General features: G+C 43.6%; 7 protein-coding genes and 1 long non-coding RNA gene across 12 annotated transcripts in view; 2 read left to right on the top strand and 6 right to left on the bottom strand.

The window, feature by feature from the left end:
• Positions 1-1625: 1625 nt before the first annotated feature.
• LOC112235839 (small integral membrane protein 13) lies at positions 1626-5310 on the bottom strand. The gene is made up of 2 exons (XM_024404373.2): positions 4781-5310; positions 1626-3032 (listed from the first exon to the last, which is right to left on the bottom strand). The coding sequence occupies exons 1-2, from the start codon at positions 4854-4856 to the stop codon at positions 2842-2844; spliced, it is 267 nt and encodes an 88-aa protein (XP_024260141.1). The 5' UTR covers positions 4857-5310; the 3' UTR covers positions 1626-2841.
• Positions 5311-5398: 88 nt separating this feature from the next.
• On the bottom strand, positions 5399-9370 carry LOC112235838 (amine sulfotransferase). 2 transcript variants are annotated; one of them, XM_024404370.2, is made up of 7 exons: positions 9239-9370; positions 7684-7904; positions 7309-7514; positions 6884-7010; positions 6703-6797; positions 5969-6146; positions 5399-5828 (listed from the first exon to the last, which is right to left on the bottom strand). In XM_024404370.2, the coding sequence occupies exons 2-7, from the start codon at positions 7841-7843 to the stop codon at positions 5716-5718; spliced, it is 879 nt and encodes a 292-aa protein (XP_024260138.1). In that variant the 5' UTR covers positions 7844-7904; positions 9239-9370; the 3' UTR covers positions 5399-5715. The 2 variants fall into 2 exon arrangements, with proteins under 2 accessions (XP_024260138.1, XP_024260139.1); XM_024404371.2 differs by having other exon boundaries at positions 7684-7879; positions 9239-9257.
• Positions 9371-25840: 16470 nt separating this feature from the next.
• On the bottom strand, positions 25841-40144 carry LOC112235837 (ribonuclease ZC3H12A). Its single transcript, XM_024404369.2, has 6 exons — positions 40019-40144; positions 34551-35131; positions 32145-32284; positions 28910-29144; positions 28315-28415; positions 25841-28132 (listed from the first exon to the last, which is right to left on the bottom strand). The coding sequence occupies exons 2-6, from the start codon at positions 35084-35086 to the stop codon at positions 27105-27107; spliced, it is 2040 nt and encodes a 679-aa protein (XP_024260137.1). The 5' UTR covers positions 35087-35131; positions 40019-40144; the 3' UTR covers positions 25841-27104.
• An 8-nt stretch (positions 40145-40152) lies between these two features.
• On the top strand, positions 40153-41577 carry LOC121839036. Of its 2 annotated transcripts, none has more exons than XR_006078555.1 (2): positions 40153-40363; positions 40980-41577. It is a non-coding gene; the product is annotated as an uncharacterized LOC121839036 (long non-coding RNA). The 2 variants fall into 2 exon arrangements; XR_006078556.1 differs by having other exon boundaries at positions 40218-40731.
• Positions 41578-44669: 3092 nt separating this feature from the next.
• LOC121839019 (protein TsetseEP-like) lies at positions 44670-46194 on the bottom strand. The gene is made up of 3 exons (XM_042295026.1): positions 46182-46194; positions 45685-46119; positions 44670-45597 (listed from the first exon to the last, which is right to left on the bottom strand). Exons 1-3 carry the CDS (start codon positions 46192-46194, stop codon positions 44981-44983), a joined length of 1065 nt encoding a protein of 354 aa, XP_042150960.1. The 3' UTR covers positions 44670-44980.
• Positions 46195-69177: 22983 nt separating this feature from the next.
• On the top strand, positions 69178-81251 carry LOC112235836 (protein eva-1 homolog B). 2 transcript variants are annotated; one of them, XM_024404368.2, is made up of 4 exons: positions 69178-69315; positions 69787-70076; positions 79400-79525; positions 80086-81251. In XM_024404368.2, exons 3-4 carry the CDS (start codon positions 79459-79461, stop codon positions 80505-80507), a joined length of 489 nt encoding a protein of 162 aa, XP_024260136.1. In that variant the 5' UTR covers positions 69178-69315; positions 69787-70076; positions 79400-79458; the 3' UTR covers positions 80508-81251. The 2 variants fall into 2 exon arrangements, with proteins under 2 accessions (XP_024260136.1, XP_042151091.1); XM_042295157.1 differs by lacking the exon at positions 69178-69315 and having other exon boundaries at positions 69731-70076.
• Positions 81252-83006: 1755 nt separating this feature from the next.
• Positions 83007-107486, bottom strand: LOC112235835 (thyroid hormone receptor-associated protein 3). 2 transcript variants are annotated; one of them, XM_024404366.2, is made up of 11 exons: positions 107335-107486; positions 100799-100944; positions 95603-96439; positions 94048-94677; positions 92696-92871; positions 89948-90059; positions 87835-87910; positions 86874-87037; positions 86315-86594; positions 85792-85959; positions 83007-85517 (listed from the first exon to the last, which is right to left on the bottom strand). In XM_024404366.2, the coding sequence occupies exons 2-11, from the start codon at positions 100912-100914 to the stop codon at positions 85278-85280; spliced, it is 2799 nt and encodes a 932-aa protein (XP_024260134.1). In that variant the 5' UTR covers positions 100915-100944; positions 107335-107486; the 3' UTR covers positions 83007-85277. The 2 variants fall into 2 exon arrangements, with proteins under 2 accessions (XP_024260134.1, XP_024260135.1); XM_024404367.2 differs by lacking the exon at positions 83007-85517 and having other exon boundaries at positions 85846-86162.
• Positions 107487-118487: 11001 nt separating this feature from the next.
• Positions 118488-144179, bottom strand: part of LOC112235831 (MAP7 domain-containing protein 1) — a gene marked incomplete at its 5' end in the record, with an annotated part of 38211 nt that continues 12519 nt past the window's right edge. The window contains 13 exons of the mRNA XM_042295027.1: positions 118488-119232; positions 122140-122400; positions 123883-123952; positions 125850-125912; positions 126625-126729; positions 127740-127920; positions 128369-128693; positions 128906-129138; positions 131091-131194; positions 131333-131487; positions 132848-132976; positions 139165-139269; positions 140921-141029. Coding sequence (XP_042150961.1) covers positions 119222-119232; positions 122140-122400; positions 123883-123952; positions 125850-125912; positions 126625-126729; positions 127740-127920; positions 128369-128693; positions 128906-129138; positions 131091-131194; positions 131333-131487; positions 132848-132976; positions 139165-139269; positions 140921-141029 — 1851 coding nt within the window. The remainder of the gene's footprint in view (positions 119233-122139; positions 122401-123882; positions 123953-125849; positions 125913-126624; positions 126730-127739; positions 127921-128368; positions 128694-128905; positions 129139-131090; positions 131195-131332; positions 131488-132847; positions 132977-139164; positions 139270-140920; positions 141030-144179) is intronic.

Here is a 144179-nt window from a genome sequence, read left to right on the forward strand (position 1 = left end):
TACGGTTGTGGGCGGAGCAGTTGCCGTACCAGGCGGTGATACAGCCCGCCAGGATGCTCTCGATTGTGCATCTGTAGAAGTTTGTGAGTGCTTTTGGTGACAAGCCGAATTTCTTCAGCCTCCTGAGGTTGAAGAGGCGCTGCTGCGCCTTCTTCACGATGCTGTCTGTGTGAGTGGACCAATTCAGTTTGTCTGTGATGTGTATGCCGAGGAACTTAAAACTTGCTACCCTCTCCACTACTGTTCCATCGATGTGGATCGGGGGGTGTTCCCTCTGCTGTTTCCTGAAGTCCACAATCATCTCCTTAGTTTTGTTGACGTTGAGTGTGAGGTTATTTTCCTGACACCACACTCCGAGGGCCTTCACCTCCTCCCTGTAGGCCGTCTCGTCGTTGTTGGTAATCAAGTAGATGTAGTTTGGTCCTCTACAGCCTGAATGGAATAAAGGCGATTTCACGTTGTAACTTGTTTATGTTGCAGTGTTTTTGTACATGAGTTGTTGTATTTTGGTACGGTCAACACTGAAAGCACCTAGCAATGAATTGAGGATGTGAGACAGGATATGTGTTTTACCTTTCTTCATGCTCCTGTGTAGAACAACTGGTCAGATGGTGCATTGGAGACTGATGTGTTCCTGTCCTGTCTTTTCACAATACTATTGCAGGTATGGTTCTATGGTCTAAGAATTAAGATTATACATTCTTTGTATAAAGGACTGGTTATTTTATAGTATACATTATGGCTTTATGTATGAGTGTGATTGTGTGAGTCTGAGAAAACACTGAGAGAGAAAGAACAACTTGTCAGATGGTGCCTTGGAGACTGATGTGTTCCTGTCCTGTCTTTTCACAATACTATTGCAGATCAACATAAAAGCCCAAAAGACAGCCGTGGTGTCGCTCTTCATTTCTTGGTTCTCCTGTGGTACATAAGAGACCCGCTACATATAGCTAGCTATAGCTTGGTGCCCAGGCTACACTTCTACTGGGAACCAGCTAGCCAGAGCTACAGTTAGCCTATTCTATTGCCTTCCTGGGGAGCTCTGGGGCCATGTGTGTCAAGCATATCAGAGTAGGAGTGCTGACGTTTTAGGATCACACATCACTGGGCATTATGCTAGCTGTAGCTTGGAGCCCTGGGGTGTATTCATTAGTGCACACCATAGCATAATGTTTTGCAACGAAAAACAAGTTTCTTATCGGACAAGTTCTGGTTAGGTCCCCCCCGTTTCAGCTGTCCTCTTCCGTTTGGTTCCTATTGAATACACCCCAGTTAACACCTCGGGGAGGCTAGCTGGCCAGAGCAATGAGCTATAGCCTATTTGTTGCCTAGGGAGCTCTGTGTATAAAGCGGATCACAGTAGTGGTGCTGATCTAGGATCAGGTCCCCCCTGTCCATGTACTTGTATTCAATGTGATTTAAAGGGCAAAACTGATCCTAAATCAGCAGTCCTACTCTGAGACAGCTACAGCCCCTGGACATTGTGTTTATTACAACCCTCTCGGTCTTAAGGGTAGTTAACCGTTCCATTACATATGTAGTCTGAATAACAAAACAAAAACATTCCTTTCATTGCACTTTTGTTAAAAAATAAAGTGAAATTTACTGGCATGGAAGAACTTCGGTTGTCAGTTATGCAAATAGTTTTATTCAGTTTCTCTTCTACAAGTTGTTTTGCCTCTGAATGTAAATGATAAATGAGCCTGTTTATACAACGCTTTGTCTGTGTCTGAATATAGGCTTTACTACAAACACACGTCTGTTCAAATAAACACACTCTCATAAAACGTGCGCACACACACACACACACACGACAGAGAACTCACACTCAGCTGTCTGCTGTTGGAGGAACAGATTCCCCATGTAGGTGTCAGCAGCATGACAGTCAGTCAGAGCTGACCATGTTCCAGTGTCAGCCAATCAGAGCTGACCATGTTCCAATGTCAGCCAATCAGAGCTGACCATGTTCCAGTGTCAGCCAATCAGAGCTGACCATGTTCCAGTGTCAGCCAATCAGAGCTGACCATGTTCCAGTGTCAGCCAATATTTTATTTAACCTTTATTTACTTGGAAAGTCAGTTAAGAACAAATTCTTATTTACAATGACGGCCTACCCCGGCCAAACTCTAACCCGGATGACGCTGGGCCAATTGTGCGCCGCCCTATGGGACTCTCAATCACGGCCGGTTGTGATACAGCCCAGAATCGAACCAGGGTCTGTAGTGACGCCTCTAACAATGAGATGCAGCGCCTTAGACCGCTGGGCCACTCAGGAGTCCACAGAGCTGACCATGTTCCAGTGTCAGCCAATCAGAGCTGAGCATGTTACAGCGTCAGCCAGTCAGAGCTGACCATGTTACAGCATCAGCCAGTCAGAGCTGACCGTGTTACAGCGTCAGACAATCAGAGCAGACCATGTTACAGCGTCAGCCAATTAGTGGTGACCATGTTGCAGTGTCAGTGAAGGCCAGGTGAAGAGACCAAACATGCTGCTCAGTACATACACTGTGAACAGCTAAAATACATATTTGAAACATGAACAAGTGGCATACAGAATGTTCCATGATTTGACGGCTTGTCCCTTTATAATATCAGCAGCTGTGCCTAGTCTAGTAAGAAGAACGTGTCAAGTGTCATCAACGAGGATGTCTTTAGTAGTGCAGAGTGGAGGGGTGGATTTCATCAGGAGAGGCAGCAGTATACACGGACATGGGGGTAGTATGCCATTCCAAATCATGCAATTTATTAAAGGGGTTTTTGTCCACCACTGTTTCCTAGTGGGACGGCTGGTTTGGTGAACAACAGGACAGGGTGTGGCCGACAGCGGACGGGTGAGGTAATCTATGTAGTACTATTAGGAGGAACAGCCCTCTGGCGGGCAGTCTTGGGCCTCTGGCGTGGGGGTGGAGGAGAGGTACGTTCGCTCCTGGATTCGGAAGGCTGGGTCTCGGCCTGTGGAGAGCCGGTGTCGCCCAACATCTCACGCAGGAACTTGAACTTGGACAGGAAGAGCTGCCAGACAACATACCAACCTGAGGGGCCAAACAGAGCATAAGTGCGTAAGAATCAAATAATGAACTTGTTGTATTTGAGTCAGTGACCGCGTTTACATGCACACAGTATTCCGGATAGTAGCTCCTATCCCGCTTAGGGTCTTATTCGGGATAAGCTGTTTACATGCACACAGTATTCCAGATAGTAGCTCATATCCCGCTTAGGGTCTTATTCGGGATAGGCTGTTTACATGCACCTTTGGTATCCCACTCACTAGTATCCATGAATAAACAGAATATTCCTCATTTAAGTTCATATGGGTTAGAAGTGTAATAATAATATTTACTCCTGCAGAATTATTCATTTCTTGCAGTAAAATGATACAATAAATGTTAATTTTGTCTTGGGAACAGGACTTGAGAAATATGATTTGTTTCTTTCAGCATCTCTTGAGAAAATGTGAATATGTGTGTAATGTGTTATCTTTGACACTGTTATGCAAGCAGACAGTATTTCAACCACATAAAATTTGCACTCAAGACAAACTGAAGTCAGCTTTTCATTTCCTTAAAACCGGTCAAACTGATGACATTTGGATATTTTGCACAGGACCAATCTTTCCACTGTTTTGGAGTTGTGTTTTCTCCACGGTCCCTAAATGAAACGGACAACTTTACCAGTGTTAACTAGATTACTAATGCGTTCATTCTATCGATGTATGACATTATTCTGATGATAACTACTTTATTTAGTCTTCTGGGGCAACAAGTTATGACAGAAGAGAAGCTAAATGTATCCAACTATAGTTGACAAACAAATGGCCTACCAAATGTCAGAAATGATGTCCTACCAAAAGTCAGAAATTATAAAAATGTCCTACCAAATGTCAGAAATTATAAGCAGAAACTTCTCTAAAATAGGAGTGAAAGTAGCCAGTAGGCTATACAGTCCAGTATGGAGTGTCAGCAAAACAAATAATACTGAACAAAAATAAACACACAACATGTAAAGTGTTGGTCCCATGTTTCATGAGCTTAAATAAATAATATTATACCTACAAAAAGCTTACTAATCTCAGATTTGTTTACATCCCTGATAGTGAGCCTTTCTCCTTTGCCAAGATAATCCATCCACCTGACAGGTGTGGCATATCAAGAAGCTGATTAAACAGCATGATCATTACACAGGTGCACCTTGTGCTGGGGACAATAAAAGGCCCCACTAAAATGTGTAGTTGTGTCACACAACGCCACAAACGTCTCAAGTTGAGGGAACGTGCAATTGGCATGATGACTGCAGGAATATCGACCAGAGCTGTTTAACTTTTTTTTTTTTTTTTTAACTAGGCAAGAGTTGTACACCAGAGCTGTTGCCGCCTCCAACATCATTTTAGAGAATTTGGCAGTATGTCCAACCAGCCTCACAACCTGACCATGTGTAACCACGCCAGCCCAGGACCTCCACCAATTCATAACAGCTATGAGGGGCTTAGCTACAAAACAGGTGCTAACTACGAACCTATAACATGGTGTGTATTGAGGTCTTGCACAGTCACTGCTCCTAAGTAAAGATAGCTAGCTGCTAACATGAGATCTTGATGATGTTATATACGGACAGTAGCTATCTATAATGGCATTGCTAGCTAGCTACTGTAGCTAACGGTTAGCTGATACATTTCGAAGCTGTGTCAGAGGTCCTCGTCAAATCTCAGTAACGTTAATCTCACAACATTCAAGAAAACTGGAGAGGAAAAAAAAATCACGAATCCAACACATTTGTTACTTACCAAAAACCATGAAGAGCAACGCGCACACAAGGGTGGCCACAATTACCAGCACAGTGAGACCAACGCTTTGCCACATCGTCGTCTTGTTGTCAGTGCTTGCTAGCTAGCTCTAGTTACCAAGTAAATAAACAGATGTTTACAGCTAGCTCGCTAAATCGCTGTAGTTTAGAGTTGAGTCCGTTAACTAATTCGACAGACTGACACTGACATACAGTTTACAGGTGTTATTTGCCACATCATAAACGTTATAACACAATTCCTCGCTTCAACACGGATGGAGGATAGCTGCTGTAGCTAACTAGTTGTTATTAAGGAAAACAAACCCCTCATTGCCGATACGTTTAGCTGGCCACACAGTCTGCCCCTCTGTAAAAATGTCAACGTCGCTTTGCCTAAATCATGGACGGATAGCTAGGTATCACAGGAGGATGCAGTATCGTTCACATCTACATTATTGCAACCTGAACGATTACATTTGCAAAATAAATACAATACAGACAAAGACCACATTGGTCTCGAAATGAGGCTTTGCGTTAGGCTGAAGACCAGCATTGCCTTTTGGGTACTGTAGTCCATATCCTCACTCTGTAGTTCCACAAAACATGGGGCGAATCATAATAAGAGACCAATTATTTTTTAGTAACAGTTTATACAAGATATGAATTATGTGCGCATCTTAATAATATTTTGTAATTATTGCATGTGTTTATTTTCACAAATCATTGCAGCAGGGCAGCTATTTCCGCCAATCTAGTCAGCCTAGATTCAAAACATGTTTTAGTGACATATTTGGATTGATTTGCACAACTGAAGCACAATTTGACAATTACAGATCAACAACACAAGTTTTTGTTGGTGTTGATCTGGATCAATTTGCTGACATCTTCAGCCAAGTTGATGAAGGTCTTCATCGTGTAACCAGGACATGTCTGTTTTCACAGCTTCCAGTCAAATTCAAGAGCCAAGTCTTTCATCTTCTCCATGTAGATCTGGTCAAATCCCTCACTCTGGGCCACAGTGAACATAGTCTTCCAGTCCCCAACCTTCCCTGGTCAGAGACAAAACAAACAGCATATTAAGGGCATTCTTTTTAGTGCTATTTTCCTTGATGAATTTTGTAAACAATAGTTGAAATTGACTTCATGACTAACCCAATCTTTATTCATGTGGATCACATAGATGCCATACCTTTTCTAATAAAGGATCCACTTTGTTCAAAAAATTCTGGATGCTGTTTATCACGTCTAGCCTGTGGGTCTTCCTTCATGTTCTTGAAGGAGGATTTGTCCACGATCATGTCAATGGTTTGGTCATCCAGCTTTTTGCCCAAGAAGTTTGATATCCTGACAATTGCACCTCGTGTGTCCTGAAAGCAATTGTTATAGTTTGATTACTAGTCTCAGCAATACACTGAGTGTACAAAATATTAGGAACACCTCCCTTTTCCCCTCAGAACAGACTCAATTCGTCGGGGCATGGACTACAAGGTGTCGAAAGCATTCTACCCTTGTGTCAAGTTGGCTGGATGTCCTTTGGGTGGTGGACCATTCTGTATACACACAGAAAACTGTTAAGCATTAAAAAAAACAGCAGCGTTACAGTTCTTGACACGTTCAAAGAGGTGTGCCTGCCATACCCTGTTCAAAGGCAATTCAATATTTTGTCTTTCCCATTCACTCTCTAAATTCCACACATACACAATACATCTCTCAGTTGTCTCAAGGCTAAAAATGATTATTTAACCTGTATCCTCCCCTTCATCTACACTGATTGAAGTAGATTTAACAAATGACATCAATAGGCGACCATAGCTTTCACCTGGTCAGTCTGTCATGGAAAGAGCATGTGTTCCTAATGTTTTCTCCGCTCAGTGTATATTATCCACTGTTATGTCATCTCATCTATTATGGAAATGAACTTACCTTGATCATATCTTCATATGTCATAGAAAGGATGTCAAATTCATCTTTGTGAGCATACCAATCATCAACATGATCAAACCAAGACCCCCCGAGAACTAGGAAAGAAACATTATTAGGGTATTTCACATTGACACTTTGGACATGTTTCGAACATGTGTTTAAACTTCTGAGATATACTTACCCTCCCCCTTGAGAAATTGAATCAGAAATGTATTGAAGTCAGGTTCGCTCTTAAGGACTTTCGTGAAATTTTGGAGATGAAATAAGGACACGGCAACATCCTTTGGGTTCCTGGCTATGTAGATCACCTTAATAAACAATTGACACAATTAGAATGCAGCCAATTCAATATAACTTGAACACCACAATTCAAAACTAATACAGTACATTGTAGATTCAATTGCTGTAAATTAAATAATCTGTCAAATCTCATGGTTGGCATCCAGGTTTTTTTTAAATGTAGTCAGTCTCTGAAGACTTTTTAAAAACATATTCATATATTCTGTCTGTGTACAGTTTTATTTAAACAATTATCAAAACATGGGTTTCACTGGCAGTTGTTGTTTTGCATTCATTGCATGTTATTTCTCTCTCTCTCTCTCTTACCTTTCCCTTCTCTCTCAGTCCTTGAGGGATTGAGGACAAATGTAAGTGAGACGTGAATGTTCTTGTTGATGGTTGGTTATTGTAGTCTATTTGTCTTGAGTTTTCCTCAAGGAAGGGCACTAGTTCCTGGATTGGTTTGTTACTTCCCTCTGTCATTTGATCTTCATGATACAATAGGGACAAAATATACTGTGTCCATGTAGTTCCTGTGGTTTTAAAGAAATACAATCACAGCATTTGTGAGATCATGTTGCACATTCACAATACAATACCTAAATTCATGCAGAATTCAATATATTGTGTAGTGTAGCCTATAAGTCACTCTACAGTAAGTACTGTACAGGCCTATAACCTATGTCAGATGCATGGTCTTACCTGACCGTGGGTAAGTAACAACAACGATGTCATCATCCCGTATTTCAAATGTCTCCAGAGAATCAAGGTGTTGGACTTGATGCACCCCTCTGACCAGGTTGACCCCCTTGTATGGGAAAAGCCCAAGGGCAGTAATCTGAATCTTCTGTTCCTCTCCCATTCTTCAGTTAAAACAGCTATTACAGCCGAGAACAGCCTTCAGATAAAACAGCTATTACAACCTACAGTTAAAACAGTTAGAACAGCCTTCAGTTAAAACACCTATTACAGCCTAGTACAACATGTGCCATGTGAAGTTGATACAAACAGAGACACAGAGACATGTCATTTTTTATTTTATTTTTTAACCCCTTTATCTCCTTATCATTCTGAGATATACTTACCGCTTCCCTCAAGAAATTGAATCATCAGTCATGTTTGATACATTTATGATTCATATGTATCAATCAATCAAATGTATTTATAAAGCCCTTTTTACATTAGCCGTAGTCACTAAGCACTATACAGAAACCCAGCCTAATACCCCAAACAACAAGCAATGCAGACGTAGAAGCACGGTGGCTTGGAAAAACTCCCTAGAAATGCAGGAACCTAGGAAGAAACCTAGAGCGGAACCAGGCTCTGAGGGGGTGGCCAGTCCTCTTCTGGCTGTGCTGGATGGAGATTATAACAGTACATGGCCAAGATGTTTAAACGTTCATAGATGACCAGTACGGTCAAATAATAATAATCACAGTGGTTGTAGAGGGTGCAACAGGTCAGCATCTCAGGAGTAAGTGTCGGTTGGCTTTTCATAGCCGATCATTCAGAAATAGAGACAGCAGGTGCGGTAGAAAGAGAGAGTCGAAAACAGCAGGTCCAGAACAAGTTAGCACGTCCGGTGAACAGGTACCATAGCCTCAGGCAGAACAGTTGAAACTGGAGCAGCAGCACAACCAGGTGGACTGGGGACAGCAAGGAGGGAGATGATTTGTGAAGACTCACACACCAAGATGGCGTACTGAACGAAGCTATGTAGAGCACCTCAAGATAAAAACCTAATATAAAAAAATCGGGAAGTTAGACTAAATATTAGCACTACACAATCTGGTGGATGATAACCTTCAATCTGGATAACAACATACAACAAATCAAAAAACTAGAGATACAGTATGTATCAACAAATAATACGAAAACAAGCAACACCCAAACACGATGGAGAGTAAGACAGGGGAACCTATTTCATAATGAAAACGTGACTCTTCTATAGACGCAGACGATTTAATATTTTCACCACCGGAAATGGTAAAGGTCGAAACCGATCTGTTAAAATCAATAAATGACAAAGTGGATATACTTGAACTAGTCAGTAAGGATACACGTAAAAGAGTTGAAAGCAAACCTCAAGATGAGTGATGAAAAATCTGCAACATTGGAGAAAGACACAAACAAGCTAGAAGGGACAGTCAATAAGATTGAAACCGAAGTTAATGAACTTAAAAAAGGAGAACACTGTTCTGAGAGAAGCCTTACTTGACATACAGACTAGATCCATGAGAGAGAATCTAGTACTTACAGTTATCCAAGAGAAAGAAGGAGATGTGCCTGAATCTGTAATTAGAGAGTTCCTCCTTACAGCGCTTCAGATTCCATGTGAAGCTATCGACAAAATCCAACTTGAATGTGTACACCACTTCAGACAGAGAGGCAGAGGTATGAATGCCCAATCATTGCCAAATCTGCTTTTGTTTTTTTTGTGAATTTGACCCCCTAGGACAAAGTGTTCTATGTGAAGATAAATCTGAACAAGGCAGTTAACACACTGTTCCTAGGCCGTCATTGTAAATAAGAATGTGTTCTTAACTGACTTGCCTAGTTAAATAAAGGTCAAATAAAAATACAAGCAGACATATTCTTTTTAAATTATTTTTTAAACCCCTTTATCTCCATATCGTTCTGAGATATACTTACCGCTTCCCTCAAGAAATTGAATCATCAGTCATGTTTGATACATTTCTGATTCATATGTATTGTTAGAGTTGCGTAAATTCGAATCTGGTATCAGGATAAATATAACAATGAGTCACCGATTGTATACTATGTATTTTTTATTAGCTAAGTAATAAATGGCAAATGCAACTTTCGTATATACGGGCTCACTGTAATACCACGCAGGGCAGAACAGAGAACTGACTGGGCTCACTGTAATACCACGCAGGGCAGAACAGAGAACTGAACTGGGCTCACTGTAATACAGAACACTGGGCTCACTGCGCAGGGCAGAACAGAGAACTGACTGGGCTCACAGAACAGAACAGAGAACTGACTGGGCTCACTGTAATACCACGCAGGGCAGAACAGAGAACTGACTGGGCTCACTGTAATACCACGCAGGGCAGAACAGAGAACTGACTGGGCTCACTGTAATACCACGCAGGGCAGAACAGAGAACTGACTGGGCTCACTGTAATACCACGCAGGGCAGAACAGAGAACTGACTGGGCTCACTGTAATACCACGCAGGGCAGAACAGAGAACTGACTGGGCTCACTGTAATACCACGCAGGGCAGAACAGAGAACTGACTGGGCTCACTGTAATACCACGCAGGGCAGAACAGAGAACTGACTGGGCTCACTGTAATACCACGCAGGGCAGAACAGAGAACTGACTGGGCTCACTGTAATACCACGCAGGGCAGAACAGAGAACTGACAGGATGTATGTAAACAGTGTTCTTATAGTGTGATAGACATTGTTCCAACCCGTCTGTTGGCCTATCACAGTAGAGGCTGGGCGTGGTTTAAACTTGCTCAGCCTATTGCAGGCGCTCAGGCGGGTCCCCGCCTCTTGGAGTCCTCCCTCCATCAATGTATCGATTCCTACTGTTCTGGTATCACCCCCTAGTTATAACAGTTGCTCAGTTCCTGCTATTGTGTTGTTCAGTATTTTTCCATCTCAGTTAAACCTCGTGATGACCACCCCTCCCTATCACAACTTTGTAAGATACAGCAAGTCACACCATGTGCTCAATATTGTTACATACAAACACAAGGACAAAGCGTCTGCTGGGCTGTAATTGTCACACACACACAAACAGGCAAGTAGATGTAGCAAGCAGTTGTTTACTCATGATTATGCTCAAGTGCACAAATGCAGATACTTCACACAGCCAACATCAGATAATATTTAATCATATATATATGGTAATGGCTATAATGTAAAATACAGGATCCCACAGTATCAATCAATGAAATGTATTTATAAGGCCTTTTTACATTAGTCGAAGTCACAAAGTGCTATACAGAAACCCAGCCTAAAACCCCAAACATCAAGCAATGTAGGTGTAGAAGCACGGTGGCTAGGAAAAACTCCCTAGAAAGGTAGGAACTTATGAAGACACCTAGAGAGGAACCAGGCTCTGAGGGGTGGCCAGTCCTCTTCTGACTGTGCTGGATGGAGATTATAACAGTACATGGCCAAGATGTTTAAACGTTCATAGATGACCAGTAGGGTCAAATAATAATAATCACAGTGGTTGTAGAGGGTGCAACAGATCAGCACCTCAGGAGTAAATGTCAGTTGGCTTTTCATAGCCGATCATTCAGAGTTAGAGACAGCAGAGGTGCGATAGAGAGAGAGAGTCGAAAACCGCAGGTGCAGGACAACATATTACCCACGGCACAAACCCGATGGGGGCGCCAACCCAGACAGGAAGATCAAATCAGTGACTCAACCCACTCAAGTGATGCACCCCTCCTAGGGACAAAATGGAAGTAAGCCAGTGACTCAGCCCCCGTAATAGGGTTAGAAGCAGAAAATCCCAATGGAGAGAGGGGACCTGGACAGGCAGAGACAGCAAGGGTGGTTGTTCACTACAGTGCCTTTCTGTTCACCTTCACACCTCTGGGCCAGACTACACTCTGTCATAGGGCCTACAGAATAGATAAGTCTTCAATAAAGACTTAAAGGTCGAGAAAGATCTACGTCTCTCACATGGATAGGCAGACCATTCCATAAAATTGGGCTTCAATAGGAGAAATCCCTTTCTCCAGCTGTTTGCTTAGAAATTCTAGGGACAATAAGGAGGCCTGCGTCTTGTGACCGTAGCGTACATGTAGGTATGTACAGCAGAACCAATTTGGAAAGATAGAAAGGAGCAGGCCCATGTAATGCTTTGAGGGTTAGCAGTAAAACCTTGAAATCAGCCCTTGCCTTAACAGGAAGCCAGTGTAGAGAGGCTAGCACTGGAGTAATATGATCTCATTTTTTGTTTCTTGTCAAAATTCTAGCAGCTGTGTTTAGCGCTAACTGAAGATGATTTTGTGCTTTATCCGGGTAGCCGGAAAGTAGAGCATTGCTGTAGTCTAGAAGTGACAAAAGCATGGATACATTTTCTGCATCATTTTTGGACAGAAAGTTTCTCATTTTTGCAATGTTACGTAGTTGGAAAAAAGCTGTCCTTGAAACAGTCTTGATATGTTCGTCAAAAAGGAGATCAGGGTCCAGAGTTACGCCGAGGTCCTTTAAAGTTTTATTTGAGACGACTGTATAACCATTAAGATTAATTGTCACATCCAACAGAAGATCTTTGTTTCTTGGGTCCTAGAACTAGCATCTCTGTTTTGTCCGAGTTTAAAAGTTTAAAAAATCCCGCAATCCAAATTAAATCAAATCAAATTTTATTGGTCACATACACATGGTTAGCAGATGTGCGAGTGTAGCGAAATGCTTGTTCTTCTAGTTCCAACAGTGCAGTAATATGTCACAAATAATCAAACAATTCCCAACAACTACCTAATACACAGATCTAAAGGGGTGAATGAGAATATGTACATATAACTATATGGATGTGCGATGGCCGAGCAGCATAGGCAAAGTGCGGTAGATGGTATAAAATACAGTATATACAGTGGGGCAAAAAAGTATTTAGTCAGCCACCAATTGTGCAAGTTCTCCCACTTAAAAATATGCCAACAAAGGCTATATAACAAAGTATTGAGATAAACTTTTGTTATTGACCAAATACTTATTTTCCACCATAATTTGCAAATAAATTCATTAAAAATCCTACAACGTGATTTTCTGGATTTTTTTTCTCATTTTGTCTGTCATAGTTGAAGTGTACCTATGATGAAAATTACAGGCCTCTCTCATATTTTTAAGTGGGAGAACTTGCACAATTGGTGGCTGACTAAATACTTTTTTTGCCCCACTGTACATGTGATAGGAGTAATGTAAGATATGTAAACATTATTAAAGTGGCATTATTTTAAGTGGCGTTGTTTAATTAAAGTGACTAGTGATCCATTTATTAAAGTGTCCAGTGATTGGGTCTCAATGTGGGCAGCAGCCTCTCTGACGTAATGATTGCTGTTTAGCAATCTGATGGCCTTGAGACAGAAGCTGTTTCTCAATCTCTCGGTCCCAGCTTTTGTCTTTGTTAGCGAGCCGCGACGGCGGCACTGTATTGTCCTCAAAGCTAGCAAAGAAGGTGTGTAGTTTGTCTGGAAGTGTGACATCTGTATCCATGACGTGGCTGTTTTTGTTTTTGTAGTCCGTGATTTCCTGTAGACCCTGCCACATACGTCTCGTGTCTGAGCCATTGAATTGTGACTCCACCTTGTCCCTGTGCTGACAATTCGCTTGTTTGATTGCATTGCGGAGGGAATAACTACACTGTTTATATTCAGCCATATCACCAGACCTCTTTCCATGGTTAAATGCGCTGGATTTTCGCGAATGCCGCCATCCATCCACTGTTTCTGGTTAGGGTAGGTTTTAACAGTAACAGTGGGTACGACATCTCCAATGCACGAATTTCTAAACACACTCACAGAGTCAGCGTACAGATCATTGTCATTCTCTGAGGCTGACTGGAACATCTTCCAGTCTGCGTGATCAAAACAATCTTGGAGCGTGGCTTCCGACTGGTCAGACCAGCATTGCATGGTTCTCGTCACTGGTACATCCTGGTTGAGTTTCTGCCTATAAGTCGGGACTAGCAAGATGGCGTCGTGGTCAGATTTGCCAAAGGGAGTGCGGGGGAGGGCATTGTATAAATCGCTTAAGTTAGAGTAGCAGTGGTTGAGAGTATTAGCCCTTCGTGTCGTGCAATCAATATGCTGATAAAATGTAGGTAACATTGATCTCAAATTTGCTTTGTTAAAATCCCCACCTACAATAAATGCAGCCTCCGGGTATATAGTTTCCAGTTTACGTAGAGTCAAGTGAAGTTCCTTGAGGGCCATCTAGATGTTCCCTTGAGGGGGGGATGTACACCGGTGTAACTATAACTGACGAGAATTCTCTTGGTAGGTAGAATGGCTGGCATTTACTTGTAAGGTATTCTAGGTCGGGTGAGCAGAAGGACTTGAGTTCCTGTGTGTTCTTATGATCACACCATGAGTTGTTAATCATAAGGCATAAACCCCCGCCCTTCCTCTTCCCAGAGAGGTGTTTATCTGTGTCGGCGCGATGCATGGAGAAGCTCGGTGGCTGGATCGATTCCGATAACATATCCCGAGAGAGCCATGTTTCTGTGAAACAGAGAACGTTATAATCTCTGATGTTTCTCTGGAAGGCAACCCTTGCTCGAGTTTCGTCTACCTTCTTGTCAAGAGATAGGACATTGGCGAGTAGTTGGCGAGATGAAAGAGTACAGCAACATGTTCCACACACACAGTCAGTCCCTCAGCCAGAGCAGAAGGCCAGCCAGTCTTTCTGTCCAACGAGATCTCACTGGAGGGCTTCTGTCAGTTCATCCCTCATCAGTCCAGCAGGGGGTGGTATATCCACATCTGAGATTGTTTGAGACCCTACACTTTTTCCAAGCTTTTATCCAGGCTACTACACTGTGCTTTGACCTCTTTGTTATTAATAATGGATACTTGCTTATGGCACCGCAATGCGTTGGATGATGGCATGTCACACCTCTCTGTGGTTCATTAAAGCTGGTAGCTTTGTTAAAATAAGACCTTAGATCAGCAGTCTTGAACAAGGTATCCCCATTTCCCTTTCCCTGTAACCCTAACCATAACATAACTGTCAATATGCAACAGTTGACATCAAATCAAATGTTATTGGTCACATACACATATTTAGCAGATGTTATTGCAGGCATCGTGAAATGCTTGTGTTCCTAGCTCCAACTGTGCAGTAGTATATAAAAACGATTCACAACAATACACACAAATCTAAGTATATTCAAATGAGATGAGAAAAACGGTATGGAAATATTATTTCAACATTATTAAAGTGGCCAGTGATTCCATATCTATGTACATAGGTCCTTCAGTCCATCTACAAACACGTTAACTATTAGCTATATAATATTAGCAGCTACAACTTAAATCAGCACCGGGTTTAAAAACAATAATTTAATATTGACACAGGGATCTGTTAGCAGAAAAAGTATTTTATTGAGAAATGGTAAACAAATACGTTTGTTTTATATAACTTTTCTGTTGTTGTTGCAGTTTTACAGCAAATTTTCTACAATTCTACAAATTTTGTCATGAGGTGGGGAGATTTTTTTTGCTGATTTAAAAACAAATTCCCTGGATTTCTAGACATTTTTTCCATGTCTTATGCCATGTTAATATGAAATATTTTGCTAATGTAATATGAATTGAATACAAACATAATATAATTAAATATGATATTTGTGTTGCTGTTCTTGTCCATTAGTGTTCCGTATTTTGTCATGTTCTATGTTTTGTGTGGACCCCAGGAAGAATAGCTGCTCCTTCTTCAACAGCTGATGGGGATCTGAATTAAAAGTGCCTAATAAAATCAATGTGGGCCCCATGGAGATCAGAGCCCCTGGGGACGTGCCCTTCGTCATTGAATTTTTCCTGACATGGGCTAATTGGGTGACTATCAGTGAGTGACATATGAAAAGGAAGACTGCTGATACACAACCGAGTTTCAAAATTACACCTTGGGTGTTCTACTATTCTAACTCTCAACAGTAAGTTGAGACCCCGACTGAGTTCCTAAATATACTGTATATACACAACATGACCAAAAGTATGTGGACACTTGCTCATCAAAACAGCTCATTCCAAAAACATGGACATTAAAACGAAGCTGGTCCCCCCTTTGCTGCTATAACAGCCACCACTCTTCTGGGAAGGCTTTCGACAAGATGTTGGAATATTGCTGCGGGGACTTGCTTCTAATCAGCCACAAGAGCATTAGTGAGATGGGACACTGATGTTGGCCGATTACGCCTTGCTCACAGTCGGCCTTCCAATTCATTCCAAGTGTGTTCGATGGGGTTGAGGTCAGGGCTCTGTGCAGGCCTGTTAAGTTCTTCCACACCGATCCCAACAAACTATTTCTGTATGGACCTCGCTTTGTACACGGGGGCATTGTCATGCTGAAACAGGAAAGGGCCTTCCCCAAACTGTTGCCACAAAGTTGGAAGCACAGAATCGTCTAGAATGTCATTATATGCTGTAGCATTAAGATTTCCCTCCTCTAGAACTAAGGGGCTTAGCCCGAACAATGAAAAACAGCCCCAGACCATTATTCCTCATCCACCAAACTTTACAGTTGGCACTATGCATTGGGGCAGGTAGCGTTGTCCTGGCGTCCGCCAAACCCAGATTAGTCCGTCAGATGAAGAGTGAAGAGTGATTCATCACTACAGAAAACGCATTTCCACTGCTGGCAAGCTTTACATCGCTCCTGCCAATGATCTTAGGCTTGTGTGCTTGTCTGCGGCAGCTCGGCCATGGAAACCCATTTCATGAAGCTCCCAACAAACAGTTCTTGTGCTGACGTTGTTTCCAGAGGCAGTTTGGAACTCGGTAGTGAGTTTTGCATCTGGGGACAGACAAATTTGACGAACTGACTTGTTGTAAAGGTGGCATCCTATGACGGTGCCACATTGAAAGTCACTGAGCTCTTAAGTAAGGCCATTCTACTGCCAATGTTTGTCTATGGAGATTGCATGGCTGTGCGCTCGATTTGATAAACCTATCAGCAATGGGTGTGGCTAAAATAGCCAAATCCACTCATTTGAAGGGGTGTCAGCATACGTTTTTTATATATGTCACTACCTACGCCCCTGGCTGGCACGAGTACATTTTGTCTGAATATTTGCATACAGTGTGTGAGATCGAGTCAGACACCTTGACAGTGATAAATGTGTCTGACTGAAGTTGAGCGGCATCTCATTTAGGGTGAGAACTCACGAGTTTACAGAGCTTGTGGTTGGTATGCCTTGACATGAAATGCTTCATGTTGGCATGATTCAAATCCTATCTTTCGTCAGAGTGATGCAGTCACATTGGACCTCTAAAGTTGCTGTATTGCAACTCTGCAGATCCATTTCCATTCGATGAACCTTTCTCCAGGTGCAAACACTTAAGGTAACACAGTAATCTCCACTATACATTTCCTTTTGGGATACTATAGGTTCTCACCAGGACACATCCGGCCGTGATAGGGAGTCCCATAGTGTGGCACACAATTGGCCCAGCGTCGCCTGGTTTTTGCCGGGGGTCGGCAGTCATTGTAAATAATAATTTACTTTTAACCGACTTGCCTAGTTAAATAAAGGTAACATTTCTACCAACAAAAAAAACACTGTATTACTGGCTCATTTCTGCTATGTAAGATAGGCCTACAGTATGTTTGATTGTGAGAAATAATACAAAAACGGGGCATTTTGCACGTCCGTTTCCAAGAAACAACGATAGAGATCTAGGACATTGGTGGTGGTTTGCAATGATTCATACTGGTTACATCTTATGCAGGAAGTTCTGCTGAAGATTGTAGAAGTTGAGCATTTCAGTGTCCGAATTGAATAACTTTATTTGAAAGCAAAGATTGTGTAACATCCAAGCATACGGAACGAAGCATTATTTATTAGTGTAGAACATACAGTAGATGTAACGCGAAAATAATCCTGTAATACAAAATGTTGGTTAATTAGCAGTAAAGTCATGCTGGTAATAATCAGACATGTGTTCCATGGGCCTGATATAACAGTTAGCATTCAGTCAGTCTGAGGGTAACCTATTTCCATGTGCTAATCACATTTTGTAGGGTCTAAATGGAAAGAAAGTATCCAGAAATGTGAACTGCTAATTAGTAATAACAATGTAAAAAGTCCATGTTAAATGTTTTCATTGACAGCCGTAGTTTTTGCCAAGACAGAAATACCACCAGAGAGAAATGTTTCTCAAGTCAGGATTGCAATTCGAACCATTGAACAGAAACAACATTTTGTGATTGAGCAATCACTCTACAGATTTCCAATCAATGTGCCAATCAACCCCTGAGGCGTGGATCTACCTATTTATCATAAGTAGAATGTGACAAATTGGCTATAATGTGTGCTCTAGCCATCTAAACCACTGCCTCAAGATAAAATGTACTGCTTGTACTGCTGCCAGCATGGATTAGAATCTGACCCACTGCTATAATACACTCTCACTACTTTTCGCATTCTATTTTCTGACCAATAAACTCAACAAATATGAAAGGATCTGGACTGCCCCACTCCTAAAGCAACCCACAGTAACTGACAGTCATTGAAGGTCAAGAGTCTAGGGTTCATTTGAATTGGCTAGAAGAAGAAGAAGAAGAAGAGACGTTTTTAAATGTGTTTCGCTAACCGCGTTGCCATCCGCAGTTTTTATGCTTGTGAAGTCATACTGTATAAAAAAAAAATCACGACAGCTGTGTTGAAACGGTCGTTTCAGAACAATCGTATAAATGGCGACCGATCATTTGCTCATTCGATTTGGTGCGATCTATTTGTTTCGGTAAAATGTATTATGCGAGAAATGGTGGTTGGAAACGCATTGATGCGCAAATACTGATGTCATAACCATCATATTGAAGTAAATTTGGGAGTTATGTGATGATGATGACACGTTGTGTGGTCCTCCCACTACTTTATTTTTTTATTTTTTTTTATTTCACCTTTATTTAACCAGGTAGGCCAGTTGAGAACAAGTTCTCATTTGCAACTGCGACCTGGCCAAGATAAAGCACTCTACGACTCGGGAAACCACACAGTTTATTAGGCTACAAATTAAATACATTTTGATGAAATCCACAGGGTGGAGAAAGTGTAAAATGACCTCGATGCTCCTTTCCAATAAATATCTGTCGATTATTCTGGTGACATGAGGATTGACTGCCGTTTGACAAATTAAAATATTCTCGCTCTTATCCATAATAATCTCATCATGTTGACAGTTTAACCGCACTGTATCTGCGAGCTGTTGTCTAAATCACACATGCCAAGACCAGATTCGGCAAATTTACTATTTAACTCAACAGTTTTTTGTGACAAAATAGTTAGAGTTGAAAATGCGATGGAAACATTGAATTGTAGATTTCTATTCGATACGTGAAAAAGTGCATTGTGTGTGCTCTACGTCATCACCCACAGACTTTTATCTGCAACAGGTCTGTTAGGAAAATTCGCATATTTTATTTATGAATATTTGCATGAAGATCTGTAGCCAATTGGGATGGAAGCCGAGCTACTGTCATGGATCGTGATGTCATAGATATAGCTATTTCTGGAAGATTACATTTGTGGTTCTTCCCCATTATCACGTAGAATACTGTGGATTTAGGGAGGGGAGTGGTTAGTTGGTTGATTTCAGAATTAATAAGCAAGAGAGAAGAGATTCTGACTGACAGTAGTGGTCATATTTGAAATTACATGATAGTTTTTCAGAAGATCAAAGGTAATCATGAACATTGATGCCTATACCTGTAATATATTGTCTCCGAGTGGGTCTAGAATCAGATCTAGGATCAGGTCCCCCCCCAGCCCATGTAATATTATTCATTATGATCTAAAAGGCTAAACAAATCCTAGATCAGCACTCCTACTCTGAGACGCTTGATACATATGACAGCAGATCACAGTGAATCAATGTTTATGGAGTCACATCTCAGATGTTTTTATATGTAATTACAGTATGGTTTATTGAAGTATTGGAGAGAACAGTGAAGCCACCTGTCAAACATCAGACACTAGATCGAGGGAATAGCCTGTGAGGTACTGTCTGCTTCCTTGTCATAAGAAACGGTGTGTGTGTTGACAAATGACCGGTCAATATATAAAACATGTTTTACTGTATTTAGTGGAAGGAAAAGTACAGATTCCTCCTGGAGGGACGAACTAGCGTTGTGTAGGAGGAATGTGGCCTGATATAAGACGATGCAATGAGGGAGAAAACTGTTTCCTCAAGTGAGTCACAGTTTATCTCATTTGGGTACATTTCCTCATTCCCACATCAGCCGTTATATTTTTCCATCAGTAACAACAGCAGTGAAACATCTAATGGAATAGCACATGTGAACAGCTCACAGCACAGTGAGTCACAACATATGTATCTCCAGTAGAAGGACTTGACAACTGCCCCTAAAGATGAAGGTTTATCGATACCACAACCAAAACTGTGACAAACAAAACAACTTTACAACCTATTATCCATCTTCAAATCACATTTTATCTGTAAAGGTTTGTCCAAAACATTTTAAACATTTGGGGAGATACACTATCACAGACTAATAAAAGTAGTGTAAAGTATTTAAGTAAACACTACAGTAGTTTTGGGGGTATTTCTACTTTACTTTGACTATTTACATTTTGGACAACTTTTATTATCACTCCACTGAATTCCTAAAGAAAATAATGTGCTTTTTACTCCATACATTTTCCCTGACACCCAAAAGTACTAGTTGCATGTTGAATGCTCGGGCAGGACAGCAATATGGTCCAATTCACTCACCTATCAATATCGTCCCCTCCTACTGCCTCTGATCTGGCGGTCTCACTAAACACATATACTGTGTTTGTAAATGATGTCTAATTGTTGGAGTGTGCCCCCTGGCTGAGTGTAAATGATGTCTAATTGTTGGAGTGTGCCCCCTGGCTGAGTGTAAATGATGTCTAATTGTTGGAGTGTGCCCCCTGGCTGAGTGTAAATGATGTCTAATTGTTGGAGTGTGCCCCCTGGCTGAGTGTAAATGATGTCTAATTGTTGGAGTGTGCCCCCTGGCTGAGTGTAAATGATGTCTAATTGTTGGAGTGTGCCCCCCTGAGTGTAAATGATGCTGAGTGCCCCCTGGTGTAAATGATGTCTAATTGTTGGAGTGCCCCCTGGCTGAGTGTAAATGATGTCTAATTGTTGGAGTGCCCCCCTGGCTGAGTGTAAATGATGTCTAATTGTTGGAGTGCGCCCCTGGCTGAGTGTAAATTATGTCTAATTGTTGGAGTGCGCCCCTGGCTGAGTGTAAATGATGTCTAATTGTTGGAGTGCGCCCCTGGCTGAGTATAAATAATGTCTAATTGTTGGAGTGCGCCCCTGGCTGAGTGTAAATGATGTCTAGTTGTTGGAGAGTGCCCCTGGCTGAGTGTAAACGTAAAAAACAAGAAAATTGTGTTGTCTGGTTTGCTTAATATCAGGAATATGATGTATAGTATTTCCTTTCACTCAAGTATGACAGTTGAGCACTATTTCCACCACTGACTAATCTACACTGAGTGTACAAAACATTAGGAACACATGCTCTTTCGATGATATATACTGACCAGGTGAATCCAGGTGAAAGCTATTGTAACCTATGTGAAATGGCTAGCTAGTTAGCGGTGGTACGAGCTAATAGCATTTCAATCGGTGACGTCACTCGCTCTGAGACCTTGAAGTAGTGGTTCCCCTTGCTCTGCAAGGGCCGTGGCTTTTGTGGAGCGATGGGTAACGATGCTTCATGGGTGTCAGTTGTCTATGTGTGCAGAGGGTTCCTGGTTAGAGCCCTTATAGGGGCGAGGGGACGGACGACAGTTAATACTGTTACACTATGATCCCTCATGGATGTCACCTGTTAAATCCACTTCAATTAGTGTAGATGAAGGAGAAGAGACAGGTTAAAGAAGGATTTTTAAGAGACATTGAGACATGGATTGTGTATGTGTGCCATTCAGAGGGTGAATGGGGAAGACAAAATATTGAAGTGCCTTTGAACGGGGTATGGCAGTAGGTGCCAGGTGCACTGGTTTGACTGTGTCAAGAACTGCACAGCTGCTGTCTTTTTCACGCTCAACAGTTTCCTGTGTGTATATTTAAATCCTGTTTCCATTGATGATCCTTGAGATGTTTCTACAACTTTATTGGAGTCCATCTGTGGTAAATTCAATTGATTGGACGTGATTTGGAAAGGCACACACCTGTCTATATAAGGTCCGACATTTGACAGTGCATGTCAGAGCAAAAACCAAGCCATGAGGTCAAAGGAATTGTCCGTAGAGCTCCCAGACAGGATTGTGTTGAGGCACAGATCTGGGGAAGGGTACCAAAACATGTATGCAGCATTGAAGGTCCCCAGGAACACAGTGGCCTCCATCATTCTTAAATGGAAGAAGTTTGGAACCACCAAGATTCTTCCTTGAGCTGGCCGCCCGGCCAAACTGAGCAATCAGGGGAGAAGGGGCTTGGTTAGGGAGGAGAACAAGAACCCAATGGTCACTCTGACAGAGCTCCAGAGTTCCTCTGTGGAGATGGGAGAACCTTCCAGAAGGATAACAATCTCTGCAGCAATCCACCAATCAGGTCTTTATGGTAGAGTGGCCAGACGGAAGCCACTCCTCAGTAAAAGGCGCATGACAGCCCACATGGAGATTGCCAAAAGGAACTTAAAGGACTTTCAGACCATGAGAAACAAGATTTTCAGTTCTGATGAAACCAAGATTGAACTTTTTGGCCTGAATGCCGAGCATCACATCTGGAGGAAACCTGGCACCATCCCTGTGGTGAAGCAAGGTGGTGGCAGCATCATACTGTGGGGATGATTTTCAGCGGCAGGGACTGGGAGACTAGTCAGGATCAAGGAAAAGATTAACTGAGATCCTTGATGAAAACCTGCTCCAGACCGCTCAGGACCTCAGACTGGGGCGAAGGTTCACCTTCCAACAGGACAACAACCCTAAGCACACAGCCAAGGCACCGCAGGAGTTGGTTCGGGACAAGTCTCTGAATGTCCTTGAGTGGCCCAGCCAGAGCCCGGACTTGAACGTGATCGAGCATCTCTGGAGAGACCTGAAAATAGCTCTGCAGCAAAGCTCCCCATCCAACCTGACAGAGCTTGAGGCTCCCCAAATACAGGAGTACCAAGCTTGTAGCGTCACACCCAAGAAGACTTGAGGCTATAATCCCTGCTAAAGTTGCTTCAACAAAGTACTGAGCAAAGGGTCTGAAAACTTACGTAAATGTGATTTCAGTTTTTTGTGGAATTTGTGTTTTTTGCTTTGTCATTATGGGGTATTGTGTGTAGGTTGATGAGGGAAAACAATATTTAATCAATTTTAGAATAAGGCTGTAACATAACAAAATGTCAAAAATTCCAAGGGTCTGAATACTTTCCGAATGCACTGTATATCTAACTGACGGCTGGGTGATTTATATGTTGACTGACATTTACAGAATGGGCAGCAGGTGTTGTTTTTAAGCGGAGAAACACAGGGGAACTCAAGAGCAGACTCAGATGAGGAAACAGGGATGAGTGAACCAAAATATGTATTGTTACACAGGGATATATGGAGTGCAGATCCAGGGAAGCTCGGATGAGTTACAGAAAAACCAGATGTGGAGACTGAGGTTGGAGTTGGCTGAGTAGAACAGGGTAAACAGGTCCTGAGGGGAATCCAAGGTAGTGGTGGTGAGGAAAATCAAGAGCAAGGTGGGCCTCAAGGGAGGGGCAGTGGTCTAGGACACTGCATCGCAGTGCTAGCTGTGCCACCAGAGACTCTGGGTTCGCGCCCCGGCTCTGTCGCAGCCGGCCGCGACCGGGAGGTCCGTGGGGCAACGTACAATTGGCCTAGCATCGTCCAGGTTAGGGAGGGTTTGGCCGGTAGGGATATCCTTGTCTCATCGCGTACTAGCGACTCCTGTGGCTGGCCGGGCGCAGTGCACGCTAACCAGGTCGCCAGGTGCACGGTGTTTCCTCCGACACAGTGGTGCGGCTGGCTTGGTTGGGTTGTGTTTCGGGAGAATGCATGGCTTTCGACCTTCGTCTCTCCCGAGCCCGTACGGGAGTTGTAGCGATGAGACAAGAGAGTAACTACTAACAATTTGATACCACGAAATTGGGGAGAAAAGGGGGTAAAATTCACACCAAAAAATTAAAAAAAAAAAAAAAAATCCAGAGCAAGGTAGTTGGGTGGTGAGATGTGGATCGGGAGACAGGAGCCAGAGAAAGAGCGGTAACTGCAATGAGAGGATAACCGGTGTCAGGCAGAGTAACAGGATCTTGAATAATCATAAATGGCTATAATCATGAACTGACTGAGCAGAGATTACGATCTGGCAGAGTGGAAGTGGCAGGACAGTGTATTTGTAGAGGTCTTGATTATGGAACGAGTTGCAGCTGGTAGGTATCTGCTCTGACTCCAGCACACCTGTCTCCAACCACACAATTGCACAGAGAGGGAGAGAGAGAGCATGTACTGGGGGAGTAACTGCAGGTCAAGAAGACACCGGAGCAGATGTGACAATTGTGGGTTCTGCTGCCATGTTTGTAATAATACGCATTTTATTTGAATTCACAGATGGTGCCTAGGAGAGGATGGCTAGGCTGACACACCCATCATCTCCTTCGGTGTTGATATACTCATGTGGGGTATCTATTTGTGCCATCATGCCACAACTTGGTAGCCTGGGTACCAGTCTGTTTATGACATCATGCCACAACTTGCAAAACATTAAAATATTGGTCACTATGAACTATTTCTGTATTCAAAAACCAGATGTCAATGAGTAATTCAGACCATGTTTTACAAATAAATCTGTGAATGCCATTCAAAGCAGGCGTTAAATTGTCTTGACAAAGAAGACATGCTTTCACCTTTCACTTTTCACTTTTCTGCTTCTCCAGAACAACCACTTTACTCTCACACAGACCTCTCTCTTTCTCTCTCTCTCTGTCTGTTTGTTTAGGCGAGTTCACAGGTCAGTGCTTTCAACTCCCTGCCCTGAAAGTTCACTGACATACAGTATACTCCGTCAGCTAAGGACAATCTTTACGGTGATGCTAACTGAAGGTTAAGTGATCCCCTATGACTCTAGTATGCCTTGTCATTTGTCAAAGGGAGAAACCTGTAAAGAGAACACAATGTAATGTACTCTGAGTACCACACCTAGTTTTACAATAGATACAGTACGTAATGTGCTTCCTCCAGTAGCCTAGAGCAAGTACACCACGTTTTACGATCCGTGCAAATAAAAACGTATTTCTCCACAATGGAATGTTTATGAGTATCGTGTCTGAGCTAGCTTCTTTCCGACATGTGATCGTGTTAAAATTGAGTGACAGAGGAATTCACTTGTGCAGACGAGACACAGGTTCAGCTTTTGTAACAGTACAATAACAACACTTTATATAACGACGAACTGTATGTGCGGATGCGGCATGTGCCTCTTAAAGGGGCAATCAGCAGGTGAAACACTTAACAAAGCGTTTCCCCGCCCCGGTTTTGGTAAACAGCTGAAGGATGGGGCTGGAGAAATGTAACCACTCTCAAATTCATAGACTGGGCTATGGATGTAAGACTGACCATCCATGATATACAAAGTATAGTTTTAACCATGTTTTGAGGCTATATAGTGTTTGTTTACGTTTACCTTGTTTCAAAGCATTAGAGTTAAACAAGCTTATATTTTGGGGGTTCTGATGTGGTACGACAGTTGAACTAAGCTCATGAAGCATTTCTGAGTTATATTCTTAAAGAATCAATGGGTGCATATGATAAATTTATCAAAAATACATGTAGAAATTGCAGATTGCCCCTTTTAAGGTTTTGTTCATACCTTTCCAAGTTGGGTTGTCTGTGGTTGGATAGGTGCATAGAAGCCTTTAAGCTATAAAAATCACAACATGTTGTGGTCCTATCAAAAAATAATTAGGCAGGATTCCATCCAAGTGGTGTTGTAGAGCGTTGTCAACAAGGCAGTATAAAGGAAATGTCCCAGTGTTTGTTGAGATCGCATTCAGAGTAAGCGCTGCAAAATACCTTAAAATGTCAATCGCTCTAGAACGCACCTCGGGTTGAATCCCGGCATTACTATAGTTATAAAAACAAGGCGATTTCCTATATTCTGTATATTGTGAGAATCCATATGTCAAAAACAGCAAGATTCACAAACCTTTAAATATATTTAGTTTTTTATTTAAAATGTTTGCATAAAACACTGAAATGATTAATTGACTGTATCCCATACCACAATTCCATGTACACTGAAGAAAAGAAGAAACAAAAGCTCACAGCAGGGAACTAAAACAGGGAACTAAAACCTGTCACAAATCAATGATCTGGAATTATACACTGTTCTCTCATTGCTGCACACAAGTAGATTTTTAAAATGTTTTATTATGGTTATTTATTAGATAGTGGCAAATCACAACCTCTTTCTACTCTTCTACTTCTGACTGTAAATATTTGTATTTTATTTTTAAACTTTAGATATAGTCGTGTGCTTTTTTTGTACTACTTAAAATGCATTTTTATCATTAAAAAGAAATGCATATGTTGTTCTGCTCAGAACATTACAACTGGAATCAGCATAAGGTGAAACAGCACCACTGTTATTGTTGTTGTTTTGTTGAAGAAAGGAGGAGAGGAACGTCTGGAAAACACAACTCATATTCTGCCGATTCTAAGTCTGAGGGGGGACTGTGTTGGTTGTTTGAAGTAAAATCTTTGTTTTTGTAAGGTTTCAAACGGACGTATGGATTCCAGCTTTAATGTTATTCAAAAAAACAAGACCCATAGGGCATCTACTTCACTAGCGTACTAGCTAGATAGTTAGCTGTGACCCACCATAATGGCACACAGTGCCAATAACACTCTTTATGCCATAACTCATCTTGATACATAGACCTCAGAACACATCATACATATGTAAGTGCACACATCGATTCTTTTTTCCTATTGTGTTATTTGACTGTTCGTTTGTTTATGTGTAACTCTGTGTTGTTGTTTTTGTCGAACTGCTTTGCTTTATCTTGGCCAGGTTGCAGTTGTAAATGAGAACTTGTTCTCAATTGGCCTACCTGGTGAAATAAAGGTGAAATAAAAATATAAAAATACTGTAAGAATATTTTCTCAAATACATTACATTTTCCCATCAAATACATTCAAGAGTCTAGAAAAAATATTTTTTTTCCCCCAAAAGATGCAATTTGCATCAACAATCCATTGCCTCAGGTTCCACGCTATCAGAAGCGCTATAAGCAACATAGTTCCTGAAACACGTGGCAAGAACACATTGAGCAGAGCACATACAGTAGGAAGATCAATGCACATGCAGTAGGAAGATCTTTACAGTAGCTTGCAGTTTTTTACAAGAGATTCTTTCAATTGAAAGAAACTAAAATTCCCAGTCCCCGCCATAGCAGAGCAACGAGCCAATCACAGGCCCGGAGACTGCAGGATGAGGATCTCAGCAGCCAATCTCTGTGGGTCCATGAGCTGGGGAAACATGTCCATGACCTTGTCCACCAGACGGCCATTAAAGATAGCCAGCAGCTTCTTCCTGACCTCCTCTCTCTCCCTGCTCTCCCCGTGGGGGTGGGGGTGTGTCCGAGGGAGGAGCCAGTGTCTCTGCTTCTCCATTTGATCAGTGCTATGGAGAGTCTGAGGATAAGTCCCGAACGGATCGGACCAGTAGGTCTGCTGTGGAGGGTGGGCCCTGTTCTCCTGTTGGAAGTCATTGGGATACCTGTACTGATGCTTCCCAACTGGATATATCGGTGCCCCATAGCTGAGGTAATAGGTGGGGCTGTAGGTTATCTTGCCTGGGTGGTAGGTGCTGGCTGGGCCCCTGCTGCGATGTTGTTGGTATCCTGTGCTGGGGCCCAGTAAAGGCTGAGGAGGATGAGAGCTGCAGCTAGAAGGCAGGTTGCTAGGCAGGGAATAGATTTGTTGTCTCATACTGGGGGGGGACAGGCAGTTCCTGAACCCAGCATTCCCATAACGGTCACAGTGGTCCCTGGAGGGGTCAGACACCTGGCTCTCGAAGGAGCCAAGACCAGAATCTAGTCGCTCCTGAGAGCCACTGGGCAGGGCCGTGTCCAGGTCTGTCGGGGATTGAGAGCCACTGAGCATGGCCGAGTCCAGATTGGTCAAGTGTCGGTTGGTCTTGTCCTTCTTAGTTGGGGACCTCTGGCTGGAACGATGGCTTCCCTTGATCAGAAGCACATTCTCACTGATGTGGCCTTTCTTCAGGGAGCCATTCCTCTGTTCTAGAGGCAGTTTCTGAGCCATCCCCTCCTCCAGAGAAAGGCCATAGGCAGGTCCAGCACCTGCAGTGGGGTGTTTTTGTTCTGATAAAGATAGCTTGGCCTTCTTCCGCAGCTCGTCAGCCAGAGAGCAACGGGATTGGTTGGCTCGTTCCGGGTGGTAGAATTTACACTTCATCCCATAAGTGCATTTCCTGCCTAGATTCATGAAATGTAAACAATAGTTCATTAGTACCGTTGAGTTTCAGCACATACAGTACAGTACATTTATTACATTCATTACAGTATTGGTGTCAGTTTGTCAATAATTATTTGACAAACCCCCCCCCCCCATATGTAAGGTCAACCACAGGATGACCCTAGTAGAGATATGACCTCACCATAAGGGCACGGCTGTTTCCGTGGCAAACGAGGAACCTTCCGTAGAAAGTTCTCCAGGGTGGGACCATGACGACCCAGAGGGTCATCAGGGGGCATGAACCTGAGATAAGGGGGGAGTAGAGTTTAGATTCCCACTACACTGTGGCTAATGTACACTGAACAACAATGCATAATTTGCATACCTCAATTGTGCAGTTATACAGATTTATAAGTATAAAATATTTACAAATTATATGACTAAGCAATGGGCGGCAGGGTAGCCTAGTGGTTAGAGCATTGGACTAGTAACTAGAAGGTTGCAAGTTCAAACCCCCGAGCTGACAAGGTACAAATCGGTCATTCTGCCCCTGAACAGACAGTTAACCCACTGTTCCTAGGCCGTCATTGTAAATAAGAATTTGTTCTTAACTGACTTGCCTTGTTAAATAAAAAAAAGGCTTATTCATGATATTTGTAGAACTATAACCATATACCTGTATTAGCTATTATTTAAAACATTAGTTATTTGTCCACTGTAACCACCTATTAGGTAAAACAATTTATTTGTCCACTGTGTGTATTTCAAGGTTAATAGTAAGCTACCACAAGACTTACTTGTCATTGACAAAGGAGTACATGAGTAGCCTCTCCTCAATGAAGCGCTTCCAGTCCTGTCTCTCGCCCTGAAGGTCACGGTAGGTGTCGTTGGACACGATGATGCCGGCGGTCTCATGCGCCAGCTTGACGATGAAGCGATCGTCATAGCAGACCACACGTTTGCCCGCTACACGCCGCGAAGGGGTGAACACCACGATCTTCTTCCTCTCCAGCTCACGCAAAATGTGTTGATCTTTAGAAACAGAGAAAAATACTTAAATGAGATAATTGATGATTAACTCATTGAATGGTTATGTATTATTTAAGAGATGAATCATGCATTAAACACCCCTAATCCTGGTCTGCATGTAAAAGTATCATTTGCAGGAAACAGATTTCACAACTTGTTTAGCACACTTTACTTTATCACTCACATTCTACCTCTCACATTTAAGATTTAAATTTCACCTTTATTTAACTAGACAAGTTAGTAAGAACAAATTCTTATTTTCAATGACGGCCTAGGAACAGTGGGTTAACTGCCTGTTCAGGGGCAGAACGACATATTTGTACCTTGTCAGCTCAGGGGATTTAAACTTGCAACCTTTCGGTTAGTAGTCAAACGCTCTAACCACTAGGCTACCCTGCCGTATTTGGGTACAGATGGATCCGTGAAGATCCTTGAAGTACCTTTTTGCTCTGACAGCGAGCCGGGTATAGCGTGTAGGCTCAAAGTTTATATGATATTTGGCACACATGAATAAAGTTGGATAAAGTTTAATTAAGGAGCTTCAGATAAGGAAAAATATTTTAAATATGAGGTTAACTCAATTAAACTCTATCCATCATATTAACGTTGAGCCTACAGGCTCTAACCAGCTCTTGGCAATGGATAAGGCATGAGCAAAATGTACTTCAAGGTCTTCACGGATCCACCTGTACCCAAATACGCAAGACCCGATCCGGGAAGCGAGTGAGTCCGGATCGATAATTCTAAATAATGTCAAGGGTCGTATCTGATATGATTTTCATGGGTCTCTGGTATGTGTAATTTTAACTGACTTATCCGGAAGGGTCCATACAGATCCGAAAGCGAGTGCTGCAATAGAGAGAGAAATTGTATAAATCATGCTGCTGCTCTTTGCTTTTCACAGGAGTGGCGCGTGTAGCTTGTTGTTGGCCAATCATAAGTCATCAAAGCGGCAATAAGCTACAGTCATTGAGCCTCCATGTGGGGCAAAAGTTAGGAGATATCTAATCAATGGAAGACGGAATTAAAATTACGGAATTAAAAGTTAAAGGAGGACAGGCTACAACGACAAAGAGCCAACAGGTAGGCTGTTACTTCATATCGAATGGAATGGAATAGAATGGAGTTTCAACTGTGTAGGATGAGAAAGCGAATGCTTCCTCAATTAGCCTTGCTAGCTAGCTCAACTAGCTTCTCCCAGTTTGATGCAGTCAAGACCGGTACTACGTAATCATATCGGATGATATAGAACCTAGCTATGGTAGATATTAGCCTACTATAACGCGAGTCGACTTGGTTGGTTGCTGCTTCTCGTCTCTCCCTCCCTCCTCCCTGTTCCCATGTCACTTGCTGACACTCACAGTAGCCCATACACACAGAGGGGCTCACTGCCAGGGGCTCTCTACCTCCTCTTACACTCACAGTAGCCCATACACACAGCACTGCCAGAGGCTCTCTACCTCCTCTTACACTCACAGTAGCCCATACACACAGCACTGCCAGGGGCTCTCTACCTCCTCCCTCGCACTTTTAGTAGCTTATAAAATGACTCGTCTGCTTCCCTCACTCTAATCGGGTCTGGATCCGATCAGGTCTATACAGAACGGGTGTAGTTATCATCGGGCCCGTTTGGAATTGGTCTCTATATTTACAAAAAAACATATTTATGCATATCAGGTCCAGATGGGGATGCCCCAGGCCCATTTAGGAATGGGTACAACTCTTTGGACCAGTGAAGGCCTCTAATTGACAGTAACTAGGTCAGCCATGCTCACCATGAGAAGACGGTTTTTAAATGCTACTGCAGGAAGTGATAAATGCGCTGATAAAAGTCCCTAGTTTAATCAGCTGAATGAGAGAGAGACGTAGTGAAACAGAAATATCAGTGTTGGGGTTTTCCCCTCCTGCTCTCCACTGCTGTCACTTCCCAGAGTTGTGGAGTTGCATCACTTTGATCACTGATCTGATCTAAAGTTCAGCAACTGGAAAAAGCCAAACAAGTCCATATGCCAAAGGTTTCCTGCTCACACATGTTCAAAGAGACACGCTCTCTACTCAAACATTGTGCTTGTATGCATATTTCCTGAAGTCAACATATCACATAGCGTATTATATATTAGAAACTAGGTGATTCGAGCCCTGAATGCTGATTGGCTGAAAGCCATGGTATATCAGACCGTATAGCACGGGTATGACAAAACATGTATTTTTACTCTTCTAATTACATTAACCAATTAACCAGTTTATAATAGGGGATTGTGGTATGTGGCCAATATAGAACTCCACGATGCGTTGTGCATAAGAAGAGCCCTAAGTGTGGTATATTGGCCATTTACCACACCCGTTCAGGTGTTATTGCCTAAATATACTCTATATTGGGGCGGCAGGATAGCCTAGTGGTTAGAGCGTTGGACTAGTAACCAAAAGGTTGCAAATTCAAATCCCCGAAATCCCCGAGCAAGGTACATATCTGTCAATCTGCCCCTGAACTGGCAGTTAACCCACTGTTCCTAGGCCGTCATTGAAAATAAGAATTTGTTCTTAACTGACTTGCCTAGTTAAATAAAAAAGAAAAATGCCATCTCTGATTAAAATAACATAGAAACTTGATGTTTCATTGTGTCTAAAACAAATGTCTGTCCCACTAGGCAAAAACAGGTTGAATCAACATTGTTTCCACATCAATTCAACAAAATCATTTATGTGAGGATGTTGAATCAACATGGAAAACTGATCAAATTTGCAAAAGAGTCATCTTTTTTTATTTTACCCAACTTTATACCCAAATCCATGGTGACATTTTTTTTGGTTGATTTCACGATAAATTCACGTTAGTTGACAACTCAACCAACTCAACCAAATCTAAACTAAAGGTTGAAATGATGTCTGTGCCCAGTGGGATGGCTTGAGGAGGAAACTGTATTCAATACAATGAGGGCTGAGATACAGACGAGGAAGTAGACATCGGGCCCCGTGCCTGGCAGTGTATTCCCGACATCTTACCTGTGATGAGGACATCTGGTCTAGGCTGCTCCTTCCTCCATGAGGGAACAAACACAGTGATGTCCGTATGACCTCTGTCCAGGAAGAAGTTTACCGCCAGCTGGATTCCCAGGCAGGAAAACATTTCCTTGTTCCCGTGGCTACAACAGAAGGGCAACAGAAATAAATATTGTTTAGCAAGCAAGCCACTCACTCCATTCCTTGCACACTTCCTTGATTCCGAGGCTACAACAGAAAGGCAATATAAATAAATATTGTTGAGCAAGCAAGCCAATCCCATTCATAATGACTTACCTGTGTGGTAAGGGTAAGGAAAAATAACCTCCTACGCTGACTCATTGGCTTGCGTCCCAATTGGCACCCTATGGGCCCTAGTCAAAAGAAGTGCACTTTATAGGGAGAGGGTGCCATTTGGAACGCAGACTGTACCTCAAGAGCTATATCAATAGACACATTTGGAGAGGGAGGGCCCGCGATTACTACAACAGTTATTTTTCATTTGAAAGCACTTAGCTACATGTACACACAATATCACAGGCATTTGCAATGCAAATATTTTAGCTGTGTATACACAACTCAAACGGTCCCTGTTCTCACAGTAGACCACCTACCAACTAGCTACAGTAGGACTATTACTAGAATCTAGACCAGCGATAATCAACTAGATTCAGCTGAGTGGATGGTCAAGGGGCTGGAACATAATTACAAATCATTTGTGGTCCGCGAATTGACTGCAAGAAGCCCAAACAGATATAATATATTTGACTAAAACATAAAAATTCAAACCTTGCTTACATTTGAATATGATCATATATCTCTCTATTATGTGTGGGAATACTTCGGGACACATTTCCAAAATTAAAATCACTTGGAGCTAATTAGCTGATGTATGTCCAGTAGGGCAGGCAGGGCATAAAATGCAGTCAGGTCTGTTCCTGTTGCACTGTGCACTGATTTGCATGCTCAAATTTGCATGTCAGAGCAATGAGGGAGAGACATGCCTGTACGAATGTTGTATCAAAGTGGGCAGAAGGCCAAAGGAGACAGAGGAGCAGCAGAAGGGAGAGTGATGGGGGTGTGAAAAGGTTAACTCTCCCCCAGGCTAACAGTGACACTGAGTGGCTGGTGGAGTGTTGAAACAATAGACATAAAAGCAGGGCTGAAACAGTGTTACCATTCTCGCTAGATCCTAATTATGAGGGGTAAGGGCTGGAATTTAGCTAGAGAAGTAATTATGAGGGGTAAGGGTAGGAGTAAATCTAGAGAAGTAATTATGAGGGGTAAGGGTAGGAGTAAATCTAGAGAAGTAATTATGAGGAGTAAGGGCTGGAGTTAATCTAGAGAAGTAATTATGAGGGGTAAGGGAAGGAGAAAATCTAGAGAAGTAATTATGAGGGGTAAGGGAAGGAGAAAATCTAGAGAAATAATTATGAGGGGTAAGGGTAGGAGTAAATCTAGAGAAGTCTTTATGAGGGGTAAGGGAAGGAGTAAATCTAGAGAAGTAATTATGAGGGGTAAGGGCTGGTTTATCTAGAGAAGTAATTATGAGGGGTAAGGGCTGGTTTATCTAGAGAAGTAATTATGAGGGGTGAGGGCTGGTTTATCTAGAGAAGTAATTATGAGGGGTAAGGGCTGGTTTATCTAGAGAAGTAATTATGAGGGGTAAGGGCTGGTTTATCTAGAGAAGTAATTTTGAGGGGTAAGGGCTGGTTTATCTAGAGAAGTAATTTTGAGGGGTAAGGGCTGGTTTATCTAGAGAAGTAATTTTGTGGGGTAAGGGCTGGTTTATCTAGAGAAGTATGGGTAGGAGTTTAACGCAATAAGGAAATGATCTGTTCTTGAAGACAGTGAATTCTTCTGGCACAGCACCTTCTTTACAGGCTTTCTGCCAAACCACAAGCTCCTAGAAATGCTTAACTACAACTACTGGAGAGAGATATGATGAAGGCTGGTCTAACCTGTATCTACCTTTTTCCCATGAACATAATCTGTTTTATTACATTTTTATTTAACTAGGCAAATCAATACAATCAATACAATGACGGGCAACCCCGGCCAAACCCAAACGACGCTGGGTCAATTGTGCGGCGCCACATGGGACTCCCAATCACGGGCGGTTGTGATAGAGCCATGGAATCGAACCAGGGTCTGTAGTGACACCTCTAGCACTGAGATACAGTACCGTAGACCACTGCGCCACTCTAGAGCCCGTTAAAGGCAGTATGCCTTTTATATCAATACTAAATCATTTCTGGGTAACAATTAAGTACCTTACTGTGATCGTTTTCCATTAAAATGGACACACATTTATTGATAACTATTTCTCAACCAAAAATGTTGCTAGCAATGTCTGGGAGTGGTGAGTGGGGAGGGGGAAACTTAAAACTAGTGAAACTCTGTGCTCACCTCATAGCCACGTTGCTTCCATCGATCACTATGGGTCTCAGGGCATCTCCCTCCTCACTGGGTACATCGCCCCAGCTGGGTGGAGGGGTGAGGGGCAGGTTATTGAGGGTCTCCCCTCGGGCCACCAGGATAGACGGGGCTCCCTCCTTCTCCTGCTCAATCCCTTCTAGACTGGCTCCCGTCCGCACCAGCTCTCCCAGAACCCTGTTCGTGTCTGTGTTCAGGCCAAACTTCTGCAACACGGTCCAGACCTGCGCTGGGGAGTAGCCCAGTTTAAGGTAGAAGTCCAGCTGAGCCTCTCCAGGTTCTGTGGAGGTCTTGCCGCTCTCCTCCGGGGCAGAGCAGTGGGTACCACTAGGGTGCATTCTCTCACAGATGGGACAGGGTGGATGATGACTGTGAAGGGCAGGCAGAGTGGACAGCCATCCGACTGTGTCGTTGCGCTCTGTGGGGCTCAGACGGGCTGTGTGGGAGAACTCTTTCCATGGTAAGACATCTTTGACCGGGCTCAGCATTGAGATAGCACCAATCTTCATCTCTCTCTCTCTCTCTCTCTTTCAGGCAGGTCTCATATATGACACCTGTTTAAAAAAAGATGTCATCATTATTGTGGGTGTGTGAAAAAGGGCTATTTAAAAGTTTGAGGTCATAATACAAACAAAAAAGGGTTGAAAATAAACACACATCAGCTCTACAGTACATACACCAGTAGACTACAATTCAGCTTGTCATTTAAGTTAACACATTTAAGTTATCAACACAATAATTTTCTTGCCGTCTGATAATGGATCACATCTTACTTTAGTAGAACAGAACTTTCTGATAACTACTTTATTGGAGGGAAAATGTATTTGTTATGACTGCGATATGTGGTCGTCTCACCCAACTGTAAGTAGCTCTAGATGAGAGCGTCTGCTAAATTACTCAAATGTAAATGGAATGTTAGTACTGACATTGAGTGTGGAAAGCTGTCATCAAGGCAAACGGTGGCTACTTTGAAGAATCTCAAATATAAAATATATTTTGATTTGTTTAACACTTATTTGGTTACTACATGATTCCATATGTGTTATTTCATAGTTTTGATGTCTTCACTATTATTCTACAATGTAGAAAATAGTAAAAAATAAAGAAAAACCCGTGAATGAGTAGGTTCTAAAACTTTTGACTCGTACTGTATATATATATTTAATGTTTTTGGAACTCAGTCGGGGTCCCAACTTACTATTGATATTAAGAATAGGGCAATTCCAAAATGGCTGCAGAGAGAATGGGGTATCAGCTATGACATGACACACAATCTATTTAGCTTATTCCACTAGAGCGAGGTGGATTTACACCCAGTAACAGAATTGCAGTAACGTAATTTCATCATTGGTCCCTGATCTGTACTACACAGAAATACATAACTATGGATATTAATGTCATTCTCTTCATGGTGATGTACATATTACACAAAGGTATAAATATGCATTATCCTCCTTTGCATATTTGGGTATTATTCTAGACACTGGCTTTAATTTTAATGAGCTCTGCCCTGAAAAAGACCAAATTTCCTTGGTCGGGACAGTACCAATCATATACATCTATGTTTCACAAGTTTAGACATCAAAGTACAGCACAGTAAAGCTCTGTAGAGTACAGAACAGAACAGTACAGTAGAGAACAGTACAGAACAGAACAGAACAGTACAGTAGAGAACAGAACAGAACAGTACAGAACAGTAGAGAACAGTACAGAACAGTAGAGTAGAGGAGTGCAGAACAGAACAGTAGAGAACAGTACAGTACAGAAGAGTATAGTACAGAAGAGTACAGTACAGTACAGAACAGTAGACAACAGTACAGAACAGAACAGTAGAGTACAGAACAGAACAGTAGAGTACAGAACAGTACAGTACAGTACAGTTCAGTACAGTACAGTAGAGTACAGTTCAGTAGAGAACAGTACAGTACAGAACAGTACAGTACAGAATAGTAGAGTACATAACAGTAGAGTACAGAACAGTAGAGTAGAGTACAGTTCAGTAGAGAACAGTACAGTACAGCACAGTAAAGCTCTGTAGAGTACAGAACAGTACAGTACAGCACAGTAAAGCTCTGTAGAGTACAGAACAGAACAGTACAGTATAGCACAGTAAAGCTCTGTAGAGTACAGCACAGAACAGTACAGTATAGCACAGTAAAGCTCTGTAGAGTACAGAACAGTACAGAACAGTACAGAACAGTAAAGCTCTGTAGAGTACAGTACAGTAGAGTACAAAACAGTACAGAACAGTACAGAACAGTAAAGCTCTGTAGAGTACAGTACAGTAGAGTACAAAACAGTAAAGCTCTAGAGTATAGTACAGTACAGTAGAGTACAGAACAGTAGAGTACAGTACAAAACAGTAAAGCTCTAGAGTATAGTACAGTACAGTAGAGTACAGAACAATACAGTACAGTAAAGCTCTGTAGAGTTCAGTGTAGTACAGTAGAGTTCAGTGTAGTACAGTAGAGTTCAGTGTAGTACAGTAGAGTTCAGTGTATAGTACAGTAGAGTACAGTAGAGTACAGTAGAGTACAGTCGAGTTCAGTGTAGAGTACAGCTGAGTACAGTCACGGAATTGCGTTTTAATCACTTAATTATTCATAAACAGAATGTAAATCAGTAAAAACACTAACAAAGAGGACCACTAGTTTAACAGCCCTTAGGCCGGGGGTCGCCAATTACATTCATATTTTTATTTATTTATTATTTCACCTTTATTTAACCAGGTAGGCCAGTTGAGAACAAGTTCTCATTTACAACTGCGACCTGGCCAAGATAAAGCAAAGCAGTGCGACAACAAACAACACAGAGTTACACATGGAGTAAACGTATACATATATATATTCAGCCGTGGGACGATTCTTTCTTAAGCAGATGGTCGGGGGCTGTGACATAGATATAATTATATTGTACACTGCAAAATGACCGCAAGAATCCCAAACAGATACAGTATTTGACAAAAACAAATCAATTTAAAACTTGATTATATTGGGATATGATCACATATGCCTTTCTATATATATATATATGTGTGTGGGATTTCCTCAATTAAAATCCCTTTGAGCTAATATCCTAGTGATTTTACAGTTGTTTATGTCCAACAACAAAACATAAAATCAGCCATGCGCCACCTATTGGGGAACCCTGCCCTAAATTACTCTACATGGGGGTGGCTGGTAGCCTAGTGGTTAGAGCGTTGGACTAGTAACCAGTAGGTAGCCTAGTGGTTCGAGTGTTGGGCCAGTAACCAGCAGGTAGCATAGTGGTTAGAGCGTTGGGCCAGTAACCAGCAGGTAGCATAGTGGTTAGAGCGTTGGACTAGTAACCAGTAGGTAGCCTAGTGGTTCGAGTGTTGGGCCAGTAACCAGCAGGTAGCATAGTGGTTAGAGCGTTGGGCCAGTAACCAGCAGGTAGCATAGTGGTTAGAGCGTTGGACTAGTAACCAGCAGGTAGCATAGTGGTTAGAGCGTTGGACTAGTAACCAGCAGGTAGCCTAGTGGTTAGAGCGTTGGACTAGTAACCAGCAGGTAGCCTAGTGGTTAGAGCATTGGACTAGTAACCAGCAGGTAGCATAGTGGTTAGAGCGTTGGACTAGTAACCAGCAGGTAGCCTAGTGGTTAGAGCGTTGGGCTGGTAACCAGCAGGTAGCCTAGTGGTTAGAGCGTTGGACTAGTAACCAGCAGGTTGGTTAGAGCGTTGGACTAGTAACCAGTAGGTAGTCTAGTGGTTAGAGCGTTGGACTAGTAACCAGTAGGTAGTCTAGTGGTTAGAGCGTTGGACTAGTAACCAAAAGTTTTTAAAATTTTGTTCTTAACTGACTTGCCATGTTAAATAAAAAAATGATCAGGATAAGTCAACTTATCCTAATTAAAGTTAGTCTTAATTTGATCACCCTGTTGCAGGAGAACTTTCCTGCAATGTAGGATTTTACACTTGTAGTGTATTTGAGATTTAAAAAGGTTTCTGAAGTTTGTAATTTCCACTTTGAAATTTCCGAATTGATTTGTCCTTACGAAAAGTGGATCAACCCCAACAAAAAATGCCCATTAATTTCAATCCACATAAAAATTAAAATGTACTGTTGCTGCAGGATTATTTTCCTGCTGTAGCATACTGGCTCAAATTAAGATTCTACATCTGTACCTTTTAACTCTTGATGACAAGTGCTCCTGTCTGTCGGTATCATCGGATGCGACCTAACAGCATGGTCTGATAGACTAGATGTAGAGTAGTAAATGTAAATCAGGGACACTCAAATATTATGATATTTTATGTTTGGTATGGTTACATACTGTAAAACAGATGGTTACTTCAGACAAAAGGGTTGGGGTGGATAAGCGGGCGTATAACGCAAACATTTAGCAACCCAAAGTTTGCGCGTTGGAATCTCATCACGGACGACTTTGATATTGTAGCTAAATAGCAACTCTTCAACTACCTGTTAGCTAACCCTACCCATGACCTTAAAGCATCTAACTCCTAAACTTAACCCTAACGTTAGCTAGTATTCGTAACATGTCATACGTTTTCAAAATTATAACGTTTTTCAAATTCGTAACATATTGTAAGTTTTTCAAATTCGTAACATATAATACGAATTGTAATTCGTAGCATATCATACAGAATGGGTGATGGACATCGACAAAATTAATACATACAGTACCATACGAAACCTATCGGTGTCTTGGATTTACATATAGAATAATACGAAAAACTGAGACAAAAATGTGTATATTGTGTATGGTCTATTATATTCCTTTACTGTGATTTTACAGCAGACCTACAGTGCAGAAAATAAAAGTTATATATGTTGTTCATCTTGTGCTATTTAACTAGGCAAGTCAATGACGGTCTAAGAACAGTGGGTTAACTGCCTTGTTCAGGGGCAGAACGACAGCTTGTCAGCTCGGGGATTTGAGCAACCAACCTTTCGGTTAGTGGCCCACCGCTCTAACCACTAGGCTACCTAATAGCGACTAATAGACTACACTCCTGTTCAATAGATAACATTATTTATTGAGAAGTCATGTGTTTTCCTAACAGGAGATTTAAATGCCTGAGCTTGACCAATATGTTTTGCTGAAAGTGAAACGTCATTTTTCCGCACCTAAAGTTTTGAGGTCCAAGTACAGTAGGCCTAGGAATGACCCGTTGGTTTACTGTATCAATAAGCCTAAATGTATATTGTCGACCACTCGAGAATTTAAAGGAAATTAATTAAAATTGCCGGTGTTCATTCCCAGAAATGTTGTAGGCGAGATGTTAAATGTAGCCTATGAGTATCAACCCGAGTTATCCTTCTTTGATTTGTTCCGCAATTTAGTCCGTTTCGGAAAACCTTTAACACATAGTCTAACTTCCTGAACTTTTGACACCGTAATCAGTCAACACGTTGACAAATCAGAAACAAAGTTAGCCCGTCAAATGTAGTTACTTACCAGTATTTCATAGCCCAACTGTTTCGCGATTGAATGTAATGTTCGTGCTGCTATCCATGTGAAATGTCTCTCTCTCTCTCTGTGAGCAGTGTCAGTACAGGCAGTCCGCCACCACGCAAATATTTCCCCCTATGACGTCACACGCTTCAACTCCACAGGAGGAAATAGAGGGGTTTTCCCGTCTTCCTTTCTCGAGGTAACGAAACAGGCCAACAGCAGTTGATCATAAAAAATTAACTAGGTAAAGTCAATTTATATATGACGCCCTAGTTCGGCCAAACCCGGGCCCCACTATATGGAACTTTAAATCACGGCCAGATGTCATACAGCCTGGATTCGAACCAGGTACGATAGTGACGCGGAGATGCAGTACCTTAGACCGCTGCGCCACTCGGTAAACCAATACAGTAATTGACCAGCTAACTAAACAGTTTTTTTTTTCAAAACCTTTTACAAACAAGTTTCAAGTGCAACTATATTATTATCAACTGATAGACCATGGTATGATAGTCTCTGGCTGAAATCATTGCTCCTATGAGCTATTATAGCTACTGCCTAGCCTACTGAATACAATATTTGTGTAGTCTCGATTCCAAATTGAGCAGCAGCTGCTGAAATAAATGAAGTACATTGGGGAAAAAAGCAAAAGAAAACTGCAAGACTGAATTGGAGACAAAACAAGCAATAAACTAAGAAGATAGGCTTTGGAAAAAGTAACTATTTTTCATAAAATTGTAGTTATCTTAGCTAGCTGAATTGCTTACCAGTTGCTAGGGACTCTCCTGGAAGTAGCTAGCTAGCTAACAAAGAATAACAAAGAATATCTAGTTAACAAGAAAAGAAAGACAAAATATGGCCTAGGATTGTACCATAAAACATTTGTATTTATTTTATTAACATGTTTTGAGCCACATCATATAGTTCCTAGTGAATCAGCAGTTTCTTATTATTTTCTGTATAGATTTCTGCCAATGGATGGATCTTCTTTTCTAAGGGTTGTTGATGACATCAAGGGGAAAAAGGCTGGTAATCGCGGTGAGCTTTACACTGTCATAAATACTATTATAGTGCACTGTCTATTATCTACTGTCTATAGAGCCACTGTATGGTCCATAATCAAAAAAATGAAGTATGCATTTCAGATTCTATTGACAACGCTGGAAAATAACTACTCTACATCTTCCTACACCATAAAAGGAGGATAAAGGCCAACTCATTGTTTGTAGAAACTTTGACCCAGCCCAGCCAGCCCATGTTAGACCAGACAGAGAAGTCACCTGTGTGGTCTGATGACCTATGTGACAGAACAATACACCCTTTATCTGCACTGTATGCCTAAAGCTCTTACCTGACTTCATCATGTAGGCATGTGTCTGAGTTGTTTTTCATATTCCATTCTCAAGAGCACTCAGAAAATCCTGTTATGCAGTACCTGACTAATGCATCGGCTATTTTCTTATGGATCATAATGTATGCATTACAATTAATAATATCTGTGTGTCTGCTGGACATATCTAGTTGTTTTTGACTTACCTTTCAAGATAAACTTTTAGAAACTCTGCTGTATGACCTTTTTTAAAACGTATTTCCTGTTTCATCGCAGAAAACGATGATAAACTCCAAATCTTTGAATAGATACATTTCAAGAGGGAGGATCTGGTCATTTGGAAGACTACATTAATGTGAAGTTTTATTTCCAGTAGAACCATTACATTTAACCCTCTAGGAGTTACTGACTGTGGGTTTAGTTATGAGTTAGAAGTTGCAATATTCTTTGGGTGGGAAACAAATCATCAAATAGTGCCAAGTAAGCAGTAAGTTACCAGTAACCATCACGTTTTCAACTGCAAGGTAGTGTCAGATTTGTCTTCTCTATTAAACATGCAATTGCAATTGTACTCAAAACATCAGACTGTGTATTGGAATGACAGTGTTGCTGCCGGCAGAGGAGGAACTTACTGGTTGCTTCTCACGCTCCCACTCAAGCAACTCTAGCTCTCGCTCTAGCCTAGTCGGTTCAGTTGATGAAGATGTACATGAAGGAAGACCAGATAAATGTATTGGTTTAATCTTTATTTCAAATGTTATTAAGGTGAAATGTACATGTAACATTGAATAAGAGAGCCAATCGTAATTGTAATGTACATAAAGAAGAACCAGATATACTGTATCACGTTTCACGTTTCAAACTCGTTCCACGGACGGCCGACTGTCTGCAGGTTTTTGCTCCTCCCTTGTACTCCACACTCCAAGACTGCTTCCATCACGTGGACTGGGAGATGTTTCGTATTGCGTCAGACAACAACATTGACGAATACGCTGATTCGGTGTGCGAGTTCATTAGAACGTGCGTTGAAGATGTCGTTCCCATAGCAACGATTAAAACATTCCCTAACCAGAAACCTTGGATTGATGGCAGCATTCGTGTGAAACTGAAGGCACGAACCACTGCTTTTAATCAGGGCAAGGTGTCTGGTAACATGACTGAATACAAACAGTGCAGCTATTCCCTCCGCAAGGCTATCAAACAAGCTAAGCGCCAGTACAGAGACAAAGTAGAATCTCAATTCAACGGCTCAGACACAAGAGGCATGTTCTACAGTCAATCACGGACTACAGGAAGAAACCCAGCCCAGTCACGGACCAGGATGTCTTGCTCCCAGGCAGACTAAATAACTTTTTTTTGCCTGCTTTGAGGACAATACAGTGCCACTGACACGGCCTGCAACGAAAACATGCGGTCTCTCCTTCACTGCAGCCGAGGTGAGTAAGACATTTAAACGTGTTAACCCTCGCAGGCTGCAGGCCCAGAGGCATCCCCAGCCGCGCCCTCAGAGCATGCGCAGACCAGCTGGCCGGTGTGTTTACGGACATATTCAATCAATCCCTATACCAGTCTGCTGTTCCCACATGCTTCAAGAGGGCCACCATTGTTCCTGTTCCCAAGAAAGCTAAGGTAACTGAGCTAAACGACTACCGCCCGTAGCACTCACATCCGTCATCATGAAGTGCTTTGAGAGACTAGTCAAGGACCATATCACCTCCACCCTACCTGACACCCTAGACCCACTCCAATTTGCTTACCGCCCAAATAGGTCCACAGACGATGCAATCTCAACCACACTGCACACTGCCCTAACCCATCTGGACAAGAGGAATACCTATGTGAGAATGCTGTTCATCGACTACAGCTCGGCATTCAACACCATAGTACCCTCCAGCTCGTCATCAAGCTCGAGACCCTGGGTCTCGACCCCGCCCTGTGCAACTGGGTTCTGGACTTCCTGACGGGCCGCCCCCAGGTGGTGAGGGTAGGCAACAACATCTCCTCCCCGCTGATCCGAAACACTGGGGCCCCACACGGGTGCGTTCTGAGCCCTCTCCTGTACTCCCTGTTCACCCACGACTGCGTGGCCATGCACGCCTCCAACTCAATCATCAAGTTTGCGGACGACACAACAGTGGTAGGCTTGATTACCAACAACGACGAGACGGCCTACAGGGAGGAGGTGAGGGCCCTCGGAGTGTGGTGTCAGGAAAATAACCTCACACTCAACGTCAACAAAACTAAGGAGATGATTGTGGACTTCAGGAAACAGCAGAGGGAACACCCCCATCCACATCGATGGAACAGTAGTGGAGAGGGTAGCAAGTTTTAAGTTCCTCGGCATACACATCACAGACAAACTGAATTGGTCCACTCACACAGACAGCATCGTGAGGAAGGTTGCAGCAGCGCCTCTTCAATCTCAGGAGGCTGAAGAAATTCGGCTTGTCACCAAAAGCACTCACAAACTTCTACAGATGCACAATCGAGAGCATCCTGGCGGGCTGTATCACCGCCTGGTATGGCAACTGCACCGCCCTCAACCGTAAGGCTCTCCAGAGGGTAGTGAGGTCTGCACAACGCATCACCGGGGCAAACTACCTGCCCTCCAGGACACCTACACCACCCGATGCTACAGGAAGGCCATAAAGATCATCAAGGACATCAACCACCCGAGCCACTGCCTGTTCACCCCGCTGTCATCCAGAAGGCGAGGTCAGTACAGGTGCATCAAAGCTGGGACCGAGAGACTGAAAAACAGCTTCTATCTCAAGGCCATCAGACTGTTAAACAGCCACCACTAACATTGAGTGGCTACTGCCAACACACTGTCAATGACACTGACTCTACTCCAGCCACTTTAATAATGGGAATTGATGGGAAATGATGTAAATATATCACTAGCCACTTTAAACAATGCTACCTTATATAATGTTACTTACCCTACATTATTCATCTCATATGCATACGTAGATACTGTACTCTATATCATCGACTGCATCCTTATGTAATACATGTATCACTAGCCACTTTAACTATGCCACTTGGTTTACATACTCATCTCATATGTATATACTGTACCGATATCATCTACTGTATCTTGCCTATGCTGCTCTGTACCATCACTCATTCATATATCCTTATGTACATATTCTTTATCCCCTTACACTGTGTATAAGACAGTAGTTTTTTTGGAATTGTTAGTTAGATTACTTGTTCGTTATTACTGCATTGTCGGAACTAGAAGCACAAGCATTTCGCTACCCTCGCATTAACATCTGCTAACCATGTGTATGTGACAAATAAAATTTGATTTGATTTGAATTGATAAAATAAGGTCAATAATTAGTAAGGAACTCCCCTCCACTGGTTGTCTAACCTGCAGACTCTAGGCCCTCTGTGGAATGAGTTTGACACCTCTGCTGTATATTGTTTCAAACTGTATTAGAAGAGTGGAACTCTCATCTCACAACACATCAACTACAGTCTATTTAGCTGCCTCTTACCATGGCCTCAGAACACAATGGAAGTCTGGACAAATACATGTTTGGAAGATTTTACATTGTATATATTTTGGGGGGGTTTGGGCACAGGTCTGAGTTTCATTGGACAATAACTGAATTGTATGTTAATACTTATATGTTAGTCTTATGTTTCTTATGACATTTCTTCTTCTTCCTAGGTTTTTCCTTTGGTTGTTCAGGCTCCCGTGGAGGTTCAGGCTCCCCAGGCTCTATTGGTTCAGGTGCTACTGGATCAGGCTCTGCCGGTTCAGGCAATGCGGCATTAGGCTCAGGTTCTGCTGGTTCAGTCTTTACTGGTTCAGAATCTGCAGGTGCAGGCTCTACTGATTCAGGCTCTGCTGGTTCAGGTTCTTCATGCTCTGCTGGTTGTGGTTCTGCTAGTCCAAGCTCTGAAGGTTCAGGCTCTGGTGGCTCAGGCTCTGCTGGCTCAGGCTCTGCTGGTTCAGGCTGTACTGGTTCAGGTTCTGCGGGTTCAGGTTCTGCGGGTTCAGGCTCTGCTGGTTCGGGCTCTGCTGGTTCAGGTTCTTCATGCTCTGCTGGTTGTGGTTCTGCTAGTTCAAGCTCTACAGGTTCAGGCTCTGCAGGCTCAGGCTCTGCTGGTTCAGGCTCTACTGGCTCAGGCTCTGCTGGTTCAGGCTCTCCTGGTTCAGGCTCTGCTGGTCCAGGCTCTACAGGTTCAGGCTCTGCAGGCTCAGGCTCTGCTGGTTCAGGCTCTACTGGCTCAGGCTCTGTTGGTTCAGGCTCTACTGGTTCAGGCCCCTGAAGGTTCCGACTCTACTGGTACAGGCTCTGCTGGTTCATCCTCTTCTACTGGCTCAGGCTCTGCTGGTTCAGGCTCTCTTTGTTCAGGTTCTTCAGCTCTGCTGCTTCAGGCTCTGCTGGTCCAAGCTCTGCAGGTTCAGGCTCTACTGGCTCAGACTCTACTGGCTCAGGCTCTGCTGGTTCAGGTTCTGCGAGTTCAGGCTCTGCTGGTTCAGGCTCTACTGGCTCAGGCTCTGCTGGTTCAGGCTCTACTGGTTCAGGCTCTGCGGGCTCAGACTCTACTGGCTCAGGCTCTGCTGGTTCAGGTTCTGCGAGTTCAGGCTCTGCTGGTTCATCCTCTTCTACTGGCTCATGCTCTGCTGGTTCAGGCTCCCCTGAAGGTTCAGAATCTACTGGTACAGACTCTGCTGGTTCAGGTTCTCCTGGTTCAGGTTCTTCAGGTCCTGCTGGCTCAAGCTCTGCAGGTTCAGGCTCTACTGGCTCAGGCTCTGCTGGTACAGGTGCTACTGGTTCAGGCTCCCCTGAAGGTTCAGACTTTACTGGTACAGGCTCTGCTGGTTCATGCTCTTCTCCTGGTTCAAACTCTGCTGGTTGGTTCAGGCTCTAATGGTTCAGGCTCTGCTGGTTCAGGCTCTGCAGGTTCAGGATTCTCAGGCTCTGCTGGTTCAGGCTCTGTTCTCTCTTCATGCTCTGCTGGTTCAGGTTCTTCCGGTGTTGCTGGTTCAGACTCTACTGGTTCAGGCTCTATCGGTTCAACCTCTGCTAGTTCAGGCTCTGCTGGTTCAGGCTTCCCTGAAGGTTCGACTCTACTGGTACAGGCTCTGCTGGTTCATCCTCTGCTGGCTCAGGCTCTGCTGGTTCAGGCTCTGAAGGTTCAGGCTCTACTGGTCAGGACTCTGCTGGTTCAGGCTCTGCTGGTTCATCCTCTTCTACTGCCTCTGGCTCTGCTGGTTCAGGTTCTTCCTGAAGGTTCAGAATCTACTGGTACAGGCTCTGCTGGTTCAGGCTCTGCTGGTTCAGGTTCTCCTGGTTCAGGTTCTTCAGGTTCTGCTGGTTCAGGCTCTGCTGGTTCAGGCTCTACTGGCTCAGGCTCTGCTGGTCAGGCGCTGCTGGTTCAGGCTCCCTGAAGGTTCAGACTCTGCTGGCCCAGGCTCTGCTGGTTCAGGTTCTTCTCCTGGCTCAAACTCTGCTGGTTCAGGTTCTTCAGGCTCTGCGGGTTCAGGCTCTGCTGGTTCAGGCTCTCTTTGTTCAGATTCTTCAAGCTCTGCTGGTTCAGGCTCTGCTGGTCCAAGCTCTGCAGGTTCAGGCTCTGCGGGCTCAGACTCTACTGGCTCAGGCTCTGCTGGTTCAGGTTCTGCGAGTTCAGGCTCTGCTGGTTCAGGCTCTACTGGCTCAGGCTCTGCTGGTTCAGGCTCTACTGGTTCAGGCTCCCCTGAAGGTTCCGAATCTACTGGTACAGGCTCTGCTGGTTCATCCTCTTCTACTGGCTCAGGCTCTGCTGGTTCAGGCTCCCCTGAAGGTTCAGAATCTACTGGTACAGACTCTGCTGGTTCAGGCTCTGCTGGTTCATCCTCTTCTACTGGCTCAGGCTCTGCTGGTTCAGAATCTACTGGTAAAGACTCTGCTGGTTCAGGCTCTGCTGGTTCAGGTTCTCCTGGTTCAGGTTCAGGTTCTGCTGGTTCAAGCTCTGCAGGTTCAGGCTCTACTGGCTCAGGCTCTGCTGGTACAGGCGCTACTGGTTCAGGCTCCCCTGAAGGTTCAGACTCTACTGGTACAGGCTCTGCTGGTTCATGCTCTTCTCCTGGCTCAAACTCTGCTGGTTCAGGTTCTTCAGGCTCTGTGGGTTCAGGCTCTGCTGGTTCAGGCTCTCTTTGTTCAGATTCTTCAAGCTCTGCTGGTTCAGGCTCTGCTGGTCCAAGCTCTGCAGGTTCAGGCTCTGCGGGCTCAGACTCTACTGGCTCAGGCTCTGCTGGTTCAGGTTCTGCGAGTTCAGGCTCTGCTGGCTCTGCTGTTTCAGGCTCTACAGGTTCAGGCTCTGCAGACTCAGGCTCTGCTGGTTCAGGCTCTACTGGCTCAGGCTCTGCTGGTTCAGGCTCTACTGGTTCAGGCTCCCCTGAAGGTTCCGAATCTACTGGTACAGGCTCTGCTGGTTCATCCTCTTCTACTGGCTCAGGCTCTGCTGGTTCAGGCTCCCCTGAAGGTTCAGAATCTACTGGTACAGACTCTGCTGGTTCAGGCTCTGCTGGTTCAGGTTCTCCTGGTTCAGGTTCTTCAGGTTCTGCTGGTTCAAGCTCTGCAGGTTCAGGCTCTACTGGCTCAGGCTCTGCTGGTACAGGCGCTACTGGTTCAGGCTCCCCTGAAGGTTCAGACTCTACTGGTACAGGCTCTGCTGGTTCATGCTCTTCTCCTGGCTCAAACTCTGCTGGCTCAGGTTCTTCAGGCTCTGCTGGTTCAGGCTCTCTTTGTTCAGATTCTTCAAGCTCTGCTGGTTCAAGCTCTGCAGGTTCAGGCTCTGCGGGCTCAGACTCTACTGGCTCAGGCTCTGCTGGTTCAGGTTCTGCGAGTTCAGGCTCTGCTGGCTCTGCTGGTTCAGGCTCTACTGGTTCAGGCCTCTCTAAAGGTTCAGACTCTACTGGTACAGGCTCTGCTGGTTCATGCTCTTCTCCTGGCTCAAGCTCTGCTGGTTCAGGTTCTTCAGGCTCTGCTGGTTCAGGCTCTGCTGGTTCAGGCTCTCTTTGTTCAGATTCTTCAAGCTCTGCTGGTTCAGGATCTGCTGGTTCAGGCTCTGCGGGCTCAGGCTCTACTGGCTCAGGCTCTGCTGGTTCAGGTTCTGCGAGTTCAGGCTCTGCTGGCTCTGCTGGTTCAGGCTCTACTGGTTCAGGCCTCTCTAAAGGTTCAGACTCTACTGGTACAGGCTCTGCTGGTTCATGCTCTTCTCCTGGCTCAAGCTCTGCTGGTTCAGGTTCTTCTTGCTCTGCTGGTTCAGGCTCTCTTTGTTCAGATTCTCCCAGCTCTGCAGGTTCAGGCTCTGCTGGTCCAAGCTCTGCAGGTTCAGGCTCTGTGGGCTCAGGCTCTACTGGCTCAGGCTCTACTGGTTCAGGTTCTGCGAGTTCAGGCTCTGCTGGTTCAGGCTCTGCAGGTTCAGGCTCTACTGGCTCAGGCTCTGCTGGTTCAGGTTCTTCTACTGGTTCAGGCTCTTCTACTGGCTCAGGGTCTCCTGGCTCAGGCTCTGCTGGTTCAGGTTTGTCATGCTCTGCTGGTTCAGGCTCTGCTGGTTCCGGCTCTGGTTCAGGCTCTTCTATTGGCTCAGGTTGTGTTGGTTCAGGTTCTACATGCTCTGCTGGTTCAAGCTCTGCTGGTTCACGCTCTGGTTCAGGCTCTGGTTCAGGCTCTACTAGGTGATCAGATGAACCGCTTCCTGGTTGTCTATTGACCTCAATGATGTTCTGGATGAGGTCTGGACTGGGAAAGTCCATGCTGATTACCCCAAAGCAGTTTGGTTTATCAGAGCCTGTCTTTAGTTTACCTAAGAGCTTATTGAGCTGATCATTAACCACTCTGGCCACAGTTTTAGGGCCTATGAAAAAGCCTGTGGCGGATGTGTCAGTCAAGGAAATTGTATGAGCACAATTATTTTGAGCTTCTTTCAGATGTTTTGTGATCGTTTTCATCTTGTTTTCAATGTTTTTGAACCATCCATCGTAAGTGACGAAAGTGTTATGGTTAAGGGTTCCGACATTGAAATTAGTACTCTGCACAAAGACGATCTTCCTTCTCGCGTCTCGCATGTGGGGGACCAACGTCTTTGTCCATACATTATCTTTGGATTTCTTAATCAAATCCTTGATAGATTCTCTAGCATTCCAGATACTCATCCCTTGCAGTGTCACTCTCAAAAGTACAGTCTCACTGTCATGTTTGCCCAAGAACTCCCACAGAATGTTTAGCACGTCATGGAACTTGGTATGTTTTATATGCCCATCCATGACATCAAGGGTGTTGTGGAAAATACTGGCCTCTATACGTAAATCAAAGTACCGCAATCCTGCTTTCAGCTGGTTCTCCAAGGTCCAAGCCTGACACTGTATAAGAGGTCCACCATACAGAGTTAGGCTCTCATGAGTTCCGGGAATAGTAACAGCTGAAAGGAGTTGGTCATCAGGTATAGATGCCATCCACTTTTCCTTATAAGAGTTTTCATGAAGCGCTGTGTCGTCACTAAAACCTGAACCAAAAGCAGTTGTGAAAATCCTGAAAGTGAAGAGACATAAAAATCAATCTTCTATCAACCTACATTAATATTATGATAATGTCATTTTCCTTTTTATGGCGTACTCCATGTGGCAAAAACAAGAGTATTCAAGCAGATAACTCTTACTTACAAAGAGAGAAGACATAGGCATAGAGGGAAGCCCATGGTTGTAGTATTCCCAATGAAGCCAGTCTGGGGAAAGGAAAGAGTGGATATGGAACTACACTCATCTATTTTATTGTATAACAATGACTACATACTAAACTCCTTTACTGTAAAATAATGACTACTACATACTAAAACAATGACTACATAAAAGGAGTTTTTACTATATAACAATGACTACATACTAAACTCCTTTACTGAGTTTATAACAATAAAGGAGTTTATTAAAACAAAGACTACATACTAAACTCCTTTACTGTATAATAATGACTGCATACTATACTCCTTTACTGTATAACAATGACTACATACTAAACTCCTTTACCTTAAAACAAAGACTACATACTAAACTCCTTTACTGTATAACAATGACTACATACTAAACTCCTTTACTGTATAACAATGACCACATACTAAACTCCTTTACTGTAAAACCATGACTACATACTAAACTCCTTTACTGTATAATAATGACTACATACTATACTCCTTTACTGTATAACAATGACTACATACTAAACTCCTTTACCTTAAAACAATGACTACATACTAAACTCCTTTACTGTATAACAATGACTACATACTAAACTCCTTTACTGTATAACAATGACCACATACTAAACTCCTTTACTGTAAAACCATGACTACATACTAAACTTACAAACCCATGGAATGCAATAGCTAAACTCACATTGTGAGAATTGTTTTAGCTACTTTAAAAAAGAAAAACATATCCCTTCCCCTGAAGCCGAATAATCACAGAATTGAAATTGACCTGAGAGTTGTTAAAATATTCTCAACAGTAATTTGTCCATGATAAAACAATAAATTGATGATATTTCCTTACCTGTAAAGGTGTTGTGTAGTGTTCTTATCCCCCAGTTGGTAGGAGAAGTTAAAAATGATCAAGTTCATTGAACCGTCTTTGTGGCTCATACATTTCCATAAAGATACTACAGTAGAAGGAATTTGCATCCTTTACCTTCCCTGTTCTGCCTTAAGTCACACATGAACATCCACACACACTAATACATCCCATCCCATGATACTGTACCCCATGATAAATTAATATAGATTACAAAAATGTTTACCAGAAGACGATAAGGATGATGATGATTGATTAGAATGATTGATTAGAGTTGTTGGACATTTTGACTTTGGAATGCCATTCATTAATGTGACTATTTTTCATGTTATTCAGCCTAAAACACTACTGGAAATTACCACCTTCCCACGTGGTTATGAACGCAGCATTAGACTGCGTTATATTTTCTAACCTTCATTTCCATCAATAGGCTAAATACTCGCCTACAGTCATTGGTACCAGCAGTAAACTGGTGTGGATTTTCTAGAATTGAATTACTTCTGGGAGAGTTGTGGGCGGGCCATGTTGTGGTTCAATTTGTCTGATTGGTTGTGTTCTGTAGATGACACGTGATTTTGAGCAAATCAAGAAGTCACCTGTCACGCGCACCATTTGCACAACGTGATTGAATAGCCAACCGGAGGTTGAAGCCCAACCGAGCCCTGCTGGATTAGGCCTTGATGATGAATACTTTAGCTATCGATTTTAGTTTTTGACATTATACATTTACTCTCAAGATAAGCAGAGAAAGTCAGTTACTCAAGTCATCCACAATACAGGACACTATACCAATCAAGCCAGTAAACTAGCTAGCAAGCTAATCCTCTGATTTAACATGTCTATGAGGACACTTCCCCTGGTTTTTAATAACCTCGCCGTTGATTTTTTTTTTTTGGGGGAAATAATTTTTATTTTCATTTCACATTCAAATACAATTACAAATTTAGTGCATAACGTTGTACATAACATGGATACTTACAAACAGTATCAACAAGTACCGTAACAATATAAGAATATCAAAACTCCTAAAAAAAAGTGCTGTTCTGCAGAACCTGACCAGTATTATTGGCCTATATTCAAGATTAACATGCCTCTAACAATCTCCAAAAACAATACAAACAATTCTATAAATAAAAATATATACATATGCCAAAATGCACTCTGAGTAAACCTCAGTGTATATCAAATATCTACATATCTACAAAGGCTTTAGTTTACATTTCAATTGTACCTATGTAATACATTTATATATCGGTTATAAACACATTTACAATGACGGGTAAATCCCTTTCCATCTCTGTTTTACTGATGCAATGCCCCCCTTATCTATTTCGAATTGTATTCTTTTCCAAACTTCCTGTTTTATAAATTGAACCAATACCGTCGGTGACCACTTGAGGGTGTCATTAACTGCACCACATCTGGCCTCCCAAAGTTTGGTCTTGATAAGGGACACCAGAGTCACTAATGCTAATAATTGCACCCTTTCCACATTTTTTATTTCAAGTTTGGCAACCCCTTCATAATCAATGTTTTTTTAAATCTCAAAAAATTGTTGACTTTTCCCCCAAACTGATTGAGCAAAAGAACATTCCCATAAAACATGTGGAATTGTTTCGATTGCGAAACAATTGTCCCTGGGACAGAATTTATTTAGGGTCAAATTATGATCGTATAAAGTTGAACGGACCGGAAGACGTCTGTGTAAAACAAGCCAATTAAAATCTTTCAGTCTGTTGTCTAACCCTTTTAATTGTGTCCGTATCCAGGTGGAAGGCGATATTGGTAATCCGTCTCTAGGACGACAATTTTCTATTAATTTCGCGTACAGCAATCTGTGGTTGATTACATTTTCCTTTACTTTGCAGACAGGGGTTTTCCTTGCCCATTCCACTATTTTCTTAAAATGTAACGGGATAATTTCAGCTTTTGGCTTACTATTATCCCACTTCACCATTAACCTTAACGGTACAGACAGCCAGAATTTTATTAAAATGTGACATTTGTGTACAGAAGACGACAAAAGACAACAAATGTTTGAGTAGAACAACGCATCTAGCTTGAGAGGAATATGAGGGAAATCCCTTCCACCAGCCTCTATAGACTGGTACATCCGATCTCTACGGATGTACTCATATCCCCCCCAAAAGAAATTAAACAGTACCCGTATGAAAGTTTTTCTTAGTGACACCGGCATGGGAAACACATAGGCAAGGTGAAGTAATGAAGGCAGAATGTCCGCCTTCAGCACTAACACCTTCCCACTAAAAGATAGTCCTAATTGCGCATGCGAACGGTTCAATATATAAAACATACAATAGAGCAGATGTCACCCTGTCTGACACCTCGTAATTGCTTGATAACATTTCCAATATTCCCATTAATATTTACCCTGCTACCCACATTACTATACAGAATTTTTACCCATTTCATAAAATTATTTCCAAACCCAAATTTTTCCATAATTCTAAACAAAAACTCATGGTTTACCATGTCAAAGGCTTTTTCCTGGTCCAAATTCACAGTAATAGCTGGCAGGTGCCTTTCCTCTAAATAGGCTTGAACGTCTCTGTGCAATTGCAAGTTCCAGGTTAATCTTCTCCCCACCACACCACATGTTTGGTCTAAACCAACAACATATGCCATGGCAGAAGATAGGCGATTAGTTACGGCTTTGCTTAATAATTTATAGTCAACACACAATATTGTTAAAGGTCTCCAATTTGCTAATGTCTTGGGGTCTCCCTTTTTATACAGTAGAGAGATTACCCCCTCACACATCGAAACTCCCATATGCTCCAAACCAAATATAGCTCTAAACACTTCCAACAGATGACATCCAATTATATCCCAAAAAACTATGTAAAACTCTTTAGAGAGCCCATCCACTCCTGGTACTTTGTTATCTTTCATGCTCTTCAGTGCCATATGAATTTCATCTAATTTCAATTCCCCTTCTAATTGGTCTCTAATAACCAAAGGTATATGCACATCCACGCATTTTAAAAATGTAGTCCCTTTCTCATAATCAATTGTTTGTTTTTGAAATAGCTGAGAAAAATGGTGTGTAGCGACACCAAGCATGCCATCTCCATCCTCAACCATCTCCCCATCTTGGTCCAATAAAGCCGAAATAGTCCTCCTCTTTCCCCGTGATTTAATTTGCTTGAAAAAATATGCAGAGCACTTCTCATCATTTTCCCATTTATCTTGCTGACTTTTAAAAATGAAGTCTCGAGCTTTCTTTTCAAATAATGTGTGTTGCTTTTTCAGCAGGATACCCAATTTGTCTTTATCTAATCCACCACCATTTACATGTCCTTGGATGTGTAGATCTTTTAGTTCATTCTGCACTTTATAAAATTCTGTGTGGTTATTACGTACTTTGTCTTTGCAAAAATTCTGAATAAAAATCTTGATTCTTAATTTTGTGCTCTCCCACCACTCTATGACAGTAGAATAAAAAGGCTTCATAGCTACACAGCCCTGGAAAAAAGACCTGAAACCCAATTGTTTTGTCATGTAAAATGCCGTTATTAATTTTCCAATACCCTTTTCCAAATTCAATTGTTTTTAATTCTACTGTCACAGACAGGCAACTGTGGTCCGAATAAAAAACCGGTGTAACGCACGCGGAGGACACACAGAGTTCACGCGGAACAAACAGATCATCTATTCGGCTCCTCGAGCCCCTGCTGTTTCCCCAAGTGAAACCGGGATCATCCGCATGCGCCATTCTATAAGTATCAACCAAATTATATTTACCTATAATACTTTTTACAAGATGCCCGCCTAGATTACCTCGGTCATATGACACATTAAAATCTCCCCCCATAAACACCTGTCTGTTTGTCATAAAAATAGCGTCTAGGTCGTTAAACATTTCCCTCCTTTCCTTGGGTGTCGATGGTGCATATACATTAATAAATCTAAAACATTTACCCTTCCAATCGATATCTACTATTAAAACCCTCCCGTGTACTGCCAAAAAACTTCCTACTATTTTTAAATCCCTATTCCCACATAGAACACCAACCCCTGTAGAATGCACCCCTCCGACACTCCACCTGGACTCTCCCTGAAACCATTCCCGCGTAAACCTCTCCACATCATTTTGATCTTTTAAATGTACTTCTTGTAAAAAACACACAGAGAAGCGAATGAAGGACAAATGGGAAAAAACAGTCGCCCTTTTAACTGGGTTCCTAAGCCCTCTAACATTGATGCTAGCTAGGTTAATAATAGACGACATGAGGTAAAGAGGGAAAAAGACAACTATCTAAATATGACATTATTTTCCAAACTCACTTTAAGTACATTAACTCATTTGGCGGCCTGTCTGGGAAAGGATGGTCTTGTAATAACATATTAACACATGTAATAAAACATTCACTGACTGTTGTCTGCCTGTGGCCTAACCATGCAATTATAGCTTGCACTAATAAATGCTCTCTGTTTCATAACCTCCCCTCCCCCTGTTCCCAGCAGATACTAACCGCACTGGCACCCCCCCGCACAGATGGCTGAAACTCCATAACCACAGTTCACACACACACACACACACACACCTCAGCACAGAGAACAAAGAACTCAGCTCTGCACCAATGGAGAAGCCCTGGTGACCAAGCCCTGGTGTTCCACGCCAACCAACCGAAGCAAGAACAAAGACGATTCTACCTACGTCTTTCTATGTACAAAATCCTATGCACACCATGTTTCGGCGCGCGCTTCAGCTGTCTCCCTCTGAGTCAATTGAACGAGTTCGTGCACGCCTGAGCAATACTTTTCACTGAATAAGCCTTTTCACAGCCTTACTTTATACTTTATTCCACCGAGTCCTGGTTCATGGCCGAGTCCAGTTCCTCCAATCTTATCATCAACAGAATCTGGTAGCAGAGGATGGTTTCTAACGAACCTGAAATTCGATCCGTCGCAGGTTGATGTGAGGAACGGACCGGTCACGGAACGATCGGATCCAGAGGGACGGGTGACCTGATCCAGGAGCCACCAACCATTCAGCCCACCTCGGGAAACTGATCAGAGATCTCCTAAAAAAAAGGTAAGCAGAACCTGTTAAATTCAAATCTGCATATTCGAATATAGTCTATAACCAAATTGAGATCAGTGGTACCGGGAGTGAGTATGAATTGTTGCTAAATTATACCTACTAAATTACTCATTAACGGGGCTGGTTGAAAAGTATTGCTCCTATTGGTTATCATCCTATTGAACTGTTGTGTACTATGGAATAGGATGTTTACCTATGTATCAATAATCTACATGTAAAATGTCCTACTGATGTGTTGTGTACTGTCGAGTAGTATGTTATAAGGGTTTATGTATCAATAATCTACATGTAAAATGTCCTACTGATGTGTTGTGTACTGTCGAGTAGGTCTTGTAGTATGTTAAACCAAATTAAAAGGTCCTGTTGATGCGTTGTGTACGATCAAGGATAGAGCATATTAATTAGAGAATAATACTGTTACGGGTGCGTTATGTACGGCCGCGTATTTTATTCCACGGATGAGTTGTGTACCCCGTGTTTAAACATTTTATCTCACGGATGAGTTGTGTACCCCGTGTTTAATGGTAGGGATTTTATTTTACGGATGAGTTGTGTACCCCGTGTTTAATGGTAGGGATTTTATTTTACGGATGAGTTGTGTACCCGTGTTTAAATATTTTATCTCACGGATGAGTTGTGTACCCCGTGTTTAATGGTAGGTATTTTATTTTACGGATGAGTTGTGTACCCCGTGTTTAAACATTTTATTTTACGGATGAGTTGTGTACCCCGTGTTTAAATAAGTAACCAGTTTTGTATTAGTCCACGGGCGTGTTGTGTACTGCCGCGTGTCCTATTTTGGGTTTTAGATACGTTTGACCTGCGATCGTTCCTGAGACCTATTTAGACGAAATTCCAAGTTGTTTTTTTTCTGCCAGTGATGCCTATCCACCATTGCCCTCTAACTTTGTATACGAGGGTGAAACACTAGAGTTAAGACTACTGTTTGCGCCAAGAATACATCCTGGATGTAATGTCCAGGACGGGCTAAGTATACAAGGATTTTATACTAGTTTATTAAACATATTATCTACGATGGCTGAGGTTTCGCCCAAACTAAAATTTAACAACTACTTGGACCAACGAATCAGGGACAGGTCAGGAGGCAAGGAACAATACAACAAAATAAAGAGGGTTTGGGAACGTATTAAATTGAAATGGACACAAGCAGGTTACCTTAGTGGGGGTCTCCCTTCCGAGGGAGATCTGTCCACCATGCAGAAAGGATTAGAAGAGGCAGTGGCAGAAGCAAAGGCGAGGGAGGTAGACAGGAATAGGGAACATTTTTTCAAAACCGACAGTACAAAAGAGAGGGAAAGGACTGACTAAAACTTAGATAAACGCATTATACACATTATCAGACGAATTAGATAAAATGTCTGCAGCCACCATGCCCAAACAAATGATTGCAGAAGAAACTCAAGACCAAGGGGAGCAGCCAGATATCACTCAGATCGTAGCACAGACTGTCTCTCAGATGATCCAACAGCAGGCAGCCCCACCACCCCTATACCCTCCCCCACAGCAGTGTATCCTGCAACAGCAAGGGGCCCCTACACAGGACCATACAAGAGGGGGAAACTACCAGTGTTATAACTGCGGAATTCCCGGTCACTATGCCAGATATTGCACGAAACCACTCTCCCCGCAGCAACAACAATGAAGAGGGAGAGGAAGAGGAGGAGCCTCTCCTAATCACATGCAGCAGCAACAGCAAGAACACCATGCCCTGGCCATGTAGATGCCCACCACCCACGGCAGGAGAAGGGAGACAACATTTTCAACAGCACACTGAACCAACTATCATGTGTGAAGTTGAGGGTGTCCCCCATCAGTTCCTGGTAGACACAGGATGCACCTATTCTACTATCAAGTTCCCTCAAATACTACTGAAAGTGGAGTGGAAGTATCCACCAACCCTCCCTCTTCAACACCTGATCGCCCAGGAAGAATTATGATGATGCCACTCCAGCCGACGCCCACGCTGTCTGAAACCCAAGAAGTATACTGGCTAAAATGCCTACCCACAGGGCCTTACCACCCCTCACATCCAGTTTAGGTTCAACCAACTGACAGCCCAAATCTACACTCTGCACCCATACAAGACTCCCCAAGCTGAGACACTGATGGCTGCCCCTACACTGCAGACTGGGACGAAGACATGATGCACCTGACCCCACCTATCAGGTGTTGTACTATTGTGTGAGGCCCAGAGGGGGTGGCAGCACCGGTCATCCTACGACCAAGGAACCTCCATGCACCCCTGGCCTGGACGGCTGAAGCATCAACAGCCATAGCACTCCTGAAAACAGATCTATCAGCGGAAGCAGCTCTGACTGCACCTGACTACAAGAACAAGTTCCATTTGGATGTTTCTGAAAAGGAAGGATTCACCTCATCTGTCCTATTCCAGAAACAAGAGGGGGAGAGAAGGGTCTTGATGTACTACTCTTCCACACTGCAGTAGCAAAAGCTATTGAAAAAACAGCTCACCTCGTGATGTCACCCTTCAATCAGGCATCATCCCTCAACCAGTATCTGCTCAATTAGCTGAAATCATCGGATTGACGCAGGCCCTCATCAGAGGAAAAGGAAAGACTGTGAATATCTATACAGACTCAGCCTATGCCCATGGAGCAGTCCACATTGATGGACCCAGAACTTTTACGAGAAGCACATGGCCCCACACACGAAGGCAACCTAAAAACCCTGCAAAGGGTCTCACACATATGGTGGCATCCACACATGAAAGACATGACTGACTTATTTTGCGACGAATGCCACATTTGTGGTGACCACAACCCTAAGAAACCCTATCAGACACCCATGGGCTCATACCCAGTGCCCAATGCATGCTTTCAGGACATTAGCATAGATTACACTGACATGGGGGCGGATAATGTGGTTAATGGGAAACGATACCTATTAGTGATGGTGGATAGGTTTTCCAAATGGGTAGAGGCAATTCCAACGGCGAGAGAGGATGCGAAATCAGTCATTAAATGGCTACAAACTGAACTCATACCCAGGTATGGGATTCCGCGTCAAATCCGTTCAGCAATCAGCACCTGAGAAAGGTGGAGGAGCGATTTGGCATCACACACAAATTTGGGTCTGTTTATAGGCCACAATCCCATGGTCTCGTGGAACGCGCTAGTCAAACGCTAAAATCCAAAATAGCTAAGGTATGTGCCGGGTCGAAGTTGAAATGGATCGAAGCCCTGCCTCTGGCGTTGATGGCCATGAGAGCCTCACCAGGGTCAGGCACCCATCTCTCTCCTCATGAGATAATGACTGGAAGAGTCATGCCTGGCCCACCAAGGGAGGGAGGTCATATGCCCGCCCTTGATGTGCAACAAATTTCTATGTCTAACTATGTAAGAGAACTAACGGAACTTTCTGCAGCTCTCTCTGTTCAGGTTCGCAAGGTCCAGGAGGGAGAACTGACGGAAGATCCAGCACCACTGAAGGTAAAAGTTGGAGACTGGGTAAGGGTCAAGGTCCACAAGAGAAAGTGGCTGGAACCCAGGTGGACTGGTCCGTACGAAGTGAAGGAGGTTACTTCACACTCAGTCCAGGTCAAAGGTAAATTGGGCGCACCTTGGCACCACCTCACACATTGTACACCAGCTCCAACCCTTCCCGCACACTGACGGAAGTCAGAACTGACCTAAGTGGTCTACAGTCGGTCCCAAATTCTACTTCTATTTAGCCAAGGAAAATGGGAGGTTTAGCCCCATACTCTCTGACTAAATCACACCTTTCCCCCTGGGAACGGTTGGGGAACTCAGGACCCCTGTTTGTTATTTTTCTTCTCATAGGGGGAGTCACTGTATGCACACTCACATGGCTTATAGACCAACATATGCACCCACTACAGACTCACACACTGAATTCTACTCTGCCAGGTGAAACTAACTCTCTCTCTCTTCCCTCTTATCTACCACAAGACCATACCGTTTCTAGGCGTGAGGTGGGGGTCACTAAGTGCACCCCCCAGGAGTTGAAGAGCACCACCTTGTGTTTGCCTTCCAATACCACCACCACCGCTACCCTGCCTTGGAGCACTTTGGGTCATGCGCGAAATAGTCTGGGGCCACCTGCCTGGACCTATTCCGGTTTTAACTGGTATATAACCAAAGGGGGATATGGTGAGTGGGCTTGGAAAAACCTGGTGGCGGTTTGCACACCATGTTTCGGCGCGCGCTTCAGCTGTCTCCCTCTGAGTCAATTGAACGAGTCCGTGCACGCCTGAGCAATACTTTTCACTGAATAAACAGCCTTACTTTATACTTTATTCCACCGAGTCCTGGTTCATGGCCGAGTCCAGTTCCTCCAATCTTATCATCAACAGTCTCCAGTCGGAGGACTGTCCACCAAGATAGGGGTTGGGAAAACACTGTCCTCCTCCTCATGCTCCCCCTCCATCTGCGTGGGTGCTGGAACCCCACTGGGTGCCAGACCGCTGCTCTCGATGGAGGCCGCGCCTGACAGGGATAGCAGAGTCTCCTCTGCGCTGCCCAGGTTTCCCTCGCATTTCTCCTCAGACTTCCCGCTTTCAAAACAACTGAAGCGATTCCCCCCCAAAGCGGACTTCTCCATCGCCTCCATGCGGATGAGTGGGGAAACAGGGCTCATCTGCTTCCTTTTCACCGAGCACTTTCTCCTCTCTCTCACCGTTGTCCAGCTCTCGGTAGCCGCGGGCGCGGTGGGCTCTCCCTTCTCCTCCTCCACTTGCTTATTCCAACTGCTGTCCGCTTCTCCTCTCTCCTCGTGAGATGATGATGGCGTCTCACTCCCGCTCTCCTCTGACTCTCGCAGTTCTCTCTCCATCACTAGCTCATCCACAACCTCATCAATAGCGCGTAGTTCCATGCCTTCTCCCTCATCTGGTCTTTTCCCGCTCTGCGCTCTTTTCCCGCTCACCGCTCTGGCGTAAGAGGGGACTGCCTTCGGGCAGTGACGGAACAGGTGGTCCTCCGAGTTGCACAAACTGCAGCGCTTGGGCACGGTGCAATCCCTCATTGTATGTCCAATAGTCCCACAGTTTCTGCACCTTGTCTGTGTGCAGGCATCCGCGAGGTGCCCGTACATGCTACACTTCCTGCAGAAACGAGGCTGTCCAGCATACATGAGGTAGCCCCTGTCTGCACCAATGGAAAAAGAAGCAGGAGGATGGCGGTATCCATCATGGCCGGTCTCGTCCTCCTTTAGCAGCACACAAAACTGCCTCTTCCCTGTCCAGATGCCTAGGGCGTCCTTAATGTCTCTCACTCCAGGCAAGATGGTCACATACCGGCTGAGGTAGCACACTAACGTTTCTTCAGTGACCCATGGGTTGAACATATGCACCGTTAGCACCCTCATATTGTGCACCCTCATATTTTTATTTACAATGACAGCCTACTCGGGCCAAATCCGGACGACGCTGAGCCAATTGTGCGCGGCCCTCTGGGACTCCTTGTCAGCTTGGGGCGGCAAGGTAGCCTAGTGGTTAGAGCATTGGACTAGTAACCGGAAGGTTGCAAGTGTAACAGTATAACTTTAGACCGTCCCCTTGCCCATACCCGGGCGCAAACCAGGGACCCTCTGCACACATCAACAACTGACACCCACGAAGCATCGTTACCCATCGCTCCACAAAAGCCGCGGCCCTTGCAGAACAAGGGGAACCACTACTTCAAGGTCTCAGAGGAAGTGACGTCACCGATTGAAATGCTATTTAGCGCGCACCACCAACTAAGCTAGCCGTTTCACATCCGTTACACAAGTTCAAACCCCCGAGCTGACAAGGTACAAATCTGTCGTTCTGCCCCTGAACAGGCAGTCAACCCACTGTTCCTAGGCCGTCATTGAAAATAAGAATTAGTTCTTAACTGACTTGCCTGGTTAAATAAAGGTAAAAAAAAGTAAAAAATAAATAAAATCACAGCCAGATGTGACACAGCCTGGATTCAAACCAGGTACTATAGTGACACCTCATGCACTGAGATGCAGAGCCTTAGATTGCTGCGCCACTTGGGAGCCCATTTGATTGGTTCAGAAAGCTTGTCATACAAGACAGCACTGCAATTATAGGCTATTGCGTGTTCAACAATCTGGTATTCTTTTCACAGATGTTGGATATTGGACATACTCTACATGACCAAAAGTATGTGGACACCGGCTTGTCGAACATCTAATTTCAAAATCATGGGCATTAATATAGAGTTGGTCCCCCCCTTTGCTGTTATCAGAGCCTCCACTCTTCTGGAAGGCTTTCCGCTAGATGTTGGAACATTGCTGCGGGGACTTGCTTCCATTCAGCCACAATAATTTTTGTGAGGTCGGGCACTGATGTTGGGTGATTAGGCCTGGCTCGCAATCGGCGTTCCAATTCATCCAAAAGGTGTTTGTTGGGGTTGATTTCGGGGCTCTGTGCAGGCAGGTCAAGTTCTTCCACACCAATCTCGACAAACCATTTCTGTATGGACCTCGCTTTGTGCATGGGGGTATTGTCATTATGAAACAGGAAAGGGCCTTCACCAAACTGTTGCCACAAAGTTCGAAGCACAGAATTGTTCTAGAATGTCATTGTATGCTGTAGCGTTAAGATGTCCCTTTACTGGAACTAAGGGGCATAGCCCAAACCATGAAAAACAGCCCCAGACCATTAGTCCTTCTCCACCAAACTTTACAGTTGGCACTGTGCATTGTGGCAGGTAGCGTTCTCCTGGCATCCGCCAAACCCAGATTCATCGGTCGGACTGCCAGATGGTGAAGAGTGACTCATCACTCCAGAGAACATGTTTTCACTGCTCCAGACTCCAATGGCGACTATCTTTGGGAAACGTTGCGGCCTATTCTTCAACAGAGAGACACCAGTCATGTCATCTTGTATTAGGCCTACATTATTTTTCAGTTAACATACTGTCCTTTGTGTTTTCTTCTGTATGATATTGTCTGTGTACCTGTATGAGTTGATGGCTTTCAAATACCAACTCCTGCTCTGCCCACATCACAGAGACCTGCTACTTATCTTATAGGACCAGAAACACCATCCTGTAGTTTGGGAGAGACACCACCAGTGTTCTTAACCAAGTGGACGAGACACACTGAAAGATCATTGTGGTAGGGACCCCATCACTGGCACGCTATTGGGCCTTGGTCAAAAGTAGTGCACTATGTAGGGAATTGGATGTCATTTGGGACGTAGCCTGATTCTTTGCGACAGATTACATGAGTGCTTTACCTAAACTACAGAGATGATGACATTTATCTGCTGCTGCTGCCTCGCCCACATCCTGCTTAGGATGCCAAACTAAATCTGTTGAACCATCTACTCTCCCTGTCTGTTAAAGGTGTACACACCCTTGCATGTCAGGGTAAGTCCCTTTTTATTTTTATCGGCTTTTGAAAACTACAGAATATTGTTTCTGTATAAAACTAAATTAATGGCATGCAAATAAAAGAGTATGTTTACCCATTCTGATGAAGAAAAAACTAACTGAAAAATATTAATTATTGTCTTTACCAGGTGTCACTTTTAATCAAGTATAAAGTGCAAAATCCCAACGAATGCTTTGCCCTCTTGACCACGGGTCCAGTGCCCCATGGGACAGAAGTCCCGGGGTTAATCAACACGGGCCCAGTGCCCCATGGGACAGAAGTCCCGGGGTTGATCCCCACGGGCCCAGTGCCCCATGGGATAGAAGTCCCAGGGTTAATCAACACAGGCCCAGTGCCCCATGGGACAGTAATAGTTTATTGGTCTGTAATCTAGCCTGATTTTACTCTGTTAGTTGTGTTTCAAGACACTGATGTGTCTAGTATAATATATACTAAAGTTGTGAATAGTAACTGTATTAATATTTTGCTGGTCTATAATGTTGCCTGTTTTTATTACCAAAAAATGATTTATACGGTGTATATACACACTAGATGACTGATAGGGGGCGCTGTGTTAAAACCACTGTGCCTCCTATGTCTTGGCACTCCCCCACTTTTGTAAATACTATTTTGGAAGCTTTTGAGAAACCCTGTCAACATGAGTTTATTCTATTATTCTAGACAACAAAAAAATTGTCCACTACATTTTTAACCTTTATTTAACTAGGCAAGTCAGTGAAGAACAAATTCTTATTTTCAATGATGGCCTAGGGGCAGAACGACAGAGTTCCTTGTCAGCTCGGGGATTTGAACTTGCAACCTTCCGGTTACTAGTCCAACGCTCTGACCACTAGGCTACCCTGCTGCCCCAGGGAACAGGGTGACATTTGGGACTGGCTCAACTAATGGGTGGAATAGAGGTTCAGAACCCAAACACTGAAACAGAGTTCCAGGTCAACCTCTTTACCACAGACCAAGAAGAAGAGCGAGGCGTGCGTCTCTCACTACTGGTGCCTTAGTTCTTTGTTTGACAGTGATTGTGATACACATTGCAGCATCTTGATCCTCTATAATTTGGTATGATCTTTGCCTTCAACTGTAAAGACTCAGGAGGGAGTGGAGATCAGTCACTTGAAGTGATTAATATTCAAGCAATACGGGTATCTATGGTGGTATTGTGTGATTTAAATGCTTTAAGTGATTATAACATGGGTATAGTGCACATGTTAGCCAAGCAATAATGTAAACACAGTCTGAGGTCTGACTGAGAAACAAAACCTGAGGTCTGACTGAGAAACTAAAGACAACCACCATGTGTCATTGGTTTTGTATTCTTAAAGGGGAATGGAAACACTTCAGGATTTACAGTTAGCTGGAATCTAAAGCCTAATGTTTCCTTTCCCCTTTAAGACTAAACAGCAGATCTGTGTCAAGCAACAGTTGTACTTAATTATCCTGTGCCTCAAACGACGCATTTTGTTTTCCTCTCAACACAGAACTGACTCGGATCGCTGAACCACCAGAGGGACTAAGCAGTAAGGGCCGCCTGCCATGATGGATGAACTTGCTGAACTATGACGGTGTTGATGGGTGTAGGGTGAAGTTTCCCCTTGATGCTGATCTTTGGTCAGTTTTGCATTTCACCCACTATTTAAGGATAGGAATGGGAACCTGATTCTCGATCAGCACCTAGGGGAATCTTGACCCTGGACCGCGATGGTGATATTTGGGTGGGAGCTGTACAATCAGTATTGTAATTTTGGCCTAATGTTACTGTGGTTATCCACTACACTGCAGCTGGTCACCAATTGATGCACACGACTCACCATTACCTCAGAGGTCCGATGGCCAAACCAAGTTTCATTTTGTATTACTTCAGGGTTTCTCAAACCTGGTCCTGGGAACCCAAAAGGGTACACAGATTTTTTTCCTTCTTGCACTAACACAGCTTATTCAACCAATCAAAGGCTTGATAATGAGTTGAATCAAATGAATTGGTGCTGCTAGAGAAAGAAAAAACATTTGCAAACTAGATGGGATGGCGTATCGCTGCAGAAGCCATGCTGGTTAAGTCTGCCTTGAATTCTAAATAAATCACAGTGTCACCAGCAAAGCATCTCCACACCATCACACCTCCATGCTTTACGGTGGGAACCACACCTGCGGACATCATCCGTTCACCTACTCGGCGTCTCACAAAGACACAGCCATTAGTACCAAAAATCTCAAATTTGGACTCATCAGACCAAAGGACAGATTTCCACTGGTCTAATGTCCATTGCTCTTGTTTCTTGGCCCAATCAAGTCTCTTCTTATTGGTGTCATTTAGTAGTTGTTTCTCTGCAGCAATTCGACCATGAAGGCCTGATTCACGCAGTCTCCTCTTAACAGTTGACATTGCGTCTGTTACTTGAACTCTGTGAAGCATTTATTTGGGCTGCAATTTCTGAGGTTGGTAACTAATGAACTTATCCTCTGCAGCAGAGGTAAGGTCTTCCTTTCCTGTGGCGGTCCTCATGAGAGCCGGATTGCCGGAGCCATGTTCTGGATTGACTAACCTTCATGTCTTAAAGTAATGGACTGTTTCTCTTTACGTATTTGAGCTGTTCTTGCCATAATATGGACTTGGTCTTTTACCAAATAGGGCCATCTTCTGTATACCCCCCCTTACCTTGTCACAACACAACTGATAGGCTCAAACTCATTAGGAAGGAAATAAATTCCACAAATTATCTTTTAACAAGGCACACCTGTTAATTGAAATGCATTCCAGGTGACTACCTCATGAAACTGGTTAAGAGAATACCAATAGTGTGCAAAGCTGTCATCAAGGCAAAGGGTGGCTCCTTTGAAGAATCTCAAATATAAAATATATATTTTTTGGTTACTACATGATTCCATATGTGTTATTTCATAGTTGATGTCTTCACTATTATTGTCAAGTTGTCTAGGTGTTATAATTATTGCAGCTCTGCCCAAACTTGAAAACGGCTTGCTCAACACGTGACGGATGCAAAGGGACAACTCAATTCCTTTTTAGTGTTTTAATTATGGTTTTGATGCCATTTGGTGAAACAGTTGATTTGTTGAATAGAGTAGTTGAATGACAGAGGAATAAGGATCAGGGAATAGGAATAGGTTGATAACCTTAAACAGAGAATAAACATGCATTATTTTACACAATAAACAATGTATGACAGCAACAAAGCATGGCTTTGAATAAAGTAAACATTTAAACAATTTAATCTATAGCACTTCAAGCAATTACTTCTGTAGTCAGAAAATATCCACAGAAAAGAAGTCACCACCCCTACCAGAGTTAAACATGTAAATTGTGCTAAGCACTGGATGCAACATAATAAATAATTAAACATTACATACCAGTTACATCTTTAGGGTTGAACAAATGAGCTGTTTGTATGTTGAGGACCCAAGCAAAGCTAAGCCCAAACATTTTATACCCATGCTTATCTGCCAGGTGCGCATGTAAAAGTAGTCCCTCCAGAAAGTTCCACCTGTGTTTTTGGGTTATCTGCCCTCTTGAGGCCTGGAGTTCTTTAAAGGAAGAGCTACCATTGTGCTCATGTTTTGAGTGTTCCGTTTTTCACGCAACAATTATTCTACAATGTAGAAAATAGTACAAATAGAGAAAAACCCTTGAATGAGTAGGTGTGTCCAAACTATTGACTGGTGCTGTATGTTTCTGAACAATGCATTAGGCTGCCTTGTTGATATGACAGATTGGCATAGATTACTGTTCCATTTGACAAGGGCGTTCCTCCTTCACTGCTTTTGCCCGTTCACATCCCGGGCCAGGCGCGGTTCAGTTGAATAAAACTCCCTCATACTCTACACCAGAGGTCTTTTCCTGTCCAGGGACCCCTTCCAAGGCAAACCGGTGACCCAGGGACCCCTCATTATATGTTATCTAAAAACAGCTGTTTAGCTGTTTTAAAAAGGTTAGCCCTGTGTTGGCAAAAACGTATGGCTAAGTCAACAAAGCTTACCAGCAGTCAGCGGCACTTGCAGTGACTGGTACTCGCAGGTGATTTTTCAAAGCCAATGTCAGACACCAATGACTAATTTGCTCAATTTATTTTATTCAGAAATAAAGTTGACATCAATAGAAAAAATATATTGTTTTATTTAATATTGTAAATATGTAATTTTAAAAAAATACATTGATTTTGTTACTAGTGATTTCCTAAAAAAAAAAATACTTTGGGGGGGAAAATGCACTTATTTTCATTGTAAATATTTCCGTGCACCACAGTTTGAATATTCCTGCACGACACCATAGTGAGAGTGTTTTCTCTACTGGACATGAACATGTACTGTGTCTCAAATGACCACCTATTCCCTTTGTAGTGCACTTTAAGGGCCCTGGTCAAAAGTATATAGCGTTCCATTTAGGATGAAATCATGACCAGCAGCCTTGGCTTGGTAGAGACCACGATGCCCGTCTATGTGAGGAACCAGCTCTAGGTTCATGACTGGGCTGGTCTCTCCCACCCGCCAGGCCACCCAGTGAACACATTATTCATGATCAATACCAGTCTGTAGGATGGAACACATTATTCATGATCAATACTAGTCTGTAGGAGGGAACACATTATTCATGATCAATACCATTCTGTAGGATGGAACACATTATTCATGATCAATACCAGACTGTAGGATGGAACACATTATTCATGATCAATACCAGACTGTAGGATGGAACACATTATTCATGATCAATACCAGTCTGTAGGGTGGAACACATTACAAACCGGGCTCAGCTCTCCCTATCACAAATAGAGCCCTCTCATGCAAGCCTTTTGGGTCAATCTTAACTGTGATTGGTGGACTGGTGGTCACGGAACCAGGATGGAACGTCTTGTGGCCAATGTCATTGAGCAGCAAGAGGACGGAATAATTCTATGGCGGTAGAGAGGGTTTGGGAATTTGAGGAATTTCAGAAGGGGTATGTTATTGCTTAGCAGTGTCAAGAAGAGGACAGGCCTGACAAAACACAGGCGGTGGCAGCAGGAGAAGAAGATGGACTGTCCCAAGCACCGTGACCAGTCTGGTACGTGTATAGAGTGTAGTACAAAGCCTAACTGAATACAGCCGGGGTCAATTTTTCCCTATGGAATTTGGTAAATAAAGTGTATAGTTACACCACTGGCTCTCTGGAATTCCCCTGTGCAGTTCCATCATTGTTAGTCAGGGACCTGTGGTGTGATTTGGGTTTGAGACTTCTTTTTAAAACACAAATGTTTTCTCTAAGACCAGCCTTGAGAAACCTCTCAGTGACATCAACCACATAATAACTGCTTTTGAAGCCATTAGACTGACTGCCACATCAACACTGTTTACCTCAGAATAGCTCTTTAGAGGAATTCAAAATTCAGTTTTTTGGTTGTAAAAGCCCCTTCGGAATAATAAGAAACAATGTGTATTCACTGATTTCATAATGTAATGTACGTCTATGGTTTACACAATATAACCGCATAAACAACTTTTATGATTTACACTGACAACCGGCATTTATATTTTCTGTCTCAGACTTCACCTGCTGGTGTGAAATGGTTTATATAGACCTTGCCAGAGACATGTTGTTGAATCCCCAAAACCCTTTGTCTGTTCCAAATGGCACCCTATTCCCTATTCTGGTCAGAAGTAGTGGACTGTATAGGGAGTAGGGTGCCATTTGGGACGGAGCCTGAGACCACAACACAGAGGTTGTTTAATCCCCAGTCAGTCCCTCCCAGATCAGCAGCACACCAAAGCCCTGTGCCAACAGTAGTCTACTAGCTATTTCCTGTTCCACCCTCCTGGCTAAACACTGAACAGAGCTACCGCACTGTGGCATGGCCCACAGCGGAGATCACCATTCATCGTATAGTCACAGGTCCATGTCTTGGTGAGCAGTGAGACCCTGACAAATAGGGACACTCACTACAGCACAAGCATACCTCAGAGTAAGTAGTGTATGAGGATTTTGGAAAGCCATTTTAGGTTGTTTTGGGGTTTACTCAAAATCTGTTTTGGGGTTTACTCATAATCCATTTAACTGTGTTTTGGTTTTTGTTGTGTGTTTGTTTAATGTTACAAAGTTGCTAAATACTAATCAGGCCCCACCCTCCCTCACTCTCTCGCTCCCTCTCTCTCGCTCTCTCTCGCTCGCTCTCTCTCTCTCTCTCTCGCTCCCTCTCGCTCGCTCTCTCTCTCTCCCTCTCTCTCTCTCCCTCTCTCTCTCTCGCTCCCTCTCTCTGTCTCTCTCTCACTCCCTTTCTCTCGCTCCCTCTCTCGCTCTCTCTCTCTCTCTCTCTCTCTCTCTCTCTCTCTCTCTCTCTCTCTCTCTCTCTCTCTCTGTCTCTCTCTCTCTGTCTCTCTCACTCTCCCTCTCTCCCTCTCACCCCCTCTCTCTGGAAACACCTCCCTATTGACAGCCTCTCTCGGTCCCGGGTTTGGCTGGTCCTCTTTTTTGGTTGTGGTGTACAGCTGGCCCTGATGTCGAGGAGAGAGGCAGCAGCACTTTTCTCTATGTGATTCTGTTTCCAGCTCTACAGCCTTGGATCTGCAGTTCGACAGTCTGATCGGACTCCTACTCCTCTACACCTCAGGGATCCTCAGGTTTCTCCTCCACTTTATTAGAGTCTGTTGCGATATTTGCTTTACCCGTAGATCGATGGACAGCTGCTCCTTCTAGAATCCTTGTTGTATCTTTATCAGGATTAAGGTGAGTGTGTGAGATTAGTTTTGCGTTCACTTGTCACTTCAGTTCCGTCTGTAGGTCCTACTGTTGATGTCCTCATGATGATGATGATGATGATGATGATTGCATGGTGATGAGGCTTTATTTCTCTTGCCTTTTTACATTTGATGTTTTCTATGGAAAATATTGGTTTCCTAACAATTTAGGAAATAACTTTATTAGCTTACCTAATAAAGTGATCCTGTACACTGGAAGTAACACGATGGCATGGAGGTTTATTAGTAGACTGTTCCTCATATTAATGTCTGTGCTTTATAATCACAGACTATAAAAACACTTTATAGGCTCAGTAGCAGGTATGGCAGAGAGCCATAGAGCCAGAGAGCCATAGCGCCTCGACATCCTCTACACACTTAACACAGCAACCGGATGAGAGCCGTCCGTCTCCCGGCATGACACACATGTGTGTTGTTAAACAACACCAGCGCTTTTGGCGGTTTTTGTTGTCATTATGTTTGTTGTATTTTGACAACAGAATCACCTCTTCCCTCCAAGTTACTGTGTTGTAAGATGATATCTGTTTCAAGGCACCAATGATAAGAATAATACCTATAAATGCAAAGGTTTAGAATTTCATTGTTTGAATCCAATTTGATTATCTAAGCAGGAAACGTGTCGGGTTGAAGGCAAGAGCGGTTTATGAGGTATATAAACAATCCCAGCTGTTGACCCTGTGCAAGTTATTGGGAGGTGTTAAAGAACTGTGTGAGTGAAGAGACATGTGTCTTCTATCACCAGTTACTACTGATATGTTGCCGCCAGATATTTTGAGACTTTGAGAGAAACTTTTATCACGGTACTGTTTCTTGTTGGCTGTGACAAAGTTTTATGGTTGTTTGTGATAAAACTGTCTGGAGAATGTGCCTTGGTGGGAAGAAAGAGAGGGACAGGAAGGGGAATCCACAGGGAGTAGAATATGTTTATAAGGGATTACATTTCAAGATGCCAACACATGCCCACAAGTACAGAAATGTTTCTAAAATATGAAAAAAAACTAATGTAAAAAAGGAAGCCATCGACCCTTCCAAACGTGGACCTTTTTCAATCTGCCTGACTCATAGCAAAGAAACACTACCGTGGTCATTTGTAGGATTTGGGAAATGAAAACTGAGGCCATGCAAGGCCTAATTAAATGAAAACATTGTTTGTCTTTGAATGAACTGAACTCAAAACAACATTACACACAGCACTTATGTCATTAAACCCTGGGGGGGAAAACAAGGATGGAGTTGGTGAGATATTTCAAAAGTCAAATCAGTTATCCAGCCTAAATAACTCAGTAGATTACTCAGTAGATTACTCAATAGATTACTCAGTAGATTACTCAGTAGATTACTCAGTAGATTACTCAGTAGATTACTCAGTAGACTTCTCAGTAGATTACTCAGTAGATTACTCAGTAGATTACTCAGTAGACTTCTCAGTAGATTACTCAGTAGATTACTCAGTAGATTACTCAGTAGACTTCTCAGTAGATTACTCAATAGATTACTCAGTAGATTACTCAGTAGACTTCTCAGTAGATTACTCAATAGATTACTCAATAGATTACTCAGTAGATTTCTCAGTAGATTACTCAATAGATTACTCAGTAGATTACTCAGTAGATTACTCAGTAGATTACTCAGTAGATTACTCAGTAGATTACTCAATAGATTACTCAATAGATTACTCAGTAGATTATTAGACTCAGTAGATTACTCAGTAGATTACTCAGTAGATTATTAGACTTCTCAGTAGATTACTCAATAGATTACTCAATAGATTACTCAGTAGATTTCTCAGTAGATTACTCAATAGATTACTCAATAGATTACTCAGTAGATTACTCAGTAGATTACTCAGTAGATTACTCAGTAGATTACTCAGTAGATTACTCAATAGATTACTCAGATTACTCAGTAGATTACTCAGTGCTCTGATAGGGCAAGGCAAGTATGGGTAACTGCATATGTGTCTCAAAGTGGGTTTTGCAAATCAAATGGGAGGATCAACACATTGGTTGCCACTCAAGGCTTTCCTTGTAGCATTTGAACTAAACCGGTTAGGCAGGTTAGGATTATTAATGTGGCAGGTTAGGATAATTAACATGGCAGTTTATGAGAACTAATGTAGCAGGTTAGGATAATTAACATGGCAGGTTTGGATAATTTACCGAGCAGGTTAGGAGAAAAGTGTTTTTTTTTAACCTTTATTTAACTAGGCAAGTCAGGGGCAGAACAACAGATTTTTACCTTGTCAGCTCAGGGATTCAATCTGCAACCTTTTGGTTACAAGTCCAACGCTCTATCCACTAGGCTACCTGCTGCCTTGATTGGCAACCAAGCTACCCAATTAGCTGTTAGGTTTCAATATATTCACTGGTCTTGATCCTCCCACTTGTTTCACAATGCCCAGTTTCAGACATATTCCACGTATGCAGTTAACTACGGGCTTGTTCAACATTGTAGCCGACAGTGCAGGCGTCTGCCGACTGACTGATCTACAAATCACCTTGCATCATAAATAACTACTCATTATTATTTTGTAGATCAGTCATCATTTACCCACAATGCATCATGAATTTGATACTCTCGAACACGGCCCATGACTCGGGCAAAGCAGCAAGACCCATCATCTCCCATGAGTCTGTGGGCCAACAAAGCAGCCACGCTGCCATGGCGACCACCATTTAATTGGCAAAATGTGCCTTTGAGAGTTAACAGGGTCAGGGTCTGCTGCCAAGAGTCGGCGGGATAAAGATCAGGGTGGGAAAACGCAGGGTCCTGATGGGCATGATTTTAAACTGAGGAAAGAGGCAGAGAAAGAACAACATTCTGCCATTGCACTCACTGTTGTTGAATTGCATGCAACGGACTGATTGTTATGAGGGAGGAAGTCAGTCATCAGTTACAGTGGTGGGAAAAGTCCCCAATTGCCATACTTCAGTAAAAGTAAAGATACCTTTAATAGAAAATGACTCAAGTAAAAGTGAAAGTCACCCAGAAAGTCACCTTTCACTTCAGTGAAAGTCTAAAAGTATTTGGTTTTAAATATACTTAAGTATCAAAGTAAACATAATTGCTAAAATATACTTAAGTATCAAAAACAAAAGGAAAAGTATAAACCATTTGACATTCCTTTTATTAAGCAAACCAGACGGCACAATCTTCTTGTTATTTTTCATTTACGTATAGCCAGGGGGCACACTCCAACACTCAGACATCATTTACAAACAAAGCATCTGGGTTTAGTGAGTCCTCCAGATCAGAGAAAGTAGGGATGACCAGGGATGTTCTCTTGATAAGTGTGTGAATTGGACCATTTTCCTGTCCTGTTAAGCATTTAAATTGTCATACGTGTCAAGGGGAAATGTATGGAGTAAAAAGAACATAATTTTTTTTAGGAATGTAGTGAAGTAAAAGTATAAGTTGTCAAAAATATAAATAACAAAAGTTTTTAAAAACGACTTAAGTAGTACTTTATAGTATTTTTACTTAAGTAGATTTATGATTGATTTATGATTGAAACCATGGGATTTCATCAACGCTTGGGATTTCATTCTATTCCCTCCCCAGGTCCCCAGGTTCACCCTCAATCTCTGTCTGAAGCCTATGTTTGTTTGTCTTTAAGATCTCTCCTCCTCCCTCTCTCTTCGGCTCTCCTCTCTGGAGTACTACATCTCTCCCATTTCCCAGAGGAAACCCCACACTGTTCTTCTTAGCATTCATGTGTGTTTCTGTGGGAAAAGTGAAACCCCCGCTCTGAACACACAAGAAAGGGTCAGCCAGGTCACTGCTACAGAAATACCATAAATACAAACATATTAACAGGTAACTGGACACCGAACTCGGTTAGGAAAGCAAGCTGACTGACTATTGTGTCCTCAGTGAGGACTATTGTGTCCTCAGTGGGGCATATAGTGTCCTTAGTGGGGCATATAGTGTCCTCAGTGGGGACTATGGTGTCCTTAGTGGGGCATATAGTGTCCTCAGTGGGGACTATGGTGTCCTTAGTGGGGCATATAGTGTCCTCAATGGGGCATATAGTGTCCTCAGTGGGGACTATGGTGTCCTCAGTGGGGCATATGGTGTCCTTAGTGGGGCATATGGTGTCCTTAGTGGGGCATATAGTGTCCTCAGTGGGGACTATGGTGTCCTCAGTGGGGTATATAGTGTCCTCATTGGGGACTATGGTATCTTCAGTGGGGACTATGGTGTCCTCAGTGGGGACTATGGTGTCCTCAGTGGAGTATATAGTGTCCTCAGTGGGGACTATGGTATCTTCAGTGGGGACTATGGTGTCCTCAGTGGGGACTATGGTGTCCTCAGTGGGGACTATGGTGTCCTTAGTGGGGCATATAGTGTCCTCAGTGGGGACTATGGTGTCCTCAGTGGGGCATATAGTGTCCTCAGTGGGGCATATAGTGTCCTCAGTGGGGCATATAGTGTCCTCAGTGGGGACTATGGTGTCCTTAGTGGGGGCATATAGTGTCCTCAGTGGGGCATATAGTGTCCTCAGTGGGGACTATGGTGTCCTCAGTGGGGACTATGGTGTCCTTAGTGGGGCATATAGTGTCCTCAGTGGGGACTATAGTGTCCTTAGTGGGGCATATAGTGTCCTCAGTGGGGACTATGGTGTCCTTAGTGGGGCATATAGTGTCCTCAGTGGTGACTATGGTGTCCTCAGTGGGGCATATAGTGTCCTCAGTGGGGCATATAGTGTCCTCAGTGGGGACTATGGTGTCCTTAGTGGGGCATATAGTGTCCTCAGTGGGGCATATAGTGTCCTCAGTGGGGACTATGGTGTCCTCAGTGGGGACTATGGGGACTATCCCAGATAAGACACATACATGTCTTGCCGACGTCGGCCCGACGTCTACATGATACATCAGGCCGATGTAGTATGGAGAGCGTTTGCACATTGGCAACAAGTCGCTGAGACGTCGGCATTAGATCGCATTCACCCTTCAGTCGCTGTTTGGACGATGCACGTTAAAGCTGCATGCTGCCTAGTCGCTCTAATACAGACTTTAAAAAAATACCTTTATTTGAGGTCGGAGTCAACAGCAAATAATGTTTCACTACATGGTTTGAATTACCCTTACCAAATTAGTGTAAACATCGAATTTGAAAGTAAAATTTAAGAAAGATTATTAGATAAATTATACTGGCAATAATACAACCAATATGCTTTACTAGAAGATACAGTGGGGCAAAAAAGTATTTAGTCAGCCACCAATTGTGCAAGTTCTCCCACTTAAAAAGATGAGGGAGGCCTGTAATTTTCATCATAGGTACACTTCAACTATGACAGACAAAATGAGAAAAGAAAATCCAGAAAATCACATTGTAGGATTTGTAATGAATTTATTTGCAAATTATGGTGGAAAATAAGTATTTGGTCAATAACAAAAGTTTATCTCAATACTTTGTTATATACCCTTTGTTGGCAATGACAGAGGTCAAACGTTTTTTGGTGTCCTTAGTGGGGTGTCCTTAGTGGGGCATATAGTGTCCTCAGTGGGGACTATGGTGTCCTTAGTGGGGCATATAGTGTCCTCAATGGGGCATATAGTGTCCTCAGTGGGGACTATGGTGTCCTCAGTGGGGCATATGGTGTCCTTAGTGGGGCATATGGTGTCCTTAGTGGGGCATATAGTGTCCTCAGTGGGGACTATGGTGTCCTCAGTGGGGTATATAGTGTCCTCATTGGGGACTATGGTATCTTCAGTGGGGACTATGGTGTCCTCAGTGGGGACTATGGTGTCCTCAGTGGAGTATATAGTGTCCTCAGTGGGGACTATGGTATCTTCAGTGGGGACTATGGTGTCCTCAGTGGGGACTATGGTGTCCTCAGTGGGGACTATGGTGTCCTTAGTGGGGCATATAGTGTCCTCAGTGGGGACTATGGTGTCCTCAGTGGGGCATATAGTGTCCTCAGTGGGGCATATAGTGTCCTCAGTGGGGCATATAGTGTCCTCAGTGGGGACTATGGTGTCCTTAGTGGGGGCATATAGTGTCCTCAGTGGGGCATATAGTGTCCTCAGTGGGGACTATGGTGTCCTCAGTGGGGTATATAGTGTCCTCATTGGGGACTATGGTATCTTCAGTGGGGACTATGGTGTCCTCAGTGGGGCATATAGTGTCCTCAGTGGGGACTATGGTGTCCTCAGTGGGGACTATGGTGTCCTTAGTGGGGCATATAGTGTCCTCAGTGGGGACTATAGTGTCCTTAGTGGGGCATATAGTGTCCTCAGTGGGGACTATGGTGTCCTTAGTGGGGCATATAGTGTCCTCAGTGGTGACTATGGTGTCCTCAGTGGGGCATATAGTGTCCTCAGTGGGGCATATAGTGTCCTCAGTGGGGACTATGGTGTCCTTAGTGGGGCATATAGTGTCCTCAGTGGGGCATATAGTGTCCTCAGTGGGGACTATGGTGTCCTCAGTGGGGACTATCCCAGATAAGACACATACATGTCTTGCCGACGTCGGCCCGACGTCTACATGATACATCAGGCCGATGTAGTATGGAGAGCGTTTGCACATTGGCAACAAGTCGCTGAGACGTCGGCATTAGATCGCATTCACCCTTCAGTCGCTGTTTGGACGATGCACGTTAAAGCTGCATGCTGCCTAGTCGCTCTAATACAGACTTTAAAAAAATACCTTTATTTGAGGTCGGAGTCAACAGCAAATAATGTTTCACTACATGGTTTGAATTACCCTTACCAAATTAGTGTAAACATCGAATTTGAAAGTAAAATTTAAGAAAGATTATTAGATAAATTATACTGGCAATAATACAACCAATATGCTTTACTAGAAGATACAGTGGGGCAAAAAAGTATTTAGTCAGCCACCAATTGTGCAAGTTCTCCCACTTAAAAAGATGAGGGAGGCCTGTAATTTTCATCATAGGTACACTTCAACTATGACAGACAAAATGAGAAAAGAAAATCCAGAAAATCACATTGTAGGATTTGTAATGAATTTATTTGCAAATTATGGTGGAAAATAAGTATTTGGTCAATAACAAAAGTTTATCTCAATACTTTGTTATATACCCTTTGTTGGCAATGACAGAGGTCAAACGTTTTTTTGTAAGTCCTCACAAGGTTTTCACACACTGTTGCTGGTATTTTGGTCCATTCCTCCATGCAGAACTCCTCTAGAGCAGTGATGTTTTGGGGCTGTTGCTGGGCAACACGGACTTTCAACTCCTTCCAAAGATTTTCTATGGGGTTGAGATCTGGAGACTGGCTAGGCCACTCCAGGACCTTGAAATGCTTCTTACGAAGTCACTCCTTCGTTGCCCGGGCGGTGTGTTTGGGATCATTGTCATGCTGAAAGACCCAGCCACATTTCATCTTCAATGCCCTTGCTGATGGAAGGAGGTTTTCACTCAAAAACTCACGATACATGGCCCCATTCATTCTTTCCTTTACACGGATCAGTCGTCCTGGTCCCTTTGTAGCAAAACAGCCCCAAAGCATCATGTTTCCACCCCCATGCTTCACAGTAGGTATGGTGTTCTTTGGATGCAAGTCAGCATTCTTTGTCCTCCAAAAACGACGAGTTGAGTTTTTACCAAAAAGTTATATTTTGGTTTCATCTGACCATATGACATTCTCCCAATCTTCTTCTGGATCATCCAAATGCTCTCTAGCAAACTTCAGACGGGTGTGTTACTGATGGTAGGCTTTGTTACTTTGGTCCCAGCTCTCTGCAGGTCATTCACTAGGTCCCCCCGTGTGGTTCTGGGATTTTTGCTCACCGTTCTTGTGATCATTTTTACCCCACGTGGTGAGATCTTGCGTGGAGCCCCAGATCGAGGGAGATTATCAGTGGTCTTGTATGTCTTCCATTTCCTAATAATTGCTTCCACAGTTGATTTCTTCAAACCAAGCTGCTTACCTATTGAAGATTCAGTCTTCCCAGCCTGGTGCAGGTCTACAATTTTGTTTCTGTTTTTGGAGTGTGACTGTTTGAGGTTGTGGACAGGTGTCTTTTATACTGATAACAAGTTCAAACAGGTGCCATTAATACAGGTAACGAGTGGAGGACAGGGGAGCCTCTTAAAGAAGAAGTTACAGGTCTGTGAGAGCCAGAAATCTTGCTTGTTTGTAGGTGACCAAATACTTATTTTCCACCATAATTTGCAAATAAATTCATAAAAAATCCTACAATGTGATTTTCTGGATTTTTTTTTTCATTTTGTCTGTCGTAGTTGAAGTGTACCTATGATGAAAATTACATGCCTCCCTCATATTTTTAAGTGGGAGAACTTGCACAATTGGTGGCTGACTAAATACTTTTTTGCCCCACTGTAGGTGATTTTGTTTATGGGTAAAATGAAGAGAGAAGATTGAAGTTAATGTCAAGTTTAGGAGGCTATTGCTATACCATCAAGTTGTTAAAAGAACTCCAGCACAGAGAAGAGAGAAACAAGAAACAGAGAAACATGAACATCACATTTAACAGAAAGATTGCTTATGCAGAGGGTGTGCAGTTAGTTTGATAGGTTTTATTACAGGTTAAGAGCAGTGAATATGTGATGAATATATTTACAACAAAAAAAACGTTACATTTGAGCCACATATGGTGAAAAGAATGATTGGGACAAGTACTGTAATCAGAAAATGTGTTTTTATTCATTTATTTAAGCCTATTGGTTTTAGACATATTTTCTGATAAAAGTATTGCCAACCATGAACCGAAAATGTTTGACTGTCCATAGGTAGGCTATGCCTAAAAGATGTGAAACGTGCCTCCCCGCGCAGGTGAGGAATTATAATGCATCGATAGAAGGCAGCTAATTCAAGCATTGTGACACTTGTCCCAATTTCAATGTCTACACGATCTACGGCTGACTCTGTGATGCTGATGCTGACTCTGTGATGCTGACTCTGTGATGCTGATGCTGACTCTGTGATGCCGACTTCGGCAAGATATATGTGTGTTGTCTGGGTATTGTGTCCACAGTGGGGCCCTAGTGAAGAAACTTACCAGGAACACAATGTCCCCATCACAATGACCCTTGACACTTCATTGGCCCGTAGTGGTGATTGCTGGGTGGGGATGGGTAATACGTGGAGGCATTCGGTTACATTATCATCTCTAAGCCTTCTGAGACTCAGTGGAAGAGAGAATGAACTCAGAGAGTGAGACACAGAGCTGGCCGTCAGAAAATGACACAGTTCCTCTCCATTGCAGATGACGCCAAGTGTCATAGTAGAAGATAAAATGGTGATTACTTCCTGTCTGTGGGGGGGCAGTTCTAACACGTAAATTATTTTTGAACCACAGGACCTCGTATTGGAGACAGGCTGGTGAATGGTTGTCAACAAAAAAGCAGAGAGGTCAAAATGGAACCAATTAGGAAAGACATGGAGCTGCTAAGTAACAGCATGGCTACCTATGCTCACATCAAAGGTAAGACCCCCTTGTTATTTCTGCTTATAGTTCTAGGATAAAGAGACCCTTTGTTCATTCTTTAAAAAAAATATTATATTGTCTTTTTTTAATGTCTTTTTTATTCATTCTGATGCTTTGAGAATAGATTCAACAGCCACAATCCGTTGTAGGGACATGTGTACTGTCTGCTTTGGCTTGACACCCCTGTACTGTGAAAGTATCTGTACTGTGAAAGTATCTGCATGCTCACCCTCTCAAATATTGTGTGAACGTCCTCGTTTCCTGCACTTCTATTACTGCTCAAGGAAAGTGGCTTGTACAGTCAGAACAGACAGGGGCCTCGTACTCATTGTGAAGAGATTTGACAGGAACTGATACCCATCCAGGCATTCTCAAAGCAAGGACAATTCACATGCTGGTGTTGTATTTAGTTTAAATGAGAATACGAATGGCCCTATTGAAACCATGTCAATGTAGGTGACAGCCTCTAAACCTGCCTGATCTCACAAGCTCACAGTCAGTGTGGATTTACGAGGCTTTTGTAGGTGAGTGATCTAACAATCTGTTTTCCCATCCAGCTAACCCAGAGAGCTTTGCTCTGTACTTCATGATGGGTGTGTGTTTTGGCCTGCTCCTGGCCCTGTGCCTCCTGGTCACCGGCATCACCTGTAGGACCCGCCGTACCAATAAGCCTCCCCCGTCCCCAGAGAGGAGACAACTGAAGGAGTCCAGTGAAGAAGAGGAGGATGAGGAGAGTGTGGATGTGGAGGAAGGGGAGGAGGCAGAGATCCCTAAAGTGACGGTTGCGCCCATGAGCGACCGCAACAGCCAATTGAACGGTACTTTGAGGAGCGTGAATGTGTTTGCCTCGGCGGAGGAGCTGGAGAGGGCGAGACGACTGGAGGACAGGGAACGCATCGTCAGGGAGATCTGGAGGAACGGACAGCCAGATATACTGACCACTGGAACAGGGACCATCGGACGGATACACTACCAATAATGGACTAAAGTGACTTAAGGACCTAACACACATGGTCTGAACCCTGAACTAATTAGGGTTGATCTACTCCAGACAGACATTGTAGCTGACTGTATTAGGCTGGCACAGATCCACCTTCATCTTTTCATTCAATGATTCTTTTTTTATACAAACTAATTTCATTATCATTCATGTACTGGCCTATGACAAAAGAACAAACTAATTTCATTTACATTCATGTACTGGCCTATGACAAAAGAACAAACTAATTTCATTATCATTCATGTACTGGCCTATGACAAAAGAACAAACTAATTTCATTATCATTCATGTACTGGCCTATGACAAAAGAACAAACTAATTTCATTATCATTCATGTACTGGCCTATGACAAAAGAACAAACTAATTTCATTATCATTCATGTACTGGCCTATGACAAAAGAACAAACTAATTTCATTATCATTCATGTACTGGCCTATGACAAAAGAACAAACTAATTTCATTATCATTCATGTACTGGCCTATGACAAAAGAACAAACTAATTTCATTATCATTCATGTACTGGCCTATGACAAAAGAACAAACTAATTTCATTATCATTCATGTACTGGCCTATGACAAAAGAACAAACTAATTTCATTATCATTCATGTACTGGCCTATGACAAAAGAACAAACTAATTTCATTATCATTCATGTACTGGCCTATGACAAAAGAACAAACTAATTTCATTATCATTCATGTACTGGCCTATGACAAAAGTGTGTTGCACAATACAATGTACGCTTTAACATGTAATTATTCAATTAGTATTGAGATAAATAGAATGTCATAACCACTGCTCCCAATCGACACACACAATAAGTAACATGAAAAATACCCCACAATGTTTTACAATGCAGACAGCTTGAAGAACCAACCACCAACATTGCTGCCTCTTCGTGTATAATGTCAACATTTGCTTATGGACTCTTCTATGGTTGTAACGGTGCTCCCACAGAGTCCGTTCCAAGCTCCAACCCTCCAGGCTAATCTTAGCCGGCTGGAAGTCTTCCCACAGAATCCTCCCAGCCTTTAACCCAGCATTTAGCCACCACCTCTGACCCCATCACTTCCTGTGTTACAGCAGCAGCAACACTCCCCTCAAGGGAAGATTGTTGAGGACTTACAAAAAGGCCACAGATACCTGTTCTGTATTCCAAATGGAACCCCATTCCCCACCTCTTTCACAGGAGGCTGGTGGCACCATAATTGGGGAGGACGGGCTCATGTTAATGGCTGGAGTGGAATCGGTGGAATGGGATCAAACACATGGTTTCTATGAGTTTGATGCTATTCCATGAGTCATTATTATGAGATGTCCTCCCCTCACCAGCCTCCACTGACTACTATATATGGATTAAAGTACCATTTGGGACTCATCCCTTTAATAGCGCTTCAGTGAGGGACTCTAGTCTTTGACTTGAGAGGTTATGTAACTTCAGTCTGCACAAAGTTGCATATTGAGCATGTGATCATTGCCAAATGCTTCATTTGAAATTGGCCCGATAAAGAATATTTCAGTCCACCACTAAATTCCTACAGTCCTAAGCAGACTTTTCTTTGGCCTTTGGTTAGGAATGATGCAAAAATATCCTGTTGAGTCCAAAGAACTTCAGATACTACAGCTTTGAATGTGTACAACTTAAAGGGTTAGTTCAGCATTTTGGCAATGAAGCCCTTTAATATCCGCCTTTATTTCCTTCTCCAGTCAGATGAACTTGTCAATACCATGTTTATGTCTCTGCATACAGTGTGAAGTTGCTAACCAGTGTTAGTGCAATGACTGGAAGTCTATGTAAGTCAGTATAACAGATTGTGAAATAAACAAATTGCTTATTGGATGTTTTTTTTTTAATGTGCAGTTCAATCACAGATAAAAACAGTAGAATATTTAGGTGGGGGGTGGATGGACGGACGTGTAGAAAGCAAAAATCCAGCAACACAAAGGTTGTGTTCGAATCTCAACACAGACAACTTCAATTTTAACTACTTACTACTTTTTAGCTAACCCTTTAACTACTTAGTTAGCATGTTACCTAACCTTAACCCCAAGCCTAGCTAACATGAGCCACAACAAATTGGAATTCATTTAATATATACTGTGTTAAGGAAATTGTGTAATACCCACAAAATGCAGTATGGAAATAATTTAATACACAATCATTTTGTGTGCCTGTCACGAATTTCAAATAGGTAATTGTACAATAAGTACTAAGTGTGTTGGAACAGAGAACGCAGTTAGCATTAGCTTGTGAAACTGCCTCCAACTTCCTTTACACTGGACGCGGACATAAAAATGGTAACCACAAGTTAATCTGATAAAGGGCTTAAATACCCAAATCCCAAACTTTAATACTAGATCTAATGACTTTTCATCAGGGGGTTGATTTCACAGGTCAAGCTTAAGAATGTGGAAAACTAACAAAACTTTAAAATGAGAAGTACTGAAGGAAAACGCAATAATTTACAAAACAATTCAAGCGAACCAGAGAACGTATTTATTGAACATTTAAGAGTAGTTCAAACCTCTGAAGTAACAGAAAATATGTTAGCGTCAGTTTCAAATGTAGCATAAAAAAACTAAAATTTAAATCACAGTCCTACAGTACAGGACAGTCTGGATAGGCCAAACAAAGCAGCCCAGTACCTTACTAAACCCTACTCACCTGTTTAAACGCCACCAACAATTATACTTTGACAGTACTTGCCACATACAGGGAAATGTTCTCTACTTCTTATGCCATAAACCTCAACAGTCCAAGTTTACCTTTTGATAAAGAACATTACTGAAGGACTCCGACAAGCCCATAAACCGATCCATTTTCAAAAATATGTTATTAAAACATACAGTATCCTATTTAAACACTTCTCCCAAGATAAAGGCCTCAATAACAATATTGACTTTTTTTTTTACTTACTTTTTAATTTACTCTGAAACAAACTATTTTTTTGTCACAGTCCTTTCATTTTACACAGTGAAAATCCTTGCTTTAAAAACAGAAAAACATCCAGTATCAACAGGGGGGGGGCACCACATACAAAACCTCAAACCCCCAAAAAGTAGGAGAGCAGAAGTATTGGCGGTAATGAAAATGCTTAGGATATGAAGAATTCTCAAATGGAACAATGTGAAAAACTAATGGGGAGTTCGCAGTACCCACAGTAGGTTGGTCCAATGGGGTGGGGAGTTCTCAGTACCCACAGTAGGTTGGTCCAATGGGGTGGGGAGTTCTCAGTACCACACGTAAGGTGGTCCAATGGGGTGGGGAGTTCTCAGTACCCACAGTAGGTTGGTCCAATGGGGTGGGGAGTTCTCAGTACCACACGTAGGTGGTCCAATGGGGTGGGGAGTTCTCAGTACCCACAGTAGGTTGGTCCAATGGGGTGGGGAATTCTCAGTACCCACAGTAAGTTGGTCCCGTGGGGTGGAGAGGTTCAGTACCACACGTAAGGTGGTCCAATGGGGTGGGGAGTTCTCAGTACCCACAGTAGGTTGGTCCAAGGGGTGGGGAGTTCTCAGTACCCACAGTAAGTTGGTCCAATGGGGTGGGGAGTTCTCAGTACCCACAGTAAGTTGGTCCAATGGGGTGGGGAGTTCTCAGTACCCACAGTAGGTTGGTCCAATGGGGTGGGGAGTTCTCAGTACCCACAGTAGGTTGGTCCAATGGGGTGGGGAGTTCTCAGTACCCACAGTAGGTTGGTCCAATGGGGTGGGGAGTTCTCAGTACCCACAGTAGGTTGGTCCAATGGGGTGGGGAGTTCTCAGTACCCACAGTAGGTTGGTCCAATGGGGTGGGGAGTTCTCAGTACCCACAGTAGGTTGGTCCAATGGGGTGGGGAGTTCTCAGTACCCACAGTAGGTTGGTCCAATGGGGTGGGGAGTTCTCAGTACCCACAGTAGGTTGGTCCAATGGGGTGGGGAGTTCTCAGTACCCACAGTAGGTTGGTCCAATGGGGTGGAGAGTTCTCAGTACCCACAGTAGGTTGGTCCAATGGGGTGGGGAGTTCTCAGTACCCACAGTAGGTTGGTCCAATGGGGTGGGGAGTTCTCAGTACCCACAGTAAGTTGGTCCAATGGGGTGGGGAGTTCTCAGTACCCACAGTAGGTTGGTCCAATGGGGTGGGGAAGTTGAGTCCAAATGGTTATGCAAATACCCTCAGAAACGTATCATTGCCCAAAACACCTGTTTAGCTAAAGGCTTGCGTTAGCTAGTACAGCAGAACATTTGCACAAAATTAGAGCAATGCACATATATCACCATGTATGAATATAAACTTTAAGGCACAAATGCATGTCATTTCAATGTCTTAAGAGGGAAAATAATTTTGTCCTTGAAGTTTTAAATCAATGTAGCTGCAATACCATCACCATTGCAGACCCAGAAAACAACTGAAAACCAGTCAGCTGTTCGCAAAACAAATAAGCAAATACAGACAGATAAACAAAGACAAATTACTGGTAGTAATTAAAATTAAAAAGTATTGCTCTTAACTCAAGTTCAATTCAACGTCTTTCACAACTTACTGAAAGTGGCACTGTCTCAACAATACAAAGACCAGTGTATCATGTACGTTCTGATGTGACTGTGTGCAGGCTCCTATAGCCTACACAGAGATGATCTCAGAGGATCAGATGACCTCTCACAAATGGACAGAAAGCTCTGGTGGTAGAAGATGGGTGAGGAGGAGCAAGAGGATGAAGGAGGAGCAAGAGGAGCAAGAGAAGTAACAGGGCCTAGTCCTCTACTACAGTTTGGAGGAAGCTGAGGGGTCTACGGCGGCCTGGTTGTCGTCTTTCTGGTCCAACTCTTTGTGGTGCTCCTCCTCCTTGTTCCCGCCCCCTTCCTCGCCAGTCTGGAACATGTCATGAGTCCACTTGTTGGGGCTTCTGCCCCCCTTGCGGTAGATGAAGCGACCCCTGCTGTGGGGAAAGACCCCTCGGCCACAGCTCTCCAGCCATGTCTTCTCGTCCTCACGGTCATCATGCTGTAAGGTGGATGGGCCAGAGAGAGGTCAGTGAAAACAACCACTGCACCAGCATCAGTAGAGGAACATGTTTGAACGTATTCATGTTCTATTAATGTCCCTGAGTGCTAAGAAGATCAACGATCACAATACTGAAACATAATTAAGACCAGGTTTCCATATTCAAATCAAGAGCATCACTGGTCACATGTAGTGTACTATAAAAAAAAAGGAAAAGGGTGCCATTTCAGACAAAGAAATAACATGTACTAAAACAGGAAGTGGTGAAACTCACAAAGTAGTATTTCCTGCTCTTGGGGGTGTACTCTGGGTCCCAGTCCTCATCTGGGGGGCGCTCTGGGGGGGCGGCGTTCATATTAGGAGGGGGGTTGCCATTGCTGCTCGTGTTACCTTGGTAATTGCCCCTATTCCAGCCCCTTCCTCCTCCTCTTACTCTGGGAAGCTGAAACCACCAGAACAAACTTGGTCAGACTATGGGCAACTTCACTCTACAGCCCCAGACACCGATCTTGGGTCAGTTTTGCTGTGGGAGAGAGAAAAAGACATCTATAGGGGGGAAAGAAAGAGGGAGAAAGAGTAGGGGAGAGAAAGCGGGAGGGGGAGAGAGGGAGGGAACGAGAGAGAACACTAGGGGCTCTCAGTTGGCTGTGGAGAAAAGAAGAATCAGGCCTATTGTCAGAGTGTTGTGTTTTTGACTGTCACTGATGTATATTACAAGACAATCAATCACATCATTCCAATTGTGCAGTTAGGCTATGTGTAACAGTAGAATACACCACACGGAGAGCAGAACTTACAAATCCTCCACCACGTCCTCGGCCCCTATCCATGGGGCCCTCATAGTCGCGGGGGGGACCCCTATCCATGGGGCCCTCATAGTCTCGGGGGGGACACCTATCCATGGGGCCCTCATAGTCACGGGACCCGAAGCGAGGCTTACTGTAGCCCTGGTCCATATGCTCCATTTCCTCCCCCATCATGTGGTCTTTACCTCTGAACCCTTCTCTGAAGGGAGAGGGAGAGGAGGAGGAAGAGGAGGAGGAGGATGGAGAGCGATTACGATTCTTCTTGTTTTTTCTGAGAGTGAAGGATAAAGAGCAAATCTGAATTAGTCTCCATTTTGACTGCCTCTATAGTTGGGAGTGCAAAACAGGAAATCATGGATAAGGGTGAAAATGTGTCACATATAGCTTGTATCACTACATTTTAATCAAAGATACAATTTAAAAGGATGAAAACATTGTCTTCAGGCAGATGGCTTCATTCCAACGCTACCGGCTCATCGGGCTGTCTGACGTAAGACAATGGGAAGAGACTATAGGGAGGTGATTTTATATTAAGATATAATAAGCCTACTTTGATTTCTTGTGGCGTTTGGAAGATTTCTCTGAGGACCTCTCTTGGCTGGGTCCCTGGGAGCCCTTGCCCCCGTCCCGTTGCTCCTTCCCAGAAAACCTTTTACGGCGCTCTATATCCAGACGCAGGTCCATTGGGTCCGTTTTCGCTGTTCTACCCCGATCCTGTGTAGATATAGAAGTGTTGTCTATGTTAGTGATCGCTTTCGCTTCGGACAACACAACTTCTAATTTACCATCCTACCACTTAACTTTATCAATGGACAAAATATAACGAAGTAATGATGTCTTTTCTTATACAAAAGTTTGAAAAAAAGACAGAACTTGTTAAACAGTTTTAGTTTTGGACCCCATCTGATGACACAAAATGCAGCCCTCCTGAGATATAAGGCCAACTTGATGTTAACAGCTTTTCTTTCAAATAACTATGTTTTATATCAAAGTATTTTGTATGTACTCAAGAATAATGTGTGTTAATGGAAACTAAGTTAATCTTCTAAGGCTTCTATTAAACTGAGTAACTTGGCCAAGTAACAGACACACATTTACAGACAAGACATCTACACACCTCATCGTAAAACAGCAGCTTTTAAGATAAGATTTTCAAAAACACAATCATTTGTATTGAACTTGAATACATTTTGCTTGTTTGTTTTGAGAAAAATACTTACAACGGCATTGCTTAGGGTCCCTTGAGATGCTTGGACACAGCATCTTAAGTCACTTCCTGTTAGCCTTTGCTTGGGTGGGTACGTATGTACGTACGTACGTACATAACAGCTCAATAACCATATGATCTCTTAGGCTCGGGGGGCTCGCTTGGCATTACAATACACAACTGGGCTCTTTTGATTTAGACTCTTATCTCCTTTAAAAGAAAAGCACAAAGCTGAACACTGCTGCTTTGTTTGGATCGTCTCAAATCCCCTGTTTTACTTCAAATGCCAAAAGAGGCCGTTCACCTTGTAGCTGCAGTCCTCCAGCTCCTCAAGCAGGTGAGAGTGTCTGGTAAAAGCACTGGGGGAGACATCGATTCTCCTGGGAGGGGGACACAAAACAAAAGGACAGTTGGATACAGCTACACAAAACGTGTGTACTGGTCACACAACGATCAAAGAATATTCAATATTTCTCAAAACTATTTTGGAGTAACAGCGACACACAACTTTATAAATCCACGTGGAATGTTTGATTTGTGTTAAATAAATCTCATAATGTCAGTCAAAAGGCAGACCAACAGGTAACTGCCAAAATAAGAAAACACCAAACAAAGTGTCTCAATATGGAATTGGGCCACAAACCAGAATTGCTTTTTACTGCTGACCTACAAAGCATTACATGAGTTTGCTCCTACCCATCTTTCCGATTTGGTTCTGCCGTACATACCTACACGTACGCTACGGTCACAAGACACAGGCCTCCTAATTGTGCCTAGAACTTCTAAGCAAACAGCTGGATGGAGGCAGGGCTTTCTCCTATAGCGCTCCATTTTTATGGAATGGTCTGCCTACCCATGTCAGAGATGCAGACTCGGTCTCAACCTTTAAGTCTTTATTGAAGACTCACCTCTTCAGTAGGTCCTATGATTGAGTGTAGTCTGGCCCAGGAGTGTGAAGGTGAACGGAAAGGCATTGGAGCAAAGAACCTCCCTTGCTGTCTCTGCCTGGCCGATTCCCCTCTTTCCACTGGGATTCTCTGCCTCTAACCCTATTACAGGGGCTGAGTCACTGGCTTAATGGTGCTCTTCCATGCCGTCCCTAGGAGGGGTGCGTCACTTGAGTGGGTTGAGTCACTGACGTGATCTTCCTGTCTGGGTTGGCACCCCCCCTTGGGTTGTGCCATGGCGGAGATCTTTGCGGGCAATACTCAGTCTCGTCTCAGGATGGTAAGTTGGTGGTTGAAGATATCCCTCTCGTGGTGTGGGGGCTGTGCTTTGGCAAAGTGGGTGGGGTTATATCCTGCCAGTTTGGCCCTGTCCGGGGGTATCATTGGATGGGGTCACAGTGTCTCCTGACCCCCCCTGTCTCAGCTTCCAGTATTTATGCTGCAGTAGCTTGTGTCAGGGGGCTAGGGTCAGTTTGTTATATCTGGAGTACTTCTCCCGTCTTATCCGGTGTCCTGTGTAAATTTAAGTATGCTCTCTAATTCTCTCAGAGGACCTGAGCCCTAGGACCATGCCTCAGGACTACCTGGCATGACGACTCCTTGCTGTCCCCAGTCCACCTGGCCGTGCTACTGCTCCAGTTTCAAACTGTTCTGCCTGCGGCTATGGAACCCTGACCTGTTCAACGGACGTGCTACCTGTCCCAGACCTGCGGTTTTCAACTCTCTAGAGACAACAAGAGCGGTAGAGATACTCTCAATGATCGGCTATGAAAAGCCAACTGACATTTACTCCTGAGGTTTGCACCCTCGACAACTACTGTGATTATTATTATTTGACCACGCTGGTCATTTATGAACATTTGAACATCTTGGCCATATTCTGTTATAATCTCCACCCGGCACAGCCAGAAGAGGACTGGCCACCCCTCATAGCCTGGTTCCCCTCTAGGGTGTTTTCCTAGCCACCGTGCTTCTACACCTGCATTGTTTGGGGTTTTAGGCTGGATTTCTGTACAGCACTTTAAGATATCAGCTGATGTACGAAGGACTATATAAATACATTTGATATTGGAGGGATGATACATGAGAAATTTCATCATTTGGTGTTTTGTTGATGGTGGTGGAAAACGATGTCTCAGGCGCCGCACCAGAACGTCCCGTAAGTGTTTAATTGGGTTGAAATCTGGTGACTGAGACGACCATGTCATATTGTTCAAATCGTTTTCATGCTCATCAAAACATTCAGGTGACCACTCGTGCCCTGCGGATGGGTGCATTGTCATCCTAAGGCATAGGGTCATGTATAGAAATGGCTAGGCATGATGGGACTTTAATTGCTTAATTAACTGAAACCACACCTGTGTGGAAGCACCTGCTTTCAATATACTTTGTATCCCTCATTTACTCAAGGGTTTCCTTTATTTTGGCAGTTACCTGTATTTTCTACAATGTTGGTTGAGAATGACTTACCTGTGGATTTCTGGACTCTTCCTTTGTTTAATCAATTCCATCTCAGCTGCTTTTCTTTGGTACATGGCAAATCGCTCACTTAAAGTCATGCCTGAAGAGTGGAAATGTTGTGCTGGAGGACAGATACAATGTTTATATTTTGACACCACTAACGCAGACAATACTTACATACAGTGGCCTTCAGAGAGTATTCATACTCCTTGACTTATTCCACATTGTTGTGTCGCAGCCCGAATTCAAAAAGGAGTTAAATTGATCTAGACACAATACCCCATTAATGACAAAGTGAAAACATGTTGACATTTTTGCAAATTGATTGAAAATCCAACACATGCATCTAAATTTACATCATTTACATACATTGACATAAGTTCACACACCCCCTTTGCTATGACACTCAGGTGCATGCAATTTCCTTCGATCATCCTTGAGCCATGGCTACAACTTGATTGAAGTACACCTGTGGCCATTTTAATTGTTTGGACGCGATTTAGAAAGAAACATCTGTCTATATGTATATATCTATCTATCTAGTCCCACTGTTGACAGTACATGTCGGAGCCAAAACTATACCATGAAGTCCAAGGAACTGTCTGTAGACTATAAAACAATGTCTACAGTGAATGTTTCCAAGAGCACAGTGGTCCTCCATCATTGGGGAAACTGAAACAATACGGAACTACCCAGACTCTGCCTTGAGCTGGCCGTCCGACCTAACTGAGCAACTGGGAGGTGACCTTGGTCAGGGAGGTGAGGTGGGAGAAGCTGCCAGAAGGACAACAATCTGGGATTTATGGGAGAGTAGCCTGATGGAAGCCACTCCTGAGAAAAAGGCATGTGAAAGACTCAAGAGCATAAGGCAAAAGATCCTGAATGTAAAGCACTATGTCTGGAGAAAACCAGGCACAGCTCATCACCCGTCTAACACCATTCCTTAAATGAAGCATGGTGGTGGCAGCATCATGCTATGGAGGTGCTTTAGAGAGGCAGGGACTGGGAGACTGCTAAGGATAGAGGGAACAATGAATGGAGCCAAATACAGGCACATCCTTGATGAGAACCTGCTTCAGAGAGCAAACAACATTAGATTGGGGAGCGAAGATGTACGTTCCATCCACACATGGACCTCAAGCATACAGCCAAAGCAATGCTGGAATGGCTTCACAACAAGAATGTGAAAGTCCGAGTGGCCCAGCCAAAGCACAGACTTGAATCCCATTGGAAATATGTGGAAATACTTGGTTGTTCACCGCCTCTCCCCAGCTACCTTAACAGAGCATGAGAAAATCTGCAAGGAAGAAAATCCCCAAAATATAGATGAACAACGCTGATACAGACATACTCAAAGCTGTAATCGCTGCCAAGAGGTGCTTCTACAAAGTAATGACTCATGGGTGTGAATGCTTATGCAAATTAGACATTTCTGTACTGAATTTTTAATAAATTCCTAACACATCTACACTGTCATTATGGGGTTATAGTGTATAGATGAGTGAGATTTAAAAATGTATATTTAATCAATTTTGAATTCAGGCTGTAACAACATGTGGTATTAAATCAAGGGGTTTGAATACCAATCTGAAGGCACAGACAACCTTTCTTAGTCCGTGGACGTCTCCAACTCAGACAATTGTTTAAATTCATAAAGGACTTAAAGAATGTTGCACACAGAGTGCTGAAACATTGGTTAGGTGTATCCATTAAACTGTTGGGAGCACAGCGTGACTTCCCTTCATTTGTATACAGTTTACCCTCCGTTAGTCAGCACCTCTACAAACGTCAGAGGTGCGTCAGCTCATCTTTTTTTACTTGAAAATGTTCTCACAATGCCAGAATTACATCATATCCTACAAAAGGACTAGTGAGTCAACACTCCGTGGAACTACTGAACATTCCGAATCCAAGCCCCACGGCTGTGTCCTCCTCAGTATCCGAAGCCACAGACAACGTCATGGTAACCAATAAATACCCTGTGTGAGTCCCAAATGGAACACTATGCCCCATTATAGTGCACTATAAAAGGGAATAATGTGCCATTTGGGATTCAGTCCGATTTAATAATCAACCCATAGATCTGCTATCACTGACTTAATTCACCGAGTGGTTACTGTTTAGGTGTTGTTGTGGGTCAGAGTAGGGCTGTGGCAGTCATAACATTTTGTCAGTCGGTGACTGTCAAGTATATAACTGCTGGTCTCACGGTAATTGAGTGTTAATTAAAATACAGTACCAGTCAAAAGTGTAGACACCTACTCATTCCAGGGTTTTTCTTTATTTTTTACTATTTTTGACCACTATGCATAGCAAATGGAGGGTGCTTTTCTGTGGTTCATTTTCAAGCCAGCCAGGTTGTAAATATATATACAAGCCTCCAGTTGTAAATATAAGCAATGAGGTTAATATTAGGAAAGTTGAGAAAAATATAGTAGGCAAAGTTTATAGAAAGCTGATGGAACACTTCAGGCCATCACTCTGTTTTCTTAAGCAATTGCATAGCCTATAGAAATGTTGCACAACATGAGCTCATGCTGTCATGAAGTGTTTGATGACATTTGCATTGATGTTAGGATTAGAGGGACTGTAGAGTGCTGAGTACCAGACAGTTAGCAAAATTTGGTAGGCTACTATTGACCATCAGCAGTATCAGAGCTTGGAGAAGCCTAATTACCGTGACTAAACGATCACGTGGAATCTGACTTCCGTCATGACTCGTGACCGGTAATAGGGTCAACCATAAGCAGCACTTACCTTTGATGTAGTGCACAATGGTGACAATATGCTGCGCAAACAGCTCGGAGGGGCTGCGTTGGAGTTGAGCAGCCTGTATGTGTTGGAAAATGGAGCGGAACTGTCCGGGATCTTTCTTACTGGGATGCACCAGATCCCTGGACAAACCACGCTCCTTAGTCAGACTTCCAGAGGAGCTGAGAAGAGAAAGACAAGCTGAAACTGTTGTGTTCAAGACCGTGACAGAGTTCCATAAAAATGTTAACCCCTCGATCATATCCAAAACTATACGCAGTTAACTTTGAGACTAGGGGGGCAGTATTTTGATGTTTGGATGAAAAACATGCAAGTGAAACTGCCTATTTCTCAGGCCCAGAAGCTAGAATATGCATATAATTGACAGATTAGTATAGAAAACTCTAAAGTTTCCGAAATTGTCAAAATATTGTCTGTGAGTATAACAGAACTGATATTGCAGGCGAAAACCTGAGGAAAATCCAAACAGGAAGTGCCTCTTATTTTGAAACCTCTGTTGCATGCCTATCCTCCATTTAAAAGGGATATCAACCAGATTCCTTTCCCTACAGCTGCCACAAGGTGTGAACAGTCTTTAGACATAGTTTCAAATGAGCGAGAATGATCACATCGTGTCAGTGTATAGCTGAGTGTCCCCAGAGTTTTGCATGCGCGAGCAGCATGGAGCAGACCTTTTCTATTCCTCTCCTATTGAAAAAGCTACCGTCCGGTTGAAATATCGATTATTTATTGTAAAAACAACCTGAGGATAGATTATAAAAACGTTTGACATGTTTCTACGAACTTCACGGATACTATTTGGAATTTTCGTATGCCCGTCGTGACCTGCACGAGCCTGTGGAACAAAACGCGCCAACCAAATGGAGGTTTTTGGATATAAAAATCATTTTTAGCTAACAAAAGGAACATTTATTGTGTAACAGGGAGTCTAGTGAGTGCAAACATTTGAAGATCAAAAGGCAAGCGATTCATTTTATTGCTTTTCGTGACCAATCTACTTTGCTGCTAGCTGTTTGTAATGTTTTGTCTGCTGAGATAGATGTCCTCACATAAACGCTTGGTTTGCTTTCTCTGTAAAGCTTTTTTGAAATCTGACACGCCAGGTGGATTAACAACAAGATAAGCTGTGTTTTGGTATATTCCACTTGTAATTTCATGAAAATTAAATATTTTTTGTAATTTAATTTGAATTTGGCGCTCTGCAATTCAGCGGATGTTGACGAAAATTATCCCGCTAACGGGATGGGTGCGCCAAGAAGTTAAGAACTAGGCCAGTTTCAGAAACTATTAACCATCCAAACAGTCTGTTGATGGACACCATTGGTGATGCTGCTTACCTGGGCATTTCATCAAATGTGTTGATACTGTGCTCCAAGCCCTCCCTCTTCCCAGAGGACCGGGGTAGGTGTGACTCCAACCTATTGATGGGGAACAGGGCTAGGGGCCTGTCCTTCTCCCCGTTGCCTGAACCCCTAGGGGGCACTGCTGCGCTGACGGGAGATGGACTCCTCCTGTTGCTCTTCTCCTTCTTCTTCTCCTTCCTCTTGGACTTCTCTTCTTTCTTGGAGGCCTGCTTGCGGCTGCGGTAAAGCTCCTCTTCCATGTGCTCCAGGTCTTCATCCACGTCTTCGGCCGTGTCTCTCCGTCTCTCCTCGTCCTTCCCCGGGGGGTAGTAATGGGGCTCGTCTTCCCACTTCCCAAACACATCCCGTGTTGTCAGGGTGGCTCCTTTGGGCTTGATCACCTCCTCCTCCTCTCTTTCAGCAGCCTGAGACTTGAGGAAGGCCTCTTCGGCTCTTTCCAGGAAGGGCAGAGACTTATCGGCCTTGGAGCTGAAGGAGGCTGCTGTTATGTTGAAAAGGCCTCCTCCAATCTTGCTGTTCCCTTTCTCTCTGCTGTCGCCGTCCTGGCCATTCTCCCACTCTGCCGCCGCCTGCTGCTTTTTGTTCTTGTTTTCTGCCAAGAACCTGGGCAATCAGACAGAGAAGCATATGGACCTTTACATTGTGTTATACAAAAGGAGAATGTTGATTCAAATCTATTATCGTTACAGAATCCAGATTTTCTAACAGGGCGTTGATGTTAAAATGAAAGACATTTCATCACGTGGTAGAATGTTGGATGATCTAATGAAACAAGACTACACAACCACAGAAGACTGACAATACCAGGGAATGACATTGAACACTTAGAATAGACTGACCAGGACTCATATTGTAATAATGATACTTACTTAACCATCACCTCTTAAATTAGAGGGATATCATGCTGCTGGAAGGGGTGCTGGAGGGCCAGGAGGAGGCACTCTTTCTGCTCCACGGCAGTGATTTGAGACATTGCTGCCCCAAAAAAAAAAAAAAAATATTCCAATGCTCCACGGCAGTGATTTGAGACATTGCTGCCCCCCCCCAAAAAAAATATTACAATGCTCCCCTGTTTAGGCTGCCCCCCCGTGTAGGGTGCAGGTAAACAAGTGTCCTGACTCTCCATGGTCACTAAAGATCACATGGCACTTATTGTAGGGTTGTTAACCGGTGTCCTGGCTAAATTCCCAATCTGACCCTCATGGTCACCTAATCATCCCCCGCTTCCAATTGAGTCATTCATCCCCCCCTCCTCCTCCTCCTCCTCCTCCTCCTCTCCCCTGTAACTATTCCCCATGTTGTTGCTGTAAATGTGTTCTCTGTCAACTTACCCAGTAAAATAAGGGTATAATAAAAAATGCAGAGGACAACAGCAGTGACTTTCAATTTTGTTATATGCATTTAAATTGAGAAGTGGCAATGGCATCCATTCTTTTAAATCTATTGTAGCTGTGCAGACTGAACAATCTTAAAATAAATAATTACAATCACAAACTGGAAAGAAAAAGAAAGTAAAAGAGGAACATACTTTTTGAAAGCAGAGGAAATAGCAGTCTTATCGTCTGCTCTGGTGGGATCCTCCTTGCCAAAGAAACCAAACCCACTGGTGGAGGCAGTCGGCCCGGCCTTGGTGGAGCCTGGTGGGCTCTTGGTAGAGGGAACACTGCCAGTGCTGCCCATGGTTCTCCACAATGACCCTTTGGGGTCTGACTTCCCCTGTTTGGCACCAACAGCCGGACTGCTGCATTTGGGGCTGCTGTTATAGTCACTCAGACCCTGCCATTTCCCAGCAGAGGCCTTATCATGACTGCTGCCTTCTCCCCCTGGTCCTCCTACCTGCTCCCCAGCCCCTCCCCTCTCCTCCTTGACCTCTGCTGGTGTAGTCTTGTCCTTTACATCTTTAGAGCCAGGCTTCCCTGAGCCGGGGCTGCTGCGGCGATTCCGCGGGGAAGAGGAGCGGGAAGAGGAGCTGTGGTTCCGCCGGGACCGTCGGGAACCCCTGGAGGACGAACGGTCGGAGTATCGAGACCGGGAGTGGCTGCGGCTGCCTGAGCGTTTCCGGGGCGTGCGGGACCGAGATCTCCCTCTCCTGGGACTGTGAGGACCGTGGTGGTCCTGGTCGTGGGGCGGCCCGTCCCGGTAGCCCCCCCCCTGCCAGTTGTTGGCTCTGTAGCCGTAGCTGTTACCTCCTCTCTGGTAACCCTGGCGAGGGTAGAAGCCCCGGGTTCTACCGCGGAAGTAAAAGGGTCTGCGGAAGCCACGGTTGTAGCCCCTCTGGTAACCCCGGTTGTTCTGGTAGTCTCTGGTGGGATAGTTCCTGCCATGGGACGGAGAGTGAGATCTGGAGCGGGACCGTGACCTAGAACTAGGAGAGAAGTCTGTTAAAGATACTGTGTAGCCAAGTCAATGTTGGTACACTTTTCAGAAGGTTGCCTAAACATTACAAAAACAGTAAACATATGTACACCTTGAGACAACCCTGTCTGGTTAAGTTGGACTGAGTAAGAGTATACAGTCAGAGTAAAATAATAAAATGGTTTTGTTGTTTTGGCAGCCTGCACCTCGCCAACTCCGGTGTGCCTTTTTCATTCTCCAGACAATTCACTCAGAGAGAACAGACGGTCAGGCTAAATAACCTACACCGTCGGTTTGTTAACTGGCAGTGGTCCCAGTGGATGGGACGGAGGGACTGCATTAGAGTATTCTGTCCACTTGGAGGAGCTACTAAACCACACACTAGCACCTATTAAAAAACGCAGCCAGGATCCTCCTCCAACCTTTTCCCTCTGAAGACACTCAACATTCAAACAACTTCACTTCAAGGTGCCCTTTGAGTAATGTGATGGACAGAGAAGGAGAAATCCCCAATCAGGCACCATATGGAATACATGTTCATACTGCTTATCCTGTGACATTCTAAACCAACAAACGAAGACTTAGCCAATGTATTTGGTTAAATGCTGGAGGTTTTCGACATGAAGACTATTACCTCCACCACATATAAAGGATTCTAACATCGGTGCTTAAATCCATGGAAATAATGTGAAGCAGAAAATAACTAACAGTGAAAGTAGCGTCCCCATAGTACATCGGCACACTACTCCTACAAATCCAGGAAAATGCAAAGTAGCAGGCACATTTTAGAAGGACGAATGTGAATTAGGACAACCCAGACAGCAAGCGAACAGGATATTGGTTTCTACCCATGTACCGCAGTGGGAAAACTGTCAAATCCAGTGGATAAAATCCCCCATCCACTTACCTCTTGAGCTTTTTCATTGAAAGAGTCTAGGAGCAGTGAGCTACATAGCGTACTCACAGTAGTTAGTGAGGGACTCCCTTTATCTGACGAGTGTGTGAGTAGAGGGACTGGAGCAGTGGAAAGAGTTGGGCCAAAATGGGAAAGCATTTCTACTCTAATCCCTGTAGGAGGAGGGAGTGGGAAGAGGGTGTTTGACCTGGCTAGGCAACACTTCCTCTCCTTCTGACACGTCTCTCTCTTTGTGAAAGCACTTCCAGCCATTCCTTTCCTTTTGGACAAGTCATGTATTATGGACGGCGCTTGTCTTGTGCATTGGGGCGGCAGGTAGCCTAGTGGTTAGAGCGTTGGACTGGAAGGTTGCAAGATCAAATCCCCGAGCTGACAAGGTAAAAATCTGTTGTTCTGCCCCTGAACAAGGCAGTTAACCCACTGTTCCTAGGCCGTCATTGAAAATAAGAATTTGTTCTTAACTGACTTGCCTAGTTAAATAAAAGGTTAAAAAAAATTTAAATAAAAGAATTTCACCGAAAGAGGTCCCGAGCATCCTGTTATCAAGTCACTGTATGGCAAAAACACACAGTGACTTGAGGGGGATCCAACTTTAACAATAGCCAATCAATAAAAACATGCTCAGTCATATAACTAAGTTGAGATGTAACCAACACTGGGCCCATAATTCCTCATGGAAGTCATTACAGACGCACAGTGCTGAATGCTGTTTGACCTCCCTTCTCCAGGGCAAAGAACTGACCCAAATGATGACTCACTCATCTTAAAATTATGTAACAAAAGGATAATAATATTCAATAATGAATAAAACTTATGGGTCACTGACTGCATGTTATGTAGGTGCATTAGTTCATTCTGTCTCAGTTCAAAACAGAAGACTGATGGGAAATAGATTGTATAATATAAAATGTGTTTTCTGGTTAAGAGGCGGCCATTTTAACCCCATCATAAATATGAAGTTACATTTTTATCCTAGCAAAGAAAAAAGGATAAAAATGAACCTTTTACTCAACAGTGTACCAATAGTATATCTTAAAAAGGTGCAAGACAGGGTTTAATTTATTTGCATAATCATTTCAGAAAATGTCCATTATAAATATGTTATATATATATAGCGCTAAAATTATTTCACAGTATTACTTAGGGCTGGGCGATATATCGTATTAATTTGAATGTATGATTTTGATCGAAATGCCTAACTGTTATATTGCATGAATCCTGGTTGTTATTTTTATGAGCATTTATGTGTTGTTCTCATGTTATCTTTTTGGTCTCGTCAGCTTTGCTCCCTCTGTGCTGTGTGGACCTTCCAATTTACACCAGAAATATGAATAGAATGACGGAGCATCCACTGAACCAGGACCAGCTCCTACCGCCAGGCCGCCGATACAGAGGCCAGAATGCCTTCATTCCCACACGGAATTACGGACTGTATCCATGTGTTGTCTGCTGTAGTTATTGCTTGTGATTTATGTATGTATTTATGCACCCATTGGTGATGCAGTGCTTATGTTTGTTGATTATGCAAGACAAACTTCCCGAAAACGGACACACAAATAATTATATTAGATGCTCATGTCTCCACAGACGACAAGCTTCTGTCCAAAATAAGCCCACAGAAATGCATAGGGTTTATTTTTGCGAGGGTGAAACATGTCACATCGCCTCTTCCTCTCTCTGCTCACGCTCACCCCCGGCACTCACAACAAAGGTGAGAGATCACATCTTCCTCTGACAAGCGGCTTCAAATCGCCATTTGCATTTGAGGTTTGGTCCAACAGAATGGTTCATATGAACAGCACAACATATAGAAACATTATTATACTGTAATGGAGAAGGAAGTTAAGCTTTCTACCGACACGCTTTCATGTCTCAACTCCTCAAATTGCGCACAGAGCAGACACTACTACCACAAGAGTATGATGATTCTGGAAAATGAATGCTCAGTCACACATGGCACTGCGGTACCACTATCAGCATTTTGATCAAATACTGTTATAATAGCTGTCTAAACGTGCAATAAGCATGAAAAAAAAAGGCATTTCAATAAGGAATTGGCAACTCGTTCTCATTCTGAGAAATAAGGTAGGCCACTTGCTTTCAACATGTTAAAAGTCCACGGGCTAGCATGCTGTTCAAACAGCTGGAGACAGACAGAGGGGTGTTCTTAACAATTTAACTGTTTTACCTTGTTAACTAGTAAACAGATGCAAGTTGGCTAAACTTGAAATATTAAGATTAGCTGGCTACTCACTAGCAACGTGGACATGAGCTTGAGAGATTGTTTAAATGAGACACCTGTTCATTTTCTATAATGCCTGCTACAAGAAGTTAGCCATCATTTGTGAATGTGCATTATGCAAAGTTCTGGTTAAATTTGTAACAAAATGACTGGCAGCTTCATTGAATAGTACCCGCAAAACACCCGTCTCAACGTTAACAGTGAAGAGACGACTCCGGGATAATGGCCTTCTAGGCAGAGTTCCTCTGTCCAGTGTCTGTTCTTTTGCCCACCTTAATCTTATCTTTTTATTGGCCAGTCTGAGATATGGCTTTTTCTTTGCAACTCTTTCTAGAAGGCCAGCATCTTCACTGTTGACGTTGAGACCGGTGTTTTGCAGGTACTATTTAATGAAGCTGCCAGTTGAGGACTTGTCCCTAGAATTTCTAAGCAAACAGCTGGAGGCAGGGCTTTCTCCTATAGAGCTCAATTTTTATGGAATGGTCTGCCAACCCATGTGAGAGACGCAAACTTGGTCTCAACCTTTAAGTCTTTACTGAAGACTCATCTCTTCAGTGGGTCATATGATTGAGTGTAGTCTGGCCCAGGAGTGTGAAGGTGAACGGAAAGGCTCTGGAGCAACGAACCGCCCTTGCTGTCTCTGCCTGGCCAGTTACCCTCTTTCCACTGGGATTCTCTGCCTCTAACCCTATTACAGGGGTTAAAACTGGTGCTCTTTCATGCCGTCCCTAGGAGGGGTGCGTCACTTGAGTGGGTTGAGTCACTGATGTGATCTTCCTGTCTGGGTTGGCGCCCCCCTTGGGTTGTGCCGTGGCGGAGATCTTTGTGGGCTATACTCAGCCTTGTCTCAGGATGGTAAGTTGGTGGTTGAAGATATCCCTCTCGTGGTGTGGGGGCTTTCCACGATTTCCACTAGATAATACACCCAGTCAGAACAGCTTTCCCCATTTGACAACAGATGTCGATCCAGCAGGGGAAAATTAAATATCACAGCCAATCACAACACTGGCGAGTAATTAATAAATGCGAAACTATCATTCCACTATTAGCACCAGATATATTATGGACATTCTGAAATTACAAAGCAAAAAAATGTGTAGCATTCTCATGGTAGGCATATATGGCAAGTATATGTCCCAGTAATGTATGGAAAACAGGGTTTGATGACAAGTCTCCATACACTAGAGGAAGGAAGTGATTATAAACTTCACCTGTAGCGGTGCTTCCTGGATCTGGAGCGGGAGCGGCTTCTGGAACGAGACCGCGTGCAAGACCTGGACCTGGACTTGGATCTGGTCCTTGCGGGGCCATCTGGCGCTTTAGACATCTCCACTGTCAGGCCTGTCTAGAGGTTTACCTGTCCAACAACAAGAGGGATGAGTGATGTTGGTATGCACTGGTAATACACCCAAGTGTGTATTACACAGTAACAGTAGCCAACCTGTTTGTTGACCAAACTAAGCAGAGACCATATAAGCAAAGATTGTTTTTTAAAATAACTAACCCAAGATAGACCATAGTAATTTCCAATTGGAGCTAATTAATTAGTGGGCAAAACAAGCAACGAGGTGGGCAGAGCTAGTGAGATCCTATTGGCCTGTTCAAGCATTAAATTTGCAGATTTCCGTTAGGGAATGCTTACTCTGAAGTGCACGTGTGCAATAACTCAATTGCCCTTGCACTCCTAAACACACTTTTTGAAACTTTGGCAAAGGGTAATGTCTATAAAACACAGTCCACTGTTACAGATTCTAGTGACAGTGGTGGTGTGGAGGGGAGGGGCAATGTGAATAGTCTGGGTAGCCATTTGACTAGATGTTCAGGAGTCTTATGACTTGGGGGTAGAAGCTGTTTAGAAGTCTCTTGGACCTAGACTTGGCACTCTGGTACCACTTGCCGTGTGGTAGCAGAGAGAGCAGTCTATGACTAGGGTGGCTGGAGTCTTTGACAATTTTCAGGGCCTTCCTCTGACACCACCTTGTATATAGATCCTGGGTGGCAGGAAGCTTGGCCCCGGTGATGGTAGTGCGTACTGCCCAGTACCTCTGTAGTGCCTTGCGGTTGGAGGCTGAACAGCTGCCATACCAGGCAGCGATGCAACCAGTCAGGCAGGATGCTGTCAGGATGCTTTCGCTGGTGCAGCTGTAGAACCTTTTGAGGATCTGAGGACCCATGCCAAATCTTTTCAGTCTCCTGAGGGGGAATAGGTTTTGTCATGCCTGCTTCAAGACTGTCATGGTGTGCTTGGACCATGCTAGTTTGTTAGTGATGTGGACACCAAGGAACTTGAAGCTCTCATCCTGCTCTACTGCAGCCCCGTCGATGAGAATGGGGGAGTGCTCGGTCCTCTTTTTCCTGTAGTCCACAATGATCTCCTTAGTCTTGAGCCCATTAGAGGCTACCCAGACTACTCTTAGGTAGAACCAGACACCATATAAGGTCCTGACCACACCTCTCACGTCATGTGCGTGTTGCAAAATACATTTACACATACATGTTATTCAATCATTGCGCGTGCCAACGAGCGTCTGCGTTGCCAAGCGCAAAAATAGAAGTCAGTTCTATTTGTGACGCTGAACGAGGTGCACGTCCTGCCTCTCCCATCTCCTCATTGGTTTATCGAAGCAGATAACCAATGAGATGGCATGTGGGTATACCCACACGGGTGATTGAAAGATGAACGGAGGTCGCTCGTCGTCGTGGTAATACTATGTAAAGTTAGATGCCAATCGCCATATAAAGTCCAAAGAAAAAAGGAGGAGAGATGACTAGAAAACGAGTCGTTTGAGCTTTTATATGTAGATTAATTTTCGGAGTAGAGGACCTTGTGCATTTCAGGTAAAATAACAGCTCAATGTTTATATCCCAGGACAAATTAGCTTGCAACTGCAAGCTAGCTAGCTAAATTGCCATAAATGTTTAATGCTTTTCAACCTGTCCCCAAATAAAAATAATTGGTTCAGAGTTTGTTTTGATATTTCAACCTGTGTGTCGTGATCGCGTTTGGTGTGTGTGTGGGGGGGACATATCAAATTACGCACGTTCGGTTTGGGTATGATGTGAGGTAGAACAAGGAAGTGCACATCCTTGAAATAAAGACAACTAAATATACAACTAGATGTACCTGTCCAACAACAGGAGGGATGGGGTGATTTAAGTATAAACATTTGTGTTTTATATAGTGCTCAAAATTCATGCATGCAGACAAAAGTAGACGAGCCTAGAATGAGGAAGTTATTTGCCTACACACAAATCTACAATAAAACTAGCTGGTGAGAAAAAGTTATTTAGCAAATAAACAAATGCATTACAACACAATTTCACACTGTCAAATAAAAAAACCTCACTACAAAATGTCCGACACAATGAGGAAAATCATCTCTACACAGTCACAATCGTGGCCCCCAGAGATTTCTTGGAGCCTATCAGCAACCAGAAGCCAGAAGGTCCTGCTGCTCTGTTGGCTTGTCCTCTGGAGACCTCATCATCACTGACTGACTATGTCCCAAATGGCACCCTATTCTCAACCCGAGTCCTATGGGCCCTGGTCTAAAGTAGTGCACTAAATAGAGAAATGGGTTCCATTTGGGACACAGGCTATTTCTAGAACTGTTGAGACCTCAGGTCTGGAACAGTGACTTGACAACTTGTCCCCTGTCAACAACACCCACTGCCCTCACCTGCTTGACCCCCTGGCAGTCGCCAGTATCCCCAAAAGCCCCCCACCACCAAATGACCTTCACAGTGCTTGTGGAGAAAAAGTCAAAACATGGCTAAAAATAGAAGCTACACAATGTCAGAATCTATAACAAGACAGTTGAGAGAATGGCTTAGAATGCCTTTTAGCAACAGCTTGTCTATATTTTGCAGCCATACCCATAATGCATGGTAGTGTGGGTGGGGAGTGAAGAGAGACTATAGAACCAGTCCGGACAAGATACACAGCCTGTGGAAATTTCATAGGGGGTAATGTCTGGCTCTGCTTCAGACCCCTTAACCTTTTCCACATTGTTACGTTATATCCTTAATCTAAAATGGATTAAATAATTTTTTACCCTTCTCATCCATCTACACACAATACCCCATAATGACATGGCAAAAACAGGTTTAGAAATGGATATATATATATATATATATATATAAAAAACATGAAATATCACATTTACATAAGTATTCAGACACTTTACTCAGTACTTTGTTGAAGCACCTTTGGCAGCGATTACAGCCTAGAGTATTCTTGGGTATGATGCTACAAGGCTACAAGCTTGGCACACCTGTATTTGGAGAGTTTCTCCCATTCTCTGCAGATCATATATATATATATTTGTTTTTTAAAGTGCATTTCTTAATAAACTCTAAAGCAACTCATCTAAAACTCCGGACCTCTCAAAACAAAATGTTGAATGAAGAAATACAATCTTTTTTTCCAATAACACTAGTATTGCTAGCACTGGTTTCCAAAGACTTAGCAAAATGTATCCATTACCAGTAGAGAGACCGCTATGCCCAAATGGGTCCAAGAGAAAGTGTCAGGGGTCAGGGGTCAAGTGCTCTGCGTTTTCTATTTTATTGCTAAGAAAACAAGATTCTTTCAAATATTTGAGAGGGGTTAACTGTAAGGTAGCCTACATGTAGTGTCTTCAGAAAGTATTCACACCACTTTACTTTCCACATTTACTTGTGTTACAGCCTGATTATTAAATTGAGATTCTGTGTCACTGATCTACACACAATATCCCATTATGTCAAAGCGGAATTTCATTTGTAGAAAATTATAGAAAAGGTATAAAAAATTAAAAAAATGTAAAGCTGAAATTTCTTGAGTCAATAAGTAGTCAACCCCTTTGTTATGGCAAGCCTAAATAAGTTCAAGAGTAAAAATGTGTTTAACAAATCGCATTATAAGTTGTATAGAAAATAGAAGTTTACATGATATTTTAATAACTACCCCATCTCTGTACCCCACAAATACAGATAATTGTAAGGTCTCTCAATCGAGTAGCATATTTCAAGCACAGACTCAACCACAAAGACCAGGGAGGTTTTCCAGTGCCTCGCAAAGAAAGGCATCTATTGGTAGATGTGTAAATAAAATAAAAAGCTTGATGCTGAATATTCCTTTGAGCATGGTAAAGTTATTAGGCTTTGGAAGGTGTATCAATACACCCAAATACTACAAAGATACAGTAGTCCTTTCTAACTCAGTTGCCGGAAAGGAAGGAAACTGCTCAGTAATTTTAAAACAGTTTAATGGTTCTGATATGAGAAAACTTAGGATGGATAAACAACATTGCAATTATGCCACAATACTAACCTAAATGACCGAGTGAAAAGAAAGAAGTCTGTACAGAATAAAATTCCAAAACATGCATCCTGTTTGCAACAAGGCACTTAAAGCTACAATATTTAACTTTTTGGGTGACCCAACCAAATTCACATAGAAATTTGAGTTGTACACCTGTCACTCTCATTAAAAAGCAAGTCTAAGAAGCGGTAGATCTGTTCTATATGCACTATTTCTATGCTTCCTGTGCTTAAGATTTGTTATTGCATCTTTTACTTTCTGTTTTGTACACCAGCTTCAAACAGTAAAAAAAAAAAAAAAAAAGTTATGGAGAAAAAAATCCACAGTTCAGATGTTACAATGATACACTACACAATGATTGCTGGTTTTGTCAAACTTTACCGTTAGAAATGTAGCAACTAGGAAATGGCGGAGAGATTTCTGCATATTGCACTTTTAAGTAATACTGCAAACAATGTGGCAAAGAGTTATGTTTTGGTCAAATCCAACACAAGTATGTTGGTGGCCAGTGGTGGAAAAACTACTACATTTTCATACTTGAGTAAAAGTAAAGATACCTTAATGACTCAAGTAAAAGTCACCCAGTAAAATAGTACTTAAGTAAAAGTCTAAAAGTATTTGGTTTTAAATGTACTTTAGTATCAAAAGTATGAATGATAAAAAATTCCAGACGGCACAATTATTTATTTATTTTTACAGCTAGCCAAGGTCACACTCCAACACATCCTTTCTAAACAAAACATTTGTGTTTAGTGAGTCCGCCAGATCAGGATGACCAGGGATGTTCTCCTGATAAGTGGGCGAATTGTGTGGGCCGCATCATGTTATAAGTATGCTTGTCATCGGTAAGGACTATGGAGTTTTTTAGGATAAAATTCAATGGAATACAGCTACAGGAAAAACCCTTGATAAAAAGCCGACTGAACCAGGTTTCCAACAGACACTGGGAGACGAATTCACCTTTAGCAGGACTATAACCTAAAACACAAGGCCTAAAATACAAGGCCAACTCTACACACTGGAGCTGCTTACCAAGACAACATTGAATGTTCCAGAGTGTCCTAGTTACAGTTTTGATTATCAGCTAGGGAAATCAGCTAGGGAATCTATGGCAAGATTTGAAAATGGCTGTCTAGCAGTGATCAACAAATCAATTTGACAGAGCTTGAATATTTTTTTAAAAGAATAATGCAAATAGCGTACAATCCAGATGTGTAAAGCTCTTAGAGACATACCCAAAAAGACTCCGCTGTAATCGACGCCAAAGGTGCTTGCTTCTACAAAGTATTGACTCAGGGGTGTGAATACTTATGTAAATGAGACATTTCTGTATTTCATTTAAGAAATTAGCAAAAATGTCTAAAAAAAACATGATTTCACTTTGTCATCATGGGGTAGTGTGTGTAGATGATTTAACACATTTTGAATACAGCAGAGTACAAAAATGTATTACATAATCTACAAACAAAATGTGGACTAAGTCAAGGGGCATTAATCAATCTTTGTACTTGCTCATAGCACACAGAGAAGCACCTTTATGAAATAGGAATGTAGCCTAATGTAGGTAGTCGCATGGTCTGTTCAGTTATAAAAGTGGTATTTCCTGTCCAAGGAACAACAATTATGTTGCGCTGCAAACCAATTTACTAAACAGGATTCACTTTATCTCACAGGCTAAATCTAGACGTTGTAAATGTTGCACTAGGCCTAATGCCTGCCTATTTCTCTAACAAAACAGTTCTGGTCCAACACGGAGCTCTATAATGAGAGTAGACATAAAATAAAGTAATATTTTGGTATTTTATCAGTGGCCGGAGACAGTCAGTGGAGCAGGGTGAGGGTAACATTAGTTAGCTGGTTAGCTTCCTTGACTGACCATTAAAAACGGCAATAGCAAAAATACTGGTTTGTAAAGCAAAAAAACATTTTCACTTAGCTCAGACTTGTTTGACACGAAACTAGCTAGTTTATTTATAATCTAACCAAGTAATGTTTGCAACAACAACAACAAAAAAGCTAACAACAGTTAGCAAGCTGACTGGCTTGCTATGCTAGCCAAACCAACCCCCCGAAAAAACACCGAATAGCGAGTTGCTAAGGACAAGGACACCCCATATTTTACTTAAACTACACGACGGCATGTCTTTTATTTTATGTAAAATACATTTCTGAGATATCGTAATGTAAAAACGATAACCACCACTGCCGTACACTAACGTTAGCTGCCAAATGTGAGCCACATTTTGGTCGCCTACTACGCAGCAGTGGCTATCGAGGTCAAATTTCCTTCCTGGATTTGTCCAATCTTGAGGATTGCGCCCACCTCAATTGATTTAAAAGGGCATAGTATTAGTTAAAAGCACGATACTAATCAGACAGTAACTATTGTAGACTACTGCTGTGAAATATACTAACTGAAAACCTGTTATGGCATGTTCTTACCTGGTAGGAAGCAGTTTCTTGGGCGCGAAATAGCCTACAGTCAGTCTGCACTGTTCACTTTACCAGTAATCTGAATGAACATGCGTCCAACCCCCTTTTGCTTCCTACTTGAACATGTTGCAATCAGTTAGCTAGCTAACGTTATCTGTCCAAATTATCTGTCCCTAAAGAAAAATAAAGCATGATTTAATTGACCATCCTCTAATTTACATATTGTTAAATAATAGTAGTAACAGTCATAAATATTAAATAAATATTACATACATACATATATAAATATATATAAATATATATATATATATATAAATACCATTTGGTTTAATTTTATTTGTTTGCTCGTGCAAATCACTTAATATATTTACTCTATCAACCAAACAACAAGCTCACCAAAGGGGGTCAGATTTCCAGCTGAGGATGTAAACATTCCAACAAGACAAACGTGGACATCCACATTCCATTCACACATTCCAATGCCCTTGACCCTGTCATCACTTAGTATGGTTCGATAAATAAAAAAGTTGGCAAGGTTTCAGGATAAGTCGGTAGGCAATAGATACCATCCAATTAGCCAACTAGAAACAATAACCTGTTCTCTTCCAAAACATGAATAACTTTTCTATTATTGGTTATTCAATAGGTCCTTTAGTTTGTCAGTTTCACATAGTAGCTCCCATCCAATCTGAACAAATGGAACAACTTCACATACCACTGTGAGGACTGGAGAAATGTTCTGTAAACCCGAAAACTAGACTGAAAACGTACTGCACATCGATGAGGCCAACAGGAAGCTTAACTTGATTTGTGTCCGGTACATAACTGTACATAACTTGCACGTAGCAACACACTATTTTAGTCAGAGCAGCTGACATGATACCCCTCAACCCAATTTGTGTGTGGGGTGGAAGAGAAGACGAAGCCTCCGGACAACCTGTTGGGTGATTCTGCTCCCTGACACCATTTGGTGTTAGACAAGAGACACCGTGCATGCCTGTAGAATTTACAAAAATCTTTTAACTACAGTCTTTACATTATATTGTTGTTGTGATGTAAGGCTGGGATTAATCTCCTCCACCAGCTGGTTCTCTCTTTATATGCGGTAGAAATTGAGCCTGGGGACAAGGTTAGGCTGGGATTGGAGAGTAAAATCATTCAATGTTTTCTCCTATGAGGCAGAGCATCCAGTGATTGCAAAATGTCTTGAATCAGAAAAAAAATATTTGCTCCTTTGACATTTTTGGCTCTTATAGACTAATTAGCAGTCTAGAATATCCCATGTGTGGGTTTAAATGGTATGTGTATGTATTTAAACTCATGTAGAGGATTATATTAGCCAATACAAAAGATTTGTATAGTCATTATCCATTTACAGAGAGAATGCATTGTGGGAATCTGGAGTCATTTCACTGTTGGCTCGTTGGACATGGTTTCCCCCCCTGAAGCGTTTTTTCATATTTGTATTCAATGGGATATTATACCGTGCCAATATGCATCCATAGCCAAGGAGGAGTCAGCCAATTCAGTACAAACTGAGATGTGTTACATGAGAAAACAGATATTTTCCATTCAGATGAAGGAAAATTAAGGCACAATTATTTTTACTTGGCAGGGGCAAATCCACTACACAGCTGATTAAAATAATCTAAGATTGATAATGAGTTGGTTATTTGAATCAGCTGTGTAGTTCTAGGGTAAAAAGCAAAACGTGCACCAAGTGGGGGCCCCAGGACCGAGTTTCGGAAACCTTGATCTAAATAACCGTGTGTCTGTCCACCCAAGCTCTACAGAATATCATCAAAATAACAGTGTGTCTGTCCACCACAGACCTACAGGGTATCATCAAAATAACCGTCTGTCTGTCCACCACAGACCTACAGGGTATCATCAAAATAGCCGTCTGTCTGTCCACCACAGACCTACAGGGTATCATCAAAATAGCCATCTGTCTGTCCACCACAGACCTACAGGATATCATCATTATGATTGTAGAGAGGAGACAAACCCAGCTGTGCTCTAAAGCCATCTCAAGGAGAGGGACTGCCCAGAGGAGGGACAGTGGACTCTTTATGTGTTCCAAATGGCACCATATTCCTTATATGGTGCACTCTCTACTTCCATATACTCTACTGTTTAACATCTCATCATAACTAGCCACTGCCAGCTCCAAGACCTCATTGTCTCCATTTCATCATATCATTCCCTTGTCTGCGGTAGTAAATTCATCCCCCTTTTGACCTTAGACAGTGATACAAATCCTTTTTTTGCCACTCTCCCTTCCCTTCGGTCGCTTCTGGACAGCAGGTGTCTCTAGAGCTGGTGGTGCCAAGGTTAAAAGTAGCCCTGCACAATTCATTCACATTGTGTAGCCCACATGCCTCCTAGACCTGTCTATCACTATTATAGGCTGTTTATGGTCTCACTTTGGGCTTACATTCCAATAGCTATGGAACTAAACAGGTAAAAGGAGGCTGACAATGAACATTGTTGCCACCAAGGTTTTGACCTGTAAAAGTACTAACCTACAGGGCGAATATATGGCAAGGATTTTTTAAAACCTGAGGATATGTGGCTATGTCTGCTGTAAAATCCCTTCTACAACTCAATTACCAGCTACTAAAGTTTCATTTGTCTAAGGTCTTGATACTCTGAGAGTTTTTATGACTGTAGTCCAACAGCCAGTCAACTGAGGTTTGAGGCCTATGTGAAACAATCTTCGTGCCGTGCTTCAAATGCAAAATCCTTCAGGGATCCTCCTTCTCCCTTTATGTTTAGGAAATTGTTACACACCACATAATTGCAAGCATAAAAATAAATGGGTAAAGTTGTTATGCCAGAACTTGAGTCATTTAGTCATAGGCTCTCCAGATTAGTATACTTGCAGTCCTGAACTCATCCCACAAAAAGGCAAAAATCAACACATGACAACACTAAGCCCATAGTACAATGAAGGAAAGATAGGTACAATGAAGGAGAGATCAGGAAACAACAAATAATAATACAAATAATAAAATAAAATCAATTCAAGGGTTTAATTAGACTTTTTATCAAATGAAACACTTTTGTGGTTTCATCAGTGTGATTCCCAGTTTACTGCATTCCCATTGAAGGAATGTCATTTTAAGAGCAGTGAGTGGCTGGCTGGCCACTTAAACAACACTGAAAAAGAACCACGTTTAGTCAGTCCCTGTTTCTATGTTCAAGCCTTGATCATTGCCCTTCACTTCCATAGGAGACCGGAGGTACTGTAGATATCCTGTGGGAACAGAACGGCTGCTGCTGCAGTGCTGACGTGAACCATGTTGTGCTGTGACCCATTTCCTGCTCCTCCTGGCTGAGAGCTGTCCACAATAGAACCCTATTCCTTATATAGTTCACTACTTTGGACCAGGGCCCATAGGGCACTATGTAGGAAAATAGGGTGACATTTGTGACGCAACCTATGTGGCTCTAGTTGTGCAAGAAAGACAAGTTTGAGGGTAATTCTGCTGCTTACTCAGGCCTTATTGACCCCAACCCCCTGCACCTCCTCCTTACTCAGGCCTTATTGACCCCAACCCCTGCACCTCCTCCTTACTCAGGCCTTATTGACCCCAAACCCCTGCACCTCCTCCTTACTCAGGCCTCATTGACCCCAAACCCCTGCACCTCCTCCTTACTCAGGCCTTATTGACCCCAACCCCTGCACCTCCTCCTTACTCAGGCCTCATTGACCCCAAACCCCTGCACCTCCTCCTTACTCAGGCCTTATTGACCCCAACCCCTGCACCTCCTCCTTACTCAGGCCTCATTGACCCCAACCCCTGCACCTCCTCCTTACTCAGGCCTCATTGACCCCAAACCCCTGCACCTCCTCCTTACTCAGGCCTTATTGACCCCAACCCCTGCACCTCCTCCTTACTCAGGCCTTATTGACCCCAAACCCCTGCACCTCCTCCTTACTCAGGCCTTATTGACCCCAACCCCTGCACCTCCTCCTTACTCAGGCCTCATTGCCCCCAACCCCCTGCACCTCCTCCTTACTCAGGCCTTATTGACCCCAACCCCCTGCTCCCCCTCCTCCTTACTCAGGTCTCATTGACCCCAACCCCTGCACCTCCTCCTTACTCAGGCCTCATTGACCCCAACCCCTGCACCTCCTCCTTACTCAGGCCTTATTGACCCCAACCCCTGCACCTCCTCCTTACTCAGGCCTCATTGACCCCAACCCCTGCACCTCCTCCTTACTCAGGCCTTATTGACCCCAACCCCTGCTCCCCCTCCTTACTCAGGCCTCATTGCCCCCAACCCCTGCACCTCCTCCTTACTCAGGCCTTATTGACCCCAACCCCTGCTCCCCCTCCTTACTCAGGCCTCATTGACCCCAACCCCTGCACCTCCTCCTTACTCAGGCCTTATTGACCCCAACCCCCTGCTCCTCCTCCTTACTCAGGCCTCATTGACCCCAACCCCTGCACCTCCTCCTTACTCAGGCCTCATTGCCCCCACCCCCTAACTCCCCCTGTCCCTCTTAACCTGGGGAGAACTGTGCATTATGTCTAAGTGAAAACAACGTATCAAAAAGAAAACGCCTTAGTTTGTTGGTGGTAATATTACCTCCGCTCTGTATTGGTCACTTGATAAAAACGCATTTTATTTCCACATAGGGTCATTTCAGGCGGCAGGTAGCCTGGTGGTTAGAGCGTTGGGCCAGTAACCGTAAATGTTGCTAGATCGAATCCCGAGCTGACAGGGTAAAAATATGTGGTTCTGCCCCTGAACAAGGCAGTTAACGCACTGTCCCTAGGCCGTCATTGTAATTAAGAATTTGTTCTTAACTGACTTGCCTTGTTAAATGATAGTTTATTTAGATATATGTTGTTTAAATCCTCAACAGCTTAAAAGGAATGCATCCATTCACTACATAGTGGAACACTCTGTATCAACCTAGCATGAAATGTACATTCAATTGAGAAAAATATATAAACAAATCCATAAGGAAATTGCATTCATTCCATTGCTTAACAAGGAAGGATGTTGACTATTTCAGCATTTTACACAGGTATTAATAAAATATAATAACCTATACCTCTTTAGATAATGTTGGTACAGTAAGGTTTACATCAATGTCGTATCTTTCCTTTATATGGTCGACACACAAGTACAAAGGGCATTACAGAACGCCCTATTGGATGTCCACTAAATCGTTGTTATGGCTGTTCTTCTATCAAACTATTTTTGTTAAAAACATTTAAATAATTGGTTTAAGACAAGCATACTAAATATCACATAAGATCAGTTTAAAATCACAGTTTAGCAAAGCACGTAATAGTAAGAAATCCTGAAAACAGAAAAGAAGACTCACCTCGAGTCAGCAGAATAAGAGAAAGTAAAACTAAGACCAGAAAGTCCCCTATGGAGGTGGAATACAAACCACTTCCTGGTTCTAGTCTGCCATGTGCTTGATAAAAACCAAACTGAAAACAAACTGTATACAGCACATGCTGTTAGTTATATTTACTGTATAATCATCTTTAGTTATGCAGTAAAAATGGTGCCGGAGAAGAAGGCAGATGTTTTACATGTCCCCATCCGATTGTGTTTTTTAGTTTGTAACTTATTTTTTACTTATTTTGTACATAATGTTGCAGCTACCGTCTCTTATGACCAGACAGAACTTCTGGACATCAGGACTGCTGTTACTCACCACGGACAGGCAGAATCCTTTTTTTCCCTTTAATGAGTCTGACGAGCCCGACGCAAACAATATACTGCTTTCTCGGGAACAGGCCCAGATCCCCGTGATTTGCGTGAAGAAGAGGCGGAGAAAAAGGGGCCAGACGGCGGGCTGCCTTCTGAGAATTGGTAGGTGATCAAATAAGCACCTACTTCCTTCCATTCTGCAAGCAAATGTGCAATCTTTAGAGAATAACATCGATGACCTACGCGGAAGATTAAACAAGCAACGGGACATTCAAAACTGTAATATCTTATACTTCACGGAGTCGTGGCTGAATGATGACAATATCAACATCCAGCTGGCGGGTTATATCCTGTACCGGCAGGACAGAACAGTGGTGTCTGGTAAAACAAGGGGTGGCGGACTGTATTTTGGTAAATAACAGCTGGTGAACGATATTTAAGGAAGTCTCGAGCTATTGCTCGCCTGAGGTAGAGTATCTCATGATAAGCTGTAGACCACACTATCTACCTAGAGAGTTTTCATCTGTATTTTTTGTAGCTGTTGACATACCACCACAGTCAGAGGCTGGTACTAACACAGCATTGAATCAGCTGTGTTCCGCCATAAGCAAACAAGAAAACACTCACCCAGAGGTGGCGCTCCTAGTAGCCGGGGACTTTAATGCAGGGAAACTTAAATTAGTTTTTCCAAATTTCTATCAGCATGTTAAATGTGCAACCAGAGGGAAAAAAACTCTGGACCACCTTTACTCCTCACACAGAGACACAGCTCTCCCTCGCCCTCCATTTGGCAAATCTGACCAAAATTATTTTCTCTTGATTCCTGCTAATAAGAATTTTTTAAAGAAGGAAGCACCAGTGCCTAGATCAATAAAAATGTGATCAAATGAAGCAGATGCTAAGCTACAGGACTGCTTTGCTAGCTCAGACTGGAAAATGTTCCGGGATTTCTCCGATGGCTTTGAGGAGTACACCACATAAATAATTTGCTTCATCAATAAGTGCATCGATGACATCATCCCCACCGTGACCATACGTACATACCCCAACCAGAAGCCATGAATTACAGCCAACATCCGCACTGAGCTAAAGGCTGGAGCTGCCGCTTTCAAGGAGCGGGAATCTAACCCGGAAGCATATAAGAAATCCTGCTAGGCATACATCAACACCATTATCCAAGAAACCCTAGACTCACTCCAATTTGCATACCGCCCCAACAGATCCACAGATGATGTAATCGCTATTGCACTCCACACTGCCCTTTCCCACCTGGACAAAAGGAACACCTATGTGGCCATACCCACTACCCTTTGTAGTGCCTTGCGGTCGGAGGCCGAGCAGTTGACAAACCAGGCGGTGATGCAACCAGTTGCAGAGGGAGATGTTTAGTCCCAGGGTCCTATGGTGTTGAACGCTGAGCTGTAGTCAATGAATAGCATTCTCACATAGGTGTTCCTTTTGTCCAGGTGGGAAAGGGCAGTGTGGAGTGCAATAGAGATTGCATCATCTGTTGGGGCGGTAGGCAAATTGGAGTGGGTCTAGGGTTTCTAGGATAATGGTGTTGATGTGAGCTATGACCAGCCTCTCAAAGCACTTCATGGCTACCGACGTGAGTGCTACGGGTCGGTAGTCATTTAGGCAGGTTACCTTAGTGTTCTTGGGCACAGGGACTATGGTGGTCTGCTTGAAACATGTTTGCTATTACAGAATCGGTCAGGGACAGGTTGAAAATGTCAGACACTTGCCAGTTGGTCAGCGCATGCTCAGAGTACACGTCCTGGTAATCTGTTCCACCCTGCGGGCTTGTGAATGTTGACCTGTTTTAAAGGTCTTACTCACATCGACTACAGAGAGCGTGATCACACAGCCGCCCGGAACAGCGGATGCTCTCATGCATGCTTTAGTGTGGCTGCCTGGAAGCGAGCATAGAAGTAATTTAGCTCGTCTGGTAGGCTCGTGTCACTGGGCAGCTCACGGCTGTGCGTCCCTTCGTAGGGAAAGAGAAAGGAGGATACCTAGTCAGTTGTACAACTGAAATGTGTCTTCGGCATTTAACCCAACCCCCTCTGAATCAGAGAGGTGCGAGGGGCTGCCTTAATCGACATCCACGTCTTCGGTGCCCGGGGAACATTGGGTTAACTGCCTTGCTCAGGGGCAGAACGAAATATTTTTTTACCTTGTCAGCTCAGGGATTCCTTTCGGTTACTGGTCCAACGCTTTAACCACTAGTTAGTCCATAATAGTTTGAAAGCCCTGCAAACTATTAACTAAAACATCCAACGAGTGTCGGCGCCAGTGTAGTACGATTGACGCTTTGCCTTTTTGATGGTTCGTCGGAGGGTTTTATTAGTCATATATACAGGATACACATGGTACACACTTTCCAACTAAATGCTTACTTGCAGGTCCCTTCTCTACAATGTGACAACAAATTGGTTGATTATGTTGGATAGAAAAGTGACTGTGGAAACACAGGCATATACACACACACACACACACACACACACACACACACACACACACACACACACACACCTGTCCTAGTGTCTGCTTTCACTACAAGGCTCAGTCATCATGATGCCGTAACCCAGAGCAACGGCTAAACAAATACAGCCTGTCCTGCACAGATAACAGGTGTCTGACCTTTTAGTGTGGACATTTTTAGTCCGATGCATCAAATCATTATTCCATCACAGTTCGATGACCTTTATACGTTTAAATTGTAACCGCAGTAGAAACCTGAGACGTCTAACAACACAACAAATATCAATGGTTTTAGCCATAGCAACCAAAACCTTGAAAGATGCAGTGTATAATCTGTTAGGGAGGATCATGTGTAAATAACAGCAACCAATCAACACTGCAGTAAACCATCTGTAATGTTGCCACTTTGCAAACCTTCAGCATAGATTGAATGTTTCAAATGCAGGCATTGGCGGCTGAATCCATCATGATGGATCCCGTTCCCCATGTCCAGTAACGTCCCATTCCCAATGAGTTAAGTCCCATTGCGTCCCAAATGGCACCCTATTCTCTATCTAGTGCACAACGTTTGACCAGAATGACTACTTCTGACCGGAGCCTGATGGGTCCTGGTCAAAAGTAGCTCACTACAGAGGGAATAGGGTACCAATTGGGATTGCAACCCCTCTTGGCACAGGCCATGGCTGAAGCCCCATATGTCATTGACTGTTAACACTCTCAACTATAAATAAAAAGATAGACAGAAGCTCCTTTGTTCAGTCAGCATCAGCTGTAGATCATCCATCAGAGTGGGTGGGGCTTGTTTTGGGAATGCTGGTGGTGCTTGACAATGAGAGGTAATGAGTCATGTTTTGATGTCCCTACTTTTGAGGGACTAATACCAGCGAGTAAAACTCTCAATTTTATTGTTTGAATTTGAATGTACTAAATAGAATCCATGTGTTGTTGTAGATGAGGCTGAACACATTTGTGATAAAGATACCATTATAAAAGACCAGCAGGAGAAATCAGAAAGCTAATGCTGCCACCTTGTGGCATTATAATCTTAAACGACTAAGTATACTTGTATCAAACTAATGACCAAACAACTAACCTATAAACTCACTATTACCATTGTCCACGTGTCGTACTGGTGAGGGAGAAACCACACAATTTGCATCAACAACCAAAAAATACAACATTGCAGTCTCCTCTTGAGAGAAAAAATATGTCTGGAATGGAGGGATGAAACAGATTGAATTATTCACATCACCAGCTGCTACTCTGGGTGAAACGGGCCGGCAATTGTACCCCAGTGATTCCTAGTGAAGTGTGATCAGACAGAACAGCTGTATGGCTGCACTTAAAGGCCCAGTGCAGACAAAAAAAAGGTGATTTTTCCTGTGTTTTATATATATTTCCATACTATGAGTTAGGAATAATACTATGAAATTGTGAAAATGATAATGCCCTTTTAGTGTAAGAGACGTTTTTTAAAAAACGCCTGAAATTTCAGCCTGTTTTGGTGGTATGGAGTTTTGGCCATGCATTGTGACATCACCATGCGGTAAATTAGTTAATAGACCAATAAGAAAGAGCGTTCCAACCCTATCTGCCAATAACAGCTATTTTTCTGTTTTCCCCTCCCCACTCAGGCCACTCCCAGTCATAGCAGAATTCTTGCTAGAGAAATTGCCCTTTGCTAAGAAGCCATTTAAATTAAAAAAATATTTTTTTAAATCGCTGTTAAGGAACTGAATTGTTCCCAAGAAATAATGATGGTACCACTTCATTTGGGTAGTCCATCTGTAGATGCTCTACAGACTAATCTATCAGTAACCTTTCAACTAACTATCTACTAACCCTAACCTTAACTCTAACCCTAATTCTAAACCTAACAAGCAGTTGCTTATCGACATATGGTTTGTTGATAGTAGGAGAGCATCTACAGATGGAAAATCCAGACTATCAAATAAAGTGTGACAATGATTTGATTTTGAGATAAATACAAAGTGCTGATTTGGACCTTCAACACATCTCTCGCTCTCCATCTTTCACTCTTTCTGTCTCTGTTTGTCTCTCTCCATCTGTCCCTTGATCTGATTAAATCTCTCAACCTCCCTCCTCTCCTTCCCCACCTTAATATTTCTCCCTCCGTCAGAAGCCTGGAATATGAATATATGGGTCTAGAAGTTCATCCTTCACTGTATAAACCAGGCAGGAGGCAGCTTATATGAGTCACAGCCATTAAACCAGCAGCGGCCAGGAATAGAGGACAGATACTGTGTTCTGATAGCAGCGGCCAGGAATAGAGGACAGATACTGTGTTCTGATAGCAGCGGCAAGGAATAGAGGACAGATTACTGTGTTCTGATAGCAGCGGCCAGGAATAGAGAGGACAGATACTGCCAGGAATAGAGGACAGATACTGTGTTCTGATAGCAGCGGCCAGGAATAGAGGACAGATACTGTGTTCTGATAGCAGCGGCCAGGAATAGAGGACAGATACTGTGTTCTGATAGCAGCGGCCAGGAATAGAGGACAGATACTGTGTTCTGATAGCAGCGGCCAGGAATAGAGGACAGATACTGTGTTCTGATAGCAGCGGCAAGGAATAGAGGACAGATACTGTGTTCTGATAGCAGCGGCCAGGAATAGAGGACAGATACTGTGTTCTGATAGCAGCGGCCAGGAATAGAGGACAGATACTGTGTTCTGATAGCAGCGGCCAGGAATAGAGGACAGATACTGTGTTCTGATAGCAGCGGCCAGGAATAGAGGACAGATACTGTGTTCTGATAGCAGCGGCAAGGAATAGAGGACAGATACTGTGTTCTGATAGCAGCGGCCAGGAATAGAGGACAGATACTGTGTTCTGATAGCAGCGGCAAGGAATAGAGGACAGATACTGTGTTCTGATAGTTCTACCTGTATTAATGTGATCGCCATGGGAACTTCTGAAGAAACCAACCTAAACGGATTCTGTATCACAACAGCAATACAATTGAAGAAGAAACGAGCCAGAGAAACTTTAAGACTGTCTCAGGTGAAACATGAAGTTATGACAGACATGTCAGATGTTAACGCACTAGAGTCGATGTCCACACGGATCAAACTTACTCTTTAGTCTATATCATATCTTAGTTAAATGAGAGGCAGACAGACAGACAGGGACAGGCAGAGACAGACATACACGCAGACAGACAGACATACCATACAGAAAGAAAGAGACATCTTCTCCCGTTCATTAAGCTTTATCCCACAGCTTCCCCTGACAGCATCCTCTCACTGCTTCCTCCCCTAGTTAAATAACCCAATTATTCCAAGACTAACAAACACACACTTTGTTCAACTTTAAGACAACAACAGCAATAGCATAACAACAATGATAATAATAACCGTAGTCAAATACTGTATATTTCCAGGTCTTACAATGCTCTAAAACTCCTCATATTACATTGTCAGCCATTTTAAAGGTGCACCATAAAATCTCCATTTGACATTTTCAACAAAACCCAACGTATGTTGCACCAAAACATGCCGAGAAGACAGACCATTTTTTTTTTTCTTTCTTCGCAGAGTTTTCTTCCTCCCTCAGGACCTCTGTGGAATTTGATGTTTTTAAGCGATTTAAAAGTTTAGTCCACAGTTTGTTTCTTTGTTTGACACACTTCCTTTAGAAGCTGTTGCAGTGTGTGGCACACAATCAACTACATCAACCAGTGGAAGCGTGTGGAAGCCTGGTGTCTCAGAGAACTTCTGGAGAGAGGGAGAGAAAAAGAGAGAGAAAGAACAGAGAGGGAGAGAAAAAGAGAGAGAAAGAACAGAGAGGGAGAGAAAAAGAGAGAGAAAGAACAGAGAGAGATGTAAAAAAAAAAAAATCAGCATTGCTTTCTGCTTCAATTGGGAATATGAGTTAGTTTGAAGTCTACAGTACGTGAGGCATACCGTCTATCAGACCTTATCATTCAAATTGTTCAGTTCTAGGGATGATATTCTGCACGTGCCATTATCATTAGAACCGTTGGGCTGTGGGGACATAGACATGGGATATAATATGGTGCGGCAGGTAGCCTAGTGGTTAGAGGGGGAGGCAGGTAGCCTAGTGGTTAGAGGGGGAGGCAGGTAGCCTAGTGGTTAGAGGCAGGTAGCCTAGTGGTTAGAGGGGAGGCAGGTAGCCTAGTGGTTAGAGGCAGGTAGCCTAGTGGTTAGAGGGGGAGGCAGGTAGCCTAGTGGTTAGAGGCAGGTAGCCTAGTGGTTAGAGCAGGTAGCCTAGTGGTTAGAACAGGTAGCCTAGTGGTTAGAGCAGGTAGCCTAGTGGTTAGAGGGGGAGACAGGTAGCCTAGTGGTTAGAGGGGGAGGCAGGTAGCCTAGTGGTTAGAGCAGGTAGCCTAGTGGTTAGAGCAGGTAGCCTAATGGTTAGAGCAGGTAGCCTAGTGGTTAGAGCAGGTAGCCCGTGGTTAGAGCAGGTAGCCTAGTGGTTAGGGGGAGGCAGTAGTAGCCTAGTGGTTAGAGGGGGAGGCAGGTAGCCTAGTGGTTAGAGGGGGAGGCAGGTAGCCAGTGGTTAGCCTAGTGGTTAGAGGGGGGGAGGTAGCAGCAGGTAGCCTAGTGGTTAGAACAGGTAGGTGGAGAGCAGGTAGCCTAGTGGTTAGAGGGGGAGGCAGGTAGCCTAGTGGTTAGAGGCAGGTAGGAGGCAGGTAGCCTAGTGGTTAGCAGGTAGCCTAGTGGTTAGGCAGGTAGCCTAGTGGTTAGAGCAGGTAGCCTAGTGGTTAGAGGCAGGTAGCCTAGTGGTTAGAGCAGGTAGCCTAGTGGTTAGAGCAGGTAGCCTAGTGGTTAGAGCAGGTAGCCTAGTGGTTAGAGCAGGTAGCCTAGTGGTTAGAGCAGGTAGCCTAGTGGTTAGAGGTGGAGGCAGGTAGCCTAGTGGTTAGAGCAGGTAGCCTAGTGGTTAGAGCAGGTAGCCTAGTGGTTAGAGCAGGGGGGAGGCATGTAGCCTAGTGGTTGTAGCCTAGTGGTTAGAGCAGGTAGCCTAGTGGTTAGAGCAGGTAGCCCAGTGGTTTGAGCAGGTAGCCTAGTGGTTAGAGCAGGTAGCCTAGTGGTTAGAGCAGGTAGCCTAGTGGTTAGAGCAGGTAGCCTAGTGGTTAGAGCAGGTAGCCTAGTGGTTAGAGCAGGTAGCCTAGTGGTTAGAGCAGGTAGCCTAGTGGTTAGAGCAGGTAGCCTAGTGGTTAGGGGGGAGGCAGGTAGCCTAGTGGTTAGAGCAGGTAGCCTAGTGGTTAGGCAGGTAGCCTAGTGGTTAGAGCAGGTAGCCTAGTGGTTGAGCAGGTAGGTGGAGGCAGGTAGCCTAGTGGTTAGAGCAGGTAGCCTAGTGGTTAGGCAGGTAGCCTAGTGGTTAGAGGGGGAGGCAGGTAGCCTAGTGGTTAGAGGTAGGGGAGGCAGGTAGCCTAGTGGTTAGCAGGTAGCCTAGTGGGCAGGTAGCCTAGTGGTTATAGGGGGAGGCAGGTAGCCTAGTGGTTAGAGGGGGAGGTAGCCTAGTGGTGGTTAGCCTAGTGGTTAGAGGGGAGCAGGTAGCCTAGTGGTTAGAGCAGGTAGCCTAGTGGTTAGAGCAGGTAGCCTAGTGGTTAGAGCAGGTAGCCTAGTGGTTAGAGCAGGTAGCCTAGTGGTTAGAGCAGGTAGCCTAGTGGTTAGAGCAGGTAGCCTAGTGGTTTAGAGTGGCAGGTAGCCTAGTGGTTAGAGGGGGAGGCATGTAGCCTAGTGGTTAGAGCAGGTAGCCTAGTGGTTAGAGCAGGTAGCCCAGTGGTTTGAGCAGGTAGCCTAGTGGTTAGAGCAGGTAGCCTAGTGGTTAGAGCAGGTAGCCTAGTGGTTAGAGCAGGTAGCCTAGTGGTTAGAGCAGGTAGCCTAGTGGTTAGAGCAGGTAGCCTAGTGGTTAGAGCAGGTAGCCTAGTGGTTAGAGCGTTGGGCCAGTAACTGTACGGTTGCTGAATCTAATACCCGAGGTGACAAGGTAAAAGTCTGTTGTTCTGCCCCTGAACGAGGCAGTTAACCCACTGTTCCCCGGGCGCTGAAGACGTGGATGTCGATTAAGGCAGCCCCCCCCCCCCACCTCTCTGATTCAGAGGGGTTGGTTTAAATGAGGAAGACACATTTTGGAGGCATTCAGTTGTACAACTGACTAGGTTGTCCCCTAATATTATGTATGTCCCATTGGTCTCAGTCATATTGTTTGCTTTGTTTACATTTAATGCTTGGGTATGGCCGTCTTTGAGACCGGCCATGGGGGCCTTGGCATAATAAAGGGGGCCTCGTTTGCCAACCTAAGGAGCATGGCAAAACAGGACTGGGATCCTCTTTCCAGTCTTAGATGCCAACTCTCCCACATAGGGAGCCTGGGCAGCATGCCCAGAGGCTAGGACCCAGGCTTTGGGATAGTGGTAAAGGTTTGGAGTCCCCTCTCTGTAAACTCTAGTAATGGTTGTAGCTAACTACAGGATGCATATCTTTTAGCACAAGATCCACACTGTGATTCTCTATACACATGCTGGTAATGTAGTTATAGAGTTATGGATTGCGTACATCCTAGAGTGCTATGTACTGATACAGTGATAGAATGCTTCATTTGAAATGTTAAAATGATATGGCATGTCTGGTCCTAATCCTGACCTGTATAGCTACCTGCAGCATGCTGAGGCTTCATGGAACCCGTTTTCATCAGGAAGGGATCTCCTCCCTCGAAGGCCAGGATTGGGTCGCTGACGATGCCACTCCCCGGTTTTCCCGGCCCACTGTTGCTGCTCCTGCTGTGATTGGACAGCTGGATGATCTGCTCAAAGTCAGCTGCCTTCCCGTTGGCTGAGAGGCCATTCTGGTGCATGGCTGGCCGGACAACATTCAGCACAGGGCTGGATTCTGCTTCAATCTGCTGCATTTTAGGAGCTGCATGAAAAAAAAAAAAAAGTTGCTCTCTTTAAAATTACAAATAAAATGGTCCTAGACTGAGTGTTATCTCTCTAATTGAATGTAATGTTTTGTTACCGTCTTGTCTTTTAATCATAACATTATTTGTTAGCATCCAAGACCACTTTGTAAATAAGTGCCATCCTCTTGGGATCTAATGCACAGCCCAGCTAACAATTCTAGGGAGAGAGAACATTTTTGTAATGTTACCTGTAATGTTCCCCTAACGTTTGATTGTCCAGTTATCAGTTATTTAGGGGAACATTCTATCTATGTTAGCAAAGACCTTCAGCAAACCTTTTAAGCATGTTTTGGCGCTCGAGTTAGGAAAACAGAACGTAACCAGAACGTGGTTACCATGTTCTCAGAATATCCTTTTGACCTTACGCCGATTAAGATGAGCAGAGTTAGGTTTTTACGTGGCTATTGCATGATCTGCTTACTGCCATAATTGGTTCAATATCAAATTATTTGAACTCACAACCTCTTGGCTCATGGTACTCTGAACCCCCCCTCTTCCTCCTCCCCCTCCCCCTAGGCAGGAATGTAGATCTGGAACAAATGGATAGGTGTAAGGCTGTGAATGGACTTTGAAGTAAATCTTAGCTCTGTTAAAAGTACACTCAAGAAAAACTTGTATTGATCGTAGTGATTCAGGAGGATCATTAAAACAGGTTCACATGTCCCACCAACATCACAACTATACTGAAAGCCTTTAAAAGTATTTCATTTATTTATTTTACCTTTATTTAACTAGGCAAGTCAGTTAAGAACAAATTCTATTCCTATTTTCAAATAGGCCAAAATCAAATCAATGATGAAAATAGTAAGAGTACTGACATGGTGGCGTAGTGGGAAAATCTGAGTATCGTGAATCAAGAGGTTGTGACTTCAAATCCCAGGTGAGGACACGTTGAAAAATAATTACTTTATAAAATAACATACACAATGTAATCAAATATGTAAGTTGAAAAAAATGATGTTAAAAGCTGTGTGTGTGTGTGTGTGTGTGTGTGTGTGCCCATGAAATGTGTCTAGAACATTAATATCTTATGTTCTGAGAACATGGCAACCATGTTCTGTGTATGTTTGGTGGGACGTTTATGGAATATTCTCCTAACCCTCAGATAACTGGACACAAACGTTCTTGCAATGTTTCCATGAAGCGTGTCTTCAGAGAACATGGTAACCGTGTTCTGGGTAAGTTCTGTTTGACATTAAGGGGATGGTCTCTTGGAAACAATCCTTGCACATCACTGTAACATTGCAAAGAAAGCATTAGTTAAAAGCCCAATGAAACTCTTAAGGAAACGTTCTCTAAAGTTGTGGGAACGTTTGTTGTTAGCTGGGATGTTGTATATTTAAAAAAAAAAAAAAAACATTTTTTATACCCAAATACATTTTTATCAAATCAGATCACAGGTTGGAGGAGACAGCAGAATGGCAATGTATGTAACTTACCTTTAATGTTCTTCGTACTATCTTTGCCGTTGACCTGTGCTGGGGAATTAGACTCATTCGGCAGTGAAGTCTAGAAGAACACAAAATGGGACAAATGGTTGCTGTGTATCACACAAGGTTGCTACACATTGGTGGTGGATGAGGTGTTATCAAGAAGTGCTTTGAACATCTGGACAGACACTATTATGAATTCAGTCAATTAAATAAGAAAACACATAAAGCTGGACAGACACTATTATGAATTCAGTCAATTAAATAAGAAAACACATACAGTTGAAGTCGGAAGTTCACATACACCTTAGCCAAATACATTTAAACTCAAGTTTTTCACAATTCCTGACATATAATCCTAGTAAAAATTCCAAGTCTTAAATCAGGTAGGATCACCACTTTATTTTAAGAATGTGAAATGTCATAATAATAGTAGAGAGAATGATTTATTTCAGCTTTTATTTCTTTCATCACATTCCCAGTGGGTCAGAAGCTTACATGCTCAATTAGTATTTGGTAGCATTGCCTTTAAATTGTTTAACTTGGGTCAAACGTTTCGGGTAGCCATCCACAAGCTTCCAACAATAAGTTGGGTGAATTTTGGCCCATTCCTCCTGACAGAGCTGGTGTAACTGAGTCAGGTTTGTAAGCCTCCTTGCTAGCACACCCTTTTCAGTTCTGTCCACATATTTTCTATCGTATTGAGGTCTGGGATTTGTGATGGCCACTCCAATACCTTAACTTTGTTGTCCTTAAGCCATTTTGCCACAACTCTGGAAGTATGCTTGGGGTCATTGTCCATTTGGAAGACTGATTTGCGACCAAGCTTTATCTTCCTGACTGATGTCTTGAGATGCTGCTTCAATATATCCAGATCATTTTCTTTCCTCATGATGCCATCTATTTTGTGAAGTGCACCAGTCCCTCCTGCAGCAAAGCACCCCCACAACATGATGCTGCCACCCCCGTGCTTCACGGTTGGGATGGTGATCTTCGGCTTACAAGCCTCCCCCTTTTTCCTCCAAACATAACGATGGTCATTATGACCAAACAGTTCTATTTTTGTTTCATCAGACCAGAGGACATTTCTCCAAAAAGTATGATCTTTGTCCCCATGTGCAGTTGCAAACCGTAGTCTGGCTTTTTTATGGCGGTTTTGGAGCAGTGGCTCCTTCCTTGCTGAGCGGCCTTTCAGGTTATGTCGATATAGGACTCGTTTTACTGTGGATGTAGATACTTATGTACCTGTTCCCTCCAGCATCTTCACAAGGTCCTTTGCTGTTGATCTGGGACTGATTTGCACTTTTCGCATCAAAGTACGTTCCTCTCTAGAAGACAGAAAGCATCTCCTTCCTGAGCGGTATGACGGCTGCGTGGTCCCATGGTGTTTATACTCACGTACTATTGTTTGTACAGATGAACGTGGTACATTCAGGCATTTGGAAATTGCACCCAAGGATGAACCAGACTTGTGGAGGTCAACATTTTTTTTTCTGAGGTCTTAGCTGATTTCTTTTGATTTTCCCATGATGTCAAGCAAAGAGGCCCTGAGTTTGAAGGTAGGCCTTGAAAAACATCCACAGGTACACCTCCAATTGACCGAAATTATGTCAATTAGCCTATCAGAAGCTTCTAAATCCATGACATCATTTTCTGGAATTTTCCAAGCTGTTTAAAGGCACAGTCAACTTAGTGTATGTAAACTTCTGACCCACTAGAATTGTGATACAGTGAATAGATATAAGTGAAATAATCTGTCTGTAAACAGTTGTTGTAAAAATGACTTGTGTCATACACAAAGTAGATGTCCTCACCGACTTGACAAAACTATAGTTTGTTAACAAGAAATTTGTGGAGTGGTTGAAAAGCGAGTTTTAATGACTCCAATCTAAGTGTATGTAAACTTCAGACTTCAACTGTATGTTTCATCTGAATAAAGGGTCTAGAAGGGTTGTTATACAAAGCATGGGCCTTACATCAATTGCCTTTTCTCCAGCATCAGTACTTTTACGAGTTCTCTTCATGATCTCCTCAAGGCGCTGTGGAGTTCAACAGCAGAGGCAGAAGTTGTCAGCTGCTGGATTTGATTATTTACAACTAATGCACTGTGTATCTTTACTGGTTCTATATTTATGTAGAAAGTAGAAAGTAAAGACAAGTTAGACTTTTTCAATCTAAGTCCCCTTCATCCCTCCATCCATCTCTCCTCCCTCCTCCCCTCCATCCCTCCTCCCATCCTCCATCTCTCCTCCCTCCCTCCATCCCTCCTCCATCTCCCCTCCCTCCATCCATCTCTCCTCCCTCCATTCCTCTCTTCTCCATCCCTCCTCCCTCCCTCCCTCCATCCATCTCTCCTCCCATCCTCCATCTCTCCTCCCTCCATCCCTCCTCCCATCCTCCATCTCTCCTCCCTCCATCTCTCCTCCCTCCATTCTCTCTCTTCTCCATCCATTCCCTCCCTCCCTCCATCCATCTCTCCTCCCATCCTCCATCTCTCCTCCATCTCTCCTCCCATCCTCCATCTCTCTCCCATTCTCCATCCCTCCTCCCCCATCTCTCCTCCATCCCTCCTCCCATCCTCCATCCCTCCTCCCATCCTCCCTCCATCCCTCCTCTCATCCTCCCTCCATCCCTCCTCTCATCCTCCCTCCATCCCTCCTCTCATCCTCCCTCCATCCCTCCTCCCAACCTCCCTCCATCCCTCCTCTCATCCTCCATCTCTCCTTCCTCCATCCCTCCTCCCCGCTCCACCTTCTTTCTCTCCAGGCGCGCCTGTTCCTCCTTCTGGAAGTGCTTCTCTCTCTCCAGGCGCTGACGCTCCGCCTCCTCACGAGCTTTGACCTCGGCCTCCTCCCTCTGACACAGACGGGACAAAACAACATCATCAATACGATCATCAATACTATAGGATGTTCATCATTCTATTAAGACAACAGGGAAATGACTCAACAAGAGAATTGTGTCAGTCTAGATAAAACCCTAATTTCATATAATATCAAATGATGGAATGTAAAAAATGATTATTAGCAAATGAATACAAGAGTAGATTAATGTCCCCTTTTCTAACCACTAGGTGGCAACATATTTCCAGTCTAGACTGTTTAAAAAAAATTTTTTTTTTAAATTTGACCTTTATTTAACCAGGCAAGTCAGTTAAGAACAAATTCTTATTTTCAATGACAGCCTAGGAACAGTGGGATGAAAACAAAGCTGTTATCACATCAGTTCCAAACAAACCACTGGGCTACACCACAGGCAGCACATATCTACATAACGACATCCATCAAAAGAACAAGGTTGCTATGCTTCATAAACAAAACACAGGTTGTATACAGTTGAGTAACTACAGATGGTCGCAATGACGTTTTAACGTTGCCTGGAAGTTAAAACGTGCTGCGTCATGGTTCATGAGATGAGCTGAAAAATGTTGTATGAATATGACGCCTCACCATCTTGACACACACGGCAAGGAAGATGGCTGCTGGCAGTGTTGAACAAACAACAAACTGCACTGGTCTTCCCTCGGGGGAGACTCAAGCATGTCTGAATGCTACAGGCAGGGGTAGTGGGAACACTGTCACTATCTATCCCCTGTCAGCCCACTGCAGTGCGGAGCAGAGACGGGGACAGGGGGAGGACAGAGCTGTCACTATCCCACTCTGACAGCGGCTCTCTCAGCGCCAATAAATTCTGGGCATCTGCCTGGAGAAGGCATGGTGACAATGACATGCTGATTGTAGGCCTTACAGCAAACATTCCCTCTCATAACGTTTCCTGGACCTAAGATCAGTCAGTCAAGATCAGATCAGTCTGTGTCATACGTCTTCTTCTATGCTGAAAGTCAAGACTGCCTGTCGATCTCACACCTGTTTCTGCAGGCGTTGGTTCTCCTCCTGTTCCGCCTTGGCTTTCTCCTTCGCCCCCTTCTCCTCCTCCAGGCGCTGGGCCTCGTCTCTCAGAAGCTGCTCCTTCGCCATGAGGCGTGCCTCCTCCTCCCTGCGCCTCCTCTCCTCCGCCTGCCGAGCCATGCCCTCCTCACGAGCAATCCTGCATGGGGAGCATGCTCAGTCAGGTCAGCACATGCTCATACAGTATATGCTCACACTATCAATGTATGGTACACACTTGTCTTGGACATGAGGCAAACAGTAAACCATTCATATGTCTATAGACCAGGGATTCTTTAACTATGGGTCGGGACCCAAATCGGGCCCTGGTCATGTGAAAGGTGGGTCGCGAGTTATGAGAATACATCTATACATCACACACAACTTATTTTTAATTTGGGTCATTGGAGAACAATTTGGGTCACGGGAAGACAGTCAATTTCTCATTTGGGCCTTGAGCTAAAAAGGTGAAGAACCCCTGCTATAGACAGACAGACAAACAAACAGACAGACACAACACTCCAATCAAAAACATTCAATAATACTACAGTACTATAATAACCAACTCAATGACATGTCTCATCAATTCCAGCCAGAGTCTGACTGACCGTTTCCTCTCCTCCTGCTCCAGGCGCTCCTGCTCCTCTCTCTCCCGTTGCTCCCGGGCCTGTCTGCGTTTCTCAGCCAGCACTCGAGCTGCTTCCTCTGGGTCGTTGGTGCCGGCTGAGGGCCTGGAAGCCAGAGTGGCAGCAGTAGATGAGGCAGCCGGGGAAGATGAGGCAGCAGAGGAGGCAGTTGTGGGAGTTGAGGCAGCAGAGGCAGTCAGCTGTAGGTTTGAGGATTGGGTAGAGGCGGCCACTGTGACTGGTGCACTAAGAGATGTTTGTGTCGCCGGCGCTGAAGACACCATTATAGCAGGAACATTACTGGAGCCTGTAAGAGCAAGAGAGACAGGAGAGGCCTCTGTTTCACATCTGAAGCCACACGATGGACCATAACCATGGAATACACTTCAAGGATTATATGAGGCAAACAGCATAGAGTTGGTACAATGTGTGTTTTCTCAAGGCAGAGAAGACTAGAAGTAACAGCTGAAAAGAAACATCCTGGAGCTTGGATACGGTAACCACGGCGAACAAACTTACTCTTTGTCTCCTCAGGAGTGTCTGGCTGATGGGGCTCGTTGTTAGTTTCCACAGTGACCGGCTGAAGCTGTACCCTGACAGGGGTCTGGGCTCTTTTGGGGCGGGTCTTGGTGCCTGTGGGGATCTTCTTGCCCGTGGAGGGGGTCTTAGGAGCCATTGGAGGGCAGGGGGACAACAGTTTGCTTTTGGGGGCCACAGGTGATGGAGGTCGGTTTTGGGGTTTTGGGGTACTGCTGCAGGATAACAGATGAAAAGAGATAAGTGGGGAAGAGAAGGAAAGAAAGAAAAAGAAAGAAAGAAAGAAGAAAGAAAGAAAGGAAAGAAGGAAGGAAGAAAGAAGGAAGGAAGGAAGGAAGGAAGGAAGGAAGGAAGGAAGGAAGGAAGGAAGGAAGGAAGGAAGGAAGGAAGGAAGGAAGGAAGGAAGGAAGGAAGGAAGGAAGGAAGGAAGGAAGGAAGGAAGGAAGGAAGAGGGAGAAGATTCTTAGTGTCTGGAACTTTATTGGAGGGATGCGACACAATTCTTCCACGAGAAATGTCATTATTTGGTGTTTTGTTGATTTTGGTGGAAATCACTGTCTCAGGTGCTGCTCCAGGATCATCCATGTGTTCAATTGGGTTGAGATCTGGTGACTGAGACAGCCATGGCATACATAGTTTTCATGCTCATCAAACCATTCAATGACCACTCGTGACCTGTGGATGGAGGCATTGTCATCCTATGGGGGGGCATAGTCATTGTAGCCAAAATAATGGGCAAAATGATGGTCTGCCCAGCATTTTTATATATGACCTTAAGCATGATGGGATATGAATTGCTGAGGAATTGCTTAGGAACCCCACCTTTGTGAAAGCACCTGCTTTCAATATATTTTATCTCCTTAATTGAATGAAGTGTTTCCTTTATTTGGGCAGAGACCTGAAGTATAGGACTGTTTAGAGTAGTTCTACTGTTTGGCACAAGACGGATTCTGGTCTCTATTCCATCCTATGTTCTGTGTTCTGTAATCTGTAATCCGTGTTCTGTAATCTGTGTCCTGTGATCTGTGTTCTGTAATCTGTGTTCTGTGATCTGTGTTCTGTGATCCGTGTTCTGTAATCCGTGTTCTGTAATCCGTGTTCTGTAATCCGTGTTCTGTAATCTGTGTCCTGTGATCTGTGTTCTGTAATCTGTGTCCTGTGATCTGTGTTCTGTAATCCGTGTTCTGTAATCCGTGTTCTGTATCGGTGTCCTGTGATCTGTGTCCTGTGATCTGTGTTCTGTAATCTGTGTCCTGTAATCTGTAATGTGTTCTGTAATCTGTGTCCTGTGATCTGTGTGTTCTGTAATCTGTGTTCTGTGATCTGTCCGTGTTCTGTAATGATGTGTTCCTGTGATCTGTGTTCTGTAATCTGTGTCCTGTGATCTGTGTTCTGTAATCGTGTTCTGTAATCTGTGTCCTGTGATCTGTGTTCTGTAATCTGTGTCCTGTGATCTGTGTTCTGTAATCTGTGTTCTGTAATCGTGTTCTGTAATCTGTGTCCTGATCTGTAATCTGTGTTCTGTGTTCCTGTGATCTGTGTTCTGTAATCCGTGTTCTGTAATCCTGTTCTGTAATCCGTGTGACCCGTGTTCTGTAATCCGTGTTCTGTGATCCGTGTTCTGTAATCTGTTCCTGTGATCTGTGTTCTGTGTTCTGTGATCTGTGTTCTGTGATCTGTGTTCTGTAATCCGTGTTCTGTAATCCGTGTTCTGTAATCTGTGTCCTGTGATCTGTGTTCTGTAATCTGTGTCCTGTGATCTGTGTTCTGTAATCTGCAATCTGTGTTCTGTAATCTGTGTCCTGTGATCTGTGTTCTGTAATCTGTGTTCTGTGATCTGTGTTCTGTGATCCGTGTTCTGTAATCCGTGTTCTGTAATCCGTGTTCTGTAATCCGTGTTCTGTAATCCGTGTTCTGTAATCTGTGTCCTGTGATCTGTGTTCTGTAATCTGTGTCCTGTGATCTGTGTTCTGTAATCTGTGTCCTGTGATCTGTGTTCTGTAATCTGCAATCTGTGTTCTGTAATATGTGTTCATAATCTGTGGTCTGTTATCTGTCATTTGTGATCTGTAATCTGTGTCCTGTAATCGTGTTCTGTAATCTGTGTTAAGGAATCTGGGTTCTGTGTTCCGTAATCTGGGTTCTGTGTCATGTGTCCTAACAATACCTGAACTTCGGCCTGGATCTGGTCGGTATTGGCAACTTCTTCAGAACTTTCCCTTTTTCATTCTCCCTCTCCTTGTCTTTCTTCTCTTTCTTCTTCTTATCCAATTTTGAGAAACAAAAAGGGTGAACAGTTATGGCAGAATACCTGGAATTACACTATAGTGTGTGTGTGTGTTAACATGTATGCTTGAACATGTGTGTGTGTGTGTGTGTGTGTGTGTGTGTGTGAGGACGTGCGCTGACCAGCGTTGAGTTCCGTCGGTGTTGGCGCTGTGTGATGTCGGGAGTGCTGGCGGACACTCCTCCCCTCCAGCGTTCGGAGGAGTCCCGGTGAGGGTGGTGGTGGGAGCAGGCGTCCAGGGGGCTGGCGGAGGCTGAACGGGAGCAGTGGTGAGAGTCTAAGTGCATCACAGAGATGAAGAAAACAGGCAGGAAAGACGAGGTCAGGTCAGGACCCCTAATAGTTAGGCCACCTACTGAAAATGTAACGGTGGCAGACACAGTTATTCAGCGTGGACCTCTGGCCAGATGTGATCCTTGTTGGTAACATTGGGCTCTGCAGGATTTAACTGACTGAGTTTACTTCCCGTGTCAGAAATAATGCATAAAACAAAAATACTGTACCTAGTGGTACTCTGGTGTATACTGTACTGTACCTAGTGGTACTCTGGTGTATACTGTACTGTACCTAGTGGTACTCTGGTGTATACTGTACCTAGTGGTAGTCTGATGTATACTGTACTGTACCTAGTGGTACTCTGGTGTATACTGTACTGTACCTAGTGGTACTCTGGTGTATACTGTACTGTACCTAGTGGTACTCTGGTGTATACTGTACTGTACCTAGTGGTACTCTGGTGTATACTGTACTGTACCTAGTGGTACTCTGGTGTATACTGTACTGTACCTAGTGGTACTCTGGTGTATACTGTACCTAGTGGTAGTCTGATGTATACTGTACTGTACCTAGTGGTACTCTGGTGTATACTGTACTGTACCTAGTGGTAGTCTGGTGTATACTGTACTGTACCTAGTGGTAGTCTGGTGTATACTGTACTGTGTATACTGTACTGTACCTAGTGGTACTCTGGTGTATACTGTACTGTACCTAGTGGTACTCTGGTGTATACTGTACTGTACCTAGTGGTACTCTGGTACTCTGTGTGTATACTGTACCTAGTGGTAGTCTGATGTATACTGTACTGTACCTAGTGGTAGTCTGTACTGTACCTAGTGGTACTCTGGTGTACTGTACCTAGTGGTGTACTGTACCTAGTGGTAGTCTGTATACTGTGTACCTAGTGGTAGTCTGGTGTATACTGTACTGTACCTAGTGGTAGTCTGATGTATACTGTACTGTACCTGTGTACTGTACTGTAACCTAGTGGTAGTCTGGTGTGTACTGTACTGTACCTAGTGGTAGTCTGATGTATACTGTACCTAGTGGTAGTCTGATGTATACTGTACCTAGTGGTAGTCTGATGTATACTGTACTGTACCTAGTGGTAGTCTGATGTATACTGTACCTAGTGGTAGTCTGATGTATACTGTACCTAGTGGTAGTCTGATGTATACTGTACCTAGTGGTAGTCTGGTGTATACTGTACTGTACCTAGTGGTAGTCTGATGTATACTGTACCTAGTGGTAGTCTGGTGTATACTGTAACTAGTGGTAGTCTGGTGTATGTATGCTGTAAGTACCCCTTCCCTGGAAAATAAGGGAGATAAAGGTTCCTGTAGGGGTCAGAGGTCACTCACAGGGGTCCCGGGAGTCGCTATTGTTGAGCAGGGTCACGGCGCTGCGGCTACGGGCCAGGAAGGACAGGGTGGGTGTCATGAGCCGCTCCACGATGCGGCTCTCCCACGGACTAAGACGCAGACTGCGAGCTGGCAGGCACAAGAGGGCACTCTTTACACACACACACACACACACACACACACACACACACACACACACACACACACACACACACACACACTGCAGAGTCCCCAGAATCAGACTCCCCAGTAGTGCACCACCAGATTACCCACCGTTCCCCAGTCACTCACTGACAACAATGCAGCACAGCATTTCATCCCGCAACACAAACTGGTCCCCGTCTGATCACACTTCATAACTGTAGCTATTTCACCCTGACCACTCTTACTACGTACTGTGGAGACAGACTTCACTCCAGTTAAACATGATGGGCAGGTGGAGAAATCTGGAGATGTTTCACCCACATGTACAGTACCAGTCAAAAGTTTGGACACACCTACTCATTACAGATTTTTTTGTACTATGTTCTACATTGTAGAATAATAGTGAAGACATCAAAACTATGAAATAACACATATAGAATCATGTAGTAACCAAAACAGTGTTAAACAAATCAAAATATATTTGAGATTTGAGATTCTTCAAAGTAGCCACCGTTTGCCTTGATGACAGCTTTGCACACTCTTGGAATTCTCTCAACCAGCTTCATGAGGTAGTCACCTGGAATGCATTTCAATGAACAGGTGTGCCTTGTTAAAAGTTAATTTGTGGAATTTCTTTCCTTCTTAATGTTTTGAGCCAATCAGTTGTGTTGTGACAAGGTAGGGGTGGTATACAGACGATAGCCCTATTTGGTAAAAGACCAAGTCCATATTATGGCAAGAACAGCTCAAATAAGCAAAGAGAAACGACAACCCATCATTACTTTAAGACATGAAGGTCATTCAATACGAAACATTTCAAGAACCTTGAAAGTTTCTTCAAGTGCAGTCGCAAATACCATCAAGCGCTATGGTGAATCTAGCTCTCATGAGGACCGCCACAGGAAAGGAAGACCCAGAGTTACCTCTGCTGCAGAGGATAAGTTCATTACAGTTACCAGCCTCAGAAATTGCAGCCCAAATAAATGCTTCTCAGAGTTCCCGTAACAGACACATCTCAACATCAACTGTTCAGAGGAGACTGCGTGAATCAGGCCTTCATGGTCAAATTGCTGCAAAGAAACCACTACTAAAGGACACCAATGAGAAGAAGAGACGTGCTTGGCCAAGAAACAAGAGCAATGGACATTAGACTGGTGGAAATCTGAGTCCAAATTGAGCCTAATTGTTGGGTCCAGTCAGCCATGCTAATGAGCGTCCCAAACGGTACCATAACCCCTATTTAGTGCCCTTCTTTTTACCAGCCCTCATAGGGCTCTGGTCAAAAGTAGTGCACTATACTATATACTATACTGTATAGGGTGCAGTTTGGGACACAACTCTTGTGTGGATCACTCAGCTCTCTCTGTATCCTCTAACTGATGGCATGGTGTCACACAGAATGTTGCCCCGTTGACTCTTTGCTCAGCAATGAAGTCAGACTGGAATCAGAAACTGGAATCAGAAAAAATGCTGTTTATAGAGGAACATCTCAATATGTCCTCTTAAGAATTATCCTGTAATAACAACATTGAATGCGTACACACACATACACACACACACACACAATCACACACACACACACAGTCACGCACACACACAGTCACACACACAATCACGCACAGTCACGCGCACACACACAATCACGCACACAGACAGTCACACACACACAGTCATGCACAGTCACGCACACACACAGTCACGCACACACACACAATCACGCACAGTCACACACACAATCACACACACACACACACAGTCACGCACGCACACACACACAGTCATGCACACAGTCACCCAAGCACAGAAAGTTCACAATCACAACGGCAACACCAAGAAGCTGATGATAAGCGTGAGTCGTGACACTTCATTTCTGCAGAGGCATGTAAAGCACATTTAGGATGGTACTGATCAGTGAATGGAAAACACTGAAAAGCTTTGACTATCCCATAACATTGACTGGTTCATATTATTTAATGGACCAGGGGTCACCTTCGCTGTATTTTGGACAGATCATTTTCACAAAGTCTTTTATGGTTGATAACCCAACTTGGGCCCGGGCCTGTTGCTAAGCAACAGTGAGGCGGCTTATTTTCTCCTTCAATGCGGCAAGACATTTACTGCTGCTGCCTGATACAGTGAACACCTGGTAGATAAGTCATGGGGCTCTAAAAAACCATCAGGCTATTATAGGCCTACGTATATCGCACAGGCAGAACATTTTAACTGCTAAGTCGACTGGATTTCATATGGCAGATCCTGGAAAATATCAGTCTGCTGAAGAGAGGACATTCTGTGTCAAGTATTTAGTATTGACTTGACTGAGTATTGAATTTGTTCGGGAAGATCAATAAAAGCTGACTGCGTGTAGTCAGTGATGAGTGACATGACAACTTCTGATGGCGGAGATCCAAAGGGTGGAAGAGGACTTGGACAGCCTTCAAAAAGAATGGATGACGAGCTAATGACATATATTATAGCAACCTGATGACCTCTCTACCTAAGATCTCCTCTACCTAAGATCTCCTCTACCTAAGATCTCCTCTACCTAAGATCTCCTCTACCTAAGATCTCCTCTACCTAAGATCTCCTCCACCTAAGATCTCCTCCACCTAAGATCTCCTCCATCTAAGATCTCCTCCATCTATGATCTCCTCCATCTAAGATCTCCCCTACCTAAGATCTCCACCTAAGATCTCCTCCATCTATGATCTCCTCCATCTAAGATCTCCTCCGCCTAAGATCTCCATCTAAGATCTCCTCTACCTAAGATCTCCTCTACCTAAGATCTCCTCTACCTAAGATCTCCTCTACCTAAGATCTCCTCTACCTAAGATCTCCTCTACCTAATCCTCCGCCTAAGATCTCTTCCACCTAAGATCTACTCTATCTAAGATCTCATCCACCTAAGATCTCCTCCATCTAAGATCTCCTCCATCTAAGATCTCCTCCGCCTAAGATCTCCATCTAAGATCTCCCCTAACTAAAGATCTCCTCTATCTAAGATTTCATCCACCTAAGATCTCCTCCATCTATGATCTCCTCCATCTATGATCTCCTCCATCTAAGATCTCCTCCATCTAAGATCTCCATCTAAGATCTCCCCTACCTAAGATCTCCTCTATCTAAGATCTCCTCTACCTAAGATCTCCTCCGCCTAAGATCTCCCCTACCTAAGATCTCCTCTATCTAAGATCTCCTCTATCTAAGATCTCTTCCACCTAAGATCTCCCCTACCTAAGATCTCCTCTCCACATGTTATTACTGCACATGTGATAATTAGATAAAGAGTTCATCAATGACTACCTGACCATTTACATGACACTATCTGACCATTATGGTGGAAAATTGCAGGATCATTTTATAATACTTTTATTGCATCAAATTGTTGTTTTATGTAACAGAATAGAGTATTCGTATAACTATTGTGTGTATGTTCTACTGAGGATGGGCCTCTGGGAGATAACACTGACAGGAGATTTATGATGTCTTTTGGGTGATAAAACCTAAAGAGCATTCCAGAGCATGAGTTAGTGTTTCTGTTCTATATGGTACCAGGGAGAGATGACCCCAGGGCCAGACTCTGGTCTGTAGACAAAGATGACTGTTTTTACAGCAGATACTGTCTGCTATGAATTATAGGTATCTTTCATACAAATCGTAACCCTGTGACCCATTCTATATATCTGTTGTTCGTCATGTAGGTTGAAAGGGGTGTATCTTGGCTATAAAATACCTTTGTACTTTTGTCTCAACAAATCATCTGAGGGTGATTCGTCGACCAGCCATCGCTATTGCAAAACTCTCACTAACAAAGATTTAGTTTAAGTATAACTCTGACTTGTGTGATAAGTTTGTCTCTCCTCATTTGATAGTAAAGAAATGAACCACCACACCATTTACAATATACTATCTGACCATTGACATTACACTATCTATTTGCATTACACTATTTGATCATTGACATTACATTATCTGACCATTGACATTACATTATCTGACCATTGATATTACACTAGTCTTCTTCCAAACCAAAATGGAGAATCCTTAGCATTAGATGAAACATTAGCCACAGTCACATTACAATACCCACCACCACCACCACCGAACCACACCACCACCTCTACCACCACCTCTACCACCACACCTCTACCACATCTCTACCACCACTGAACCACACCATGCCATCATGACCACTGAACCACACCATGCCATCATGACCACTGAACCACACCATGCCATCATGACCACCAAACCACACCACCACCTCTACCTCCACCACCACCGCCGAACCACACCATGCCATCATGACCACTGAACCACACCATGCCATAATGACCACTGAACCACACCACCACCTCTACACCTCCACCCCCGAACCGCACCATGCCATCATGACCACCGAACCACCTCTACCACCACCACCGAACCACACCATGCCATCATGACCACTGAACCACACCATGCCATCATGACCACTGAACCACACCACTACACCTCCACCACCTCCTCTACCACCTCCACCACCTTCCCTCTACCACCACCACCACCTTCCCCCTACCACCACCACACCACCACCACACCTCTACCACCTCTACCACCACACCTCTACCGACCTCCTCCACACCTCTACCACCTCCCTCTATCAACTCTACCACACCTCCACCACCACACCTCTATCAACTCTACCACACCTCCACCTCTACCACCACCACACCTCCTCCACCTCCACCACCACCACACCTCTATCAACTCTACCACACCTCCACCACCACACCTCTATCAACTCTACTACACCTCCACCACCACACCTCTACCAACTCTACCACACCTCCACCACCACACCTCCAACACCACACCTCTACCACCACACCTCCACCACCTCCACATCTCTACCACCTCTACCACCACCACCACCACACCTCTACCACCACCACCACCACACCTCTACCACCTTTACCACCTCCTCTATCACCTCTACCACCACATCTCTACCACCACCACCACCACATCTCTACCACCTCTACCACCACCACCACACCTCTACCACCACCACCACACCTCTACCACCTCCACCACCACCTCCTCTACCACCTCTACCACCACCACACCTCCACCTCCACCACCACTTCTACCACCCCCACCACCACACCTCTACCACCACTACACCTCCACCACCTCTACCACCACCTCTACCACCACCACACCACCTCTACCACCCCCACCACCTCCTCTACCACCACCACCACCTCTACCACCCCCTCCTCTACCACCACCACCTCCACCTCCTCTACCACCTCTACCACCACCACACCTCCACCTCCACCACCACATCTCTACCACCTCCACCACCACCTCCTCTACCACCTCTACCACCACCACACCTCCACCTCCACCACCACTTCTACCACCCCCACCACCACACCTCTACCACCACTACACCTCCACCACCTCTACCACCACCACACCACCTCTACCACCCCCACCACCTCCTCTACCACCACCACCTCTACCACCCCTCCTCTACCACCACCACCTCCACCTCCTCTACCACCTCTACCACCACCACACCTCCACCTCCACCACCACTTCTACCACCCCCACACCTCTACCACACCTCCACCACACCTCTACTACCACCTCCACCACCACCACCACCACCACCTCTACCACCCCCACCACCTCCTCTACCACCACCACCACCTCCTCTACCACCACCACCACCACCTCCTCTACCACCACCACCACCAAACCAGCACAGCTTATGACCAACAGCAGAGTGGAGGACAACCAAAGAGTGTGGAATAGAAGGGTGTCATGACTGAAGTGACAAAAACCTATACACACACCAATAGAGGGAAAAATGATCACAAAATATGGAATAATATAGATGTCTGGTCTGATCAAAAATTCAGAGAGAAGAAGGTAAATCAATCAACAACAACTAATCAACAAAACCATGATGCTCACGAGATCGGGGATGTGAGACGGGTAATGTAGTGTTGTAAGGATAGGAAATGATTGGTCAACAGGCAGGCAGGCAGGCCACCAGGCCACAGTTAACACTAAAACCAGGTAGTAAGGAGGATCTGGGAGGAGAAGGGAGTGGGGAGGAGGGGAGGAGGGGGACTGATATAAAGGCCTGGTGGACATTGACGCGGGTCGGTCATCCTTACTTCTGTTGGGGGAGTTCCAGAGGGTTGCAGAAGACTTGGACAGCCTGTTGTTAATGACAGGGTCCACCTGTCTCGGTAAGTTGACAGTGGAGGCCGAACATCTGCCTGCACCAGAGAGAACGCAACAGACAACAACTGTTCACAAGGCTGGCGGGGTGGGGAACCCAAGGATGTACTGTAGACGTAGGCCTAGTGTCGATGAGCTCGCCCTCTGTCTGTCTCTGTCTGTCTCTCTCTGTCTGTCTGTCTGTCTGTCTGGATCATGCAGTTGACAGAGCTTATAGCAGAGTGGGACCACATCATTCACTGATTTACTGATTCATTGATTCACTGACTCATTGTAGTTTAGGGCACTCTAAAACCCAGAAACACATGGCGTCTAAACCCCAGAAACAGATGGCGTCTAAACCCCAGAAACAAATGACGTCTAAACCCCAGAAACAAATGGCGTCTAAACCCCAGAAACAAATGGCGTCTAAACCCCAGAAACAAATGGCGTCTAAACCCCAGAAACAAATGGCGTCTAAACCCCAGAAACAAATGGCGTCTAAACCCCAGAAACAAATGGCGTCTAAACCCCAGAAACAAATGGCGTCTAAACCCCAGAAACAAATGGCGTCTAAACCCCAGAAACCAATGGCGTCTAAACCCCAGAAACCAATGGCGTCTAAACCACAGAAACCAATGGCGTCTAAAACCCAGAAACAGATGGCGTCTAAAACCCAGAAACAGATGGCGTCTAAACCCCAGAAACAGATGGCGTCAAAAACCCAGAAACAGATAGTGTCTAAAACCCAGAAACAAATGGCATCTAAACCCCAGAAACAGATGGCATCTAAACCCCAGAAACAGATGGTGTCTAAAACCCAGAAACAGATGGCATCTAAACCCCAGAAACAGATGGCATCTAAACCCCAGAAACAGATGGCATCTAAACCCCAGAAACAGATGGCGTCTAAAACCCAGAAACAGATGGCGTCTAAAACCCAAATCTTTCTAGAGAACACCAAGTGGTATAGATTGTTTGGTTTGAACTACAAAGACTAAGAAACAAACAAACACAAACAAAAACAAAACAACACACACACACACATTCTTATTTAGACTTCAGAGAGGAGAGAAGGCTCCTGACATCGTCACCATCCAAGAGAAGGCCTGCCTTTCACAAGCTTGAGTCATTGTTGGACTGAGCAGCATAGTGTACTGTAGGAGACAGTTGGCATACTGAACGCTGAGAATGTTCCTCACAGCTCTGTGATAAACTCAACACCTTGCAGTTCACACAGCAAGTCTAATGAAACATTTACATGACACCCTCCACATATTCCCCTCTGTCTCCTATATCTGGATTCTACTGAACAGTTAGAATCTAGAGTCTGAGAAACAGTTCAGATGAGAAGGATCAATACAAATCTAGTCTAGCCATAGGCAACATATTGTTAGTAAACAGGAATTATATAATGACTCATCTAGCTATTGTAATAGTCCTCAAATGAAAACTTTACCACCCCTAAACCAAATTACAATCCCACCCCTACGACATCCAAACTGTAGGACACTGTAATGCAACATTAGTTAGTCTAGAACGTCTCTGTCCTGTTCTATGCTGCTCAATGAGGGAACTGTGTGAGCAGTTGTACGAGACATCATGGGGGTCCTAGGTGGTTCGGGTCTATGTAGTAATATGTGGTTCTATGTGGTTCTATGAGGTTCTATGTGGTTCTATGAGGTTCTATGTGGTTCCAGTGCTGCTCACTTTGTCGGCGCGAGGTCTGGTTGAGGCCTCCAGCCCAGGACCATCTCTGCTGACGGATCTCAGCCCAAGTCTTTTTGGTTGACTTCCTGATGGCCGCCTCGTATCGCTCCTGTGGCGGGGTAAAAGGGAGACAAAACTTTGACTCACTCAAACAGCTACTGAGGACCTCAACGTGTAATGTTTCTACAACCTCCAACCACTATGTGTATGTACCCTGTGACCTTGTCCCCACAAAGCAAAAGCTGAGTTTCTATATTTGTAATCAGCAAACGCTTAGATACAGTGACCAAATACTTATTTTCCACCATAATTTGCAAATAAATTCATAAAAAATGTGATTTTCTGATTTTTTTTTTTCTCATTTTGTCTGTCAAAGTTGAAGTGTACCTATGATGAAAATTACAGGCCTCTCATCTTTTTAAGTGGGAGAACTTGCACAATTGGTGGCTGACTAAATACTTTTTTGCCCCACTGTAGTTGGATGGGCTATTTACAGATGGGCTATGTACAGCTGCAACGATCGGTAAGCTGCTCAGATAGCTGATGCTTAAAGTTAGTGAGGGAGATATAAGTCTCCAACTTTGGGAGATTTTTGCAGTTCGTTCCAGTCACTGGCAGCAGAGAACTGGAAGGAAAGGCGGACAAATAAGGTGTTGGTTGGGAATGACCAGTGAGATATACCTGCTGGAGCGAGTGCTACGGGTGGGTGTTGTTATGGTGACCAGTAAGCTTATAAGGCTGGAGCTTTACCTAGCAAAGATATACACTTAGGTGTAGTATGTTGTCCCCTAGCCTGTAACAAAACTACCTACAAAACTGAACACAACACTTGAGCAACAGAGAGATCTTGAAGGTCTCTCCAAGGTGGCATAGCAGTTCAGACGTCTTTTGTCCTCGTCTTGTCGTGTCCTGTATATATATATATTTACAACTTTTTTCACATACATTTTATTTTTATTTTCCATCAACTCATCTTCAAAACACTCTCCTGCAACCCGCCTCACCAATTTATATTTATAAAAAAGTATTATTTACCTCAAATCTGTAATCCTCCAAGAAGCTAGCCAGAAACTCCAAGAAGCTAGCCTGAAACTAGCCAGAAGCTAATCAGAAGGTAGTTAGCTTCTTTACTGGCAAATCGTTAGTATTCAGCTAACCACGGTTTGTGGTCATCAGCTATCCTTTAGCTCGAAAATCTATCGCCAGTTCTGTATGGCGCAGCGCGGCTCGGAACGGAACATACCGGACCAATTTTTCTCTCCATGTCCCTGGATTTCGACTGCTCTCTGGACATTCATACCCGGATCTCACAGCTAGCTAGCTGTTATCCGTGTGACTATCGGCTTTCGTCGATTCCGGAGCAAACATCAATTATTCCGGAGCTAGCCAGCTCCGTCAATCACTCCTGAGTTCCATCAATCACTCCTGGGCTGCAGTCACCTATCCGGACCCGTTTTACTGCCTACACGGAGCCCCACCGGGCCTTCACACCTGGACTGCCGACGTTATCTACCCGAAGGAGATCCGGCTGGCTCCTCCGTCGCGACGTTACCTGAACGCCCATCTGCGGCCTGCTAACCGTTAGCTGTCTTACCGGCTGCTATCTGAATAGACAATCGGACAATTTATTTATTTTTATTATTTTTATGTTTTCTTCTTGGGCCTCTATAACTATATCTATTGTTTTTATTTTTGTTGTTGTTGTGTGATTTGGATTAATCCCCTCTACCACACGGAACCCCACTAATCTACTGACGGAACGCAAGAGGTGGCTAACAACAGACCTCCATCCTATGCTAGCTTGCTACCGATGGCCTGGCTAGCTGTCTAAATCGCCGTGACCCCCAACCAACCTCTCCACTCACTGGACCCTTTTGATCACTCGACTAAGCATGCCTCTCCTTAATGTCAATATGTCTTGTCCATTGCTGTTCTGGTTAGTGTTTATTGGCTTATTTCACTGTAGAGCCTCTAGTCCTGCTCACTATACCTTATCCAACCTATTAGTTCCACCACCCACACATGCAATGACATCTCCTGGTTTCAATTATGTTTCTAGAGACAATATGTCTCTCTTCATCACTCAATACCTAGGTTTACCTCCACTGTATTCACATACTACCATACCTTTGTCTGTACATTATACCTTAATGCTATTTTACCTCCCCCAGAAACCTCCTTTTACTCTATGTTCCAGACGTTCTAGACGACCAATTCTCATAGCTTTTAGCCGTACCCTTATTCTACTCCTCCTATGTTCCTCTGGCGATGTAGAGGTGAATCCAGGCCCTGCAGTGCCTAGCTCCACACCTATTCCCCAGGCGCTCTCTTTTGACGACTTCTGTAACCGTAATAGCCTTGGTTTCATGCATGTTAACATTAGAAGCCTCCTCCCTAAGTTTGTTCTATTCACCGCTTTAGCACACTCTGCCAACCCGGATGTTCTAGCTGTGTCTGAATCCTGGCTTAGGAAGACCACCAAGAATTCAGAAATTTTAATTCCAAACTACAACATTTTCAGACAAGATAGAACTGCCAAAGGGGGCGGTGTTGCAATCTACTGCAAAGATAGCCTGCAGAGTTCTGTCCTACTATCCAGGTCTGTACCCAAACAATTTGAACTTCTACTTTTAAAAATCCACCTCTCTAAAAACAAGTCTCTCACCGTTGCCGCCTGCTATAGACCACCCTCTGCCCCCAGCTGTGCTCTGGACACCATATGTGAACTGATTGCCCCCATCTATCTTCAGAGTTCGTGCTGCTAGGCGACCTAAACTGGAACATGCTTAACACCCCAGCCATCCTACAATCTAAACTTGATGCCCTCAATCTCACACAAATTATCAATGAACCTACCAGGTACCTCCCCAAAGCCTTAAACACGGGCACCCTCATAGATATCATCCTAACCAACTTCCCCTCTAAATACACCTCTGCTGTCTTCAACCAAGATCTCAGCGATCACTGCCTCATTGCCTGTATCTGTAATGGGTCAGCGGTCAAACAACCTCCACTCATCACTGTAAAACGCTCCCTGAAACACTTCTGCGAGCAGGCCTTTCTAATCGACCTGGCCGGGGTATCCTGGAAGGATATTGATCTCATCCCGTCAGTAGAGGATGCCTGGATATTTTTTTTAAATGCCTTCCTAACCATCTTAAATAAACATGCCCCATTCAAGAAATTTAGAACCAGTAACAGATATAGCCCTTGGTTCTCTCCAGACCTGACTGCCCTTAACCAACACAAAAACATCCTA

This window comes from Oncorhynchus tshawytscha, linkage group LG13 (genome assembly GCF_018296145.1).
Source record: "Oncorhynchus tshawytscha isolate Ot180627B linkage group LG13, Otsh_v2.0, whole genome shotgun sequence".
NCBI lineage: Eukaryota > Metazoa > Chordata > Actinopteri > Salmoniformes > Salmonidae > Oncorhynchus > Oncorhynchus tshawytscha.

Coding starts and splice junctions, on each gene's coding strand:
- LOC112235839 (XM_024404373.2), bottom strand. CDS start 4,856: ATGTGGCAAAGCGTTGGTCTCACTGTGCTGGTAATTGTGGCCACCCTT. Junction 3,033..4,780: donor GTTGCTCTTCATGGTTTTTG/GTAAGTAACAAA, acceptor TTGGCCCCTCAG/GTTGGTATGTTGTCTGGCAG.
- LOC112235838 (XM_024404370.2), bottom strand. CDS start 7,843: ATGGGAGAGGAACAGAAGATTCAGATTACTGCCCTTGGGCTTTTCCCA. Junction 7,515..7,683: donor TGTTACTTACCCACGGTCAG/GTAAGACCATGC, acceptor TTAAAACCACAG/GAACTACATGGACACAGTAT. Junction 6,798..6,883: donor TCAATTTCTCAAGGGGGAGG/GTAAGTATATCT, acceptor TTTCTTTCCTAG/TTCTCGGGGGGTCTTGGTTT.
- LOC112235837 (XM_024404369.2), bottom strand. CDS start 35,086: ATGAAGATTGGTGCTATCTCAATGCTGAGCCCGGTCAAAGATGTCTTA. Junction 32,285..34,550: donor GGAAGCAACGTGGCTATGAG/GTGAGCACAGAG, acceptor CTTCTGTTGTAG/CCACGGGAACAAGGAAATGT. Junction 28,416..28,909: donor TACTCCTTTGTCAATGACAA/GTAAGTCTTGTG, acceptor CCCTTATCTCAG/GTTCATGCCCCCTGATGACC.
- LOC121839019 (XM_042295026.1), bottom strand. Junction 45,598..45,684: donor CCTGAACCAGCAGAGCCTGA/GCCAGTAGAAGA, acceptor CTGAACCAACAG/AGCCTGAGCCAGTAGAGCCT.
- LOC112235836 (XM_024404368.2), top strand. CDS start 79,459: ATGGAACCAATTAGGAAAGACATGGAGCTGCTAAGTAACAGCATGGCT. Junction 79,526..80,085: donor TACCTATGCTCACATCAAAG/GTAAGACCCCCT, acceptor TTTCCCATCCAG/CTAACCCAGAGAGCTTTGCT.
- LOC112235835 (XM_024404366.2), bottom strand. CDS start 100,914: ATGTCTAAAGCGCCAGATGGCCCCGCAAGGACCAGATCCAAGTCCAGG. Junction 96,440..100,798: donor TCCAGGAAGCACCGCTACAG/GTGAAGTTTATA, acceptor CTTCTCTCCTAG/TTCTAGGTCACGGTCCCGCT. Junction 87,911..89,947: donor AAGAGTCCAGAAATCCACAG/GTAAGTCATTCT, acceptor TCCCCCTCCCAG/GAGAATCGATGTCTCCCCCA.